The following is a 144,179-nucleotide window of genomic DNA, read 5'->3' as shown; positions in this document are numbered from 1 at the left end:
ATTTTGCCTGAAGAAATTCAACTCTTGATTTGTGAACAGCTATATACACCCAGCATAGCGATTTAAATTGAATATGCTGCTCCACGGGAAACCAGTGTAGTTGACGCAAAAACAGAGTCATCCGTTTGCCAAAAGGAGGATGAAGAACAGTCCTGGCTGCCACATTCAGCAATAGCTGGAGATGCTGAAGCAGGTACCTTGGAAGAGCAAGGTACAAGGAGTTGCAATAATCAAAATTGCTGATAACCATGGAAGAAACCACTGGAGCATGACATTTTTGAGGAATGCAGGGAAGAACATTGGAAAGAGTACAAAGTTTAAAGTGAGCTTTTTGGCATACCGAGGAAAATTGGTCGGCCATAGACAGAGAAGCAGAGATTTTTATGCCCAGATCTTTCACGGAAGAGACCGGCTGGGGAAAAGGGCCAAGACTCTTGGGCCAAAAATCAGGGGTCCAAAACAGAGAGGGTAGCGCTGTGCCCACCACCAGCCCCTCAGTTCTTTCTCCATTCAATTTAAGCCAATTGGAGGCCATCCAATCACCAATGGCCTGAAGACACTTCTTCTATCAACCTGCTGTCTCAGGTTGGGTTAGATCCAATCGCACAATAACTTGAGTATCGCCGGTATAGGAGTAACACAAAAAGCCAAAAGCATGAATTATATTCAGAAGTGGTTGTATATAAAGATTAAATAACGTAGGAGACAGTGGGGAGCCCAGGGGAACTCAACAAAGCAAAGAGGTGGACTGGGACAAAAAGGGGGGGAGATACCGACAGGGAGCGCCCCATCAGGGAAGCAGAAAACCAAGCCAGAACTTGGCCAGAGAGGAGACCCACCGAGGACATACAGGTGATCAAGGAAGGGTGGTCAATGGTGTCTAATGGCACTGATAAATTAAGCAAAACCAGGGCCCCCACCCCACCCTGATCGACCAGACAGGTCAGGTTGTCTATAACAGAGACTAGCACTGACTCTGTGCACCGGCCGGGGTGAAAGCCTGACTAAAATGGGTCAAAGAAACCAGATGACTCCGGGAAAGCACTGAGAAGAGGGGACACCACGGATTCCAATAACTTAATAAGGAAAGGAAGCAGGGAAATAGGCCGAAAGTTGGATAGAGCTGCAGGATCCAAACCAGGTTTTTTTTAGCAATGGGATAACCAGGGCTTGTTTGACATTATTTGGAATGACTCCGGAAAAAAAGGAGTCATTCACAGCCTCAGTAAGTGTTGGAACAATGATGTCAGAAATGTTCTTTAATACCGAGAGCGGTCCCATATCATTAACCAGACTAGACATCGACATCCCTTGACCACTTCCTTCTGCTTTGGGCTCACCATGCCAGCTAAGCCACCTGACCTCTTGCACAATCTCAGCGCCTTCAACTCCCAAATCACATCAAGAAGAACTTTGACTGTTTCCATTGACAGATCGGATATCAGCCTGAACAACTTGACTAAGTTCTAGGCTTATCAAGAGACTTAGCATGAGGGGAAAAAGCTGTAATTTTCCCATTGCCTTTAGGAGAAGTGCCATGTATTGCCTCCTCCAGAGTTTTACCAAACTCATCATCAAGGGGCATTGGATATTTACTTCTGAGGTTGTATAGTTTTCCGTTGCCTTTCATCTCCTTCGATAAATCAACAATGTTCTCATAATGTTCTCGAATAAGGAGATGCAGCAAATTCACCAGGTTAGAAATAATCAAGTAATAATCACAGTTATGAGCATATGCTATGGAAGGGCTTAAATCACTTGAAGTTACTTTCCGTAATAGAAAGAGTTTGTCCTTTTCTGAACACGAAAGAATCATATTTCTCATGAGTGTTTGCAGATACTGTTGATTTCAATAGGGAATGCGCTCTGGCAGCGACTAACAGTCAGCAGAATAGGCTGCTTACCGATGAAGATATTAGTCACCTCTCCACACTGCACAACCACACCGCCGTCCACTGACTGCCAACTGCCAACACTTGTGCACTTCGTGCTGAGGTGGGTGCTCTATTAAATGTCCTCTTCTCAGCCCAGTAAACCCCAAACACGTTTGACAATGAAACACTTTCCAAGCAGCACACCCTCCTGTGCAGACTGCCAACACTTCCGCAATTAGCATTTTAATGTGAGGTATGGGCTGTTCGTTATGTGGAGGGGAGTGAAAGCGGGAGTGGCAGGCATGTTCAGGTCAGTCCTGTGCCATTTTTAAACTGCCATTCGCATTAGGAACAAATTACGTACCTTAAATAACAATTGGTGAAGTGGTCTGGTTAGTTTGATGAAGAGGGAAAACCTGACCATACCCTCCCTCCCCATGGATCCACCCCAACCGGAAGAAGTATCCACGACAAAATGACCACCGACCGTACGAGTTTGCACTGGTCCCCACTGCTCCCACCATCAGCATGCACCACGAAAGATACCCAGACAGCCGACCTTACAACCCTGCAGCGGTACGAACCCTACCCAAAGTGAGTGAGGAAAGACACGACCGAGCAGGGGACGACTAAATGGACAGGATAGACTAACTATAAGTTGGATCAGTGAAACGGGTTAACTCTGGCAGAATTTAGAACATATCATCTTTTATTTAAATTGTTTTATTACAAAAATATATCACTAATTACATAAGAACTCTAAAAAAATCAACAATTCATCATCTCTTTCATACCTTCATACAATCCCCATTCTGACATATCTATCTAAAAAAACACATCAAGTGATACCCAATGCTTAATTTTTAGTAGAACATCTATTATTGCTGTTTGTTAACATTTTTCAGCAATGACCCAGTCCATAGCTTCCGATGGAGTCGGCAGTTACGCGCGAATTGAACGCCGTCCGGAGCAGTGGTTCTCCTGTTTATGGTTGCCGATTGACTGGACTGAGTTGTTGATGGGTCCAGTGAGGATTTAGTGCTTGCAATATACCAGTGCACGTCCGACCTACATAACCGTGCAGTCTTCGCACGAGTTCTTCCTTGTGCCATCAGATAGGTGCTCGATATAAATACCGAGACCAGTGGAGGATTAATCCTGTGGGTCCTTTCTCACGATCCTAGGAATTGCTTCTTGGGGATTGAACTTTGGCCCATACAAGTATATAATAGGGCGGAGAAGTGTCCTCCTGCCCAACGTCCTGAAGAAGGTCTCTGACCGAAACACGTGTCGACGTTTTTCTCTAGAAATACGATATCTGGTCAAACATCATACCAGTTACACAATGACACTTGAAATTATGGACTGGGTCATTGCTGAAAAATGTTAACAAACAGCAATAATAGATGTTCTACTAAAAATTAAGCATTGGGTATCACTTGATGTGTTTTTTTAGATAGATATGTCAGAATGGGGATTGTATGAAGGTATGAAAGAGATGATGAATTGTTGATTTTTTTAGAGTTCTTATGTAATTAGTGATATATTTTTGTAATAAAACAATTTAAATAAAAGATGATATGTTCTAAATTCTGCCAGAGTTAACCCGTTTCACTGATCCAACTTATAGTTTTTCGCTGCATAATACCTGAAGGATCAGGAACTATAGTGCAGGTCTACCCCTTTGTTTCTTTCAGGATAGACTAACGACATTGCAAAAGCCATTCTGCAAGTCATTAGAGACGTCATGATGAGATAGATACGTTAGACAGAAAGCTCACGTGCACTCTGCACATTCGGGATATTCACACACCAACCTACATGAAGAATACATGTGTGCAGTTCTATGAGATAGAGGACAGTAATATATACATACTGTCTGCACATTTATTATTTTGTCACTTAGACCTCCTACAGCACTGCAGATACGCAAGATGCCAGATGAGATTGTGCACATGCTTGCAGACGCTACTTTGCATTAGCCTATGTAAGGAGAGGAGCACTCAAGGGACATGACCAACCATGTCTCATTCTAACCTATGGACACTATGCAGAACACCTATTCAGAGCTGAAGTAGGCCTCAGGAAAATCCAGCAGGCCAGGAACATCTCACAGAACCCCTCAAGCAGCAAGATGCTGTGCAAGCAGAATCCCCATGGCAGATGCATCTGCAACAAGGCCACAATGTTGCAAATGACATTCCACACCCACCAAGCCAAGGTGATACCTGCCCAAGCAGGGACTCGTCTATGCAAAATACACAATAAATCGAGGTAATTCAGCCTCACACACAGTGGCCTCACGTGTGACTCGGCCCAGCCGAGGTAATGCCAAGAACTTCAGGCTGGGAAAGCACAAGCGGCTACATGACTAGGACCGAGCTTGCAACAAATTGCAACATATCAGCAATGATATATGCTAGGAACGGAAAACTCTCATGGTAGTAGTATACCCAAACCATTGTTACTCACTGTCACATAGTCACACATTGCTGATACAAACAATACATGACCAGGTGTCTTGCAACACATTTTGACCCAAGGCTTGGGGGCCCGCGGCCTGGACAATCAGAGCACTGGGGGCTAGAGGTAGGTCGTGGGAACCACTAGCCAATCACTGGGATGGCTAATGCATCAATTCCAGAGCAACAATTTTTAGGGCTGATCCAAGCACACCACCTGACCCAGCAGCCTCCACTAATATTGTGCACTATATGTCCCCATACTGGACCTACCACTCAGGGAGCCAATCCTGTGTGACATTCGGTTCGGGGACGGAACTCAATGGGTGACGCCAATAAAAAACGTCATTTACTTACAAAACCGGCTTGCGAGCCGGAGAACTGTGATTTTGCCTGGAGTACTCCATGTAGATGATCCCTGTGGTTTGTGCTAATGAACTATAGTAACACTTGCTCCTTGTGTGGACCTCAACTTCTTTGTGACAAGTGAAGGAGTTAGGGCCTTCCGTGAACCGGAGGTCTGAAGACCCCAGGTGCGGCTCTGCCGGCCCCTGAACAATTGGTGAAGTGGTCTGGTTAGTTTGGCTTTTTTCATTTACAGCAACAGAGGGAATTTGTGGTGAACATGCTGTTTTTAAACTAAGTAAGCTTAAAGGCTCAAACCGATGATACTCATTACACACTGGCCAGTAATAAAGAGGGTACAGACACATTCTAAATGAAAACTGACTGACTGAAACAATAATCAAATAATATTAAGGCAATAACCCATTAAAAAAATATACTTGCCTCATATAGGCTGCGGGTGATGCATGCAACTTGTATTAAGAGATGTGATAGCAAATTGAGTAAGAAATGTTAATGTTAAAGGTATTTATATAGCACAACATCACCAACGAGTTGGTGTCCAGGCGCTCAGGCAGATCTGTAAAGAAAAAGATGGGGATGGGTTAGTGGATGAAGACGGTATAGGAAAGTGAGAGGTGGTGTACTGGTGTCAGCCTCAGTTCATTTCTCACCGTGCGCTGAGCTTGAGTGTGCATATAGGATTGAAGCGAGTCCCTGTGTGCTGTTGTTGCAATCTATGTTTTGATTGTTTGCTGTTGCGGTGTGGTGAAGTCCGTGCAGTTTGCTGTGAGAGAGGTGGTTGTGTGGGTTTTTGTGTGAATTAAGTATGCAGAAATGTGAGGTTTTGGTTAGTGGGTTGTATGTCTCATAATCCCTATCATTTAGTTTATGTATCAGGTTGTCATACTGGGTTGGTATATTCATTCTCTTGGTTTACTGATTGTCTAGTTTCGGTGGTGATACCATGGCTGGTTCCAGCAGATTAAATTGGCTAAGTACCCCAGGTTCGATGAGCACTGTCCCCTAGTTTGATAGTGGTGTTACATTATCCTTAACCAGCTCCTTGCTATCTATTTACTGTCGCTGGTCCATTGGGTGGTATAATCCTCTCTTCCCTTTCCTGACTGTCTAGTTTCAGATATGATAGTTTCAGATAGTTTCAGACATTTCAGTTTCAGATATTCTAGTTTCAGATATGAAAGAGAAAGAGATGACAGAGCATGTGAAAAGGCTCAGTGAGAAACTCACAGGTATACGAGATAGGGGAAAGTTGGCAGTGAACGAACACGAGCGTGGTGTTGGAGAAATAAAGTGCAGGGGAGTTGCTGCTGGGACGGGGAACTGGGAGAGAAGGATGGAGATAATCGCAGCCTGAAAAGAAGAGGGAAATGCCGAGCCTAGTTAATAGCAGCAATATTTATAATTAAATTAGAAACCTGGTTGGAGTGCAAAGGAGAAGACGGTATGGGCATATGCATAAAGAGCAGTAAAATTAAGATTTAGAAAAGAGACACATTGCAGTGGTGAAAGCACTATATAAATAAATAACACATCATACTAATCGGTAAATTGTCATTATGCATACGTGTCACTATGACTGAAGGGCAGCCTTCTGTTGGCGCAGTGGCTGAGGGGAAATTAGAATGAGCACATGAACAGATGATCATGCATTTTAGGACTAGTAACATGCACCATTTTTCTCTGGGGGTCTGAGACCAAGCAGATCATGCAGGGGTGCATTGAAGCTTAGAAGTTAACTGCTCCGAGGAATGTAGTCTCCCCCAGGAAAAAAGCTGCTTTAGTCGACGATGACAAGAGAAGGGGAACACAGAAAATAATGAGTGTGTGTACAATGATGGATTATGGCTTAATATTCCGGCATTTCACCTTTTGGTTGTAATAGGTAGGCTCGCAGGATGATACACTGAAAGTCGGGATAGCTGCGGATAAGAAAATGGCAGTATAGTGGTCTAAAAGCATTGTCAAAAAGTCAAGAAATTTCATTCTGACTACCTAGCTCTCTGTCATGCAAAATGGTTTAATTTCAAACAAGCGGATGTAATTTTTACATGTCAACATTGTGGTATGTGACCCTCCCAAGTGTGTTGCCCCTTTGATGGAATGTGTCCCTCCCTTTTGTATTGCCCTTTTAAGATGGGTCATGACTAATAAAAGGAGCCCCTGCAGGCATGTGGTTTAGAACGGCTGCAGACTCCCAAAGAGGAATAACTGAGTCCGTCTCTTATTTAGGCCTTATGGCCCACACTGTGTGAGCATGGACCTGCAGGCCATGATGCCATGGGGCCCGCGTGCCAGCAAGGTGGCAAGGATCTGCATGGTCAGGGTATGGCCCACCCTGTCTCCACTTAAGACCGGGTGTCCCCCGGTAACCCCTTGGGGCACAGGGCCTTCAGGGTGCTGGTGTCCCATAGCACCCGAGGAGGCCCGCATTATGTCCATAGCAGGCCCCCATAACAATGGTGACGATGTAGGGAACCCCCACGATGCGCCCACCCCCCTTCTCCCATCACTTTCATAGAGAAAAAAAATATTTGTGGGGAAAACAGTGAGTTGAGGCCCGGCTGCCGCCATAGTGTTCCCTGGAGAAGAGGATGCGGCATCCATCGCTGCAAGGAAAAAGGTGAGGCGGCATCCATCGACGTGGGAAAAGAGGAGAGTGTGGCAAGCAAGCCCACTGCCGGCGGATCCTGCCTGGCCTCTGCCCTCAGTGAAGAGGGTGTTTGCGCGGCCAGAGTGGGAGTCTGCCAGCAGCTTCTGTGGCATCCGCCACCCAGTGTGTCTGTTCCTTCCACCGAGGAAGAAAGTGAGCAGTCCCCCGCTGGGGAGGGACACGCTGCCTCTGCCGCACCCCTAATGTTCTCCTGCCTGGGGGAGCAAAGGAGAGTAGCTGATGGAGTTTCTGAAGTGTGCTGCGGAGTGGAGCGTGGACAATACATACAGATGCCTACTGTTATGAAGGTAGGCTGAGATCTGCAGAAAAGAAATAAACACACTGCACAAGAGCATGGGTGTTCCACCTACACTCTGAACGATAGCAACAAATAAGTGCTAATCTGCATTGAGGAAATGCAGCTTCGAGAGTGCTCCTTACCGGCCCAGCAGTAAGATACCTCACACAGCCTAGTGTACCTCACACCTGCACAGCGTGCAATACTATTACACAAGTCGGTGGTGCTGAAATGAAGGGACTCTGCTGTTCGAGTATTGCAAAAAAAATTGTTTTTTCCAGTACACCACAATCCTGGGCCATAGCACCCGCTGCTATTTCAGTGGGGAACATGAACACACATGCTCACTCCCAGCTGAGGGTCTGGAGGCAGTTGAATTTTTTCCTGCTATTTTGGAAAGGAACAGTCAGTGTTAGAACATTGGGAGTGAGTAGGCACCTGATGCTCATCTCCAAATGGACCCTGCATGGAGGCAGTTAACTGCAGTGGAAAACCAGCTGTATGAATCTAGCGAAAAAGAACAAGCGGTGAATTGCAATATGATATGCTATGATATGATCGTTTATTTATATAGCGCGTATACACAATGTGTTTCAAAGCGCTTCAAGATAAGGGCGGGAATAAGGGAAAACACAATGACATTCTTAAAGGCCATGAACAATAAGGATGTGAAATTAACTATCCTACTCAGCCTGACGACATTTCAGATAGTGCAAGAGCTAAGACATAGATAAGGAAGGGAGGGGGAGAGTGGGAAGGAAATGGAAACAGACAGGCGACTACTGTACTAGGCACGACGACATTTCTGTTACAGCCATAGAGAAAAAAATGGTGAGGGAGAGGGGTGCGGAAATGGAGGGGAGGAAAAAAACAAGCGACTATTGTACTAAGCCTGACAACATTTCAGATAGTGCTGGAGGGGGGGAGGGACAAGTAAGGAGACGACAGACGAGGTTGCTATCATACTAGGTCCAGGGACAATTCTGATTGAGTCAGTGAAACCAGAATGTTTTTTTTTCTTCTTTTAATTGATATAGTTGTTATACAACTTTTCAATACAATTATTATAAAAACAGTTCATTATGTACAATTTAGATAGGAGAAGAAAAGAGAGCGTAATTTAAGCGCTTAAATCTCAAATACAAATACAAATAAGCATCATTCAGTTGCAAAACTCCTGTTACAACTGTTACAACTGTTCTCTAATTAGGGTAACCCAATATTATGACTGGTAAATGTTACAATATTGGAGATCTCTCAAACAATATTACAAGTTACTCAGACAAATTAGCAACAAGCAAACAGACTATACCATACTTAGAGAAGGAGCCGCGTCTCATAATTATACTAGGGTTTAGTCATTCACCCACCCTACACGAGACTATACTAGTGTCTATGACAAACTCACGAGATGGGTTTCCATGATTTCTTGGACTATCATTACATGGGAGTTATGCCGACAAATTAGACAAATTAGCAACAAACAAACAGACTATACCATACTTAGAGAAGGAGCCATGTCTCATAATTATACTAGGGCTTAGTCATTCACCCACCCTACACAAGACTATACTAGTGTCTATGACAAACTCACAAGATGGGTTTCCATGATTTTTTGGACTATCATTACATGGGAATTATGCCAACCATAGAGATTGTATATTCAGCACTGGTGTCTATGTAATGGTTCAATTCTCTTTGCATTGTCGCAAAAGGAATTCTGCTTCTAAGTCGAGTAGCTGTATATATTTTACAATTGCTATATGCAAACATGCTGAATTTGCATGGAAAAGTCTCTTCCATAATTCCTCAGAAGTGAGGATTGTCTGATCTTGAAAGTGCGGTTTAAATAGAAGAATTTGCTGGTTTAGTAGAGCCGGGCATTCGTTCACAAGATGTTGCATAGTTTCATTAATCAAGCAATTAGAGCAAAATCTACAGAAATTCTCTTGACTATTCAGCTGTTTTCTAGAAGCCCAAAGGTCTCTGGTTAGACACAAATTTAAACAAAATCGTAAGAAAGTATTTCGTAGCTTAGGTTGCGGGAATTTTAATAGATATTTTTCAGTTGTTTTAAGTTTCTTTCCTCCAAAAGTATTTTTCAAAAGATTTTATAGTTTCTACAGAAAGCCATGGTGGTACTCCAATCTAGCTACCATAGCTTTAATTTCGCACGAATAGGATTTTGTTTCAAGAGAGTTTCTTAGATTTTTGCTCAAACCATCAGTGAGTTTACAAGATTACGCCATGATCATGGGTATATGTGAGAAGACTCTAGCATGTACTTCACAAGTTTTGATGTTATAGAAACAAAGTTAAGGTCAGGTAAGAGGATAAACTTGCGGTATAGTGCGAGTAATTTCCAATTGGCCATAACATCTAATGACGGAAGGCCTAATTTGTGTCTTAAGAGACGCATTGGTAGGCTGATCAGCAGGTTTAATACTCTCTTCCAGTAAAGACCTTCAACTTTGGTCCAAAAAGTAAGGTTCTTTATTGGTTTAGCTTTACTTCCGTACAAAAATATGGCCGACACATTTTGCATGTAAAAGGTGATAGCCGGTTGGCAAGAAAACTTTCCATATTTACCATGTATACGAATCGCTTGCGAAGCACAGGCAAAAGTTATTTTTAACTCAAAGGCATATGGATCATCCTTCAGGTCATTGTTGATACTAACACCTAGGTATCTATACTCATTTAAGGTCTCCAATATATTAGTGTCTAAGTGCCATTTAAAGCTAGTAGATCTAGATGTTTTTTTTATTTTGTAAGCGTAGTACCTTAGTTTTATTTGTGTTGATTTCGTTTGTACGGGCATATTGCTCTAAAGCAGACAGTAATTTTTGAAGGCCAACTGGTGTCTTGGATAGCAAGACAAGATCATCTGCGTAAAGGAGCCAAGAAACACCCTAATTGCCTAGTTGCGGGGGATCAGTAATTAAGTCTGAAAAACTCTTTCGTAAGTCATGGATGAAAAAATGAAATAAAATTGCCGCCAGGACGCAGCCTTGATTAAGGCCGCAAAATGTCCAGAAAGGGGCAGACAGAAGTCCTTGCATATTCAGTCTTACACAAATTGACGTATCGAAATGAAGTTGAGAAATCAGGTTGACCAGAGATGGCGGGCATTGTGCCGCTAATAGCTTATTCAGCAAAAGTTTGTGACTGACTAAGTCAAACGCGAACTTGAAGTCGACAAAGGCAAGATATATGCTCTGTTTCGAGGACTGAGCCTGCTGAAGTATTGCAGTTGTTGATGTTACGCTTATAGCAGTACCAGCACCCGGGATAAACCCTGTTTGATGTGGGTCGTTCAGATCGTTTTCTACTAACCACTGAGTAAAGTCCCGTAGAATGAGTCTGGAGAATAACTTCCCTGAGACTTCCAAAAGCGTAATTGGGCGGTAACTCTGAGGCTGCTGTCGATCCCCTTTTTTAAAAATGGGGACAATCACCGATTTTCGCCAAGAGGGGGGAATTTTGCCAGAATTAAGAAAATCATTTAAGATGATGGACAAAATCTGAGCCCACAGTTTAGGATTTGATTTAATTATTACTTTTGGCAGGCCATCAGGGCCCGGGGCCCTTGATTTTTAAGCTTAGAGATGTAAAATTCAATATCTTCTTGGTCAAATTTGAAGTCTAAACTGGGTATGGGAATCCACCTCTCCTTTATTGATGCTAGAGTAGTATTAGGTGATGCACATAGTTTTAGAAAATGAGTTAAACATTTTTGCTCATTTACACGGTTAATTTGTAAGGCAATCTGTAAAGAGTGAGTAGGTTTATTGAAGAGCAACCATATACCTCGTGAATTTTTAGCAGAGAATGCTCTCAGCATATCGTCACTATCATTTTGGAAGAGGAAGGATTTCCTCACTATTATCCAATATTTGTATTTTGTTCTTGAATGTTTGATCTTATTCTGATACCCAAATAGTTTGGACTTTTGATGGATTCTTATTTCCTTCCGCAGAATGGACTTTTGCAAATTCAACTGAAGGTCAAAGACATGTTTGTGTAAAAAAGATGTTTTTTTTTTACCGTTGTCAGTTCCTGATAATAGTTGGAGGGCATCAACATACGAGAACTCCGCTGCCATTATAAGTTGAGATTGCGCAACCTTAAATTTCAAGCAATAGAGGAGACTATGTAAGGAGGCCTCTTTTAGAAGTAACCTGTTCCGTCCACCTATTTATTGTGTATGACGTTTTTAAATATTCAGATTGCATGACAGGCATGTCATGTGACCATGTAAAAATCAGTTGGTCATTGTCACTTAAAGTTTGGGCTTGTACTTGAAGCTTTTTTGCTGATAAAACATCTTAGAATCGATATATATATATATATTGTATGGTGGATTTTTGATTTTGACGGTGCCAAGTCGGTCGATGTGGGATGTCCCCTTTTATTGAGCCATTTGCCATAAGCAAGCCATTATTAGCCATGATGTCTGACCAACTCTGAACGATCTTTAATTCTTGTTGGGAGTTTTCCTGGAAACAATGCAAATTTAAATCTCCCACTACCAAGGCCGAGCATATTGTATTACCCAAGGCAATTAAATTGAGAAGGAGCTCAATATCAGCAAGGAAGTCGATATTTTGCAAAGCAGCCAGGTTCCAGTATATGTTAATAAGTGCAATAGTATGTGAACTGGTATGTATTTTTACTAAGTGCATATAGTCATTAAGGGTAGCCCATTCAGTAATTGCAAGGCCAGATGACTTCCTTAATGTTGTGAGCAGGCTAGCCTTAGGTCTACCTTTAGCTTGTTCAATTGCCTTCAGTGATACAAGTTCAAAATTGTCCCAAACAGGGTTATCTGTTAGCCAAGTCTCCTGAATAGCTATAATATCATAGAGATGCAGACTAGATTTCTGATTAATTAAAAGAGAGGCAAAGCCTTGTGAATTCCAACTAAGAAAATGTAGGTGCCTTTCCCCGTCTTACTACGTGTGAGAAAAAAAATAAAATAGCAGACAACACCCCTTGTCGGGGAAAGAGGCACTGAGACCCGGCTGCAAGAGTTCAAAGGATGGTTTAATTCTCCAGCTAGGAAATAACCCAAAAAACTCTCCACCTTTACATCAGTGCCAACATTTATATTAGTTAAAGTAACTCTAACAAAAAATACTAAATGGACCCGATTGGCCAGACGGTGTGGTGCTGTAGGTGTGGGTAGCATCTCTTCCTCCTGGTTGGCTGAGTAGCTGACGGATGTCAAACATCTTGCGCTCCATGCAGGTCAGGGTCCGGTCACTGTGGTCACTACCTAAGCTAGTATTGTTATATACTAAATGACAAATTATTTAAAACATTTTATGCTACTTGTCACATTTCTACATGAGTTACACACAATGATTATTGTCAGTACAATTGGGTCATTTGTGGCTTTAATTGAAGGCCTTGACCTTTATTGTGCATGTAAAAGAATCAGGCTATGTTTCGCATCTCTTCCTAGGTTTCAAACTCATTAGTGCCAGTAAAAGCATATATAATAATAAAAACGCTTAAGGTTAGTAGTGGGTGTGTTGGGTGGTTTTCGCAGCAAAGGCGAGGGTCTGGCACTTGAAAGAAATACCTTACAGGGGGTGCAGGGTCAGGATGGCAATAAATTGTTCTAATGGGGGTGGGTGGCTTGCACGTTTATGAGGACGAATCAAGCAGAAAGTGCTTAGCTCATCTTGGTTCACATGCCGGTTCTCAGGCGAACAGTGATCTCAGAGGAAGAAAACTGTAGCATATTGATTGTTGCAACTTTCTCCGGCTTCAGCGTGAGAATGGAAGCGCAGAGCTTTCCTTCGTAGGGGGAGTGCAAGGGTGGGGGCCAGCCAGCTGCTTGCACCTTGTGTGTGTGTCTCTGTCCTTGGCTGCTGCGGTGGAAAGGGGAGCTGAGCATTGCTGTACTATCGCAGTGAGGCCTGTTTACCCAAGATGGAGTCGAAAGGGGGCACAAAAGATGGATGCCCCGTGTCCTGCTCAGTAGTCCCATCTATGCAGCAGTCAACCGCGGTTAACTTTACATAAGGGCAAGGGGCAATCCCACTACCGGAGGCACGTGGTCCAAGCCTTGTATTGAGAAGCGTACGACGCGAGGGGACCTGAGGACCCCTCGCTCCCATACATAGGCCCTCATTACAACCCAGGCGGTAAGTATCCAACATTACCGGCATGGCGTAATTAGCGTTTACGCCTTGGTCCGATGCCGTAAAGTGCGGCACATTACGACCCATCGCGCACGAGCATTATGCCATGCCGTTAATGTAAACTACGCCATGGCGTAAATGACCCCAAAACGGCCCTTACCGGCATCGTACGCCACGCAAGGTGCACTACCGCCACCCATCATTGCAGTGACCATAATTAGCGGTCTCCATAATTAGCGGTCACCGTAAATAAGCGGAACCGGAAGTAGCGTCATCGTGGCGGAACGGGAAAGAGCACCGCGGCCATATTTAAAAACACAATCCATTGCCATCCTACCCAACCACACCACATCTGACCCTCAGACCTTGTAAAACCCATTACCCACCCATTTCCCCACCTAAACATGCCCAAAGTTCTGAAAAAAGCCTGCGATCGGCAGCGGCAGGACCACTTCAGTCGGGAAGAACTAACGATGTTGGCAGAAACGCTGCAGGAAAAGGCAGACATCGTCTTCTCGCCAGAACTGACAAGAGCAGCCATAGCCCGCAAAAAGGAAATATGGGAACTTGTGGCACAACGGGTCAGTGCCGTAGGTACCACCCCACGTACCTCTAAACAGTGCCGCAAAAGGTGGGATGACCGAGTAAGGAGCATACTGTCAGCCAATCGCAACCTGGGACTGGCAACTGGCGGGGGAGCAGACTCCCCAATCAAGATGCAGCCATGGGAGGAGATTTGTGCCTCGACGATCGGCATAGAGTGCATTGAGGGCGTTGGTGGAATGGAGAGAGGAGCCCGACATCAGGAGACACAGGTAGGTGCCTCCAATTCAGCCATGCAAAACACCCTGAATTACACTTACATGGGAATCACAATGTCGCCCCATACGGGAAACACAACACATCAGCAGGAGACCCACACCCTGCACACATGCAGCATGCACACTCCACAGCAAACACACACATTTCTGCATGTTCAACCCACCCAAAAGATAGACAACCTGTATGTCACAGCCTACAAAGTCCACCATCTATCCTTCAAAACCATGGCAATCTTCATGCCTGCTCAATGTTCGCTGACCCATCAATGACACATTCCCTCCTCTGCTCCATCACAGGCTCACAATCGGACACCGGCAGGGACGAGAGTGGCACCACCCCAGCCAAGAAGCCCAGGACAGAGGGAAGAGCACAACAGCCCTCCACCTCTGCTGGACCCATGCCCAAACCACACCAGGCCAAAATCCCTGTTGAAAGACAGCCCAGGGCAGCAATGACCCCTGACGAAAGTGCCATGATAGCACCCATGGAAGACACACAACAACTGCTGCCCACTGAGGGGAATGTGTCTGTGGGGAGCAGTACCATTCAGGAGAGTGCTGCCGTCGCAGCATGCTCCGACAGCGACGTGGGGAATATGGAGGATGACACTGAAGGTTCCCCCAACGCCCACCTTCACTCCCCACACCTGTCCCCATGTAGCCTGCACGGAGACGACACACAGGGGCTATCCCCTAGAGATACATGGTCAGCCACTCCCAGCACAGTGGGAGTAGGGGAGGAGGGGAGTAGTCCAATTGGGCCGGCAATTGCAACCTCCATTGCCCCTGATTTCCAGCAATCGCTGGACCAAATATCAACGAGGCAACAACAATTGTCCTCACTACTGACGCAGCAAGTTGCTGATTGTGGAGGCGCCAGTGCAGGCATGGAGAGATGTGCTGAGAACATCAAGGCAGCCATCCAATCAGCAAGCAAGGACATTTGTGCAGAACTAGCCGCGGTGCGGAATATGATAAGTCAATTCATACAGACAATCATGGACACACGGCGTAGCGAGCAGGCCAGTACCTCCTCCGCAGCAAGTTCTGCCCCAGCAGGCCCCGTCCGCAGGTCATCCAGGAACCTGAGGAGCACAGGCAGGGGGGCCCCAGGTGCCGGGAGAGGGGGCTGCCAATAGTGGCCGTCCAGTGCACCAATGGAACATTACCCACTTCACCACGGGCACCATCACACCTTTGCAGGGAGTTCAGGGGGGAGGGGGGATTGGGTGTGTTGGGGAGTTCAGGGGGGAGGGGGAGGGAGGATTGGGTGTGTTGGGGAGTTCAGGGGGGAGAGGGAGGGGGGATTGGGTGTGTTGGGGAGTTCAGGGGGGAGGGGGAGGGGGGATTGGGTGTTTCAGACCTATGCACATTGATAATACACTTTTTTGATTTGCACAAATCAAATGTGCGGACATTGCTCATTACGTATGTGTGCTTTGTTGGTGTACAGTCCACAGTGTGCATGTCCCAGACACACACAGTGCCCCAAGTGCCGTCTCCATGTTACACACACCAGCCGTGTGTGCTAGAAGGATTGGTCAATGATATTCGGACGCATTTCACGGCCCTCCTGTGCATCGCTGCCTCCTTGAGGTGCTGCCCCATCCCCACCCTCATCATCCTCATCGTCAGGTGGTTGCAGTTCTGCATCAGGGGGCAGTGGAACATTCCGTCTGACACACATATTGTGTAGCATTACACATGCCATGACAATCTTTGCAACCTTCTCATGGCAGTACAGGAGTGCCCCGCCAGACCTGCTGAGGCAGCAAAACCGTGCCTTCAGTAGTCCAAATGCCTGCTCAATCACCACACGGGTACGTGCACGGGCACGGTTGAAGTCCGCCTCATGCTGGTTCTGTGGGTTCCGGACTGGTGTAAGGAGCCACCTCTTCAGGGGATAGCCAGCATCACCTGTATGTAGGAAACAATGTATGTGTCAGTCATTACATCTAATTCTGAACATGACGTGCCAACATGCACATTGAACTGTTACTTTGGACCACTTTCAGTTGCGCTGATGGATTCACGCTATGCAAACGGTATATGTCCATGGCTCTCATGGACAGTTTTGCATGCCAACAAACCATGTATGCAGGGTGGTCGAGTGCCTTGGGAGTGCCCATCCACTGTGTCCGTCCATGCCGTATGTTTAGGTGACATGGCACGTGTCCTGTGATGTCAATGCTCACATGATTGCTACATTGCTGTCTGCATCATTATGACCCCATTGAACTATCCGGATGTTGATAGGGACATTTTGTGTGCCTTGCTGTCTGTGCTGTGGTGTTGTGGTGTTTCTGTCCGTCATGTGCCTCCTTTGTGCGCTGTTATGTGGGACAGGCCTTTCAGTAGATGGTGTATAGTGACGTGCATGTAGGTGCATTTCGTTGGAGTCAATGGTCCAAATTGGTACAATGCACTTGCAGATGGTTGTGTCATGGTTGGAACACACCTTCTTTGACATGGTGGGGCTGCTTCGGTCAGGCATAATGTCTACAGGTGTGAGATTACGTTAGTGCTGCTTTAGGGTATGATCGTCTCTGCTAGTCGCAGCCAGGTGGAGTATGCATCATTCCCCCCCCCTTTCTGCCAGGTGGAGTATGCATCATTCCCCCCCTTTCTGCCAGGTGGAGTATGCATCATTCCCCCCCTTTCTGCCAGGTGGAGTATGCATCATTCCCCCCCCCTTCTGCCAGGTGGAGTATGCATCATTCCCCCCCCCTTTCTGCCATACCAAGGTCATGACGTGAGACTCACCGAGTAGCCAGGATCTTGGGCCTGCATGTCGCTCCATGTAGCGTGGTATTGTGGAGTTCATCAGGACCTTTGAATCATGGGTTGATCCGGGGAATCGGGCACAACAATGTGTGAGGATCCTGTTGGAGTCACAGACCATCTGCACGTTGATTGAGTGAAATAGTTTACGGTTGTGGTACGGTACCTCCATGGCATGTGGGACCACCAATTCCATATGGGTGCAGTCGATGGCACCAATGCAACCAGGTATGCCGGCTAGTGCATGGAAACCCACTTTGGTGTTTGCAATCTCCTGGGCAGACCGTGGTAATGAGATCTGGTCGTCTGTGTGCTTGAGGAGGGCATCGAGCACTTGGATCAGTGTACGTGAGAATAATGGTTGTGAAATACCATGCAAGTGCCCCACTGTGTGCTGGTAGGTGCCTGTGGCCAGGAAGTGGAGTACAGGCACTACCTTCAGTAGGGGTGGGATGGCAGTTGGTGTTTCTATCTTGCTGACGATGTCATTGTGCGTCATGTCCACGATGGCGGTGATGGTGTCCCGGTCCAAACGGTACAGGGTGTGGATCTGCTCAGCAGTGAGGTTGAATGGACTGGCTCTGATGCGTGGGATTCTGGGCTGCCTGTGTGGTGGTACTGGCTGTGCTGGTTGGCCTTGCTGGGCCTGCCTTGCCCTCCTTCTCCTCCTGCGTCTTCTCTGTGCAGCCTGTTGTTGTTGTTGTTGTTGTTGTTGTAGTTGTAGTTGTAGCACTTGCATTGCTATCAGGTCCTCCAGCCCCAACATTGCTAGTCCTATTGGTATCATTGTGGAGTGTGACTGGGTCTGGGAAGGGGTTGGGTGTGCTCTTTTTGTACTTCCTGAGTCTGTATTGCCTCCACCTGTGCTGATTCTGTGCACCTGTGGCAGCTGGATTCACTGCACAAGGACCTTTACGGTTGGTTCGCGATGGCGTAATTACCGGCATGGCGGTAAGGTACTTAACGGGCTGGGTGATGGCGTTAGGTGCATGTCCGCTTGGGTCGGCATTTGCGTACCTTTCCGCCATGCCGGTAATTACGGTGTGGGGGGTCGCGTGCGCGCGTCCTTGGTGAAGTTAGCGGCAGCGTTAACTACGATGCTGCTAATGGCATCGTAGTCAACGGTCACGTGTCTTAATGGACCTAGCGGAAAACGATGGCGGTAATCCTTTACCGCCATCGTTTTTCGCTTTGCGCCAGGGTTGTAATGAGGGCCATAGTGTTAGTTGGGATGCTGTTTTAGGGTGTAGCGATCATGATCATGGCTCATTATGGGGTTTCCTAGAGGTCATTAGATCAGAGCACATAGGTTTGGGGTGTCTCTAATACAAATTTGATTGTGTTTTCTGACTTGCCAGTTCTTTCTGAAAGGTTTCATACGTCATTGTAAAACCCAGGTCGAAGATGTCCTGTCTTGCTTGCCAGATCAGATTTAAAACAACCCCCGATCTGATCCACAACCTTGCACTAGTGAGTGTTGAATCGTCTAGAAATTCTACTCTATCAATATCAAGCAAGGTCAGATCTTCGAGTGAGGGAATGTCTGCAAAGATATTCAGAACAGATGATTGGTTCAAGTCCAATATATCATACGGACCAGGTCTGCACTTTATAATCAGGGTGTGATAGCTAGGTCCAGTAGCGGCGGCCTTGTCCTTTGTGGAAGTTATAAACTTGTTGTTAGACAGGTTGAAAGGGTATTTCATTGTGTGAAGGTGGTTTTACTTGAGGTTGCTAGTTTGAGACTTCAATCGATTCTCTATCTGTAATAGCCTATTGTGTATGGACTGATCGTCGGGCAAAGCTGAGAGTAACTCTGGCAATACCTGTGCATTTGAGCCATAGGTCCTTATTTGGGCTTCTGGTAGTTCAAAGGATCTTGTGTAAGTGAACTTGGGGTGGGTATGCTGAAGACCTACTGTACAAGTTGACTGGACAGGGTCTTGGAGTGCAAAGGTAGGTAGAAAAATTGGTTTGGAAATTTGTGAAATCATCGATTTTTCTAACTGCGTGAGACGTCTTTCTATGTCAGACGGAATATTATTAAATGTTCCTTTTATTGATGTTTGTGGTAATGCATGAGAGGAAAGTGCAGAATATTTAGATGGTATAGTTTGTGCATCGATTTCGTTCACTAAATCATCTAATGGTTGATGATTAGTCACACTTTTCGCTTTCTGAATTAGGCTTCTCGAAATAGCAGGTACTTTAGTTAACTTAGCATAGTTTTTTGAGATAGCAGCCAATATTTCTTGTAAGCAATTGTTTGGTTTAGTTTTTTCAAAAATGTTTTCGCAGCAGCTTGCTCGGTTGATTTATTGTTTTTCAGGTTTTTAGATTTTTTTGCTGCATAATCGGTGCAAAAGGTTTTTTAACAACTGGCTTACAGAAGTTGGCAATGTCCTGCACCAAGATTGGTTCATCAGAATTATTTTCCCTTTTATTTTGAATTTGCTTGGGATTTATTTCTCTTTTTCTGGCACAGTGAGATCAATTACGACTTTTTCGATCAGCAGTTAGCTCCGTTAGAATCTCAGACACGCAAGTTTGAACTAGAGAGGGATGCAAGTAACTATTGGAAACAGGCGCTAATTGATCCAAAGGTAACTAATGTCTATTTAATAAAAGAGTAGCTTGAGAGTCAGAACTCAACGATTGTTGATGCAGTAAGTTACTTAAAAGATCATTTTGGCATTTTAAGCGTGCATCCAATGTTTCGTATAGCTTCAGTAACATTGAGGTTGCCAGATTTAAGGAGTCCAGTGTAGTTTGTAGTAAAGAGTTGGAGCTACTGGTACAGTTAAGGGTGATAGAGTTGAATTCAGGGTGCAAGACCTCTGTGGTTTTGAGAGACAAGGAGAGCCAAGGCAAGAGGGTGAGTGGGGTTGAGTTGGATTTGAAAACATCCCAGGATATTGGGATAAATCGAAAGGAGGGACATCTTGATTTTCTTTTCTGAGGATTGCTTTGAGTAGAAGCTTCAAAAGAGTAGCCCGCCTGCATTGAAATGTTAGCAAAGTGTACATCCTCAGGTAAGGCATCGAAACGTTTTGCTTCCTTCGGGGGGGTCAATGTTTATTTGGGATAAAAATAGGGTTACTTGACATATCAATATCACAGCTGACAGGGACTTCAGATAAGGTTTTTCTTGACATAAAATGTCTTGTAATTTATTTAGTTGTGTAGTGCTTTGAGCCGCTATCACTGAGATACTAATAGGCGGGACAGAAGCCATCGTAGTATCGCTGATAAAGGAAATTAGAGGGGCAAGAGGGAGCGCCTGGCGGGACACCATTGCAGAGTCGCTGGCTTCATTGGTTGAGGTTGCCACTGCAACTGCTACAGGGGCATAAAACGTACGAATGTCAGCTGGACAAGGATTTACACAGGAGCGTTCTGATACTGACACGATTTTGTGTGAAGATAATTAATGTTTTGTATTGGCCGGCGTGTTCTCAAGGCGTTGCACAAGTTTCAAAATTTGATGTTTAGGCGGCATATCAGTAGTTAACTTGTATGGTTCCATAAAATTAAGTACTTAAATACAATACTCAATATTACTCAAGGCTAATAAATAAATAATACATAAATACCGTATTTTCAGAGTACGATAGAAGCCTGTGGATAAAAGATAAGTGTGTATCCTGAGGGTGAAAGAACAATATGCTTGGAACGGTAGGGCCCTATACAGCCCAAACAGCCACAACAGCTCTTGTCATTAAAAAGCTCTTTGCTGAAAAAGTGTGCGCACAAAAGCACGTGGCCCGTGGTGATATTGGTTTGTGGGTAATCAGGGAGGGTCTTTAGGAAACGCATACAAGTTCAACGTTTCTTCCGCCCTACCCAAGTTTCTTTCACCAAGTCCTTCCACTCATGTAGCGTAGGTCTGGGAGCGGTGCAGCCACAACAGCTCTTGTCAAAAAAAGCTCTTTGCTGAAAAAGCGTGCCCAGAATGTATCAGGACAGACTCCTGCAGAAGAAGGCTGCAGGGGAAGGTGCAGGGGGAGCAGGGTAGAAGTATCAAGCAAAACAGGCAACACCTGTGTGCAAGAAGGGTGGGGGGCACAGGGGAACATTACGGGGGACCTGAGGGTGTGACGATAGCCTGTGGGCACAGAGGGAGTAAACACATGTTGGTGCATGCTTACCTGCTGTCTGAGCAGGGGGTCGGGCCCTGGGTCCTCCTGGTCTGAACAGGCCCAAACAGGAATTGTCCTTTTCTTCGTCTGCCCTTCGCTTTCGACGCCCGGGCGAGAGACACCCTTGATCTAAGAGTTAAGAGCAGGAAGGAAGAGGCAGGGCTAAGAAGGTGTGTGGGGCTTAGGTCAGGTGACCTAGATCCTCTTGCGCCTGCTCCCCATCTGCAAAGGAAAAGAGGCTGGCGGGCTCCTTAAGTAGGGAAAAAGAGCAGCAACTAGGAAGGCACCAGGTGGGAGGAGCTTAGGTCAGGTGACCTAGATCCTCTTGCACCTGCTCCCCATCTGCAAAGGAAAAGAGGCTGGCGGGCTCCTTAAGTAGGGAAAAAGAGCGGCAACCAGGAAGGCACCAAGTGGGCGGGGCTTAGGCCAGGTGACCTAGATCCACTTGCACCTGCTCCCCATCTGCAATGACATACTCTGCAAGTGTAACCTTGAGGTTACTGAGAATGCCAGCAACTAATAAAGCAGCTCTGGCCTAGGGGAGGGCAGAATGGCAACTTCAATGTCGGCAGAAGCAGCTGAGCCCTGTCGTATACTGCACCTGCTGCCATAAAGTGAACATCTGTGTGGGGAGAGAGGAAAGTGCTGCATGAAAGTTCCACGGTAAAAGTTAAAAAAATAACATCTCCTGCCATGGGAAGAACACCCAGTGCAACCACCCTGCCAACAAGTGGGCAGCCCAGCCCCTCCATCCCTCAAGTCACTCAACTGGCTGCGGCTCTCACCTCAAGAGAGTGCTTGTGCGGCCAGGTCCAGAAGGTGAGCGAAAGACCTTTTGCCTTGGGGGAGCATGGCTAACACCCTGCCACTAGAGTCGCTCTGCCAGCCCTGCAAGTGACTCCTGCGTGGGAGCGGAACAAGGAGTGTCCCAGGCATCCTGTCATAGTGATTGCAGGAAAAGGAAAGAAAGAGCAGTGACTCCTGCCTGGGGGAGCAAAATAAGAAGCAAGTGGCCCAACACCTTGCCACTAGTGTCGCCCAGCCTGACCCACCATCCATGGAGCAAGCCGACATGTCCCAGGTGCGATTCCTGCCAACCCCGAACTGGGGCATCACCTGCCCAATTGTCCTGTCTGGAAGAAGGACTGGCAAGGACTGCTGCTCCATCAACAGCAGTGACCTGAGTCTGGCCACCAGGAATAGGTGCAATGGGCAAGTGAGGGTTGCAGCTCTGCAAGAGTGCTTGTGTGCCCTCCTGCACCATGGTAATAAAGTTACACTCCTGCCTGTCAGAGCGTGACCAAGAAAGGGGTTGTCACCCAATTCCCTGACAACATTATGTGGCACAGCCTAGACACCCTGCTACCAATGCCTTCATAACTTATACTATTATTAATTGTTAACAGGGACAATATGTTCAGTATCAAAGACCAGCTATGCTTTGGAAGAAACTGCACCATCCTGATGCCATGAATACAAAGGCAGGCATAAAAAATAGGTCAACAAAACTCACTGAAAATATGGGAACACCGTTAAGAACCAGTACGTTTCTGTACAAACTAAAGGCAATGGCTGTTTTAAGTGGTCGTATATGAAGATGCCTTTTCTTCAGTTACATTTTCACTTATAGTGTTGTGATACAAAAAAAGGGCCCAACACAAAGTAATGTGAGTTTGTTTGTTTGTTTGCTTATTTATTTATAATGCGCATCAGACCCAAGGGTATTAGGGCGCAGAAGAAGGAAAAGAGGATTGTTCAGCTTAGGTTACATTACTGTGCATTACAAAACAAAATATTAATAAACAGTGCTGGCCTATATCATACAAATGAACAAAATGGTAGCAGGGAACATCAAACAACAGTTATATACAATATATACAATTCTATGCAGTAGTGGACAGTGAGTGAATTTGATATTCTTACCAGCATGATGTTTGAATTCACATCAGGATGAGCTGGTAGTGTAGGACCACTGTGTGCAGGTGCGAATATTATGTTCCTGTTTTGGATTGATTTATGCCCCACAGGAGTACAAGGAGGAGTATGGTCTAAAGCGCCCATTCAGCCCTCACACTACAGTCTAAAGTGCCCATTCTGCACTCACACTTTGGTCTAAAGCGCCCATTAAGCCCTCACACTTCTACAAACTAAGAGCCAACGAGAAAGGTGAAACAGGCACAGTTAAGAAATATATCTAGTTTGCCTTTTGTGGTAACTAAGGGAAAGGCTATATTCTTAAGAAGGGGGTGAATGTAGTTTAGTAGCAACCCAAAGTGTGAAGTATAACAGTCCAAAATAAAGGAATGCCTAATGAAGTTTCTACAAAATATATATACTTCAAATACATCATGTACATTATTAATAAACTAGAATACACTATTAAACAGGCATTGCCGATGCCAAGAAGTTTGACTTTTGCATAGACATGGGAAAGGCACTTGCCAGGCACAGCCATAGTGGCATTAACTGGCCATTGATGGCAGAAGGTGCAAAATGGTGCGAGTACCTGGACATCTAATAACAGTGCCTGGCAAATGCCTAATAATTATACACAAGTCAAAACTATTGGCTTTGCCAAAGCTTGTTTTATATAAATCTGTTCCCTCACTATGCATGTCCATTACATTACTGCATCACCATTGCAGTATATGTTATGTCTTCCTTGACTTTTGACAGTATAATAATATTGCTTATCATAATTTCAAGGAGTAATTTACACTCAGTGGTGAGGGTCTCCAGGTGTATCGTTGTTCAGATTTGGGTTCTTATCCTGCTACCAGGGACAGTTTGTCTGCAGTGCTCTGTACTATGTTTGGAATTTATCATACCTTAAGTACTGATTTTGTTGTGAAAAGTGGTGCCCACCTATATTTTTTCTTTTTTTTCAGATAGTTAGAAAAGACCACAGGCTTTAGTGGTATTTAGGGACAAGGGAGAGATCAAGACAGTAGGGCCTACCTGGCGATAGTTTTACTGGCATTTGAGATCCATCATCTTGGGTAGGGAAGCAAAGGGCTAGAGTGGTGGAAGCCCAAGAGGACCTGAGGTGAGCAGTAGGCACCACCAACACCATCGTGATTCCCAGATACACATTCCTGCTCAATTAAACCTTCAAAACCTATTAATTGTCTTGGGATTTGTGGAGCATGGTGTCACACTGTCTTTCAGCACAGTCCCGCTGCCATTCCTCCTACATCCCGGGTCCAGTGCACAGGAAACACATGTGGCTGGAATCAGTTCAGAACCCCTAGCATGCAGAGAGCGTGCAGGTCATGGATATGAAAAGTAGCACTCAGGAGGCTTCAACATGCTAGGATGACTGTGGCTATAGTTTTGACTGACAGATGGGATAAGGCCATTTGCTGTTTTCAGTATCTGAGATCATGGAGTCGTTTTAGCTTTATCCCAAATGTGGGAAATTCTGGCTCAAATCCAGCTCTGAAGCATTTTTAAAAAGGCCTCATGCTCATGCTATTGCCCCATACCTAACAATATGAATAACAGGGACCATTCATACATTAAATATCACAACATTAATTGTCTTTTGGTAACACACAGCAACTTCTCTCTTATTCAGCTGTGTTGCACTGCTTGTATCCAACCCCCAATCGCTTTCAAGAATTTTTCTTTCCTCTTACCCCATCTACCTAGCAGGAGAAACTAGGGCATTCAAGATATTTCCATTATAAATAATGCAAAAACTGTAATCCCCCCACACACCTGACTTTTCTGCACAACAGGGTTTTCTATGTATAATGTATTCAGCGAAAATAGCCCAATCCGGCAATTCAGGTTGCAGCTGATTACCAAAATGGCAAATAATATCTACAGGAACACATTTTGGGAAGGGATGGGAGAGTGGTGCTTAGCAATCCATTCCTATTTCAACAGCTATGGGTGTGCAGTGGTAGGGAGTATATTTTACGTACCCCAAAGCACTTCCATTATACCAAATCTTATTCTGTAAACCCACCTATACTTTCAGTTTACAGGCTTACCTATCCACTTCACCCAAATAAACCAATATAAACAAATCAATCAGAGGCAAAGAGAAGAATGAGACAGAACACGATCTTAGTTGCAAAAGAGGAACCCCAGTCCAGGCAGAACTCCAACAATCAAAGAGAAGCAACCAAGCCCAGGCAGAACCTAGCAAATGCCACAGAGAAAGAAACAGCGACCATTGTAGATTATTACGAACACACACTGTATGAAATGACCTTCTTCAGTTAGAACAATGGAGTGTTACCTCTGTAGATAGCTGTTATGTGTACAGTCTGCATTTACTGTATCTGCTCACATTACTAGTGCATGTGATATACTACATTGCAGTTCAATGAACACAACATTAAACAAAACATCACAACCTATTTTGCACATCATATGCTTTAGTTTTAAACCTAAGAAATATTGGAAGTAAAACATCTCTTACTTGTAAGGAAGTCACTCCATTCTAGGGTCATGAAACCAAGCAAGATAGAGGGCAGCAACAGGTAGAACACTTGACATTCCCAGTGCAACATGGACGATATGTGCACAGCTAATTCACACAACAGTGCAAGGCTTTGCATTTGTCATATCCGTCTCTCATTTATGGTGCACAAGAATCTGTGTAAACTGCAAACAATTCAATTGTGCCAGAAGAAAAAAAAGACTGGGGCAGTTACATATACATCAACCAAATGTGAGAAGTGACCAGGCTATGCCAAATCCCCAACCGTCAGGAATGTTGAAAGGGAATCTGAGCCAGTCCAGCTGTGGACTATCAAATATCAAAGCGAGGACACAGGCCCAAAATTAACACCATCCAGAAGTGAATGGTTTCCAATTGTGACTCCAACCAAAAGTCTGACACTTGTTGTTCTGCTCTACAGCATGACCATATTCTGAATAATACATTTTCACTCACGCCAGGCATCTTGAAGTACGCCTAAATGGACAGCTGCTGGAGAATGCTTGATATGGCAGAGGAACCCCAGGCACCACAGCAGCCTAAAAAGACTAAAAAAACACAGTATGTAAGTTGGTGAATAACAACCATTGTATGAACAACAGAAATGGTGTCTGATTCTCAGAGGAGTGTTAAAATTGTTATCTTCGCCCAAGCCCTGCATACTTTTAGCCTTCCTCCAGGAAATGCCACAGCATCTAGCAAACAGGACTTATTGGTAACCCTGCCATCGATACAGGGACCAGGGTGGAGGCGTAGAGTTTTTATTGTTCATCCTCTGATCTCGTTAATTACACTATACTGAACAGTCAACATCCCCCTGTCGTCCTGTCCCCCAGTCCCTTTAAACAGCCAATCCCAAAGGTTGGGACACATACCACTGGTAAGAAAGCAAAAATGAAACAGTACCTCTTCGCAAAGGTCTTCAAAAAGGTGAGGACACCAACTCCCAGGATCAGGTGGGCCCCAGAGATCTGCTGTGGCTTCAGATAATGTAGACCGGCAAGCTGATAAAAAGGCTTTCACCTTTTATGAAAAGGTGGTTTGTCTACTCCACTCGATGAAAGGACTATGTAGAGTGGTATTCACAGATGAAAAATATCTCAGAATTCACTCTAAAGACAGATGTGTACCATAGGCCAGAGCAATCAGAGAAACCTCTTAACTCCTGACTTTCTGAACACAAATGTCACTTTGCAGAGTTCTGATTCAGTGAGGTCACAGAGGTTGCTGGGTTCTGAAGATGAGGTCACATTGAATGTTTCCCTCACCTCTGCTGTGATTTATAAAATGCAACTGGTTCCATGTACCTTTTATAATTAAAGGGACAGTCATTCTCAGTTCTTATTTATGAAGTTATCACTCATGATTCACTCGTATTGTTTTTGATGGTGCCATTTACTTGTTGTCTACTTCCAATTTTATGTAAAACATTTCAGTTTCTACTATTATTTTCTTGTACCAATTGTATCAATTATATTGTAGAATTATTTGGGAGATCGATGCCAGATTACATATATTTTTCCTGTACTTCTCAGAAATGTGGTGTCTAGAAAAGTTGCCCCCTTTTGTTGGCAATGTTTATTTTGGTTGGTCCTTTACGAATTATCATCAGTTATCACTTTGCTCCAGTACCATGTATATATGTTGATAATATCTATGCATATGTTCCCGTAAACAAATCCATAATGACTACAATTAGCTGGGTAAATATGTGTAGACTCCTGCTTACCAAAGTGATGCCGTGCCGTTGTAAAAGAGGGTGTGAACATGGAAAACCTGTGAATAAATGTAAAACCAGGTGCATCTGTAGAAGCAAATTAGCACATGGGAGCAACTTGCAGCAATGAGAATGGAGATGGGCTTCACTGCTAATAGAGAATCCGGAATTCTTTAATTGTGGCCCTGGAATTGATATAAGTGTGCACCACCTGCTGAAAGAACCTGTTCATACAAGCAGTGCATCCTCTAAATGATATGGTATTCTGACGAAGTACTCTACCCCTACCCCCCACCCATACCAGCACCTTCTTCTAGTGACAATGTGCCAGGAGACACAGGGAGCCGGGTGCCTAGACAAACCAGCAATGGAAAAATATATTTCACTCAATTCCCTTCAGAAACAGAAACAAAACACGGACCGGATTTGGGAAATGGAATTCGGGGATGGGTAGAAGGTAGACTTGACAACATACCCAGTCCTCTCACTTGAGCCACAGAAGACACCAGAAAACCTGCCTCGGGGTCCAAACATTGAAACTGTACAAGCAAACGACCATCAGAGGGACTGCATCTCTCACAATGCCCATCTAGCCCAACCAGATATCCTGGAATGGATAACGGAAATTAAATAATCCTTTCAAGGACAGGGAGCCATACTAAAACCCTTCAAGGACTGGGAGACACAGCACAGCACAATATCCTTCACATAAGCGGCCTGTTCATCTTCTCGCTGTACACAGAGTTTCAAAATGACCACCAGTGTTCTTAGAGTCTAAACCCAGCCTGCACAGCCTCAATCTACCAGGAAGTGAGAGAGCCCAGTTAATCCCAACCCTCACACCCTTTAGGCTCACAGATGCGGACTATCAGCCCTCTTTTGAATAAGGGCGAGGTGTCATGTTGCTATATAAGCCAAGCAGCCCAGATTGGTGTGGTGACTGGGAGGAACAGGTGGATCCTCTCTAGAAAAGGCTGGAGAGGGAAGATTTCTAGAGAGAAGAGGTACTGCAGACTTTGGAGAGTAGAGACAGATGTTTGCTGCAGAGGGGAGCTGGAGAGGTGGCAGCAAGAGAGAGGAGGGTGTGATCATTACAGATGACACAAATGTGGTGAGAGTTAAATGGGAGAAACAGGAAGGAAAGAAGAAGGAAGTAAAAACAGGAGTGGAGTGTAAGTTGGTAATAGCAGCAGAGGAAAGGGGGGAAGAAGTAAAACCAGGAGTGAAGTAGCAGGATGAGAACACCCCACAGTGGAGAGATCCTGAGAACACTTCAGAGTGGGGAGCAGTGATTGAAGTGAGTGGAAACGGTAGGGAACAGGGTGTTTCACTACTTTAATTTTCTTCTGTTTACCATTCCTCTACTTTTTACAGGTATTGTACGTTTTTACTGTGTAAAAACGTCTGCAAGCATCAAAGTCCGAAAAATGCATACCACCAAAGGTTCAAACACCAAAAGTTCGAACCTTTGGTGGTATGCATTTAAGGTAGGTAAAAAAGAAACGGGGCTGCGGGGGTGTCCCCCGCAACACTTCACTCACTACACTTCACAGTATAGTGAGCAGGGGTTGCGGGTGACATGTATTTCACTTGGGAAATGTACGAACCTTTTGTGGGGCATACATTTCCCATGCAAACTTTTCCGTCACGGGAAAACCAGCCGCACTCAGATCACGCAGATCCCTTTTTACAACCATATCCATCATTCTATACAGAGGATTTGTCCATTCATGTCCTTGGGCAAGTGTAAAGTTATTCTAGGAGCCTTTGTTACTAGTCACTTAGACTATTGCATTGCCACGGCTGCAACACTCAGCGCATGTTGCATTATGCTTCCACCTACCCTCTCCCCTGCCGAGGCCATGAGTTCTACTATTTTTTTTTGTTGCACTTCTACCACTGAGAGGAGAGCCTGAGAACACTCCAGAGTGGGGAGAAAGAGTAAGAAGAGCCCAGCATGGGTAGGGCCAGAAGCACCCCAGAGTGGGGAGAGCCTGTGAACACCCCCGAGTGGGGAGCGAGAGTAAGAAGAGCCCAGCATGGGGAGAGACAGGGAGCACCCCAGAGTGGGAAGAGCATTAGAACACCCCAGAGTGGCGAGTGAAATAAGTAAGAAGAACACCAAAGAGGGGAGAGCCTTGTTAGGAAGGTTTCCCATGTATGTGTAATTTTCCCTCCAGTTATGAACCCTCCCAACTTTTTGCTGTTGTCTGACAAGCCGAGCCTGACCTTTGCCAGTGGAGCACAGCCTTCTGCTGCACTCTGCTGGGTTTTCGTTCACTTTGTTATGGGGAAACTGACATGCCCCTCAAAAACAGTCAGTACTGGGAGACTTTGTTTCCCTTAATCCTTTCCTATGTTGCAACTTTTCTGCAACATGTTACCAATGCACAATGTACCTTCAGTACAGTGCGCTGGGGTCTTACTTTTGTTTTCAAAGGCCCTAGACTCCCTCAAAAGATTTTTTGGTAGAAGTACAGAAGTGCCTTGAACAGGGCTGGTGGCAGCTTTTACTTTGGCATATTTGCAACCTTTTCTTGCCATGCAAACCACAATTACTCCGGTTGGCAGAGGAAGGTGGCCTGACTTTTAAATGGCCATGCCACAGGGTTCTTTATCCTGTCCTTTGGCAATCTTGTACCTTTGCCTTCCCCAGGTAGAGCAGACCCGGGTCAGTACTTATTTGGTCAGGCATTCTCCCGTGAAACGCCAAGCTTTCGCAGGCTTCTGCATGCCTTGTGTGTGTGTGCCTTCAGGATGAGGGCTGGGCTGTCTGGTTCCAATACACATCCTGGGTGCCAGAGAGTCTGGTGTGCTGGGAATGACTGGGACCACCGTGGTCCGTGAATGGTCCACGTCTGGTGTGCCTGTATGTGAGCAGATCTCCCATTGGGTCCTCTTTGTTTTGGCACAAAGGAGATTCTGGATAAGAGAAGTCTCCAAACACCCATAACAGGTCGATCTCTTGAGTTCTCACTAAATCCAAGCATCCTGAAACTAAGAAGTTGAGTCAATGAACTGCAGGTAACCGCTGGAAGGTTTGCCACTCTGAGCCTGCTGTTGTCCCACAGGACCCCACTACATCTTATCTTAACAGGTCTGCAAAGGCGCTTTGCCCCATTTGAATAGTGGGAACAACTATTCACAGCACCTTCATCTTAACCTGCAAGCAAGCCTCTTCAGAAGTGTTCCTGGGCCAACCAGTGAACTGACCAGCTTGCACAGGTCCTTTGTTCTGAAACGACTGCTGTTTTGTGTTGACACTTGAAATTTGGTAGATCGTAAGCACCGGGTCCAAGGCACTCTCCTGCCGAGTTCTGTACACCTAGGTGCCCTAGGTCTGGAATTGGGAGAGTATGCCTGAACCCAAGTGCACACGGTCACTGTGTTGCCCAGATGTGGTGATGAACTTCATAGGTGCCTTGCTGCTGCCGTGACCCTCTGTGCCCTGAATCCTGCTGCAGTGAAACGGGCCTGATCCCGTCATCAGGAGCGGAGAAATCACCACTGTCCTGCCACGCAATCATTGCTGTAACTCAGCAGCTTAAACCAGTATAGCCGCTCAATTTCTGCATTTGAACCTGCAAACAAAGTGAACTCGACTGCCGAAGTTTGGACCAGAGTGCGCCGGTGGTCGGTGAGTACTTGCAACCCTTACCGGTGGCCCCTAGCGCATCCATCCCTTTTTACTCACGAGTGTCCCCTGAGGGCCACTCACCTGTCCACAGGTAGCCTGTGCTACCGTCCTATTCCCAACTCCTGGAACTTGTTCTGCCCTCTTTGGGAAACCCTCCTGCAATAGTGGGAACCTATTCTTCATCGCCTCAGCCGCTTTCCTGAGTCGCAACAGCCTCTGCAAGAGACCCCATTTTTGCGCTACTGCACCATCACGTGCACCTGCATCCAAAAGTACTTTTGAGCGTCAGGCTCCACTCTTCGTAGGGACTGGCCTGCCTCTTAGTTAGGGATTGATTGATGAAGAACTGCCTAAGTCTATTTGCACTATTTTCTCCCTTTCTTCATAGGCTGTGGACCTGTTCTGTGCACTATTCCTTCAGGCCACTTGGTAACTGTATATATGTTTCAGAGTAGTGTTGTATTGGTTTGAAGTATTACAGTTGATATTTGCTTTGTGTTTGATTTCAAAGGCCTTGAATAAATGTAAACTTTTATGAGAATATGCAATCACACAGCGCCAAACAGACACGTGTTTCGAGACTTGGCTCTTCTTCTGAGGCAGCAAAAGAGCATATCCGACGCCGAAAGGCAGATATTTAATACTAATTTTCATCGCAACTACAAAGTTAAAGTCAGGTGCTAGTCGAATGGAATTTTTTGGGAATAGACATACTGTGACGTGAGAGAACCCGACCAATTGCTTGCCTCAGAAGAAGAGCAAAGTCTCGAAAAACGTGTCTGTTTGGCGCTGTGTGATTGCATATTCTCATAAAATAATTCATGTGTACTGTGGAGTGTAGGGCAATACACCCACGCTATACAATCACCTGCTGCCTACAAACAAACCAATATCTGATTGGTGCAAGTGCTGGTTGGCCCTTGTCCTTCTTGCCCATCTCTCATTCTTGAATACATTTATATGTATTTTGGGTATTTACACCTGACTAGGAGTGATTTGTAGTGTCCTTTAGTGTGTGTGCTCATTGTGGGCTTTCAGTCACCCTCACGCCTCCTGAGACCTAGTCTTGACAGCCGTCAATGCTACCTTGATTGGTCAGGCCTGTCAAGAAGGTTACCCAGTTCCAAGAAACTAGGCTGGCCTCCTGAACCTCTGCCCACCTGGTCAGAGTACAGAAATCCATCTTAACAAGCCTTAACACCCCAGAGAGAGGAATTAGAGTAGTAGGTGCACGGTAGTGGGGAGAGCCTGAGAACACCCCCATATTGGGGAGAGCCTGATAACACATCAGAGTGGAGAGTTAGCAGAATAAGAGCCCCAAAGTGGAGAGAGAGTCATCAAACACTAGAGTGGGAGTAAAAAGGAGAAGAACCCCAGAGGGAAAGCAAACCAAGATGGTAGCAAGGAGACAGAAGAATATCATCAGGAGGAAGGTCAGAAGATTGTGAACTATACCTCTTCAGATGGGAAGAGTGAAGAAGATGCAGCCGAGGTATTTGAAGAAGAAGAAGAAGAAGAAGAAGAACAAGAAGAACAAGAAGAACAAGAAGAAGAAAAAGAAGAAGAAGAAGAAAGCTTTAGAAAGAAGAGATCAGTGTTTTATTAAGATGTTATGTCATCTTACTGTGATTTGTACCACGCACCACTGCCATGTTCATTGTTTCCAAGAGTTATGGTGGATCTGGAAAGGAAGGAGGGCTTTTAGTAGGATCGAGAGGGGAAGTGCTAGTGAGCTTGGATGTGGTGTTGGTAGTTTCAGTTCAGAAAAAAACAGTCTTGGTGTGCAGCGTTTGTGTGTAGTCAGTGAAGGTTAGGAGGTGTTCGGTGTGGGACGTTTTGTGTGTATGATCTTTAGTTGTCTGCAGTTTGTTGGGTTTGGTTTGGTGTTGCGGAGTGTATGCAGTTTGTGGAAGCTTTGTGTTTCTGCTGCGGTACAGCTGTGGGTGTGTTTAGTTTGGTGTTTGATAGTGAATACACTGACATACCGGTGGCCGCGACAGCCCCCCTGGTGTGCGGGCCCAATCACACTAGGTCTAGTTGGGGGGCAGGCCCAGTCCTCACCCATCAGGGTGAAGGCTGGGCCAGGGCTCTCATGGTGGGAAGGAGGAGCTCTACCTCGAGCTCTGTAGGGATCGGTGCTGAACACGACATGTGGCACGTGTTACATGCCATATTCAGCTCATATCCCATCTCATCCAGCTTCCTCGCACCACATCAGATCATATGCAGGAAGCTTTCCCAGCGTCCTGGTGCATGTCTGTGATCAGCACAGAGGAGCCTGAGGCCTGGAGTGACACCACGGCTGTCCGAAGCTGAAGCGGGAAACAGGTAAGGCTTTTTAAAAATAAATGTGTATGTACATTTTGTATGTGTGATGGGCATGTCAGATGTATGTCGTATGGATCAGTGACTGGTGTGTGAATGAGTATGAACGTGATTGTGTATGTTTCAATATTCTGGGTGGGTGCGTGTCTGTGTGGAGAAACAGTGTGAATGGATTTGATAGAAGTTGTATGAGTGAGTATGGCTGGTGTGTGAATGGGCATTATTTTTATTTTATTTTTTCATTTGTAGAAGCAAACTTAATCCGTAGGCATCTAGATGTGAGTTGCATTACAATAGACAGTGAGCGTGTATTCATTAGTCATTACAATATATATTGGCAAAGTGCTCATTATACAGCAGGAGTAACTGGGGAGTCCAGCGGCAGAACTTTTCGGTGGTCCTTAGGTCAAGAGGCAAGTTTTCAAATGTCTACGGAAGACCCAGCATGATTGCTCAGATCTAAGGGTGTGGGTGTGATAGTGTATGTTTGAATGCTCTGGGTGGGTGGGTGCGTGCCTGTGTGCAGAATGCAGTGTGAGAGGATGTGAGAGATGGTTTATGGGTGAGTGAATGGTGAGTGAATGAGAGTGTGTGTGTGCGTGTGTGTCTGTGTGTGTCTGTGTGTGTGTGTGTGTGTGTGTCTGTGTGTGTGTGTGTCTGTGTGTGTGTGTGTCTGTGTGTGTGTGTGTAAATCGTCTGTGTGGATGGGCACTGTAAAGTCCAAAAGTCAGAGTTGGACAGAAGGTTGGTATGATTTTGGGTAAAGATGTTTATTAAGGGATATAGGGTTGGAAAAATACCTCTCTGTCCCTAAACTATGATGGGTTTCCCTGTCTCTAAAAAAACTAATGAAAATGTCAGGAAGTCACAAAACTAGAATAGTCAGTTCCTATCGTGTCCAAAGAAAACCTACTTCTGCCCCTAACATTAATATACTACTATAACTGTGCAAGGTATGTCTTAACTTCAAATAAACAGTGTTCTTAGTGTTTGCAGTAATCAGTAAACGAAAAAGTCTCCAGGCTCGCTGCTAATAAAGTGATGCAAAAACAACGTTCCAAAATAGCAAGTTCCAAAACTAGGGCGATGCTCTTATCATTCCAAGAAACTGGTTAGCACACCAAGAATTATCTCTTGTATCTCTTGTATTAACAGTCTTTCAGTTCCTCTCACTTGGCATACACCTCTACCAAGTATAGGTTTTCTCTTTCACAACTCTAGAGTCTTTGTTCCCCTGCTTTCCAATCTTTTGGAGAGAGCCAGTCCCAGACTCGCAAAAGAGGTTGTTATAAAATGTCTCTTTCACTGGATCTGAGACCGTTCTGGCTTCAGACTTTGGTTTCTGACATGGGTGCGGGTTCCAGACTTCCACAGGTTTGCTGCCCCTTAGTTCACTCACCTGCCACGTATGCAACTTCAGGATGCTAGACATTATGCTTCTTGTTCCTTTATTTGCGTGCAGGTCCCTGTCTCGCACAGGTTCACTACCCTTGGGTTTACTCTCCTACCAAGTATGCAACTTCAGGGTCCCAGAACCTGTGCTTCTTGATTCTTGATGTGGGTGCAGGTCCCCGACTCGCACAGGTTCACTGCCCTTTGGTTCACTCTTCTGCCAAGTATGCAACTTTCTTACAGTCAATTTTGGGTCCCAGACCCTTCTCTTCCAGCTTTTATATTCACTCTTGAGCTTCAACAGACCTGCAACACATTTTGGCAAACCTGCATACCTGTTCTTTCTCTGTGAATCGGTAGCAGCATTTCCCCAGCTTCTGTGTTGCTCGTCGAGGCTCTGGCAGCTCCGTAGTGAATGGTGGGGTCTGCAGCCATCCGGCAGGTGTCTCTTCTTATCTGGTTCATCGTTTTGCCTTGCAAGTGGTTCGTAGTTGCCATGGTTTCCTGGAGGTAAGCAACAACCCTGTCCTCTGAGCTTGTACCTCCGTCAGGTTTTCCTTCAGCTCGCTTTGTGGCTTCTCCCTCGACTTCTCTATGCCCACCCGGGGCAGGCGACCCGCTGTTCCTCCTCCTCGGATTGATCTCCTTCAGCTTTGCAGCTGAGCTTCTTTTGAAATCCCAAGCCAGCCAGCTTTGTTCATTCCGTCACTTGACATAAGGGATTGGGTGTATTAAGGTGGAAGAATACTGTGTTCTCTGAGAACCATTGTCCCCAATTCCATAGGGTCTTCCCTCCTCATGTGATCCTCCCTTGGTGCACCACACCCAGGGGGATTATTTCACTGTGGACGCACCACCCTGTCCCCATGGGAACAGTCTCCTCCTAGGGAAGAAGGGACAACATCTTCAGATTTGTCATAGTACCTTTGTGGAGAATGCAGTATGGGCGGTTGTGAGAGAATGTGTATGGGTGAGTGACTGTTGCATGAATGAATATGAATGTGATTATGTGTGTGTATCAATTTTCTTGGAGGAAGGGTGTTTGTGTGGAGAATGTAGTGTGAGTGCATGTGAGAGAAGGTGTATGGGTGAGTGTTCTGGGTTGGTGGGTCTCTCTGTGGAGAATGCAGAGGGATTGGATGTTAGAGAAGGCTATTGGTAAGTGGATAGGTATGAATGTGATTATGTGTGTCTGTTCTGTGTTGGTTAGTGGCTGTGTGGAGAACTCTATCTGTGTGGATGTGAGAGAAGATGTATGGGTGAGTGACTTGTGGGTTAATGAGTATTAATGTGATTGTGTGTATCTGTTCTGAGCGGGTGGATGGCTGTGTGGAGGATTCTGTGTGTGTGGATGTGAGAGGAGGCATATGGTGAGTTACTGGTGGGTGAATGGGCATGAATTCAATGATGTGGATGTTTGAATGTTTTGTCTGGGTACCTTTGTGGAGAATGCAGTGTGAGTGAATGTGAGAGAAGGTTTATGGGTAAATGACTGGTGGGTGAAGGAATATGAATGTGATTGTGTGTGAATCTTCTGTGTGGGTGGGTAGCGTTGTGGAGATGCAGTGTGAGTGGCTCTCATGGCTCTGAGAGAATGTGTATGGGTGAGTGACTGGTGGGTGAAGGAATATGAATGTTATTGTGTGTGAATCTTCCGTGTGGGTGGGTAGCATTGTGGAGAATGCAGTATGAGTGGCTCTGACAGAATGTGCATGGGTGAATGGCTCTGAGAGAATGTGTATGGGTGAGCGACTGGCGGGTGAAGGAGTATGAATGTGATTGTGTGTGAATCTTCTGTGTGAGTGGGTAGCGTTGTGGAGAATGCAGTGTGAGTGGCTCTGACAAAATGTGTATGGGTGAGTGGCTCTGAGAGAATGTGTATGGGTGAATGACTGGTGGGCGAAGGAGTATGAATGTGATTGTGTGTGAATCTTCTCTGTGGGTGGGTAGCGTTGTGGAGAATGCAGTGTGATTGGCTCTGACAGAATGTGTGTGGGTGAGTGGCTCTGAGAGAATGTGTATGGGTGAGTGACTGGTGGGTGAATGAGTATGAATGCGTGTGTGTGTGTGTTTTTCATGCTTCGCAATAGGACTCATCCTCTAAAGTACAATCTCAGCCATATCTAATACTCAAACCTTAAATCACAGTCGTATTTATAAATTGTATGTGAGTCTCACCTAATTTTCTTCAAATGTCACATTTGCAGCCAGTCTCAGTCTTTGGGTGTGACTATCACACCTGGGAATGCTGTCTCATTCACTTGATTGAAATCTGCCTCATTGGACCAAAAACTTGCTGAACAAGAACTCACTTAATATTAGTACCCAGCGAGAGCTAAGGAGAATGCAACACGCATTCTGATTGGCTCTCGCCGGGTCGATGCCCGCCCGGGAACCCCCTGCCGGGATTCCACGGCATTGTTCCCAGTGGGGGCGTAGCAGCCCCTTAGCCAATGAGGAGGCTCGAAGCGGGGCCATCCCCGCCCCGAGCCTCCCCGCGGCTGAGAGGCTGCCTTCGCCCCCCACCGGTGACTCGGGTAAGTCTTTTTTTTTTTATTCCCTTCCCTCCCACCGCCCAACTTACCTTCTTGTTCCTGCGTCCCCGGCAGACCCCCGCTCTGTGGCTCCACACGGCTGGAGGCTTCCCTCGCCGAGGTCGCAGGTACATTTTTTTTTTTCTCCCCCCATCTCACTCCCACCCTCCCAACCCCACTTTCCTTCTTTTTGATCCTTTTTCGGGAGCGGACGCGCTGGGAACACTTGTGTTCCCAGCGCGTCCGCTCACGATGGCCGCCATGGAAAGGGAAAACGGACTCCGTTTTCCCTTTCCATGGCGGTGGCCATTTTTTTTTTTTTTTCTTTTTTTAGTGTCCCGGTCACGCAATTTTGCGGGTCGGGGTACTAATAGCAATATAACCCTTGCTTCGTTCTGGGCCTTACCTATGGGCCCCGGGGCATTACCTGAGTCGGTAATGCCCCCGACGCTCGGGTTATATTGCTTAATTGATACATCGCAAACCTTGGAGCAGAGATCCACACCTTCAATGTAAAGAAACTCACATCTTGGTGTACTGTCTCACTTCTGGGTGTGATTATTAAAGCAGCACAGGTGGTTTCTGTGTCTGGGAGGTAAGGCACAAACAAGGGTTTTACTTACACAAAACACACCTAAATGGATCCAGCCTGAACATACAGTGGATGCCTTCTGTGGAAACAGCAGTCACACATCAAATACTATATGTACTGAAAACAAGACACAGGAAGAGACAGAGATTACCACCTAGGGTATAGGAGCCAGTCTCTGCACAATGGAATACAGAGAGGCACAGATGAGGACATTGCAGAAAACTTACCAGACACTAAGAACCAGGTATGTCATTTGGGGTCACCAGGGGTCGCAGTTGCGACTCCTGAGGTCTCCCTTGCTACCCCCTGTGGTCTCCTGTGATACCCCTAAAAAAAATAATTTAAAAAACTTTTGTTTTTTTTAAATGGTTGTAGTTAGTGCCATGAGGCTCTTTGTTTCTTGAGTGGCTTTCTTGTTTAGGTTTCTTTAAAAAAACGGGGTTCCACAAGTCTAACACTTTCAGCAGTGACTCTAATTAAGAAAGAATAGGAATAGAAAATAATTTGTCTTTCTGGAATTCCATACAATAATTGCTAGCTAGATTCATTAAAGGTTTAGTTAAGCTACACTTCAGAAGGTGAGTCACTGATTTAGTCCGTTCTTAATCACCCCCAACTCAGCCTTTCATTCTTTTGAGGTCGATAAATGAGTACCAACACAGGTTGGGTGATATTGTAGGTATATTGTTCTACATAAAGCGCTTAAGCGTAAGTGCTACATAATAACACATCATTATCATTTGGCCTTAGACGTCTGCTTGCATTCACAATAATTTGGTAATATAACGATACATGTAGTGATCCGTTCTTCTATCAAATGTATATCACATTATAGTGATATTGTAACCATATTATTCATTGTGTAGTTAGGAACAAAGCTATACAATGTCACTTCCTGTTTTAGCAAGGGTTGAAATGTCATGTTCCATCATTTCCCGTGATTTCACTTTGGGATCGGGTCAAATGACATCACTTCCTGTGATGTTATCAGAGGTCAAGGGTCATATGATGTCACTTCCACTACCCCTGGCATTTCAGTGACATGACGTCCCTGCTAAGAACCTACAGGGATTCAAGAGAGGAGACGTCTAAAAGAAGTAAAGTTCAAGGCCACAAGATTGTTGGAGCTAGGAACAGAGATATTTGATGAAAGGCACTTGAATTAGGTTAATGTGGCAAGAGACTAGAATGACGTAACTGTAGCGAGGGACTGGAAACTAGGTGAAGAGCAATCGAAAGCAAAGGAATGAGTCTAGGTAAATGAAGACAGCTTTAGAACAGGACTGGAAGCAAAGGAGCTTTAGAAAGCAGAGGTTTAGGTCTCTGAAATAGAATTACGGGGAGCAGAGAAAAAAGAAGCACAAGAAAAAGGCTGACTCTATAGGGTCACACTCAAGAATATATAGACCCAACAAAGCAGGAGAGGGCCCAGGGGTGGAGATTGCAAAAACACAGGAACGTGAACGGAACCTGGAGACTGCAGCTACATGAGGAGCAGCAAGTAATAATTGCATTTTCATTATATTTCTTCTTAATTATTCCTTATGTACCTTTACTAATACTATAGGGCTCATCCCATAAATGAGGCATGTCCAGATCTATGCTCATGTTTCGTACGCACGTGAACCATGGTAGCGGCATCGCCGCTTGTGCACTATGTACATCTTCCATGACCTCCCTATAGAATGCTAAAAAGGGTGCACTACATAATTGAGGCCAATATAGGAGGCTTTCAATCAAGTCTCGACCACAATACACCTGATGGCCAGTTCAAGCCTCATAGCCACATTTGGTGTGTTCAAGGGGAGCAAACACATTTTTTTAAAATCATTTATAGAACAACCCTAACTGAACAACAGCAGAGCAATTTTCTGCAGGATAGTTCCGGAATTGGGCTTTGCATTTTATACAATAATGGAGTACTGCTGGACGGAGAAAGGGATTTGTATTTGTCCGAAAGGTGTTCTTGAAAGAGCCACAATTTGCATCAATTTAAAATGGTATTTTCCACAATTTGTAATACATGCAAATAGCCCACCCATTAAGGGTCCGATTCATGGAACAAACGTGCACCGAAAATCCCAGCGCAAGCTGGTGCAAGGAGGCGCAAGCGTAGAAAGCAAGCACACGTGTGCGATTCAAGGAAGGTGCTGCGACTGTTTTCCACTGGATGTGCGCCAAATCTGTGTGTGGCGCACACGGGCGCACATGTCATTGCAACAACCCAAACACTGTGCGTGACGCACACAGGGACAGCGCACAATGTCCGAGCACACACCAAAAAGGGGGCGGGACACAGGGCGTAATGCGCGGAATGGGGAACAACCCATGAAAAAGAAGGCGTAACTGGGGAAGTACTGCAGGGAAATACATGGAACGCCGATACGCATGTGAACAACTCGTATTCATGGATTTGAATAGGGAAACAAGCGCACGCTAAAAGACACGCACAGGCGTCAACACGTCCGCCACAGGAAGGCAGGCGTAAGCGTCCCCGCGCACAGTATAAAAGTGCGCACAAACAACAAACACGTATATACCGCTATGATGAATGACCCATTTGTCGCAGCACTGATCGTGGGACACCGCAGGAGGAGGAGAATAGCCAGGGCCTGCATTTTTTCCCCCCAGACTAGCCTTTTTGGGATGCCTGACGACCAGGTCTACGGCAGGTATAGGTTTCCACCTCATATCATCCTAGACCTGGTCAGGGAGTGGGAAGATGACCTTACATCCCCCACCCTCTGCTCCCAAGCATTGAGCCCCTTGGAGAAAGTGCTCAATGTCCTGCAGTTTTTGGCCACTGGGTCATTTCAGCGGACTACTGCCATAGTGGGGGGGGGGTCTCACAGGCCACGAAGTCATGCTGCCTACACCAGGTGTTGGCAATCATGACTGCGCGCCCCTCAGTCCGCGGGCACATATACATGCCCAGAACACCAAGTCAGGCCGTTGTCCAGGACTTTTACAGGGTGGCACACTTCCCCAAAGTGTTCGGTGCCATAGATTGCACCAATGTGGCCCTACGTCCACCTAGGGCCACTGAGCACATCTACTGAAACCGCAAGCACTGGCATTCCATCAATGTGCAGGTGGTATGCGATGCCAAGGGAATCATCACCTCTGTCTATGCAAACTACCCTGGCTCCACCCATGACAGTTTCATATACAGAATGTCTGCCCTGAGCCGGGCCCTGGAAGCTGGGCAGCATGGCGACACATGGCTCCTAGGTGAGTACAAATGCCCGTGCACATACATGCATGTCACACACAGACAAATACACAAACCCCAATAATCACAACCATTATCACCTCTCCAGGGGACAGTGCCTACCCTCTGAGCAACCACATGATGACGCCAATCCGGAACCCCAACACACTACCCCAGGTAAGATACAACGCTGCCCATATTGCAACCAGGGGCATAGTGGAGCGCACATTCGGAGTGCTCAAGTCACGCTTCTGCTCCCTTTGTCGGAATTGAAACAATATTATGCCTCCTATCGCAACAATTGTATGAGTATTGGCCTACGCCAAGTTGTCTAAACATCATATGCGAACAAACTCCACGGCAAGGTCTTGACCTTAGAGAAAGTAATGTAAGTCGCCATCTTGGATTAAGCCACCATCTTAGGTTCTCTTGTTATATGGAAGTCACCCTGAACATCAAAATGGAGGCCGAATGACATTTTGAGCAAGATTCTGGCCGTTGTGACCTCCGTACACATGAATAATTAATATGCTGCAGGCCACTTGTCGGGGTCACGAACTGAGACCTTGTCCTACCGTTGATCTATATGTAAATGTACAACTATATCAGTGAAACTAATCAAAATGCATACATTAAAGGATTGCCCTGGCAAGGAACCCATAGGCCCGGCTCATAGAATGGTTAACCCGCGAGAGGGTTGGCCAAGGGCTGGACAAATAGTATAAAAGACCCAAGTATTCCAATGTGCGGTCTCTCTCACTAACGCATTGAACTCTCGTTGAAGTTCGTTATGTTACTCTGAGAGCCGAATAGCTATCCGTTTGTCAATTGACTTTGGTAACTGTTGCAGCTTTTAAATAAAGCACTTGTATGTTCTTTGTAACCTGTGTTGGTGTGTTTCTTTTTGGGCTTCCCGGCCTCATATTATTTCTCTGTTTCCACACCTTAACCGCTCTGGCGGGCAGCTACTCTATGCACCCCCAGTAGTGTGCAGGATCATTGTGGCAGCATGTGTCCTGCACAATATTGCAACATGGCAGGGCGTACCGGTGGACATGGTGGTGCCCCCACACCCCAAACCACAGGCACAGGCGCTGCCCATGGGAGGGGATAGGGCACATGGCGAGGCAGCCTGGACCCAGCTTGTGGCCACATTTTTCACCTAAACTCCCACCCCTGCGGAGTGCACACATGCCTGCCACATACCAGGTGACAATCGGTGATGACAAAGAGACAGTCAGCTGTCACAACCTTACCACCCTGAGAATGTTGCCATGAAGAGCCACATTGTGTGCATCCCTAGCTACTCAAACCTAACCAATCCTGTGTGACCAAAAGGTACACATGCAAGGTGTGTATCACACAGACCTGCAAAACAGGCCATGACAATCACTGGTATGTCACCCAAAGCCTCCAAAACCACAACATGACATGGCAAGCAATAGCAAAACACCAACACAGTACCAATAATGTACACATTGACATGTGAAAAATGTAAAGTGGCGTCAGACAATGATGCCTGACATGGAATCAGATGAAATGACTGACCAACAACCTCCCACACAAAGCAAGTCATACCCAAATGCATACCAAAAATTGTAGCTTGAACATAACAATGAATGCCTGTTTACATGCACATTGTGCATGGCAAAATCAACACTAGATAATCCGTGTGCTGTGTCCATCTCCTGCAACACACTGCTCAGCACACAGCATAGTGACCAGCCATTGTGTCTGACGCACACCCTGAGCATCACATGAAAACGACAAACTAAATAAAAAAACAAATCATGCATGTACAGGATCCACAAATGGTCATAGATCATGTGATGCAGGGACACAGTGGGCCCCAGAAGGCAAACTGAGTGCACATGTGGACATGGAAGGGTGGTTGTACATGTTGTGGATCATAGTGTGTGTGTGTGTCAGTAGGGACATGCATTCAATACATGCATGTGCAATCAAGTGACCACCAGTGTCCTCTACACATCACATGTGAACATTGCCCATGTGTACACCCCAGCATGTCAAACCACAACTATCCCCTGACACCTGAAAGGTAAACACAACACATGAACAGGCATTGATCAGCAGAATACATCATGTACATAGGATACCACAATTACAATGTCAGGGTGCCCATCACACTATGGGGCAAGGCAACTGTCCAACAACAGAATAACCCCCCTCCCTCACATATCACCATGACCCACTGAACAACTGTGCCTGGGGTATGTAGCCTTCTTCCTTGAAGTCTACCTAGCCGCAGGATCACAATTCCCCTTTGTCTCCATCTTCCACCTTGCGTGTAAAAAGTGTCCAGCACCCTCAGAGGCCACCTTGACTTGCAAAAATTACAAATCAAAGAGAACTCAAAGCAGGCAAACACACAAGCCAAGCAAAAAGCCTGCAGGCAGCAAAATACACGTGAAGAGTCTCCAGTAGGTGACTTGAAGTAGCAGTACATCACAAAGCACAAGTACTAGCACAATGATGGAACAACCAAGGTGGCACCGTAAAACAATGTCACAACAGGATGTGTACCATGTTTGGTACATAATATACAATGATGCACCACGAACTAATGTGTACTGTCACAGGTCCTGTGTACAGGCACAGGAGTGGCACAAACCAACCACCCCCACCGTGGTCTGGGTGCCTGCAAGTTCAAATTTACACAGGCCTCTGAGACCCTGGTGGGGAAGGAGGGTCGGGGATATCGAGTCAGGACAGGCATTGGTATTCTGGATAACCGGAATGAGGGGCAGGAGAGGGGAGTAGGATTGACAAGGGAAAGTAGGGAATGTACAAAAATATACAAATCACATCAACACATATACAATCAGACCAAACATGTACATCATGCACATAGTACCAAATTACTCAAATGGAAGTCAAAGAGAAACTTATCTCTGGGGTGAGTGCAGGCATCCTGCCTGAGCACTCTCAGGTCTGGTAACAAGAGCAGTTCAATGCTGCAAAGAGAGCCAGAGACACTAATCTGTGCGTGCCCAAAACACACACACACGCCACCATACATGCCCCAAAGTAACAAACTACTCTACAAACAAACAATCTAGTGTGGTGCTTCGTACCCATACGTAAGATTCCCCCCGTGATGGTTCCTACACAGTCAATTCAGTAAGTCAGGCGCCGGTGGGTGCATGGCAAATGGAAGACCAATGTGTCAAGATTCACACAACATGAAATGTTCCCTGGGTAAGCATCCAGACGCATTTAGCGAGGTACGACTTCAGTACAAGTCGTGTTCCAGCATAACCCAAATAAAGTAGGTAGTGCATGTGCCAATTTCAACATGAAAATGAAATGCACTGCACACAAGTCTGTCCCTCGCTGTCTGTCCCTGTGAGCTGCTTCTTTCCTTGTCTTGGAACGCTACATGGCTAATACAACTGCCTCAATGGACCATGGTGGACCGGAGGATATGTGCCACTGCCCCTGCATGTGCTACTGACAACTTCCCCATCAATTAGCCATTAGTCCACCAACGCATCTTCAACACCAATATCTGTCCAAGCTCACCGTCAGTGGTGATACTTAGCATGCATGTGCAACTGGCCTGGTGGAAGGTTGGCTACGGTGTGTCCCCCTTGTGCTGCTCACCTTGCCTGGAGTTCCTTGAAACACGTCAGCTTCTTTTGGATGTATGAGCGCAATCCCTGTGGCTCTGCTTGCGCATACATGTGCATGTCTGCACCACCGAACGTGTCCAGCTTCCAGACGTCCAATGGGCCATGTCTGCTGGGAAAGGTGGTCTGGAGGCTCATCCCCCTGCAGAAAGGGCAGAAAACACATGATTAATGCTTGAGATTCCCCTGTGTGTGTCTCTTCAGGAATGTCATGACTGGACCATGTCAGAGACGTACATCAGAAATCACCCCATCAGTGCGACTTTCACAGGCAAAGTGTGGTAGCCACTGTCTACAGCATGAATTGCATCAAGCACATGCACAGTAAAGATAAGAAACATGCTACATAATGTATAGAAATTAATGTACACATGAATCAGAAACCACCCATCTAGCAAAGGAAGAACTGTGGTCAATATCACCCCTATCATCCCCACTAGGGGTGTTAACACAAGTAGTACCCCAGCAGACATGCCACAGATATGACAGTCCAAAGCCCTTGTGTAATAGGCTGTAACACCGAACCATCCTTGTGAGCCCATGGATAAGGGAAGCAGGAGTGGCATATGTGAGTCAGGACCCCAAGCTGCAAACACATACACGAGACAAGCTTGAAGGGACCAGCTGGAACAGACAGTGGATGCTTTCAAAATCCACAAAGCACCACACCGTCACATGAAAGCACAATAGACAAGCAATTTTAAACTATATAAACTAATTACACTAACTATGAAAAACCTACATTACCTAATTAAACTAACTATCAAATTGAAAGTAAACTAACTAAACTAAAATAAAAATCAAAAATGGCCACATACGACCAGGGGGGGAGGCACCCAGGAGGGGGGAGGTACAGGGTGCAGCTCAACACCCACATGCGATGATGTTGAGGAAAATAAAAACCTCCATGGGCTCAACGCCTGCACAGCCCGACCTGTGTGGAAGATACCTCGTCGTCTGAGTCTGGCTCTTCCTGAAAAGGAGGATGTGGCAAAGGAGCCTGACCATGCCTAGCCGCAGCTTTCCCCTCGTCTGCAGCAAGTCTGCCAGACGGGTGAACCTGGTTCTGTGCGGCAATGACACGTAGGTCTGCATGCAGAACCTCCCGTGATACGCGTGCTTCCTCTTGCAAGGTAACACGTGTAACACGGAGTTCTTCCTGCAAGGCCTGACTGGACAACTGATGCACCTCCCGGCAAGCACGTAGCTCAGCCGAGATGGTACGCTCAAGCTGCTCAAACCTCTCCTCTGACCGCGTCGTCTGGTACATCAAGAGGACACCCAGAGTGGATCTGAGGGTCTGATACTCAGCCCCCAGGGCCTCCATGTGTGCGTCTGCGTGAGCAGCAATTGCTTGACGCAGACGCAACATTTCAGCCTGGCATGCCCTGTCTGAGGCCGCCATGCCCAGCCTGAGTGAGCGGGCCGTGGACCTTGCCGTCCGTTGCTGGAGAAGCACCTGCTTAGCAGGGGGGAGCACGGATTGGGCCACACGCTCCATGCTCACAGCGATGTTCTCCATTGCTGCCCCCTGGCGTTCAGAATTGGCAGTCATGTCTTGCTCCGACTCAGTATACCGCGGTTGCGCGTGGCCACCGCTTTGCTGGGCTTGACACCTGCAGGACCCAAGGACCGGCAGTCCTCGTTGGGGTGGCACCGCCCGCGGCTGCACAACTACATGCCCCCGTCGACGTGATGGCACAGGCACATCAGCGACTGGTGTGGAGGGTGACCCTGCGTCCCGATCCACCAGAGGCTGAGGTTCCACCACTGTCTGGCCCCTCAGTGCAGGTGTCACGGACAGAGGAGTGTCCACATCAGAATCACTCACCCCTGACAAATGGACCTGATGCACATCCAACTCGACAGGGACGTCAGAGTGGTCATCAAGGCTGGACTCATTGCCAGCCAAAGACAAGATGGTCTGTAGCACATGTGGGTTTTCGTGGCCTACCACCCCACGACCCCCACTTGTGCCGGGTTGCTGTAGTGATAACAACCCTGTGCCTGGCATGACAACACCATCCTCTGGCTCCATTGCATCATCATCTGAAAAGTAGAGAGAAAAAAGGTCACTACACATGTTAGAAGCACACAACAAACACACACAACATAGACATCACACAGACAGCCAACACATTAAGCAGACATGTCACTCACAAAAGAGAACCTGCCATGCATGCTGGGTCAACTTGACATTGCTTCTGTGATTAGGCATGTAGAAGGGTGTTATATTGCTCAGAAGTGGGTCGATGCAGTGCAGCAAATTTGTACGTTACTCACTATCTACATGTACAAGTACTTCATGATGTGTATCAGAAAATGTGAAGGCAGTGCAAGGTCAACTTCAGGCATCACGTGCAATGTGCATTCAATGGGTTGCATGGCTACAAGCAAACCACCCCTCCTCCTAAGTGGAAATGCAGGGATGCCTTGTATGGTATTAAAAGGATGACCATAGACCTGTGTATTGGCAGACAGTGTTGACTAGCATCAACTGCATCATCTGAGGAAAGTGACAACACAGCAGACGATGATGGGACAGTAAGCAGGACACATGATGAACCCTCAGGAGTAAACCCATGTGTGAAGAAGACACTACACCAGTTGGACAGAGTCATTGGGCCTGAAACAGGCTGAGGCCTGTGACCCACACAGACTTTCACACCCTAAACATGTGTGGGACGCAGGACTGAGCCACAGTGGCCATGGGAAGGCTGATGAAATGCCATGCAATGTAGGTCACCCTGGATACGTACTACAATGATCATCCAGTCAAGGACACATAGGGGAATGCATGGAATGCACATGGAGCATGAATGGGCACTCATGTCCCTGCGGAGCATCTGACATCTGCACAGTCCAAGTGAGACACCCTGTATCAAGTACAAAGGATGTACCCCACAGCATATGTCTGGCAGGTTGGCTGGTGGAAGTTAGCATGTACACAGGACGCATGAACAGGCAAGTGCTTAACGGCAAAATTGATGCAGACCAGTGCAAAGGTGAAATTGGGGTGCAGAGGGGGGGGTGGAGGGGCAAGCGAGCATGCCTATGTGTTTTACCCGCATGCAGGTAGAGGACACATGCACGCCAGTCATGCTATGACATAGTCCCAGGTCTGAGAGGAAGGACACCCCAGGCTACATGCAGAACGGCCAGTGAGCTGGATCATGGTCCGGAGGGGCATCCTGGTGACCAGCATGTGAGTAGGGTGTAATAGTGGTGATGCGGACAGTCCCCGTCTGCTCCACATGTCCACCATCCTGCAGAGCAGCCATGCGTCAGTGAAGCATTTCATTACTTGCACTTCAGAACCATGTACACATGACATGTAGTGGCAGTCATGCACAACACATCACAAAAGTAAAACACACATGTCCTCGACAAACACGCAGCAACACTCACTGGACTGGGCATCAAAGTCCGTCATCTCTCCCACTCCTTCAACAGATTCAGGTGGTATGAACTCCGCAAAGAGTGACTCATGCGGAGTGAGGTCTTCCTCCTCAGGTGCCCGCCCACTGCCAGTCACCAGAGTCATGTTGTAATTTGAGGCACGCTTAGCCTTAGCGCTGCGTTTGAGGTCAATCCAATGCTTTTTGCACTCTTGCGCCGTGTGCACCTCATGGCCGAATGCACTCATATGTTCTGCAACTTGCTTCCGGTGGGTATCACGGTGGGCAGCCGTAGTTTGACAATTAGGCCCCACTAGCATGTCACGGTTGTGGTTCCGCACGTAGTCTACGAGGAAGTCCAGTTCCTGTGCACAGAAAGGCTTCTTCCTCGATGTGCAGGAGGTCGTGGCTGTGTGTGGGGTCCCAGCCTGTGCTGCAGGTGCAACCTTCCTCCTCTTGGATGTTGGCGCAGACCCTGGCTGGCAAATGCCGCCCTGATCAGTATTGCCAGTGGCACCGGTGGATTGAGCCAAGGGAGTGGCAAGTGGAAGGACGACCAAAGGCCTGACTTCCGTCAGTGGCAGCTGGGTGCCCTCTAATGGACCCTGCGCAGCAACATCCGCTGTGGCAGGGTCATTGACTGCGACTGTCCTGATTGGTAGACTCACAACCGGGGTGTTGTTGGCTGCATCTGCCCCTGCAATTGCCAACACCCGGCTGGTCAGGGCAGCAGATGACATTACTGCCCCAGGGACATGTGTCTCGGTCAGGGCAGCCCTGCGTGCACCTATGGTTTGCCTCCTGCCCTGTTGGAAATCTTCCATGGACTCTTCAAGTGCCAACGGAGCCTGTGCTGGCAGACCCTGAGCCTGGGTGGTGGTGTCCACAGCTGCACCTGCAACTACCACTACCCTTGGGCCCTTGGCAGTCGATGAAACGGACTGCCGGGTCACCGGAACCACAGGGGGTGGTGGCATGACTGCACTGACACATGGCACAACATCTTACCCAAGTGGTGCACCCCTGCCTCTTCCCCCTCTGCGGCCACCCTGGACACCCGGAGTCCCCATACTCCCTGTTCACCCCGGCCACGTCCCTGACCACGCCCGCCACGAGGAGTACGCCCAGCTGAGGCGCCCCTCACCTTTGGTGGCCTCCTAACCATGGCACAGATGGAGAGTGCCGGCACAGATGAAGGCGTGCCAATGGGAGGTGTACACCACAATTGTCCTGGGCAATTGGGGTGAAGGGATGGGATGCAAGATGTTAAAAGCACCCCTGCACCTGCAAGGCTGTATGTGACCCCGGTGATGAAGTGACGGGTCACGCAACGCTCAGGCAAAGAATGCATGCAACCCCTGCAGCCTACGTGCGTGGAATTAACCTCCCGCAGTACGCGGTGGCACCCAGGAACACAAAAAACGCATACACGTGGAACACGCAGGCTACTATGACCTCAAAATGGGTACGCGATACACAGGGGCACCCGGAGTGGGAAAAATAGCGTGAGCGACTCACCGTCAGACTAGCGCGATGATAAAAAGCACGCGTAGCCAATACCCCCGCCAAAAGAAGAGATACGTCCTTGATCTGCTGTGAAGAACACTCCCAACTGGGATACCATCACTCCACAGCCCAGCCCCAGGACCCAGTTGCCCACCCACACCTGCCTCGGGGGTTGCCATGCCGGGACAAACACCATCCGAGACCACTGGCGACCCCCAGAAAGAAAGGCAGAGGGCCACCAGCTTCAGTGAGAAGGAAGTTGGTGTCCTGGTGGAGCAAGTGTGGGGCATTATGATGGCATCTTCACACCATCGTGCGCCAACAAGGAAGGACGGGAGAGGATCTGGGAGGACGTAGTGGTTGCCATCAATGCGGAGGGGGTGGCAACCAGCGACATCAAGCACGTCTGGAAGCGCTGGGAGAACTTCAGGTCCAGGACACTCAACAAGGCCCGGCGCCTCACGATGGCAGAAGATGCAGAGGGGTGCTGGGTCAGCCTGACCAACATCCAGATGAGGGTCCCGGAACGCATAAGCCCAGCACTCCACGCCCAGATCCTTCGGAGGAAGATCCGTCTGGAGTTGAGCGGTAAGTGGCCATGCATTGCTGTTTGAAACAGGGCATGTTGCAGTGTGCTGGTAGTCAGCTACTTGGCTGTATGTGTGACATAGGCCATGTATGGATGTGTGTGCGCAGGGACATCATGGTAATGCATGTGAGACCAGTAATGCGTGAACCACATGGATGGTGCATGTGTTCCAATGCAACATGGGGAGCAGCATGCAGAATGCACATATGAATGCATGCTTGTCCCTGTTCTTGGACATGGATGGGGGGTGAGAGATGGGTGCTGCTCTCATGTACATGTCTGGTGTACATGTCTGTGTGTCTTAGAAGAGTGTGTGTGACTTTGAAATGCCATGGATGCATGACACATGTCCGTGACGATGTGTAGATTCACTTATACATTCTGGTCACCCTTGTATCCACTGTGTCTGTGGTGTACAAGCCATGATGCATGACCCTCCAGTGATGTGTGTGCATGGGATCAGTATGAGCCACGATGCATGTGAGTTTAAAGGCAATATTTATGTCCATAGAGGTCCTTGTACATGGATGCTGATGTTGATTGCATGCGCTGTGCCTGTTTCTGCATGTGTGTTGCGTGCATTGACCCATGTGTTGTGGAGGGACAGGGTGGAAGTGACGTTTGAGAGTGCAACTCATGTGTTATTGCTTCCTGTCTAGGGGACTATTGTACAGTATGCTGATGCTTGTGTTCTATGTCTCCCTCTACGCAGCGTCGAGTGAAGAAGAGGGCGGAGATGGTGCTGTGGACCTAAGCGGCGGGGATGCCTCCACCGGGCGGCGACGCAAGGCCCAGCCACCCTCCCAGGAATTGCCATCATCCGGGAGTGAGGGGACTGGTGCCGCGTCTGCCACTACGGCTGTAGCGGAAGGGCCGGGTGAGCCCCCACAAGGGCTTGCAATGGCAGAAGACGGTGCAGAGACATCCAGGTTGGTGGTCTCCACAGAGGAGGAGGAGCCCGCTACTGAGCCGCACATGGAGCCTGGTGGGGGTAGTACCACTGGTGCAAGTGGTGCAGTCCAGGGCCTTGGTCAGGAGGCAGCACAGGTCACCGCGGAGGGGCCTGTGCATTTCGCTGTCCCTGACCCTGTGACTGCACCACCATGCACCAGCAGGGATGCCCCGTCCCAGGCCCGTCCGCAGGTAGGGGGGAGGCCCACGTCATCTGGCTCTCCACTGCGGACGAGGAGTCCCATGACTGTATGGGCTCCGTCCTGATTGGTGTCGTGTTGCGCACGCGTGTTATTCGTGATGACATGCGTGTTTCCTGGGGGGAAACCATCACGAAGAGCTGCGTGGCAACGTGGCACAGTTGGGAGGGGCCATGGACGGTGGATTCCTACATGTGTCGCACACTGTGGCGGACCTCTCCTCCTCTGTGGAGACTATGCACCAGTCTTTCTCCCTGCCGTCTTCCGGCCCAGATTCCACCAGGGCCCCCTGTGGACCTGGCCTGACCAACACAGCCAGCTTGGTGGAGATCCCATCCCTGCCACATTCGGGAGTAGGTGGTCCAGCAGGGGTGGACACCCCATCAACTGGAGACCAGCAGATGGAGGATGTGCAGGCACGATCGGACTGGCACATGGACAGCAGCAGCAGCAGCAGGCTCTAGGTGGGAGCAATGATGGCTCGGGGGCATCAACATCAGAGGGGCAGGCATCGGCCAGAGGGCAGGAGGACCCTGGAATGGGTGTGTCTTCCGTGTGGCTGCGGTTGGGCCAGCATATAGATGCGGAGCGGCGGCGGGCAGAAGAGGCGTGGCTCACCATGGTCAGGGCGGAGTTCTCCATGTGTCGGGCGTTGAGGCGGGCTGAATGCCTCGAGGCAACTCGCAGGGAGTTGGAACAGGTCTTGGATGCATCCCTGCGAGACCTCGGGTCCAGGGCAGAGGCCCGCCACCAGGAGATAGACATGGAGTTTGATGATGCCCTGGCCCACAACATCACAGAGTGAGCCATAGGACTTGCCCGCCGCCATTGTATATAGTTAGTTAGTGTTAGGATTCCTTTCTCTTCTTTTTTTCTTTTGGGACGCTTGGACAATGCCCCACATTTTTGTATATAGTTCTCAGTTAGGTGTTTTTTTTTTATAGGTTTCATTTCATTAGTTGGGCTCATGGACCCTGGTTTCAATCTCTGTACATAGTTGGACTGTGGACTTCTGCAAAAAAATTATTTTACTTCGCCATGGATCAATGGATTTTGAAATTTTTGTTCCCTTTGGATTTGCTTAGGTGGACGAGCAGTTTTCACTGACTTTATTTTGGATGACTTTGGTTTGTGACTTCATTATCTTTTTTTATTAATATTATTTTCATGCTTTGATTCCATTTGCTTAATTGTGTGCACAATACATTTTGATTTCTTGCTTCCACGTGTGGTATTCGCTCATTGGTTTACTGCATGTCACAATGTGGGTTTGCACAATCACTGGCACACAGTGTGTGTGACGGACAGGTGTTGATGTGCATAGTTGACTTTTGGTTTGTGAAAAGAAATAGGCCTTTCAGTGTGGGGTGGATGGGAAACTTGAATGTGTCTCAGGACTGGGGTGGCGTGCAGAGGGATTTTGGTGGACATGAGGCCCATGAATGTGCATCTTTATGACATGTGTGGGGACATGTGTCGGGGCCTGCTGGCAGGTGCCCGTCAATGCAGGGTGGGTGGGGGTGTAGGGGGACATGTGTCGGGGCCTGCTGGCAGGTGCCTGTCAATGCAGGGTGGGTGGGGGTGCAGGGGGACATGAGTCATGGCCTGCTGGCAGGGGTCCGTCAATTCAGGGTGGGTGGGGGTGCAGGGGGACATGTGTCGGGGCCTGCTGGCAGGTGTCCGTCAATGCAGGGTGGATGGGGGTGCAGGGGAACATGACTCGGTGCTCACTGGTGCATGGTGACATGTGGGCTGGCTGGGGGGCATGGCCAGGGTGGATGGGCTGCCTATGGGACACGACCAGGGGTGCAGAGTATTCCCATGTGGTGTGGGCTGGCTGCAGGGGCTGGGGAGGGGGTACAGGGCACACCTGGGAGGACACACAGTGCAAAATCACATTTGGAACTCCATGTGCACCTCTCAGAATACACGTACCCCGCTCGCACACGTACCCTGCTCGCACAAGGCCTGTCGCACAAGGCCTGTTGCGAGTGATTCTCCATGCGCACCCCTGAAATACATGTACCCCGCTCGCACAGGGCCTATCGCGTGTGATTCTCCATGCGCACCCCCGAAATACACGTACCCTGCTCGCACAGGGCCTGTCATGTGTGATTCTCCATGTGCACCCCCGAAATACACGTACCCCGCTCGCACAGGGCCTGTCACGTGTGATTCTCCATGCGCACCCCCGAAATACACGTACCCCGCTCGCACAAGGCCTGTTGCGTGTGATTCTCTACGCGCACCCCCGAAATACACGTAACCCGCTTGCACAAGGCCTGTCGCGTGTGTTATTCACGCGCACCCCTGAAATACTCATACCCCACTCGCACAGGGCCTGTCGCGTGTGATTCTCCACGCGCACCCCCGAAATACACGTACCCCGCTCGCACAGGGCCTGTCGCGTGTGATTCTCCACGCGCACCCCTGAAATACATTGACCCCGCTTGCACAAGGCCTGTTGCGTGTGATTCTCCACGCGCACCCCCTGAAATACACGTAACCCGCTTGCACAGGGCCTGTCGCATGTGATTCTCCACGTGCACCCCGAAATACTCGTACCCCGCTTGCACAGGGCCTGTCGCGTGTGATTCTCCATGCGTACCCCCGAAATACTCGTACCCCACTCGCACAGGGCCTGTCGCATGTGATTCTCCACACACAACCCCGAAATACACGTACCCCGCTCACACAGGGCCTGTTGCGTGTGATTCTCCACGTGCACCCCCAAAATACATGTTCTCCGCTCGCAAAAGGCCTGTCTCGTGTGATTCTCCACGTGCACCCCCGAAATACATGTACCCTGCTCGCACAGGGCCTGTCGCGTGTGATTCTCCATGCACACCCCCGAAATACACATACCCCACTCGCACAGGGCCTATCGCGTGTGATTCTCCACACGCACCCCCGAAATACACACACCCCGCTCGCACAGGGCCTGTCGCATGTGATTCTCCATGCGCACCCCCGAAATACACGTACCCCGCTCGCACTAGGCCGGTCGCGTGTGATTCTCCACACGCACCCCCGAAATACACGTACCCGCTCGCACAGGGCCTGTCGCGTGTGATTCTCCACGTGCACCCCCGAAATACATGTACCCCGCTCATACAGGACCTGTCATGTGTGATTCTCCATGCGCACCCCCGAAACACACGCACCCCACTCGCACAGGGCCTGACGCGTGTGATTCTCCACACGCACCCCCGAAATACATGTAGCCCGCTCGCACAAGGCCTGTCGTGTTTGATTCTCCATGCACACCCCCGAAATACACGTGCCCTGCTCGCACAGGGCCTGTCGCGTGTGAGTCTCCACGCGCACCCCCGAAATACACATACCCCGCTCGCACAAGGCCTGTTGCGAGTGATTCTCCATGCGCACCCCTGAAATACATGTACCCCGCTCGCACAGGGCCTATCGCGTGTGATTCTCCATGCGCACCCCCGAAATACACGTACCCTGCTCGCACAGGGCCTGTCACGTGTGATTCTCCATGTGCACCCCCGAAATACACGTACCCCGCTCGCACAGGGCCTGTCACGTGTGATTCTCCATGCGCACCCCCAAAATACACGTACCCCGCTCGCACAAGGCCTGTTGCGTGTGATTCTCTATGCGCACCCCCGAAATACACTTAACCCGCTTGCACAAGGCCTGTCGCGTGTGTTATTCACGCGCACCCCTGAAATACTCATACCCCACTCGCACAGGGCCTGTCGCGTGTGATTCTCCACGCGCACCCCCGAAATACACGTACCCCGCTCGCACAGGGCCTGTCGCGTGTGATTCTCCACGCGCACCCCTGAAATACATTGACCCCGCTTGCACAAGGCCTGTTGCGTGTGATTCTCCACGCGCACCCTCTGAAATACACGTAACCCGCTTGCACAGGGCCTGTCGCATGTGATTCTCCACGTGCACCCCGAAATACTCGTACCCCGCTTGCACAGGGCCTGTCGCGTGTGATTCTCCATGCGTACCCCCGAAATACTCGTACCCCGCTCGCACAGGGCCTGTCGCATGTGATTCTCCACACACAACCCCGAAATACACGTACCCCGCTCACACAGGGCCTGTTGCGTGTGATTCTCCACGTGCACCCCCAAAATACATGTTCTCCGCTCGCAAAAGGCCTGTCTCGTGTGATTCTCCACGTGCACCCCCGAAATACATGTACCCTGCTCGCACAGGGCCTGTCGCGTGTGATTCTCCACGCACACCCCCGAAATACACATACCCCACTCGCACAGGGCCTGTCGCGTGTGATTCTCCACACGTACCCCCGAAATACACATACCCCGCTCGCACAGGGCCTGTCGCATGTGATTCTCCATGCGCACCCCCGAAATACACGTACCCCGCTCGCACTAGGCCGGTCGCGTGTGATTCTCCACACGCACCCCCGAAATACACGTACCCGCTCGCACAGGGCCGGTCGCGTGTGATTCTCCATGCGCACCCCCGAAACACACGTACCCCACTCGCACAGGGCCTGACGCGTGTGATTCTCCACACGCACCCCCGAAATACATGTAGCCCGCTCGCACAAGGCCTGTCGTGTTTGATTCTCCATGCACACCCCCGAAATACACGTGCCCTGCTCGCACAGGGCCTGTCGCGTGTGAGTCTCCACGCGCACCGCCGAAATACACATACCCCGCTCGCACAAGGCCTGTTGTGTGTGATTCTCCATGCGCACCCCCGAAATACACGTACCCCACTCGCACAAGGCCTGTCGCGTGTGATTCTCCACGTGCACCCCTGAAATACATGTACCCCGCTCGCACAAGGCCTATCGCGTGTGATTCTCCATGCGCACCCTGTTGCGTGTGGGGTTTGTGTATTTGGAGGGGTGCGCAGGGAGTTTTACAGACATTTTCGTGGTTGGGGGGCTGTATGCTGATCCACTGGCCTGTGCGCCATGTACGGGATTTGTGTGCTGTTCATGGCACATGGGGCGGTGTTGGGGGCGTAACTGGCTCTGCTGCAGGTTCGCTGCTCCACTCTGCGCCACAGATCGTTATAGATGTTAGAATCCATGAATACGCTGTGCGCGAAAATGGATTTTGGTGCACGCGGCTAGCGCAGACTTCCGCACGCGCACACTATGTGCCAGCTGCGTGCGCCACTTGTGCGCTGATTTCTATGAATTACCCCCTAAATCTCACTACCATGCAATTCAGCAGACATGGATGGACAGCGAGAGACTTGCAAGGATGCAGTGATTACACTCCAAACCTTTTTGAGAATCTCAGTGTTGCCCTTCCTCCACTCTGTTCAAAGTTTTTGCGCTCTACCTGTGGAAGCTGACTCCTATTTTGGCATACACCAACTCCCAGGAAGTTGAAGAATGCTACTTTGTCCAATTTGATTGTGGCGAGAGCAACCACAGATTTATATTGCTTTTTCTTTTTGCAACAGCTTATGATTTAATTTTCTTTGGATCCATTTGTAGCCCCTTATTCTCACAATGCTGTTTAACACAGCTGTGTCGAAGCACACATAATAATCTCTGTGTTTTCTTTGCTCCCAGGGATGGAGTGGCTGGTTCCAATCTATTACTAGCTAAGGCTAAGGAAGTGTTTTTGCCCTCCCCGTCTTTCTCATGCAAAAGAATAAAACTGACACACCCCAGACGAGGAATGAGGCAAAGAGAGCAGGCTGCGAGAGTTTAAGGCAAGGTTTATATAAGTAAATGGCATTCAAAGATCTCTGTTGCCTCTGAGAGTGCTCTGACCAAAATTAATGTTACAATACATTTTATAGGGCAAATGACGCAACTAACATAAGATACTATGTTGGTCCCGGATTGGAGAGTCCATATGGTGTCCATGGTGTGGGTGGCATCTCTTCCTCCGGGTTAGCTGCTTGGTTGGTGGGAGGATGGACGTCAGGCATCTGTGCTCCGAATGGGTGACGGTCAGGTCACTGTGAAGCAGGGTGGTCACTAGCTAAGCTAACATAATATATTCTCAAAATGCATGCACTAATTAATAATCGTTCGAAGTCTTTGAATAACTAATCATGTCTCTATAAACGTCACACGTGCATCTATACTATCAGTTACATCGGATTATAAAGGCCTTAGGTTAAGGGCCTTGACCACCATAATACACTGGTTGAAGTGAGGGTCTGTGCTCATGAGAATCTCTGGTATGTGACATTTGTTAGTGGTAGACAGCGATATACTGCAGCAGGGGTCTAATGTTAGTTGGGAATCTGTTGGGTGGGCACCATGGCGTGGTCAGCGGTCTGGCACATGAGAGGAATACCTGCAAGGGGCACAGGGTCACAATGGCAGTAAGTTTCCACTGGCGAGGGTGCGGGGCAAGGACACGTTTGTGGAGATGAACAAGCTATGTGCTTAAGCTCATGCTGGTTCACTTGCAGGACAGTGATCTCCGAGGAAGAGTGATGTGTTACATTTATTATTTGTTGCAAGTACCTCCGGCCTCATCGTGAGAATGGAGCTGCTGAGTTTTCCAGTCAGAGTGGGAAAGTTGGTGGGGGCCATGTGCCCTGCGCGTCTGGCCGCTGCGAGAAAGGGAAGCGAAGCATTTTGTACTATCACAGTGAGGCCTAGTCACCAAGATGGAGTCGAAAGGGGGTACAAAAATGGATGCCCTGTGTCCTGCTCAGTGGTCCCATCTACGCAAATGCTAACCAAAGTCGACATTGCATAAGGGCAAGGGGCGAACCCACTGCTGGAGGCAATTGGTCCGAGTTTTGTACTGAGAAGTAAAGGATGCGAGGGGCCTGCTGGCCCCTCGCTCCCAAACATAAGTGATGTACAATAAAAACAAAATGGCACTAAAACAGACCCCTGTCTAACTCCTTGTTCTATGCAAAAATGTATATACTCACCCGTCTGTCCGAATTGACACTTGCCGTTTTCTCTTTGTAAAGAGAGTGTACTGAAGTCATTAAGGAGGACAGAACTCCCAGCTTATCTATTTCACTCCACAAATATAGTTTCAGCAGAGTGCCAAATGTTTAAATCTATAAATCAAAATATAAAGTCTGCTCCCATAAAACCACACACATTTGAATCAATAAAAACAGCCTGAGCAATTGAGCAACCATGGAGAGACCCTTTCTAAAACCAACTTGTACATCTGCTACAATATTGTTATGTTCTGCCCATTCCACTGTGCGAACCAATAAAGCTCCACAGTAACATTTATGCTGGTTCCTTGCAATCTCCCTTCTTAAAGATCTGGATTCTATTTGCACTATGCCAGCTATCTGTTAATCCGTATCCCACATAGATCATTTGGAAATAACCTTGTTAAAAAAGAGCCCAAATGTTGGGTTTCCTTTAGAATTAGTCACCTGGTATATAATCAGACTTGACACTGTGTTAGATTTCTGCCCAATTGTTGCTAACTACACTGTCCCTCTCTGTGAAAATAAGCTAGCTCATACTGGGTTTTTTTGCAAAGTGTGGTGAGGTTTGGACCAGGGGGGGTAATGTTATAGGGAGGGTCCCAAAACTTCTTTTTTTCCCCTAGACTGAATGGGGGAAAAACTTTGCCCATGGCTACAGATCAAACCACTGGACGGATCTTCACCAAATTTGCGGCAGGAGCAGCGGTTTGGTCCTTAAAGCGTGCTTTTGTAAATTTGGTGAAAATCCGTCAAGTAGTTTTTTTTTAAACGATCAAAAAGTAGGTCTCAAAGAATTTGTGATAACTATGTCAGCTCCATGGACACACTTCCCTGTTGGCTCCGCGGGCAGGACACCGATTGGGTAATTGGGTGGGTCATGTCTGCGGACATGTGATGTATTCGCTCATTGGATGGTGAAGGGCGTCAAGTGCGTCAGATTGTTCTGATGCGCCCGTTATCTTTGATCTGTGTTTTGGTGTCCGCGGACATCGCTGCAAAAACATATAAAAAAACACAACATTGCACTTGTTAAACTTATCAAATACTGTCTGGGGAGGTGAGGGTTGATGAGGATGGGACGGGATGTGGCAGCAAGAAGCAAAAAAGTGGTGTTTTTTTGTCAAGAAAGTCATACAGTATATTTGGAGGTAGGGTGGGCAACTGTCCCATAATTTGAGGGATGGTCCCGCAATTGGCGCCTGTGTTGCGCAGTTTGCCGAGTGACTCTGCGGGACGCGGGTTCTCCCGACTTGCTCTGTTCGAGCACAATTTGTGATCTAACAGAGTAAGTTAGGAGTCACAATTTGTCATGCTGGGGGTTGGGGCCGAGCGGGGAGGGGGTCATATACATACATTTCCCACGAATGGGAATAACAGTTGCTGGCAAGTGGCAGCTAATCTGTAAAAAAGAGTCCTATTGTATTGCATTGCAACCACAGCAACTGACGTGACAGGCTTGCAGGCTGGTCATGTCAGTAGCTTCGGGTGCAATGCATTGATTCTGCCAGGTGAATGACGCCGTGACATCATCACCACCTTTTGTCCCGCAAAGGGATGTGACAAAGTTTGCCACCCTATCTGGAGGTATTGCTCAATATATTGTGCGTAAAATACAGGTGAAGGAGTAATGTGTCTGTGTTACAATGTATGTAAAATAATATTGGAGTCAGATTGGTGCCCCCTAGAGTTTGGCATCTGAGGCAGCCACCTGCAGTGTTTGATGGAAACAGCGGCCGTGCACATGTATGACAATACGAGTTCTCATGGGTGCGTTGAGCCGTGTTGTTGCAAAGTGAGAATGTATTTAGATTCTGAGTGAAGGTCAGCAACTTTGATTTTTTGGTTGCGAGCTAAGGCAGCCCATGCATGGGACAGAAAGTAGAAGGGTCAAATGTTTTTTGATCTTGAGAGAAAGGGATTTTATCGTGAAGAGTCAGTGAGAGGAGGTTTGTAATAAAGAACATTTGATAAGGTTATGCTTTCCAAAAGTGTGTACATAACATGTGAATTTAGTTCATGAAGATTCTTTGATGCAAGCGGATTGAGCATTACGGACTGATTTTCGCAAATACAATGGAGACGGTGAATATTATGTAAGTTTGCTTTTGACGACTGTATACTGGAACGAGCGTTAACCTATTAATCTGAAGATTAATTTTGGCAATGTAACTCAAGTACTACTTTTTTGTGTGCTTGTCTTTTTTATGTGGTTATGGGAAGTGCAGAATGTAAGTGTATGTCGACTATAACTAGATTCACCCAGGTTCAACGCTAATATTTCCTTAAAATGTCATGTATGACTATATAGTATTGTGTATCAGTTTCTAGGTTCTTTTTGTCTTTTTTGAGATTGTTTGATGTGTGTGCTAATCTTTAGTTTAAACTCTATGCCGAATTAAGAAAATAATACATATATTGAAATTAAGTGTAATAAAGGTCGGTTATTGATACATATTTTCTGTTATGTTTTCCAAATAGCTACATTCTGCCTTACTGCGATTGCCATGGATTCCAGATGCCAACTGATGGGTTCTTCATTCGTCAGGTGCACATAGTCGGCAACGGCTGGATTACTGTGAATGTTTTGTGGGACGATCGGCCGGGGCCCATGTGTCCGTACGCTGCACTAGCAATTAGGAGTAACATAACATCTTTTATGGTGGTCTAGGCGTAAATTGATGCAGACTCCCTGGAATTCACTGTGTGACCCAAGCAGTTCCTTCATCAAAAATGAACACTTTGTGTATGGAAAAAGAAGAACGTCTGTCTCACAATTAACATTTTCGATCACGAGCGAAGAAACACATTTTCCATTTGATTGAATATGGGAACAGTCGGATGTTCTCAGAGACTTTATTGTGAAATAAAAGTACTTTACAAATTGTATACTTTTATTGTTTTCTTTTAAAGAGCGGTTTAATAATTTGAATTGTGACGTGGTATGTTGTTAGTCGCTGTGTGTTGATTTTTGGGTTCTGCGTCACATCACGTAGGTGGTTATGGGCGCATTAGGCCATTCTGAAGAGGAATGTCACAGAGAAAGGTGTTCATTATCACTAGGGTTGGTTATGTGAGGGTCAGGGGCGGCGCATGTGATTTAGTGACGTCCGGCCAGTTTACCTTAGGCCGATGCAGCAATGGTTAACAATAGCACAAGATGGACGCGCCCTGTTGCCAGATTTCGTACGTTTCTCAAAGAGGAGAAATGCCGTAAGATGATGTGGAAATGTGTGCGATACATTAACGTATGTACAAAAATACATGGTCAAACCCTCGGGACAATAATATTTTGTGAGCATTGCACTTGTGAAACTTATGCAATAATGTTTGGGGAGGTGAGGGGTGATGATCATTGTTGGAATATTTCAGATGTAATTTCGAATGAGTTTACAAAGTTTGCTGGAATTTTGTACACAGATTATATGACGAATGATTTGTGTATTATTTTGACAGTTTTGAAAAAATAAAACGTGGGTGGATTTACAGCAAATTTGCGTAAGGCTCATTGGCAAGGATCGAGAAGCATGTTTTATTTAGTGCCTGAGGGGTAGGCTGTAGTCATGGGCAGTAGCCCGAATGTCGGGGTCATGTTATAAGGTCATGATCCGGACAATGTGGCTACTGGCCATGACCAGAAGGGACAAAGCATAGTATTAAAGTGGTCATGTCCACCTGGGACTGGCTTTGTCGTAAAGTTATTAGCAATTAGTATAGATTAGGGAAGAAAAATTTGCTTATGTTAATTTGGTTAGAGGGATTCTTTTGCCTTTTGGTGACTGCCATGGAAAGGGAAGATGGGCCCTGTATGGTACTGGCGCTTTCCCTTTCCATGGTGGCCATCCTGAAAAAGGATTTTATTTCTAAACCGGGACGCCACGTCCCGATATAGGACGAGAAATCCTATTTTTTAGTAGCACGGGTTACTGCTTTGGAAGCCTAGGCTGGTAATGGTGTTCATCTTCCATTTTAGGGGCTGAAATTGGGGGTAATGGTCCAGAGACCTTGTTATCCACCCTCGCTTCGCTTGGGCTGATTACTATGGCTACTGGGCCGTTATACACCGTTCCAGTCCCTGGAACGGCGCATGAATGCTAGAATATTCACATTACTATAACAAAAAATGCAAATGGAAATGTTGGAAAATCTTATTGCATCTATGTATTTTACTAAGAAATGCAAAGTAGATGGAGTCTATGTGGGTTTTTCTTTTTTACTTCTATTTTTTAACTGTGAAAGGTGGCTTTTTTATTTTGTTTTTGGATGGATTTTTTTTGGCAGGAGAGCTAAGAAGAAAGGTGGGGATGGAAATGAGGGAAGTGGCACCAAACACTAATATGGAGGGGCAGATGGAAAAGGGGGAAATGTTGTGCATGTGTTATTTCTAAGGTAGGGGTAGTAGGCTGGCCAAGTGTCCCCAATTTAGCAGGATTTTCCGCAATTAGGGACTCCGTCCCGTGGTTTGCAGAGTGGCTGTACGGGACGTAGGTTGTCCCGACTTGCGTCGGACAACCTGCCTCCAGCACAGCCACTCTGCAAACTGAAGTGGCCATCTGCTCAGCACGGCGCTGCCGCCTGCTGCTTTCTTTCTCTGTCCGCCTCTGCAGCCCTGGCTCCTTTTGGGCCTACCGGTCGAGCTGTAACGCTCGGACACCTGCCCTAATTCAAATGCTAATGCTTTGTTCCTGGGGTCATGATGGTCATGTTTGCAGTTAAAAAACTATATCTTGATATACTAGCAAGTAACAATACCAAAAAAAGCATTTTAGCAAAAATGTTCCCCCACAGAGTCCTTCAGAATCTTATAAAAATAGGAGAGAAATCATGCACAACCCTTAAAACCTACCATAGAAAATTAATCCTAGAAGCTCTCGTAGACAGTGCAATCCTTCTCAAAAGGAAGTTATTTGTTTTAGTTTTAAACAGGATGAAACCACTAACAAAACTAACTACTAATTTACAAAAAAACTTCTCAATAAACGGAATGTCAACAAAAATAACTTCTTAAATATCTGTGGCGGTGAATGGAGTCACACCACAACCACAGAACCATATTTTAATGAAGAATCATAGAAACAAAACCAAACAAACACAATTGCCAACCATAGCAGTGGACAAGGTTATGAAAAAATTAATAAAACCATAATGGAACAAGAAATACTGCTTACAAAAATATCCCCAGAAAACCTCTCCGTTCAACTGAACCAGAACGTCCAGTATACAAATGGCCATGCACGTCAATGTGTAACATTCCCAAAAAACGTTTAAATCTTTACGCCATTTCCTCAATCAGTATGTGAAAGGTAAAGACAAAATCAAAATGAAAGTGCTGCAAAATATGGATACCTGTCCAGTGCGCAAATACACAGGACTACAAGGACATTCATTAGCCTGCATTTCAGGACCTATTTGCAAAAGCACCTGCCATGATACCAAAATGATATCAACACAATATTCAACTATCAATCTAGTCTATAAACTGTACTAAGCTAAAAGTCCTGCTTTAGAAATAGCCAATTTAAATAACACTCTTCTACATGGTACACCCAAAGACCTACAAGAAGAAACCGACAATATCCAGAGAAAATATTTTGGAAGGGAAAGTCACTTACAAAATGCAATAGCTTTACAACAGACTAGCAACAATTCTGCACATGGCAACCTTCTACTATACAAATACAAAAAAGAAATACTAAAATTTAAAAGTACATCCGCTGAAGTACCAAACCATGTGTGTTTGTTGCTGCAGAACTTTTTACAAAAGTAACACAAAAACTATAGACGTAACATACAAAATAGAAGACAATGAAGATTCCAAATGGTTTGAATTAGCTCTCTACCTTGTAGCAGAAAACAAATATGAAATAACGACCCCTTAATACTTTTCAGTTACTGCACTACGAAACTTGACAACAATCAAACTCCTTCACGTGCTATAACAAATAACTTGGAATTATTCCCACTACAAAAACCCATGCAACAACTAAATTTATATGAGAGCATCATAATTCAAACAGTGCACCCATTTCAAGCAATAATACGCCTTCAACCAAAAACAGCAAAATTACCTCTCTCTGAATAGGTGAAAGGCATTTGTGGCAAAGTAGTTTATTTACCATTAGATCTGAAAGAAAATGTGCACACTCTAGGAGTGCAACGTCCAATAGAGCATTTTTTAATTGTCTTAGTTAATGGTGTACCAACAAAAGACAAAACAATTTGGCAACATCTTGTGGATTTACATAAAGTTAGACAAGCCTTGCAATATCTAAAAGACAATAATGTATACTACAAAGAATTAAATATTGAAGAAAACTTAAAGGAAACAACTGAAATAATTCAAGAGTCACCAAAAACCGGTCAATTTGACCTTCTAGATCCTTCTACAGTATCCAATATTTTAGACCAATTTACAATTCATCCATTACACTCTAATGACACCATAGATGATGCACTAGAAACATACCAAATGCGACAAACCAAGGGATCACCAATGAGCATATGGGAAACAAGTATAGAAGCACATGCGTTTCCTCTGCTATTTCCTAATGGCAATGGAGTAAGGTATGATGATAGACCCACTCAGATAATAGCATCAGAATACCGCTCATTACGAATGTATTCTGAACATCCCAGATGTAGACAAAATGTGCAATACATATTCCACCTACTCTTTAAGTGAACTAGCAACTCTATGTTACGGAGTTGCACACATATTGAAATCAGGAACCCACTTTCAAAATATGTCAGCTTCGCAATTAATACAAAAAGTGCAAGAAAAAGATGAGGTTTTACAATCAAGCATTACAAATCTGTTTGCAAACATGCGTGGTACGAAAGAGTACTGGTTCCGAGGTCACGGAGATGTACGTTGTATGATAAGAAACCTTGGCCCACCCATTTGGTTTCTTACATTAAGTTGTGCAGAATATGCATGGGAAGATTTACATGATCTCCCACGCATATCAAACAAAAACAAAACAAACATAGATATACTAACACCTGGAGAACTTTGCTCTCTAGATCCTGTTAATGTTTCAAGATATTTCCACCATCGTTTCATTGCTATGCTACACATTATTTGTAATAAAACTGTCCTCCCCTCGGAGAAGTGCAACACTTCTTTTGGAGAAAAGAATACCAAGCCAGAGGAGCACCACATATACACATGCTTTTATGGATTAAAGATGCTCCTAAATTTGGTCAGGACAGTGCTGCCACTGTTCTGCAGTTCATCCAAAAATATGTCACTTGTGAAATCCCTTCACAAACGAGACACATTGATCTTCATGCCCACATTGTACAATTTCAAAGACACAAATGTGGCAAATATTGTTGTCGCAAATACAAAAACAAAGGGAAATACTACACCAAATGCCGCTTTGGTTTCCCTAGACCAGTTACAGAAACAGGTGAAGTGAACAACTTCATGTCTTCAGTTAGACATAGTGTTAAAGGTAAATCACCTAAGAACACATATTACATAAAAAAAGAACAGAAGAATCAAAATATATCAATGATTACAATGCAATCATTGCCCTCTTATGGAATGCAAACATAGATGTGCAGTACATTGCAGACAATTCCACTGCAGTTGCACGATATGTTACAGCCTACTTAACAAAAGCAGAAAAAACAGAGCTTCAAGACCTCTGGAATGACCTATCCTCAGACAAAACACTAGCTCAGAAATTGTACAGTTTAGGCATAAAAATGCTCTCTCATAGAGAATGTGGCTCCTATGAAGCTTCAGGTCGTTTAACCAGTACTGCTTTGTATGGAAAATCTGAAAATATAGTATGGCTAAGTCTTGGTCCTGCTAAATCTAGAAAAAATAATTCTCAAATCATATGAGGACATAGAAACAATAGCCAAAAATGATCCCAACAGCCAGGCCATTTTACAATTTACAATTTACTAGACACATACTACCCGAACAGGAGTACCACATTGGAAACCATGTGTCTATACCACATAGCCAAAAACTTTGTATACAAAAATAATATAAACCCTGATGAACAAAAAGGTAGATATAGAGTGACAGATTGTGAAGAGAGCTTAGTGAAACTTACCAAACGAAGCTTAATTGATCATATCAAATTGTCATTAAAAACTCCTCAACAGAAAGAACTATATTACATGTCCCTGCTACAACTTTTTAAACCATGGAGAAAAGAAGAAGAGATACTAGAAAACTATGACTCCTATGAAGACGCTTTCAAAGCGAATGGAATCACTATCACCAATGTAAACTTTACGCAGTACAAAACAATGTTGCACAATGAACAGCAACACGAAGACAAACTCCATGCCCAAATAGATAAGGACACTCCCTACAGTAGTCAACCTTCTGTAACAGGAAACCAAGAACCACTGGGACAGCCACTAATAGCAAATGAGGCAGAATTAGCTATGACAGAAGTAGAAAACACCATGTGTCACTATGAAGGAGATACAGAAGACTTAGCTGTGCTACAATCAAAACTAAACAAAGAGCAGCGCACCATTTTTGAAGAAGTAACAAAAGAAATTGCACATGGTGCACAACATGAAAACAAAGAATGCACCTGCCAAAATGACAAACCTATATTACTATATTTTTACAAAGGTAGCGGGCGCCCCTCTCTCGCAAGAACAGACATGATAACCTGTTCAGTGGTTATTAACCACTTAAGAGTTCGCAGCCACTGCTTTTACTCACTGTGCCTTTCACAGATGGGAAATATCCATTTGCATATCAGTCTTTGTCCTGCCCAGGGGCAGTCCAGCACCGAAATACAATGGCAATTCCAATTTGAACGAGAGTACCACCAGCAACCCCATACACGTGTTTCACCCTTGTTGGGGATCATCAGTGAGGTGAAGCTGATGCCTCTCTAAGCACAGTGAGAGGGAGACCACGTCTGGTTGCCCCCAGGAGACCTAGGGTTACCAATCCCAGGTTCCTTAAAAAATAGTTTTACAAAGGTAGCGGGCGCCCCTCTCTCGCAAGAACAGACATGATAACCTGTTCAGTGGTTATTAACCACTTAAGAGTTCACAGCCACTGCTTTTACTCACTGTGCCTTTCACAGATGGGAAATATCCATTTGCATATCAGTCTTTGTCCTGCCCAGGGGCAGTCCAGCACCGAAATACAATGGCAATTCCAATTTGAACGAGAGTACCACCAGCAACCCCATACACGTGTTTCACCCTTGTTGGGGATCATCAGTGAGGTGAAGCTGATGCCTCTCTAAGCACAGTGAGAGGGAGACCACGTCTGGTTGCCCCCAGGAGACCTAGGGTTACCAATCCCAGGTTCCTTAAAAAATAGTTTTACAAAGGTAGCGGGCGCCCCTCTCTCGCAAGAACAGACATGATAACCTGTTCAGTGGTTATTAACCACTTAAGAGTTCGCAGCCACATCTTTTACTCACTGTGCCTTTCACAGATGGGAAATATCCATTTGCATATCAGTCTTTGTCCTGCCCAGGGGCAGTCCAGCACCGAAATACAATGGCAATTCCAATTTGAACGAGAGTACCACCAGCAACCCCATACACGTGTTTCACCCTTGTTGGGGATCATCAGTGAGGTGAAGCTGATGCCTCTCTAAGCACAGTGAGAGGGAGACCACGTCTGGAGACCTAGGGTTACCAAGGGTGAAACACGTGTATGGGGTTGCTGGTGGTACTCTCGTTCAGATTGGAATTGCCATTGTATTTCGGTGGGCAGGACAAAGACTGATATGCAAATTGATATTTCCCATCTGTGAAAGGCACAGTGAGTAAAAGCAGTGGCTGCGAACTCTCAAGTGGTTATTAACCACTGAACAGGTTATCATGTCTGTTCTTGCGAGAGAGGGGCGCCCGCTACCTTTGTAATACTATTTGTTAAGGAACCTTGGATTGGTAACCCTAGGTCTCCTGGGGGCAACCAGACGTGGTCTCCCTCTCACTGTGCTTAGGGAGGCATCAGCTTCACCTCACTGATGATCCCCAACAAGGGTGAAACACGTGTATGGGGTTGCTGGTGGTACTCTCGTTCAGATTGGAATTGCCATTGTATTTCGGTGCTGGACTGCTCCTGGGCAGGACAAAGACTGATATGCAAATGGATATTTCCCATCTGTGAAAGGCACAGTGAGTAAAAGCAGTGGCTGCGAACTCTCAAGTGGTTATTAACCACTGAACAGGTTATCATGTCTGTTCTTGCGAGAGAGGGGCGCCCGCTACCTTTGTAATACTATTTGTTAAGGAACCTGGGATTGGTAACCCTAGGTCTCCTGGGGGCAACCAGACGTGGTCTCCCTCTCACTGTGCTTAGGGAGGCATCAGCTTCACCTCACTGATGATCCCCAACAAGGGTGAAACACGTGTATGGGGTTGCTGGTGGTACTCTCGTTCAGATTGGAATTGCCATTGTATTTCGGTGCTGGACTGCCCCTGGGCAGGACAAAGACTGATATGCAAATGGATATTTCCCATCTGTGAAAGGCACAGTGAGTAAAAGCAGTGGCTGCGAACTCTCAAGTGGTTATTAACCACTGAACAGGTTATCATGTCTGTTCTTGCGAGAGAGGGGCGCCCGCTACCTTTGTAATACTATTTGTTAAGGAACCTGGGATTGGTAACCCTAGGTCTCCTGGGGGCAACCAGACGTGGTCTCCCTCTCACTGTGCTTAGGGAGGCATCAGCTTCACCTCACTGATGATCCCCAACAAGGGTGAAACACGTGTATGGGGTTGCTGGTGGTACTCTCATTCAGATTGGAATTGCCATTGTATTTCGGTGCTGGACTGCCCCTGGGCAGGACAAAGACTGATATGCAAATGGATATTTCCCATCTGTGAAAGGCACAGTGAGTAAAAGCAGTGGCTGCGAACTCTCAAGTGGTTATTAACCACTGAACAGGTTATCATGTCTGTTCTTGCGAGAGAGGGGCGCCCGCTACCTTTGTAATACTATATTACTATATGTCAGTGTTGAAGCTGGTTCGGGAAAAACATTCTTAATCAAAATCATCAGCAAGTTCCTTCAACAAAACAAACAACAAACTGTCAGCTGTTGTAACTGCCCCCACAGGTTTAGCTGCCTACAACATAGGCGCTGTCACCTTACACGGATTACTACTCCTTCCAGTAGAATGCCAAAACAAATTAGAATATTACAAACTTTCTACAGAAGCTGCAATGGAACTACGCAGAGTGTTAAAACAAATGAAAATGCTACTAATAGATGAAGTGAGCATGGTCTCCATCTTAATGTTAGCTTTGATTCACCTTAGATTGAAAGAAGTACTTAAAACAAACTACGAAGAGCTCTTTGGAGGAAAACAGATTATTGTTTTCGGAAATCTTCTTCAATTGACACCAGTGAAAGGTGAACCTATTTTTAAAACCTAACGACACAAACTTTGCTGTAAAACTGTTGGCAGAATAGGAAATGGCATGACACTACCCATGTGTCAACGAGCGACAACAAGACTAAATACCTTAGAAAATTCTATCTCTAACACAGCTGGTTTGGCGAAAAGATTAGAATTATCCTTAAACTGTAGAGTAGTGCTTAAACGTAACCTTGACGTGGAGCTAGAACTAGTTAATGGAGCACTGGGTACAGTTATTGGCTTCCAGACATTCCCACGTGACAACAGCATTTAGTTTGTCAATGTCCAGTTTGACAAACATACAGAAGTTAAAAGGATAAGACGTGCAACAGCTTGATTCCTTCTTTTCAAAGACGTGTATGTTCGCAGAGAACAGTTTTCTCTGTCCCTAGCTTATGCAGTGACTATTCATAAATCGCAAGGTCTAACCTTAGATCAAGCATTAATTGATATTGGCAGCACAGTCTTTAAAGAAGGCATGAGTTCTACGTACACTTGAAGGACTATATCTATTCAATGTTGATGCACGTGCAGTCAGCACTGACATTCCTTGCATCATAGAGTACAATATACTACGTGCTGTCTACACACCCCATCTCAAAATGTACCCAGTTCCTCAAAAACTGAACGGTTTTAAAAGAAAACTCATTCAATCAGAAGTACAACATGATTTCCCAACAGTACCACCAAACAAATTAAAATCAGCTCATATTGCATCACCTACCAAAAACACAGAAAGATGGACTGAAAAGGAACACATATCCAACTCCACACACAAAGAAAAGTACTGCTTCAGAGAAAAGGCATGCACATCCATCAAAGTACTCAAACACAGAACTACCTGGTCCTTTCAAATTTCCCAATACAACTGGTGTAAATTGCTATGCAAATGTAGCAATGAATGTTCTATTCCAGATGCCAGCAATTGTTGAAAACATTTATTTAAATGGCTCAGACCATTTGTGTTTACAAATGCTAATCCTTCACAGAAATGCAGCAAATAATCATGACAACACTTACAGTGCCTCAGGAATTAGGCAAGAATTGGACTACTGTGCTGGAATGGTGAAATTCACGTTAAACAGACACGAAGATCCACAGGAATTTCTAATGTACTTAGTACAAATCCTGGAAAGCAAAAACATACGCATAAATGACATTTTTCAGATTTCCTACATGTGGAAACATGCATGCACTCTCTGCAACCATGTCATTCAGGAACAGAAGTAAAAAGTATAGGGCGCTCAACAGCTCGATTCCTTCTCTTCCTTCTCTTCAAAGACATGTATGTATACAGAGAACAATTTTCTCTAACTCTAGCATATGCAGGCACCATTCATAAATCACAAGATCTTACCCTAGACAAAGCATTGATAGATATTGGTAACACAGTCTTTAAAGAAGGTGTGAGCTACGTAGCACTATCACGCTTACGTACACTTGACGGTCTATTTCTAATTAACTTTGATGCAAGTAAAGTAAACGCTGATATTCCTTGCATTTAGAATACAATAGACTATGTTCAATATACACCCCCCATCTAAAAACATATCCAGTTCCACAAAAAGGAGAATGTTGTAAAAGAAAACTAATTCAAACAGAAATGCAACATGATCTGACTGCAAATCCTCCAAAGAGAGTAAAAGAAGCTAACACTTCATCAATTACCACAAACAAAGAATAATCTATTACTCAAAGTAACTCAGGTACTTCTTCAAAGAACGAACACACGCTCTGAAAAAATGACTTGGACACAGAACTATCTGGTCCATTCAAATTTTCAAATATATCTGGTTTAAGTTGCTACGTAAATGTAGCAATGAATATTCTATTTCAATTGCCAACAATTGTTTACAAAATTTACTTACACAGTACAGACCAATTGTGTTTGCAAATGTTAGTCCTTCATAGAAACGCAACAAACAATCCTGACAACACGTATAGTGTTCATGGAATAAGACAAGAATTGGACTACTGTGATGGAATGGTGAAATTCACTACAAAATCACAAGAAAATCCACAAGAATATCTAACGTACGTAATACAAGTAATGGAAAACAAAAACATACCTATAAATGAAATCTTCCAGATTTCATACATGTGGTAACATAAATGCACTCTCTGCAACAATGTGACACAGGAACAAATCCCTAATGAGCGTGTCATGTATGTATCCATACCTAATTGTGAATCCATTCCATTTCAGCAACTTGTACAAAATGCAAACCATGGTAGATTATGTACTACCTGCAATTCAGATAATCGCTCCACCTTACTAAAACAAACACATAGTAATTACGTAATACTAATGCTTCTACATTACAATGCAGATGGTACCAAAAAGAACTGCAAGCTGACTGGATTCACACACGATCAAGTATCACTTAGTAAGAAAACTTTCACAACAATAGGTATAATCTACCACGCAGGAGCCACAACCAATGCAGGTCACTACACAGCATATATAAAAAAGAAATGTGGATGGTTTGAATGTTATGATAGTACCATTACTCTAAAGCAGAGATTACCAGCAAATCTTACGAACGCTTATTTAATCTTCTTAAAACCAAAATTTAATAACTAATCTGTACTTTAACATTAACAAAAATTCAATTAAAAAACTATAAACTGTTAGACTACGCCAATAGGTATCTAACTGCCCCAATATTCTATAACAACCAAACAGATAAATGAATACCACTAAATTCTAACAAAAAATAGACAGTTAGAATATGCCAACAGGTATCTAACTGCTTCAAAAATCTGCAACAAGCCAACAGATAGAACATTAGCCAGAAACAACAAGTGAACACTGAAAACAAACAAACAAATAGACTGTAGCATAACAAAAAAAGTTTTTTTTTTAATCGGACATGGATTTTTTTCCCACAGACCCAATGATTTGAAAAACAAACACAGAAACTGAGCAAAATGCACAGTACACTGATGGTAAAAAAAAAGCTGAAATGTCTATTATGCAATGTAATAAGTCTTTATAAAATGCATACACTAACATGCTCTTTTCTTTTATCACAGAAATTGAAAAAGAATATGTACTCCAGTTACCAAACTCATGACAAAAATATATCCAATCTCAACAAATCAAACATTAAGTATATTCTAATAGAACACATAAATACTGCTGCATAACAGAACCATTGAAGCAAACATCTAACCATACACCACAATACAAAATGTTCATTTCCGTGGATATGTTATACTACAGTGCTTGTAACCAAACTCTACAATCTTAACAACCAACACTTAGTAGCCAAAACATCACATACAAACTATACAAATCAAACAGTACAGAAACTGTTGATTTCAAACATTTAATAGATATTCGATTCTATGGGTGTGATCTATGGGTGTGATATGCTGTGGTGGTTGTGGCCAGGGCCTAGAGTCTTGGGTGTATGGCCTACGGCCTGCGGCCATGCACCCAAGACTCTAGGCCCTGGCCACAACCAATGCAGCATATCACACCCACAACCACTGCAGCATATCACACCCATGGTGACTTATAACTTCAGTGCTTATAACTTCGGTCTTGGGTGCATGCACCCAAGACTCTAGGCCCTGCCCACAAACACCTGATAGATATTCAATTCTATGGGTGTAATCTATGGGTGTGATATGCTGCTGTGGTTGTGGCCAGGGCCTAGAGTCTTGGGTGTATGGCCTATGGCCTTTGCCCATGCACCCAAGACTCTAGGCCCTGGCCACAACCACCACAGCATATCACACCCATAGTGGCTTATAACTCAGTATCACAACCATAGAAACAAACATTTTAACTGTGGCATATAGTCAATTTTAATGTCCATTGACACTGCGCGTGTCCTTAGAACAGTTTCATCTTGCCTGCGCACAGCACAGACGGGAATACTATCCTTAGGACACCCCTCATTTTCACTAATTACGAACATCCAGGACAGTGCGGGCATGGCGAATACATCAGTAGCACCTGCCACCTAAACAAATACATTATTTCACACATTTCTTACTCCCCTAACCTCCCTAACCACTCTTGCACACCACAACACTCCCCAAAACTGCATTTCGTCTCTGTTCGCTGCCGCGCTGTCGGCGGATCCAAGATGGCGCGCAGCACGCCTCACTCCAGCCAATCAGCGGACACATTGAATGTCCGCGGACATGACGCAAGCCGATTAGCCAATCGGTGTCCTGCCTGCAGAGCGAACAGGGAAGTGTCTCTGCGCAGCGGACTTAGATATCACTAATTATTTGATTGTTTTGATCATTTTAAAGAAAACAACTGGACAGATGTTGACCAAATTTACAACAGCACGCTTTCAGGACCAAGCCGCTGCTCCTGCCACAAGTTTGGTGAAAATCCGTCAAGCGGTTTGGGCTGTAGGCGTGCGCAAAGTTTTTCCCCAATTCAGTCTATGGGGAAAAAAAAGATATTTTGGGACCCCCCCTATAACTTTTCCCCCCATGGACCAAACCTCACCAAACTTTGCAAAAAAGAGTGGGCCATATACTTTTTTTTACAAAGTTTGGTGTGGATTCGTCCAGGGAGAGCGAAGTTATAAGCCACCCAAAAAGTGTTCTTCCTATGGGATCAGCAACGTAACCATAACTACACAGCCACTACCGTGGCTGTGTAATATACATATATTCAGTAAAAAAACTTTTTAAAGGGATGGTATGGTTAAGTTGCACTACCAAAAACCTATGAAATTCAGTGAAAAAAATGTTGTTAAAGGGACGTCATGGTTCTAAGTAAAACCGAAAAACCTCTGAAATTCACTAGTTATGGAAAGCAACCATAACTCGCGCCACCACCGTGCACTGCAAGCCTAACACCCAGTACATCAAAGATGACATCACAAATGTCATTGATTGCATCACTGATGACATCACATGTGCATTTACTTTTCATGAAAAGTCTGTACAAGGGATTCTTAATCATTGGAATAAATATCATGTGGTACCTAGTGCATTAAGCAATGCATTAATCCAAATAGCATTCTATTATGAAGTTTTTTCCTGTATACTTAGATACATATGTAGAAACATAAGTATAGTGTGCAACAGCAACCAAAATGGGGGTGTCCTAAGGACACTATACCTGTTCGAATTGGCCATAGTCAAAAGTTGGGTGTCCCCAGAACATTAAAGACGTCCACATGGTCGTAGGTATGCAAAATAAAGTGTCCTAAGAACATTCCCCCTGTTTGCATTCTCTGTAACCAGAATTAAAATGTCCGTAGAACACATAGCTCGTCCGCCTGTCTGCAAAGTTGTGATTCACATTTGTTTTGTTCTGGGATCTGAACACTGTCCGTAGAACACCGGCGCGCATGCGTGGCACACCCTTGCTCCTACGAACATCCTGCCTGTGCACAACTGTCCACTGCACGTGTGTCACACTTTTAATTAGTTCGGGGACTGCAACACTGTCCGTAGAATAGCCGCATGCATGCGTAGACCCAACCCTGTGCATTTGGTGTCCTACAGAAAGCCGTCCCATTCGCCAGTGTGTCCTCAATGTCATCCTGTGATGCACCGGCGCTAAGCGTAACGAACACTGTCCAGGCCCCCGGACACCTAAAAAGTTTATTTTTTTTGGCAATCCAAGTTATTTTCCTGGGAAAGTTCACTCCTTAACAAATGTTACTCTCCGGAACAAACATAGTTCAAATAATGTCAAATTATATTCAGTGTCTCAACATAGGTCACAAATCAACTCTCAGACATGGACTGTTGAACAAAAAAAATCAAGTATGTGAAGGACTGACTTGATCCAATACACAAAATTATTTTTAAAAATCACATTTGATATTGAGCTATGAGGCGCAACAAAGATATGAAAGATAGAAACTCGGCAGCCATTGATGTAAATATATATATATATATATATATATAAAACAGCTTTGTAAAAGGTACGTTATGGTTAAGTTGCGCTACTAAAAACCTAATAAATTCATTGAAAAAAACATTGTTAAAGGGACGTTATGGTTCCAAGTAAAACTGAAAAACCTCTGAAATTCACCAGTTATGATAAGCTAAACCATAACTCGCACCACCACCGTGCACTGACATCACAAATGTCATTGATGACATCACTGATAACATCACATGTGCATTTACTTTTCATGAAAAGTCTGTACAAGGGATTCTTATTCTAATGTTAATAAAAAAAGTGTCAAGGATCATTGGAATAAATATCATGAGGTAAGTAGTGCATTAAGCAATGCATTAATCCAAATAGCATTCTATTATTACGTTTTTTCGAGTATACTAAAATACATATGTAGAAACCTAGGTATAGTGTGCAGCAGCAACCAAATTGGGGGTGTCCTGAGGACACTATACCTGTTCGAATTGTCCGCAGAACACTAAAGACATCCGCATGATCGTAGTTATGCAAAATAAAGTGTCCTAAGAACATTCCCCTTGTTCGCATTCTCCGTAACCAGAATGAATATGTCCGTAGAAGACATAGCCCGTCCGCCGGTCTGCAAAGTTGTGACACACATTTATTTTGTTCGGGGATCTGAACACTGTCCGTAGAACACCAGCGCACATGCCCCTTGTCCCTACAAACATCCTGCCTGTGCGTAACTGTCCGCCGCATGTGTGTCGCACTTTTAATTAGATCGGGGACTGGAACACTGTCCGTAGAACAGCCGCACGCATGCGTAGGCCCGACCCCGCGCATTTGGTGTCCTACAGAAAAGCCGTTCCATTCGCCAATGTGTCCTCAATGTCATTATGTGACCGCACCTGCGCTAAGTGTAATGAACACTGTCCGGGCTCCTGTACACCTAAAAAGTGTTTTTTTTCAGCAATCCAAGGTATTTTCTTGGGAAAGTTCACCCTTGTACATGTCCCACACTATGTCCCTGGCGACCTGCATACTTTTTGGAATTTCTTTAGCCCTTTCTTAGTGTTCAAAGTGTCCTGGGACAGAGCGGGTGTCTGCGAAGCATGCTCCAGCACCCCTATAAATGGCCACACCCCAGAGCTGCTCCTTAATCTTTTTTTTGAGCTTCCAGGACAGAAACAGCTCCTTGTTGCATTGGATTGCTCTTGCTCTTTGAAACAGCTGACCTGATGGCATCCATGGCTGCTGCTGGTGCTACTGTTGTCTCAGCAACACCCCCAACCCCTCCACCACCAACACCTCCCTGAGGGCCTGCAGAGGGGAACATGCATCAAGATACAGAGGAGAGTGATGAAGAGGATGAAGAGGTTGAGGAAGTCCCTAATACTAGTTCTCACTGTGAATCTTGGATGTGGACGTTATTTATCACTGTTGATGGAGTACCAAAAGCATGTGCAGACAAGGTGACCTGCAATCAGTGCAAGATGGTGCTGAGTCGTGGGAAACCGGGTTTGTACAGCTATGCTACTACCTCAATGAAGCGACACCTAAAATCATTCCACGGTGGCGCTATTAATAAGGTTGTATCTTGCGATAAACGTAGTAGGTTGAGTCCTTCTGCAGCACCCTCCGTTTCCGCTCCTGCCACCACAAGAGACACTCCATACATGATGCTGTTGATCCTTACCTTTCGAGGGTCACAGTATTGTGCATGTATTGCAACGTAGTACTCTGCAGGGGGAGAACCTTCGAAGTGCTTTCGAGACTGTGGTCAAGGATCATCAGAAGAACTGCTAGCTACCTGAGTAAGATCCACCCTACATCTTCCTCTCTCCACCTGCACTTTCTTATCCCCGTGGTTGGTGCCCCTTCCTTACCCTTGTTTCCCTTCCTTTCCTTGTGTGTTGTGTTTAAAAAACCCAAACAAATATAAAACAAAATAACAAAAAAAAGGCTCTTTTCAGAGCCGCCTTTCACAGTTCAAAAAGAGAAGTGTCAATGAAATGCGCAGGGCCTTGTGCATTTTTAGAAGTCTGCGGACTGTCCACTGACATCTAAAATCTGTGCAGTGCTGCCCTGTAACAATCATTGCATTTTTTACTGAGATGAAGTGGTGGCTCTGAAAAGAGCCTTTTGTGGTTTTTTTTGTGTTTTGAAAACTTCAAATGGTCAACACCTACTGCAAAATGGATTGCTATAATTCCAAAAATCGTTGCAATGTATTTTGTATATTTTGCATAAAAATCTGATTGCCGTAAGATGTCACCATCTGCGAAAGATGTGTGTACTACGAAACATAATATTTTCATTGTGAAAAGAGGACATGCCAAAAAGGCACAAACAGCCTTGTTGACATTGCACCTTGCTTTCTCCATTTGTGGACCAAATGAAGAAGAACGCAGCCACATTTGTCTCTGCGCAATATGAGAAAAAAATACTCTGGACTTTGGAAACATGCCATGACTTTCCCAAGTCCTTCTTTCATTGCAAATTGCAAAGAGATTCCAGAGACATGCCCTGAACTGTTCCCTCCACAAGAGAATAATAATAATGTCTGAATGACACTGTGGGCCTCATTACAACCCAGGCGGTAAGTTCCCTACTTTACCACCATGGTGTAAACTCTGTTTACACCATGGTGGATGGCGGATTTACCGCCCCATTCCAAGGTGAGTGGGGCGGTAAATCCCCATTTACCCTTCCCCATTCCCATTTTTGCCCCATAGGGCATAATGGGAGTGGGGAAGGCGCTAATTACGGCACCGTAAATTACGGTGCCGTAATTAGCGGCAAGGCGGGTTAGCGCCTTGCATTTTAACGCCTGCTAAAAGCAGGCGTTAAAATGGTAATCAGGCGTTAAGGGTTAACGGCGCCGACAGAGCCGTTAAACCCTTAACGCCTGGGTTGTAATGAGGCCCTGTGTCACCAAAGTAGCACAGAGAGGTACCAAATCCAGCCACTTCATTCCACACACTCGATGTCAGTGCACTCCCACATAAGTGAATCCAAGAGGTGCAGCCACTCCACAGCGATCTGCATGCACCTCCAACCAATTTATCCACGAGTCTCCCAAAACCCAGACAATCTGCTTTCTAAAACACACAGCCATGGCTATCTCCTCTCAGGAAAAAGACTTTCTGACAAACTCTCTGCTCACACATCACACCCAGTAAACCCTATTGACCAATCCCTTGCTCTGCACAGTCTCATTTGCATGCCTCTCAGCCTCAAATTAACTGTATGTAATACGCGCTGTCCGCAGACAACCGCAGAATCTGCGCACAAATCGTAAAGTCTGAGCGTGGGGAATGAAAATTTAAATAGTGTGTCCCATTTCCCCTTTGAGGTTGGCTCTGAAAAGAGATATTTTTTTGTTTTTTTTTGCAGATGCTTTAGAAACACCTTTTATTTTATATTTTTGTTTTTTTCTTTTCCTTATTTTCCTTCAAAAATCTTCACATTAGCTTCTCCAAAGCAACCCTTATGTTCCAAAACAGCATGGCATTTCCCATAAAAGATAAAGACATGCCATCTTTTTTAAAGTAATCAACATTACCAGAGTCAATGTTCTCATTGTTGCAGAAGAACATGCCAGCTCTAGTCATAAAAGCAAACATGCCTCGGTTGATTAAGCACCTACCAACATTTTGCTGAGGACAAAAAACAGAAATATTGTCCCATACTGCCCTAGGTACCAAAGCAGAAAAAAGAACCTTCGCATTTGGAAGCACTTTCATGACTGCCTGAACCAAGTTTTGCAGATCTTGCAACAAAGTAGGGACACTGACATAGCCCAAATGCAAAGCACCACTGTGCAGAACAACCACATGCAAGACCTCTACTATAATACCTAGCCATATCCTGACAAACTTCCAGTATTGTCTGTAAATTAAAACCAGGCACAGTGCACCAGACCACTTCTACTCCTTTTGTGTCAAAATGGTTAGCCACATTCCTAGATTTCGCATACTGCTCCAAACCGCTCACAAACATATCTCCAAACACCACCACCCTGACTTTCTCCACCTCTGCCATCTTCACTACAGACAGCCTCTCTCAATACGAAGCAGAACCTCAACACTTAATTGGCTAATCCTGAAAATACACTCCCATTTCATGCTTGGAAACCGCGGATGTGGCATGCCCTGTCTTCGAACACCCGTGCTGTCTATGGAGTGCATAAATAACACTAGGGCAGCCCTTCTACCCTTTCCACTTCACTCTCTGCACCATTCCCTCATTGGCTACTGTTAAGCAGTCACACAACCATCCACCAATCACATGCACCTCTACATCTAACTCCATCATCACAATTCAGCACTTTAGATGTACTGTTGATCACTCCGAGTACAATTGCGCTGTGACTACAAAGCACCTACAGCAACTACTGGAAAACTCTCCAACATTTCTACTTGCAGATTCATGCACATCCACATGTATGAACACAAAGTACAGGTATGAATATTTTTTGCACAGTACATGTACATCTCTTGTATAAATGCATATAAACAGAGTAACTGCCACTTGCCCTGTGTAACCTGTAAAAAAAGCTTGCTGTCATTTCTCCCATCTACTATGATCAAGTATCACTTGCAAGGTTGTGTGCTCTCCACATTTCTATTTACCCATATTATTAACTGCAATGTGCAAACTGTTATTTTCTTCATTCATTCTATCATTTCTGTAACCACTGCCACATATTTAACCACATTTCAACCATGATAGCATTTAATGCATTAGAGTGTATAAGATGTACATACAATTTCCTTTCTATACATTCTCCATATTTTACATACATTCTATCATTTCAACTTCCTTTACAAATGACTATATTAGTAATCAGACACAACACACACAGCTATCTAACAAAGTGTCATTTCATTTTAAAAGATGGGAGAAATAACAGTATAATTATGGAAAAAGGCTTTCTAGTGTGTTATAAAATGACACGCAGCCAGTCTGAGTACATGCATCTTTATTTATGCACACAGACAACCAATATCAATTGAAAAGCTCCCAGCTGAAACAACACCACTGCCTCTACAACTGTTCATCCAATCTACACAGCTCTCTCATTCCAGCTCGTTGTCCATTCCTTTCTAGATTTCACAACAGCATTCAACTATGCACAAGTGCAGTCATATATATCACATCATCTACAACTATGTACAGTGTTGTAAAGCAAGATATACAACATCTCCCCCTTTCCCTTCAGTCTGCAACACAATCACCAGGTCCTTCCTTGCAACCCTTACTTTATTTCAGACACTCCCATCTCCAAGCATCACTGAATCACCCAGTACTTTAGTAACCACCTACTGAGTAATAAGCTGCTGACCCCATAAAATCCTTCTAATGTATTTCCCACACCTTCACAAATACATACATTGCATACTTTTCCATACAGTTCCTGCCATTTACCCTGTAAAAATAGCAAACAAAGCATACCATTATTTCTTCTATCTCCTAACATCCAATAACACTGCCTTATGAAGCCAGGTGTGCTCTGTGCACTTACTATTGTACTAATTTCTAAAGCACATTCAACTAACAGATTCTAAATAAAATATACAGAATATACATAGGTAAAGAAAAGTACATGTACATGCTATGCACTGTTATCAGAAAGCACTACTACTGGAAAAACAAAGAAATCCATATCTACATTAACAGGGTCTGAAGTACAAACGAGAACTCAGAAGAAACCTACTCTTTCCATCCAAAAAAGTAAGTGCTTCCCCTCACCAATCCACACATCATCTCATTATCCTATAAACACTAATACACTACTACCAATCAGTACTCACATTTTTAAAAACATTTCCCCTAAGCAGCCCACATACCACAATCAAAATCTTTGGTAGCATTGTAGAGTTATGCTGCGGTGGTTGTGGCCAGGGTCTAGAGTCTTGGGTGCATTGCCTATGGACTATGGCCTTCAGCCATGCACCCAAGACTCTATGCAATGCGCACAACCACTACAGCATAACACAAACACAGAAACAAACACCTACCAAATGACCACAACCCAAAAACATAATACATCCACCTCAAAACTATGCACTTCAATTAAAAATCTAAAAAATAATTACAACCAACCTACAAACTCTTCAATACATACCCTCTTCACCCAATGAAGAGGGTATGTCTTTTCCCTGTGCCCTCCACCTGGAAGGATGGCCCCCTCGACCACCGTGGGACCCGGAATGCTGCCTTCTACATCCCTGCAGCATCAGACGAGGCCATGCCAAGATGGCCGCCGTACTTCCTTCTGCGTTTCTGCACCGTCCTCGGTGCTTGGAGGCACGTCCCCCTCTACTGCCTCCTGATTGGCCCCTGCCCTCCTGAAATGCAAAGACACGACCTAGCCATAAGGCGAAGCCGGGTCCGCGCATTTAAGGGCAGCGCTTAAGGGCTCCTTCCTGTCTTTTCCCTGTGCCCTCCACCTGGAAGGATGGCCCCCTCGACCACCGTGGGACCCGGAATGCTGCCTTCTACATCCCTGCAGCATCCGACGAGGCCATGCCAAGATGGCCGCCGTACTTCCTTCTGCGTTTCTGCACCGTCCTCGGTGCTTGGAGGCACGTCCCCCTCTACTGCCTCCTGATTGGCCCCTGCCCTCCTGAAATGCAGAGACCCGACCTAGCCGTAAGGCGAAGCCGGGTCCGCGCATTTAAGGGCAGCGCTTAAGGGCTCCTTCCTGTCTTTTCCCTGTCCTTTCCATGGACTTGTCTATGGACTTTGCCTGCAGCCCACCCTCCTGGTCACCCAGCGTTCTTTGCAACACCTGTTGCTGAGTCACGGCACACAGGTAAGGTGTGCACGCACCTCCGTTTGCCCCTCCTTTTCCATGTCCACCTTCCCCCCAGAACCTACCGAAAAAACCCAGCACTGTTGTTATCTGACTTTGCAGCACCAACGTGACTCTTTCACTGCCCTCCACCACCAGTTGACTTTTGTTGAGCTGGTCTTCTACAGTCTCTAATTCCACCGCAGTGGATTCATGTAACTTAACACTGTTAATACTGCTTGTATTGGTCTTGCACTATTTTTGTATACCACACATCTGCCCTCCATTGCTTTGGGGGATTTACCCGTACCTCATTCATGTTTCACCATTCCTCTAAACAAACGCACTGCATATGCTTGATCCATTATCTATGCATGTTCCTGTGTTGCATTCACTGTTTTTAACTTCCTTGCTTGCATACTTTTCTATACCTTGTGACTTGTACACCTGCTCTGACCCTTCCACCCCTCTCCCTCTGGTCGTGTCCCTCCCTCTCTCTTCCCATTCCTTAAATGCTTAAGCATGCCCGCCTCTGCCGAGACTTGGTCCCGTTACGGCCTGACAATGCCATTTGCATGTCCACTTCTTGCCCCTGCCTCCGGACCTTCGTGACCTTCCTACCCCTGCTCTGCGCTGACCCTACGCACTCTCTTGAGTTGCCTACCCTGTCCTATGCACCTCAAACCCACCCTCTTCTACTTCCCACTCTACTTCCTACTCTCACTTGCCTGCCTCTCCCCCTCCTCTGGGGACCTAAACACTCCGCGAGGTCTTACCTCCTTGCACTTACTCCTATCATCTGTTCCATGACCGATGATATTTGCTTGTCTGTCCCCCCTCTTACCCTTTGTTCTCCTTTCCCCCTCCCCTGCTTCTAAATTATCTGATGAATTTGGCTCAGCAGTTGTCTTGTTCCCCCTCACCCTCTCTATCCTTGCCCTCCCCTCCCAACCCTCCTCTTGTATTCCTCCTGCACTGCGTAAATTGTCGACAGACATAGTAATGTTACTGCTTGCTTTGTTCCCCTTCTCCATTCCCTCTTACCCTACTTGTTTTTTTGGCACTTGCACTATCAGAAATGTCGTCAGGCCTATTATGGTAGTTATTTTCCACATTCTATATTGCTCAAGGACTTTACTGAATGTACTGTATTTCCTATGTTCCCTCCCTCCTTGAAGCGCTTTGAAACACTTCTGTGTATAGGCGCTATATAAATAAACAATCATATCATATCATATCATAATGCTCTTCGACGACCCAAAACCAACATCATACTAAACTAAAATAGCCAGTAGTGCGCCCAGTGTTTAGCATGTCCGTTGACAATCACGGTGACCACAAACACCGCAAACACATCACAGCCTTCTCCCACCTAAACAAATACAGCATTGGACCCATCTCTTACTCCCCCATCCTCTCCAAGCACTCAAACACACCAACACACTCCCCAAAATTGGATTTATGCTCACTTCCAGCGCATGTCCGCGCATCCAATATGGCGGGCGCATCGAAACAATTTGACGCACCTCACGCCTCATCCCACCACGTTGCGTGTCCGCAGACACGAAGTAAGCCGATTATCTATTTTTATCTCCATTCAGTCTATGGGAAAAAAAGAAATGTTGAGACCCCCCTTATAACTTTACCCCCTACTCCCTCCGGACCAAATCTCAGCAAACTTTGAATGGGCCATATACTTCTTCTGCAAAGTTTGGTGAGGATTCGTCCAGGGGGAGCGAAGTTATAAGCCGCTCAAAAAGTGCTCTTCCTATGGGTTTAGCAACTTAACCATAACTACACGCCCACTATCGCGGGCCATGTAATATCAATATTCAGAGTAAGGACAAGCATGTTATGATCACTTCTTTCCTGTTTTGACAACCAGAAGTCGGCCATGAGCCACCAACTTCACACAGCAACAATATATCATCAATGAGGGTCTTTTTGTACAATCCTAATTGTGGGTGATGCTGATGAATCCACCTGTGGCCCGCATTGTAACAGCGTTATCCCAGTTAACAAAAAATTGGGCTTGCATCTTCCAATTTTTATAATATTTGTAAGTAATAGCCTTATTAAAATCGGGAGACTGCCATGCCTCATTCTCTTATTTCTGCTCCTTCTTCAGCACGGGACTGCTTTGATCTAGCACTTAAAGTCTCCTAGCAAGATACATTTGCTACTCTTGATAACATGTACCTGCTCCTCATCATGCTGCAAAGGTAATCAGGATTATGCCCGAGGTAAACATTGCAGATAACCATAGAGAGCTGATTTACAATGCCATGTCATGCTGTCAAGAACTGAGGTCCACGTGGATTAAAAATACCTCCGTCCCCAAGCACCAGTCAGAGGGGAATCAAGTGACTCACTGACCAGTTATTGAGACCACAGGTGGCAGGAACATCAAGACTCTGGATCCCAGATGACTGCAAAGGAAAGCAGGTATGTCATGAATAGACAAATTACTTTTACACCCTCCAAATTAGACAAGTAGAAAATGTGGGGGCACCTACCAGCAGATGAACCGGAGAAGTTATGGGTATCAGTTGGTTCCTCCTTATTGTGAGGTGCGGTGGTGAAGGAATAACCGTGTGGTCTCCCAACCAAGATGACAATAGTGATGCCATTGTAGTTTAGATTAGGCCAGGTTAGGCAAGAAGTCAAAAACAGTCCAGAAACGAGGCAAGGCAATCCAGGAGCAAAAAGGGTAAAACACCAGAGCAACAGAGTTCAGAATCCAAGGCAAAACGTAGAGAGAGGCAATCCAGGAGTCCGTTAACAGAATCACAGCAGTTCAGAAGATCAGTCCTGTATCGCGCGCCAAATCCAAGGGAATCACCAAGAACAAGCCAGAAAAAACAAATCCAGGTCAAAAATACAAGTATCAGACAAAAGCAGGATAACACGCCAAACGTTGTAAAGAACAACAGCTGAGAAGCACAGTGCTGTGTGAACAGAGCCTCTTTATGGTGCTGGTGTTGAGTCATGTGAGCGTGTTCCAGGCTTGAAGCTGCGATCACGTGAGTTGAAAGATGCGTGTCTGGAGACACGTGATCGCGCTCTACGTGCAACTCGTGAAGAACGTATAGAGGAAGCCCTGGGGGCCGGCTGTCGGCTTGTGTGTAAACGCCATGGCGCCTGCCAGTGCCATTGGGGCCAACGCCGCCAGCACTGGTATGCTGACACAGGGAGCATCGCCCGCCGAGAGGTAGCGGGGCCCATGTCAGCGATCCTGAACGGTGCCAGTTTGACGACCGTGAAACTGTGCTTTGGTAGCACGCGGAGAGTACAGGTGAGTACGGGGGTGAATGCATGACACATGCACACTTTTGTTCTTAATATGAACCACCATAGAAAGTTACTGTGCAGTGCAGTTGATTTTGAGGTATTTTTTCACCTAATTATTAGTGATGTGCCTATGTCCTACATTTTGACTTTCTCTAACTATAAGATATGGCATCTTTTTGAATGCTATGATAATTGTGTGTTTGTCATTCGTAGTAAACCCCATTGCTCTGAAATGTATTTAGACTAGCCATTTGTATATCATTATTTGTGTATGGATTACTGTTTGAAGATATGACGTTACTACTGTGTTGTATGATTGATTCACCTTAATTAGCAAGACCAAAGTAAACAGGTTGCATGATGATTTCTATATTGTCTTTCATGACACCCTGGATGCATTTTGGTTACCCCTACCATTGTGTGGTAGGGACAACCTACATTCACGTTAACTTCAATCTAAATAAATAAACGCAAAATATTCAAATAAAAATGGTATGTTTCTTGTCCCAGATTGTGGGGTTGGATTGTAGCTGTCATTATATTGGTGTTGGCCATATCCGTTAAAGAACCGGAATCAAATAATTGTGCAAACTTGGTTTTGGGGTGGTTGTTAAATTGCCCTGAAGGCAGTGTCAACCAATTAAATGTGCTTATCTCAACACAATTATAAAATAAGTACATAAGGAGAAATTACATTAACATGATTTAAGATTGGTTTCTAGGAAATAGCTCAGGCATAAACTAATCAAAATTAACAATTTAAATTGTATTTATATAGTATTTGTTTGCTAGCCGACTACACCTTTGGACTTAAGTTAATCCTGGCCACAGGTACAGGATTAAGACGCGCAGCCAAATGCCTTTATCTTCAAGGCCTAATGAATGATATATTTGCCCAATGTATCCAAATCCCTTAAATCGACTGGTATTTCACATTCATTCATCAGTTAAAAACATGCACTTCTCTACTGTGCCCAAAGAATATGACAGATAAAGTGCAGGGACGTCATTTAGGGGTCGCCAGAGGTCGCAACTGCGACCTCTGAGGTCTCCCTTGCGACCTCTGTGGTCACCCCTGCGACCTCTAGAAAAAAAAAGAATATTTTTTTAAAAACCTTTTTTTTTATTTTTTTTTTTTAATGCAAGCTCATGGGCTGTGGCCAGCACCATGTGGCTCTTTAGTTTTGGAGTGGCTGCCTTTCTTGTTTAAGCCCCTTAAAAAAAAGAAGAAAAGGAGTGACACATGTCTAACACTTTCAGCACTGACCCTAAATAAGAAAGATTAGGAATACCAAATAATGTGTCTTTCTGGAATTCTATACAATAATTGATAGACTCATTAAAGGTTTATTTCAGGCACACTTCAGGGGGCGAGTCACTGATTTAGTCTGTACTTAAACGCCTCAACTCAGCCTTTCATCCTTCTGAGGTCGATAAATGAGTACCACCACAGGTTGGGTGATATTGGGTGTATATTTTTTCTATATAAAGCGCTTAAGCGCAAGTGCTATATAACAACACATCATTATCATTTGGTCATGGTGCTTGCATTCACAGTAATTTGGTTATATGGGCCTATGCACACTGATCTTAACTAAACATATGGCGATCCATTCTTGTATGAAGTGTACATCACATTATAGTAATATCCATATTTGTTGTAGTGTACAATGCTACGCGATAGCACTTCCTGTTTTGTCAACGGGTGAAAGGTCGCGTTCCATCGCATCCCGCGATATCACTTCGGGGTGGGATCAAATGACATCACTTCCTGTGATGTCACCAGGGGGTCAAAGGTCGTGTTATGTCACTTCCGCTACCCCTGGCATTTTGGTGAAATGACGTCCCTGATAAAGTGGCCATCTCTGTGAAATTCTCGGAAAAAAGCATTTCCATCTCTGTTTGGGGGATGGAAATGCAAGTGTGACAGCCGCGATTTAAGCCACAGCTCTCATACTTAGAATAAAATCCATGAAAGGGTGAAAAAAGACCCTGTCAGGATTTTTGCCTCCACCCAAGCTTGTTCCCAAAAAGGTAAGGAGAGAGACCCTAATTTGCAACGGTGTTACTTTTGTGAATTCGGAATGAACGTTTAAATGCGAACACATGCCTCCTTATTTGCACAAAAGTGGTGAAAAAGGGCATCTGAATGAGTGCATCTACGATGGATCGGGCGGCTCCTTTTTTGTTCCAAGTGATGAAATGCACTAGGGCATCTCATCACTTGCACCAACAAAAGTTCTGAGAATCTGCCACAGAGAATTTAGGCGAATGCCACGGCCAGTTTGACTGAGAATGTGGGAATGGAGATCACGACCCCACGTGGTAATGGTGTCCAGGCAGCTACCCTGTTTTCCTGGGAAGCTGGCAACAAGCCACTTGATATATATGCCTACATTTAGACTATAAAGAGCAGAGCCCTTGTCTTTGAGACAGGTGGAAATAAAAAAAAGGTCATAAGGGAGCAATTGGAGCTACGCAAGCTACAAACATTTACATACAACTTGTTTGGGTCCAAGCTTTAATCGAAAGCAACATCCATCCAAGACGTGTTATTCAGGCCACACCCATGAGTGAGATCTACATGGGCAAAACCAAGACTAATGGTGCATTTGCATTCTTAGGGAAAGTATGGTTCATAATAGAATCCATGATATTAATACTCCAAAAGGCACCTTAGTCTGAGGACATTCGAAAATGTGTTTTGCATCTGTGATGCAAAGATGATCACCATAATAAAGAGCACATCTCTAAATACCAGGAACATTTTTCTTATCCCAGATAACTTTTACATTCATATTGAAAATCGATAGGGTACAGTTTAATTGTCTCGGCTGGCAACATTTTAATATAAAGTCTATGGGTGAAGACTGTATTCCTGGGGCGCGGTACAAAGATTTAAGGCATTTCATTGAACCCACGATTAATCCATATCCCAAGCAGTCATGATAGGGGGAAAATTTGAGACTTGTGGACATAATTATCTCCAATTAAAAAATAAAAAGAATGTTATGTATCAGCCCAACGCAATGTAAATACATATGTTAACCTTATCTTCAAATCAACCAGGTGGTTTGCAAACATCGTTATGGAGTTGGTCACAGCAAAGGAGATTGGATTTGTACTTGGTGGGTGCATCAGCAATCATAGCAACACTACCATTCGGGTTTAAGATATTGCAGAAAACGCCAAATTTCAATTCAATGTATTTCTGTGGATGCCAAAAAATATCTGACAGTTTATTTGCATTCTTTGTGGGATTTATTATGTAGATTCGGGTAGGGACATCATTCGACAGTTGCCAGGGATAGCAGCTGGTACCCCTGGCTCCCCTCAGTACACCTACACCTGTCCTTGCAACCCCTGGGCCACTGGACAAAGAGGCTGTGCCAAGAGCAGATATCTGTGTTAAACCTTAAAAAGGCAGTTGTAAATGCAGCTAAATATAGCAATTTCTTTCATCTGGAATCTCAATCTCATTAGCTGGATAAATACCAGAGATGCAGGAATATAAACATGAGACTGACATCAATAACAGGTTGCCAGACCACTAGTAAAGAATGTCTGAATGGTTGGATTCAGAGGCGAGGCTGGTTTTGCAGGTCATACCGAGTACTGTTGCAACAGGAAGGGTATGGGGGCTAGGTCTAGCTAGCAGGGAATGGTTAAGAACAGCCTGCAGTACTCAGTGCCAGCACAGCATGAACACAAATCTCATCAGTGTCTCTTGTTGAATGTGCACATCCATAGAGCTATTGGACCCTTGATGAAAGGGGTGTTCCCCAGTGACTTCTGCCACCAATCCTGCCAGGGCGCTGTATGACCTGACCCAGATCTGCCAGACCTGCATTACAGGCATAATATAGAAAGACGCAAGCTGACATAATTAATTTACATGAAGTTGCCCTCAAGCAAAAATATATTACACTGCCCACGGTAGCGGCCATGTAGTTATGTTTAAGTTGCTAAACCCATAGGAAGACCACTTTTTCAGCGGCTTATAACCTCGCTCCCCCTGGACGAATCCTCACAAACTTTGTAAAAAAAAGTATATGTCCCACTCTGAATTTTTACGTTTGGTGAGGTTTCATGCAGGGGGAAAAGCTATAGTGGGGATCATAGACTGAATGGGCAAAAACTTTGCGCACGGCTACAGCCTGAACGGCTGGATGATTTTCATCAAATTTGTGGCAGGAGCGGCGGCTTGGTTCTGAAAGCGTGCTTTTGTGTGTTTGGTGGAAATCCGACCAGTACTTTTGTTGCAAAGAACTGAAAGTATGTCTCAAAAATGTGTGATATCTGGCTCAGCTCTGTGGACCCATTTCCCTGTTTGCTCTGTGGACAGAAGTCTCATTGACTTGGAGTGCAGCGTGATGACGGTGAACTTGGGATGCAGCCAGTGGTTGGCTGGAGGGAAGCGTGGTGTGCGTCAAAGTTTTTGGGAAATGCTGTGATGGTGTATCGGAGGACAGTGAGGCGCTGAAAGGGACTGAGAAATATAATGTAAGGCATGTGGTGCTGTGAAGAGGGGATGGAAAGGCCGGGGGAGAGACAAGTGGTTCATCTGAGATGTGTGATTATTAGGTGGACAAAGATGCTGGTGTGCCTGCAGTATCCGTGCGTACTGAGCCAATTCGTCAGTCCCTGCACAGGCGACTACATTGTGTGGTGAATGCAGGCAGTCTTCGTTACGGCACGATAGCTTGTGCCGCGACCTCTTACTGCGGTGACTGGTGACAGCTGATTTGCTGAAAGCGAGTTCATTGGAAAACATATATTACGCCATGTGGTTGTGGGAAGAAGGGATGGAAAGGGTGGGGGAGTGAGAAGTGATTCATCTGAGATATGTCAATAGGTGTACAATGACTTTGTGCCGGCAGTATCAGGCTTCATTACGGCATGATAGCAGGTGCAGAGACCTCTTTCCATGGTGACTGGTGGGAACTCAATTGCAGAAGGGGAGGGCATTGCACATGTCTTGCACATTGTAAGATAGCGTGTACTCCGGTGTATTGCATGTGCTAAGCCCAAAGCCCATTCGATACACAGATGGAGGCCTTGCACTGACAACTATGTACCATGGTTGCAATTAGGTTTGTCATTGTTGCCTTCTGTGTGTGGTACGTTAGCATTGCATACATTGTTGCATCCTTGGGTGTGGTGCTTGTTAGAACATCCTACAGTGTTTACTCCATAGCTGCAGTGAATGGAGGGAACAGTTTTGCAGTGTGTGCACTGAGTGCAGTGTTGGAATACTGTCAGCGGGTAGGGTGAAGTGCATCTTCTATGTGCATGGATACTGCAGTCTGTGAAGTGGGTGCAACACTCCGAGTACACATCGCTTGTCAAAGCAACTTCAGTACAATGTACTGGAAAGAAATCCACAATGTCAGCATCCAAAATCATCCAGAGCGGCCTTTGACCATGCACACTAGAGTCTACTACTTGCCCACACCCAGCACAACATAATGGAGCCAGAAACCACAATCCACAAATGTAACATAGCCAGCGGCACTTCTATCCAACCCCGACACCATAAGACATTGATGCATGGAAACATGTAACAGTTAGCTTTGTTCTCAAACATACTACTGCCTCCGCCACCTCTACCCACTTCCATTCACAAAGTATTGTGTGACTGCCAACCAGACCACACAATCTTCACAACATTGGGCCTACTCTCAGGAAGCTACACAAACCAAAATATCCAAGCACATAGAACATTCACTTCAAGCCTACCCTCTTCTATACTGACAGTGTTCCAACACTGCACCCAGTGGGCACACTGCAGGACCTTTCAATGCACAATCTCCAGCTATACACCGAAAACCATAGGATGTTGTAACAATGACCGCACCCATGGAAGCAACAATATATGCATGTCAGCGCACTCCTGGTGCTCTATGAAGAGTAAAATGTGCTCCACAACCATTCCGTAAAGGTGAGCACCCTCTGACAGATGCAGTCTAAACTGCTTTGGAAAAAGAGGATGCAGTGTAGAATGGGTTCAGCCCCTGTTCCAGTGCTTAGAGGCTGGCACTAAGCAAAATATAAAGGACCAAAGAAAATCATAAATTGGCCTTTTCTAGAGGTGTTGTCATGGATCAGCTGTTGCTGTTTACATTTTAAAATAAAATAATAATGCAATTACTGTGACCTGCAACACATCCTTCACCCCTATCTCCCATCTAACAAAAACACTGTGGATTACTTACCAAATATGCAAAACTGAAGGTTGATGGCTGTAAGGTTTCAAATCATTCAATACCACTAGCACATCTCTGGGCAACCCTCCAGACCATCAGTTTGCAGTCTGCCAAGCCACTACAGAAGTGGAAAGACCATATGCAAATCATGCTTGATTCCACCCCAAAAGGAGCAGTCTAGCCCGAACTGCTAAGTCACAGCCCTTCCGCACAAGACCACAAACATCCCCAGACAAGTTTCAGCCGCATTGGGCATCATCAGTGAGTAGTAGCCTAGATCTGAAGGCCCAGCTCGATTTTCTAAGTGTGATGCAGTGGATCTGCTGCTGTTGTTTAACATTATAAAATAAAACAAAAAAAAACTGCAATTATTGAGACCTGCAACACATCCTTCCCCTCTATATTCCATCTAACAAACAAACGGTGGGTTACTTACCAAATAAGCCAAACAGAAAGGTGAAGGTTGGAAGGTTTCAAATCCTTCATAAACACTGGCACACATCTGGGCAACCCTCCAAACGATTGTTTTTCTGATTGGACTTGTGTTGGTCAGTTGCTGTTTCCAGTCTGTGGCCAGACACTTGGCAGACACTAGCTGTCTGTGCTTTGGGGTTTAGACCTCTTTTAGATGCTGTCTGCTTACAGCTTAGCCTGAGTAATGTACAATAGTCCAGGTTGTTGTGCTGGACGTCTGCTTACAACCACAGTCATTTGGTAATATGGTCCTATGCACACTGATATTAACGCTACATGTGGTGATGCATTCTTGTATGAAAAGAATATCATATTACAGTGATATCGTAACCATATTTACTGTGTTTACTGAGGAACAATGCTATGTGATGCCACTGTTTTGTCAAAAGGTGAAAGCCAGTGTGCCAACACTTAGCTGTGATGTCACTTAGGGGCAGAGTCAAATGACATCACTTCCTGTGATTTGATCAGAGGTCAAGGGCCTTGTGACGTCACTTCAGATACACCAGGCATTTTCCTTTCTTATTTATTTATCTATTTATTTACTTATTGATTGTGAATTGATTTATAATAAACCTTACAAAAACAGTACGACATACAACACAAAATCAAAAAAAGAAGAACCAATGTGCTCAGAATAATGTTCCTTATTAGTACAATTATGTCTAAACACAGTTAGTTATGTTTCTTTTCTTCCATATCTAAAAACTTGCCAATTCATCTAAAATCTCCTTTAAACAAGCATTGGCAAAGCCAACAGTTTTGACTTCTGTATAAGTATTATGCATTTGCCAGGCACTGCTATTGGATGCCTATATGCTCATACCATTTTGCACCAGCTACCATATATGGCCAGTCAATACCTTTACGGCCGTGCCTGTCAAGTGCCTTTCCTATGCCTATGCCAAAGCCCAAATTGTTGGCATTGCCAATGTTTTTTTTTTATTTTTTACTGGCATTAAGGCTAAGCTAACAATAGTATGTTCTTATGTGGAGATACTGGCGTATAATGACTGAACCAGCATGAACATATTTTGTTATTGTATCATTACTGGCACTTTTGGCATAGAAAACATGAGTATGTTCTTATTTGGGAATACTGGAATATATTTGTGCACTAGCATGGTCATATATGGGTACAAATAGTATGAAAGGTTTTCTACACTTGCAGCGTACTGCATATATTGGGAGGCATTATAGAAGGCATCCCCTTCTTACCTCTAACTTCTGTCCAATCTCTCTTCTCCCATTCCTACCTAAATTACTTGAATGCCTTGCCTATTCCCAGCTCTCAACCTTTGTCACCAATCTTTCTCTCCTACCTACGGCCCTCACCTACATCCTTAACTCCCTCCTCTCCGCTCGATACTCTAAGCAATCCTCTGTCCTTATTCTTCTTGACCTTTCTGCTGCTTTCAACACTGTTGATCACCTCCTTCGTCTCAACACTCTTTCTTTCTTTGGTTTCAAAGGCTCTGTTCTTAACTGGCTCTCCTCTTACCTCTCCTCCCGCTCATTCTCTGTCTCCTGGGGCGGCCGTTCCTCGCCAACCCTACCTTTGGAATACGGCGTACCCCAAGGTTCTGTTCTTGGTCCTTTCCTATTCTCACTCTACACCTCTCTCCCGGCCCCTGTTATCTCTTCTTTCGGTATTTCTCACCATTTCTATGCTGATGACACCCAGCTCTTCCTTTCCTTCTCTTCCGTCTCTACCGATCTCCACCTTAAACTCTCTTCCTGTCTTACTGCCATTAAAAACTGGATGTCATCCCGCTTTCTTTCCCTCATTACTGATAAGACTGAAGTCTTATTCTTCCCTTCCAATTCTCTTCCCCCTCCTTCTCCTCCACCTTTCATTCACTTTCCCCCCCTCTAATCATCCTATCTCTGTCCACGCTCGCAACTTAGGCATTCACTTTGACTCCTCCCTCTCCTTCTCCCATTATATTTCTCTTACCTCTCGCGCCTGTCGCTACCACCTCTTTAACATTCGCAAAGTCCCCTCCTCTCTCACTTTCCATGCTACTAAACTTTTAATCTCCTCCCTTATCTTCTCTCGCCTCTTTTACTGCTCCTCCTTACTCTTTGGACTACCTACTTCTCACCTCGCCCCCCTCAAATCTATCTACCATTCTGCCGTCCGTACCCTCTGTCTCCTTACCTCCCGAGACTCCATTTCTACTTCCCTTTCATCTCTTGGCTGGCTTCCCTTTCACTCCCAACTTAAATTTAATTTCCTCTGTTTAGTCTTTAAATCTCTCCATGACCTTGCTCCCCCTTATCTCTCCTCTCTCCTCTCTTTCTACACTGCTTCCCGCTCCCTTTGTTCAGCTGACCACTTCCTTCTCACTGTTCCTCCTTCCCTGTGTGCCCCCTCCCATTTCCGCTCCTTCCAGCTCCTAGCCCCCCTGCACTGGAATTCCTTACCTCTCTCAATCCACTCTATACCTACCTTCTCCTCCTTCCGCACTTCCCTAAAATCTCTCCTTCTCCATCCCCCCCATGAAACCCTCCCCGCCTCTCGCTCCCTCTCTTCCCTTGTCTCTTCCCTATGATCCTCTACCTCCCCTTCCCTCCACCCTCCCCCATTCTCGCCCTTATCCCCCTTCTGTTTCCCTACTCCATCCCCTACTCACCCTTCCCTCTTCCCTCACAGTTTAATTGCTCTACTTACTGTTTTGTTGGTTTGATTCATAATTGTAAATTGCTTCTACTGTTATAATGTTATATTTATACAGTTGTTAAAATGTAAAGCGTTTTGGAGTAAAGCGCTATATAAACAGAATAAATACAAATACAAATTATACCAATGTGTTGGAAAATGCTTCTGTGCATTGTTGTTGACTTAATATCTGCTGGATTCGTTTCCCATATCTTACCCTACAAAACTATGTGGCTTTTTACCCAATTTGTCACATAAAGTGTAATGTAAAATGCATAATTTTAACCCAATATTTAAAACATTTTCTCAGGGGGACACACCCCCTAAAACCCATCGTGATTGGTGTGCGCCTCCTTGCCACTCATTCAGGTGGAGGTAGAACAAACTTCTTTTCCTCTGCGGGCTCCCCTTGGGATGGGCCCTACTACATTAGATCCAGGCCCCACTTGTTAGACAATCCTGGCTAGGCCTCTGATTCCAAGACACATCAAAACAATATTCTAAAGCCAATTAAAGAGCCCTAAGAACCAGCGAGCGATCCTAGAGAGGAAGGGCTGCCCTGACAAGTGACTAGGTTAATGCAAGCGCTGAAGCAGATGGGAAGCATAACCCTACACATTGTCGATGTCCGCCCAACGTTCTCGGAATGCCATATTTTCATTCTCCTGGACCGGTGACATGACCGAACAGAGATCCAATGAACACTAATGTAGATAAGCCAAACCTGAAGAGGATTACATTGCAATGCAATGAAGGTCACTTTTCACGCAAGAACTGAAAGAATTTCCAATGCTAAAGGGTGGAAGGCCTTTGGGGATGTTTGGTAGCAATTGCTACATTGACGAAGAAACCTTGCCACTGGAGGCCCCTACTTTCAACCTCCAGGATGAGAGGCATAGACAAAGAGGGGTTCCTTCCCATTGAGGGGGATTATCCACAGAGCATATGTACTGCCTCAGATACCATTCCAGTGGTCGAAGTGCACAAAAAGAAGTAGTGGAACTATGTTCCCTACTGGCCTGCACCGCTCCCCACAAACATTCTCCTGCTGTTTAGGGGAGTGCTCCGTGCGATTCTGGAACGGTTTCTTTTTAAAATAAAAGTATAGGAACAGTAAACCTTAAATAAAAGAAGTAGAGGAGCACCGCTCCCGACCACTCCCGCCCACTTCGACCACTGATTCTGGCTCCTCTGCCATATATGCCAGTAATAGAGACCACTCACTCTCATCCCACGACGCTGAGTTTTAGGAGGACTGACTGAAACAGGGGTAATGGAGGGAAGAAAAACATCATTCTCCGGGGTTACTTGGTGGAACACAGAACACTGCCCAGGCTAAGGGATCTGAAAATCAGAAGCAGAAGGCGAGGAGCCGCCAGCGTGCTGTTCTCTTGGAATGCTCCAGTACTTAATGCGTATGACGCCTGGGACAGTTGTTTGCATGAGAAAACACATTGACAACCTATGCCATTAAAGCTGAAATCGCAAATGCTCAGTAATATATAGGGAATGATATACAAAGTGTTTTTCAATCGGACTGTCCAATTGAAAAACGTGTTTGCAACTTAGGTCTTATTGCACCGAGAGCAAAACACTAGAATGAGCCCCCATACCACAGCCGGCCCCATGCACTAGTTTCCCCTGCGTGACTAGGAACACAAACGTTGTATCAAATAGTTGGTTTTCAAGGTATACAGTAGTAATGTCTTATAGCGTTTACTTTAAAAAAACAGAAATTGGATAATAATGCCACATGACAGCATGTAAATCCTTTATAGCAACATGTAAGCTAAAAGAATATCACTGTGGCTTTAATTTTCACATCCTGAATGGTAAGCTACAATTGACAGAATGCAAGATAATGCCAACCTGAAAAATCCTGTTAACCCCCAGTACTTTCAGTGATTTAAGACGTGTAATAAAAGAAGACGCGTAATAAAAAAAATATATATGCAGATTCTTTGTCACAAACTTCCAGCACGTTGTTACTCATGATGTTTAAAACATTTGATTAGTGACTTAAAAAAGCAACTTTATTGTTTTGCATATCACAGTAGTCTTCATGGATAAAAGCTGATCTTGAAAAGGGCGCTTTGTGTTGCTCACATTAACTTGCACAGATTTGCAAGGTAACTGTGTTTTGTGAGCTCTTTGAGTTGAAAACTTCCCATCATGTATATGAAAGGCTCTGCCACTGATAAAAGAAATGTGTTTTCAACTTGAGCCCCTTAACGACTTACATAGCCACGGGCGCTGTGTGTGTGTGTGTCTCTGCCACTGACATGGAGCAGCAGCAGTGTGATGGGCTGGTGGTGGGCCGCCAATATATTTTGGGCCCTGGCACTTGTTAGACAAGAATTAATGTAGTAATCTTGGGGGAGACCACACAGCCCTTGTCCTCTTGGTATTAGGTAATCCACCTATCGGTCTAGGTCAGTACTACATAAGTTGGTAGTATGAAAGAGTAGCCAGACTTATCACAAGAGGGATGAATGTGAGCTGTAGAGCTGTAGCAAACACATCCACAAATACAAGTATCCAAGTAACACTTACACTCAAGGTTTTTAGTTAAAATAATTATCTACTTATTTAACGGTCATTTTTAAATAAGCATTTTTTTTAAAGTGCACTATATACATCAACCAAATACACTTTAAAATACGTGTTCAGAATTATGACAACACTAGTAGATACTCTTTATAGATACTTCTTACACACTTCCCACACCCTGAGGCAACTTCACTAACTAGGACAGTAATTGCATTTATATATCACTAGTTCACTTTGTAAATTCTGAGGTTGGCAGAAAGGAAAGGTTAAAGGAAGGAAAAAGTTAAAAAGGTTCTCAGAGCATGTGAGCACTTTAACTCTTCCAAAGAAGTCTAAATAAAAACCTTTCCCAGCAATATTAGTTTAAAACCAATGTATCAGCAAAATGGAATAGAATAGTCTGCAGGGAGCCAGGACAGACAAACTCAATTGGAGCAAAGTCTATGGAGCTGACGCCCTTCTTCGATAGTAAAAGTCTTGCACAGAGTTAAAGAGTTTGTTGAAGAAAAATCACTGTAGGATCACATGTTGTTACACTTGTGCAAGTTAGAGCGGAAATCAACTTTAGAAAAGCAGCTACTGCAAGTCTCAAAGGAAAACAGCGAGCTACAGACAAGGAGGTAAGTACCCCAAGGCAGAACAGTGCCTTAGGCTAGAAGAAGAGGGTCCAGCTGGCTTCTGTCTGTTTACAGCGATGCACATCCTGTGTTCCTGGGCCTCAGTCATGGGGACAGGATGGAAGACATCTGGCGACTCCTGGAGCAGCAATTTGGAGTTTGGCGGTAGCTAAAAGCTCTTTTCAGATCAGCAGCATTTTGTGGTTTCAGCACTTCGTAAACTGCAACACAGCGGATCTTGGACACCGGTTGGGCTTTCTTCACTCCTAGAGTCCTGCACTCCGGTGGGGGGACTCGAGCTCTGGTAATCCTGCTTCTGGAGGGTCATGGGGAGACTATGCACTCGACTACGGATTTCTCGACCCCTGGAACTCGGTTCCTCCAGCAGCAAAGAAGTACAGCCAGTTGGGAAGGTGGGAAGGTGTTGTGGAGTTTGTCTCAGGGTTATTTGGTCTCACTAACCCAAGGGAAGAAGTCGGCCCTTCCGGAGCATCCCTTGTCGATCAGAAAAAGGTGTTTCAGCACAGCAGCAGGGCTTCAACGGGCAGTTCAACGGTCCAGGAGGACGCAGCAAGCTTTGGTCACGGTTTCTTTGTCGGGGTGTCCTTCCCAGTGGACGACTCTGTCTTCAGTCCCAAAACCCTCGCCTTTTAAGCAGGTTTCTCACATTCATGCACATCTTAGCTGTAACTCAAACAGCAGGGTGGCTATCCTGCAAGGACCGCCAGATAGCCAGTAAGGAATGGGTGCATTCAGGCATTCCTAAAGACAAAGGACAGGGGAGATTCAGAAACCTCACTCACTTCCTACCCTTCCAGATACACTGGAGCCAGAAGCTGCTTTCAGTACTTAAACCTACCAAAGGCAAAATGAACAAAGGGCTTAAACCTGGTTTGGCGCACAAAGTAAAACTCAATAAAGACCTCACAAACAGAAAATGATGTAAAAGAAGAGCAGGCTCATTTTGACGCAATGCTCACCCATGGATGTTATACTGCAGCTTGGTATTCAGCCTGCAGTAGAAAAGCACAATGGTGGGAAAATTAAACCACTGCCACCAGCCATTATAAGTAGTGAGGGTAACATAAAACAATTTTACATGAGTAAGCATGAAAAGGGGCTACTAAGAAACCCACCAGCACCCCACATAAGATGGAGTGTGCTGGAACTAAAAATAGAAAAGGTAAGTAAAGTACATTTCACTTTACTATTCTTGGGAACAGTAGTTCTCACAATAAATGGTATTTAAACCATAGGACAAATCTAAATGATTTCTCTGTGACACTGCACTGGTGGTGCTGAGTGTCACCATTACAAATGTAGATGCCTATGAAGTTTGTCAGACTGCAAAAGCAAAGGAAAAACATAATCCAAATCAGATCAAACCACATTAGAGAGTGAGAAAAAGGGCTCACTCACTCCAGGGTTCAAATAAACAAGTCCTAAACTCCAGCAAAAGAGTTGGGAGTCTCTAAGGTTGAAGGGAATTATCACAGAAATGAGAATTCTCCCTAACAGCACTCATTGGTTTTTAAAAGTGAATCACTGATTTCCCCTCCACCACCCTCATATTTAAAAATGCTCTGTCAAGTCCAGGTAAATTCATGGTTTTCTTGCCAGGTGGTGGGAAGGCAATTTGCAAAGAGCCTGCCTCCAAAGAATAGGTTTTGCAGAACCTACAATGAGTCTACCTGCATTTGGGCCTGTAGAATAAACTGCTGCAGGCATGAAATTCGACTTTGCTTGAAGAATTGTATGATTGCATTGTAATGCCTTATGAAATCGCATTACTGTAGCGTGCACTGTAACAGATTCACGTGCTCTGCTTTACATTTTACTAATGTGAAGCTCAAGAAGGCCCTTGAAGGTAAAACAAAATGCGTTCCATTACTACCTTGCCGTGGTCTTTAGATGACATTTCAATATGCATTCATTGCAGTAATGCCTTTCTTGTATAAACACAGAATTTGAAGTGGGCATTTCAAATAGGCACCAGTCACAGCCCCGTAAGAAAAGGTGGATGGCTGCACTGGGCAGCTCCACTCTTCCATCCATGAAAACAGTTTGCATTCACATTGGGGGTCATTACGACCCTGGCGCTAAGGGGTTAACGGCGCCGTAAAAGGTTGCAGCGCCGTTAACCCCTTAGCGCCTTACTATGAGGTCCCTTTGCGGGACCCGACCTGAATGGCTGGTCTAGACCAGCCGGTAAAGTAGGGACCCGCAAAGGGACCTTGATGGCAATTACGGTACCGTATGGGGCAAAAATGGGAATGGAGAAGGGCCATGGAGAAAGGGGGAATTACCGCCCTGCCAACCTTGGAATGGGGTGGTAATTCCCCCTTTCTCCATGGCGGACTCCGGCATGGACCATGGTGCTAATAGCACCATGGTTTAGCGCCGGAGTCCTAATGAGGGCCATTGTGTTTTTAAAACGTACAATGCAGTGCACAGAGTAAAAGCAGAATAACACGCTTTTTATATTCCTCGTATTCTAATACAAGAATGTATTTCCCAATGTAAACATAAACTTGTTGGTTAGGAAAAAAGTTATAAAGCAAGCTTAGAAAAACGAGTATCATGCGCCAGTTTTCAGTCTATTACAGTGAGGGTAGGAGAAAGGGCGAAGAGGGTCATGCTTACTGTGCCTCCGGAAAGACGATCCTGAAACAATCTTGTTCCAGCGTGAGCACTGCAAGAAAGTGCACACAGTCCGATTATGTCCTCCAAAAATAATGTTGCTGCATATTTGCACAACACGGAACTGCACCGCTTTACTGTTTGTTTGTTTGTTCTATTCATTTCTAATGCGCGCCAGACCCGGGGGTATCAGGGTGCAACAGTTAAAGAAAATGCAAAGCTTAAGTTACAACATTACAGGAAGTAGGCAAGAATGAGCATATATACAAGTTAAATCGTGGATGGCACAGTACAGGAGATAGACAAGAGTGAAACATATGTACAGTTAATTTACAAGGTAGACATTTGCTTAGCAGATAAGGGCCAAGGAGTGTTCTTGTGGCAGATAAGCCTAGAGGTCGGTAGATTTCAGCAGGTTGATGTAATTCCGTCTGAAATTCAGGTACGGTTGATCTTCTCTAAGATGGTGTGGCAAGGAATTCCACAGTTGGGCAGCTTTCACAGGAAAGATGCTACTGCCTGCCTTTGCAAGCTTAAACCTGGGAATGGTGAGGCAGTTGGCCTTACCCAGCCTCATCGGTCTGGTGGAGGATCTCCTATGGAATTTATGAGCGAGATAGCTAGGGGCGGCATTGTTTAGGGCTTTGTAGGTGAGTGAGGTAGTTTTTAGTAGGATTTTGTTTTGGGTCGAAAGCCAATTGTTTTGACGCCTGGTTGCTGCGATATGTGATCTTCTGGTCACACCAAGTGCAGCTCTTATGCCGTTGTTTTGTAGGATTTGTATCCTCTGGATAATAGTTTTATTGGTGCCGATGTAGAGGGCGTTGCAATAATCAAGCCTAGAGAGTATTAGGGCTCTGGCCAGGATCATACAGTTGTCATTCGACAAAAAGGGTTTGCCAGTCCTAATGAGCTTACAAGTGTAGGCGGTGGCGGAGGCCATTGATTTCACTTGTTTGTTGAAGGAGAGGGTGGAATCCAGGTAGAAGCCAAGAGTCTTTACCTCCTTATCCACCTTGATGGTGTTCCCGTCAATAATAAAGGATGAGTATTCCTGGCCTAGTTTCTTAAGGTTGGAGTGGGTGCCCAGGATGATAAGCATGGTCTTGTCATCATTCAGGCATAGACCTAGGGTGGCCATCCGTGCCTGGATGATGAGATACATTCTATTCACCAACGCCAAATCCTTGTCGTAATCCCCAGAAAGTGGGAGGAGAATCTGGGTATCGTCTGCATAGTTAGTGTAGGTGATACCCAGAAGGTCCAGATCATCGAAAAGGGGCTTGGTAAATATATTGTATAACGTAGGTGAGACAAATGATCCCTGGGGTACACCGCACGTGATAGGAATGGGGTCAGCTGCTGCTGAGGGGGAGAAGACCCTCATGGTTCTATTACTCATGATGATTCTATCCAGGTGATGGCCTCAGTGGGGAAGTGGGCCGCCGAGTCCAGATGGCCACATAGGACCTTGTGGTTCACAAGGTCGAATGCGGCCGAGAGATCGAGCAGTAGGAGGAGAGATGTTTTGCCTTCAACTCTTAGTTCATCAACTTGAGTTTTTAAGTCGATGAGGGTCGTTTCCGTTCCATGTAGAGGTTGGAAGTCTGATTGTCTTGCACCTAGGAGTTTATGGTGTTCCAGATATTTTTGGATCTGAGTATATGCAACCTTATCAAGTATTTTGAGCAGAAAGGAAGCGTCGTGATGGGACGGTTGTTGGTGGGGATTAGTGGATCCAGCGTTTGCTTCTTTGACAATGGGAGTACCCAAGATTGCTTGAGGTTGGTGGGAATGGTGCCAGATGAGAAGGAGGCGTTGATTAGTTTGGATACAAAAGGGGCAAGGTCTCTTGCTGCACCTTTTATAATATATTCTGAGCATAGGTCACCCTGGCAGTTGGACGGCTTGAGTGAAAGGATGAGTTTTTCTACTTCAAGTATGGATGTTTTAGTGAAGTGGAATCTGGTGTGTTTTTCGGAAGAGTTTTCAGTAATGGGAGGGTCCAGGTTGTTAGGTTGGGATAGCGAGTTAAGGGAGGCTTTTTTATTGGCTATTTTGTTTTGGAGGGTGGTTACTTTGTTAGATAGTGCCTGTTGAATGTCTGAGCACCAACCTTTGTTTTTGATGCAGATATCAGGTGTGGGGATAGGAGACTCTAATTCCTTGAGTATGATAAATAGTTCTTTCATGTTGGAGTTGGCGTTCGATATTCGTTCATACTTTAGCCAAACAAATGTCCTTCTAATATTGGGCAGATATTTTGGTTAGTTTGGACTTGTTGCTGTAATGTGCACGTGAAGAGGCAAGTGAACTAGTTTGCCTAAGCGCTGCCCAGACTTTGGAAACACATGGGCTATACCAACTCAATAGACTCAAGTGACAGCACTGTAATAAAAGTGAAGGACAGCATTCCATTGAAACACAGTTCCGAACACACATTCACATTGTTTTTGGAAATGAACAAAATCGAGCACAAAGCAAAAGCAGAAGAACCCTTGCATTCTGAAAAAAAATGGCTGCCCTGAGTAAACACACACAGCCTGGAGAGCCACCCAGAGCATACTGACATCACACACTGCACAGCCAATCAGGTGCTGCTTACATCAGAAACACTGGACCCACACTACACAAATCAAGAGATGAACATTTTCACTGCTATTTTAAACCAAAACATACTATTACACTACCTTTATTTTTAATATCAAATAATGTAAAATGTGTTAGATAACTTGGAAGCTGCAGTAAACATATTTTAAACCAACAATCAAGTCAAACAACTTTAAAATAACATTAACAGATGACAGCCGCCATTTTGGAAGTAGAAATGGCTGACAAATCCACCACACAGTAGAAATAGAGACAAAGAGTGCAAAAAGAGGTCTGGCTGGAACGTAAATGCGTGGAAATGGGAGGAAATTCCTATACATTTCACTTAGTGATGGGCGTTAAATGGGTGGGACACATAGTCAAACGACCATGTATCCGTCCTCATATGCCAATCTGCATTGAAAAACACTACAACAAAAACCTGCATACCAAAGCCCCTGTTTCAAGCTCTCATATTAAAGCTCTTATTTTAATGACAATAGTTTTGGCTTTATAGGTAGCACTTTCAGCCAAAACTAAAAGTAAATAATCCAATAATCAACTAAACATTTGCCCCCACATTAACCTCGACCAGAACAAATTCATAGAATGATCAGATTTAAAACTTTCCAATTCTTTTTCAAAATGCCTTGTTCTTGTAGCCATAAACTATGGAAAATTCATAACCAAGTATCTGAGTGTTTCACAAAAGTCTGACATTGGGCTGTTAGGGAGAATTCTCTGTTTCGGCTGAATTTCCTAACCCAGTGAGTCCCCCAGCAGCTTTGCTGGATTTTTGTGGTTTATTTTTTCTCCTGCCAAGAGTGAGACTCTTTTACCCTCACTCTTGGGCATGATTTGAGTGTGTTTCTTTGACTCTAGATGTGTTTAATGGACTATCGGGTCTTTTACTCCATAGGGCTTCATGTGTTTTTGTGATGTGTGTTACACAGCACCCTCATTGAAGTAACACAGGGGTGTCATAGTGACCCCCCAATATAGACTCCATACCCTGGGACTGACTACTGTCCCCCACGGCATGTAAAGTCACCATTGACTTTACTAGTCTAAAATTCTGAACAGAACCAGTACCAACCATCTTATTTTGGACGTACTGGCCGGGGCAATTCGATTGCCCGGGGTCTGTTATTCGAGGGGGCATGTCTCCGTCCCCCCTGATCGAGTTTTGGCTGGTGGCAGTGGATACTACTTTTTATATTCGACCTCGAATATATCTCTATGGGATTTCCCATTGTTCGAGGCTACCAACTTTAATTATTTAATTCCTATAGCCTCGAACATACCGCCAGTTTATTTAGTTAATATTAATTCTCCGGTTGGTATTTTTTGCCAGAACTCGGTTCTAAAATGGCGTTTGTGTTCGCTTCTGTGACTCCAACCCAAGTTGAGCCCTTTGTTCCACTTTTTGGCGGGCTTCTCCACAGAAGCCCTCCAAAGCGGTGCCACTCTGTCTGGGGTACTTAGGAGGGGTGGAGGGGGATTTAGGCACCCTGGACTGAGTTGCCTAGGCAACTCAAGTCGCACTCCATCCTGATTGGCCCAAGTGGTGAGCCGGCCGGCTCACCACTTAGCATGTTTGAGTGACAGCTAGGCTGAGTGAATGGGGGTTTTCTGCATAAAAGCAGGGCTTTGGGGACTGGAACTTTAGAAGTCGCCACAGGACCTAAGAATCTGACGAGGGAGAAGCTGAGCCGACCTGCTACGACGACACCACCGGTGGAGCCCTGCTGAACCGTCTCACCACTTTTCCCAACGACAGAGGAGATCTCCAGCCCGGAGAGTCTTCTTCCTTCGACTGGTGGGGATAACCAGTCTGCTTCCTTTTTGGCTTCCTGGAGCATCTCGTGGCCGCCTTGCCTGTGCCAAGCACCCCGGCAACCGGGATACCACGTTTTACCACTACCACGAATCAAAGTGTAGTACCTTTAACCGGAAAACTCTGCGGCTGGTTTCTTCCCTGGCAGTGCAACGACCTTCATCTTTCCTCCACGTTGAGATCTTTTCTTCCTCTGGACGATGCCATGACTTGCACCCGCTGCCAGGAACAACTGCCCCCGCTGGAGGATCCTTTCCACATAAGGTACCGTGTTCCGCCTGGCTTCCCTTGCAACCGACTGTACGGGGTAGATTTAGCCCCGGCTGTTTTCGAACCTGGGTTAGCCTGGGACACCCAGGCTAAACTTTTCTGAGCATAACTAATACCTTTCTGAACTCCCTGCAAGACTTTTTAAGCCTGTGTCATTGTGTGATCTTGGGTGCATTTGTGCCCTGCTCTCTCCAAGAGTGGGCCCGACCTATGGACTTTGGCTCAGAAGTAACTTTTGACTTTCCTGCCTTGCTTAAGAGTTCCTAAGTATTAGTGTGGTGTATTTTCATACATTCTGCCTTTTTCCCTCCCTTTTTCGTTAACTTATTGGAGTGCCCTCTATAGTTAAGCGCTCACCTCTGTCTGGAAATAAGTGGTGTTAACTAAGACTTTCTAATAAGGAATAAGGGATGTATATATAATAATAGTAACTGCGTTTAGAGTGATTTACAATAATAGTGCTGGATTGTTTCAATAAGTGTGTTTTTAAATAAATAATTATATACCTTGATACCAAAGCTCTGGTCAGTGTTTGCTTGTGCTATTGTGTCTGAGTGCCTATTATGTATACTTTACATACTGCCTAACTCTTCTTGAGGGAAGTCTGACTGCTCAGCCACAGCTACCAGGTAAATCTGGGTGGTGCAGACTGCTACCAAGTGGGTTTACTGCCAACACCTGTAGTCCTAAATCTTTTGCAGTGGTCCCCAAAGGAACTGCACAGGTTTCTGCCTAACATGGGCAAAATCGACAAATCATCATAGTGCTTTGTGCAAAATCCATTACCCAGTGCTTGGCCGTTCCCTACTTGGAAACTGATTTAGTCTAAAACGCATACAATTAGACCGAGCTTCGTCACATGGGAAGCCAATTTTTGATACCTGGATTAAAGCTTTGCACACTAATATGACCGCCAGTCAGGAGTCAGAAAAGGCCTCAGAGACCTTTTCTACTGAGAAAAGGAGTCATTTGGTGTGCTCTTGTTACCTCTAACCGTTGTTCTATATATGTAGATCTTACTGGCTGCGATATTCACAATGACAATATCCCCAGTACTACTCAATAGTGATAGGCATATTTGTGTATATTATATTCTTGTGTATATGCACTGTCCCAGATAGTATTCAAACATGTGGTCTATAAATGCCCTGGCAATGACGTGACCAAATGCTTATGTGCCTGAGACTGCCTCATGTTAGGGCTGTACACACCTGCAAATTCCCAGAGACATTGGGCCTCATTACGACCCAGGCGGAGAACCATGGTGCTATTAGCACCATGGTCCATGCCGGTGTCCGCCATGGCGGAATGGGGAATTACCACCCCATTCCGAGGTTGGCGGGGCAGTAATTCCCCATGCCGCCATGGCCCTTCCCCATTCCCATTTTTGCCCCATAGGGCTCAATGGGAATGGGGAAGGCGCTAATTACGGCACTACGGTGCCGTAATTAGCTCCTAGGTCCCTTTGCGGGTTGGTTTTTTAACGCCTGCTAAAAGCAAGCGTTAAAGTGCAACCCGCAAAGAGACCTCGTAATCAGGCGTTAAGAGTTTAACGGCGCCGACACCTTTTACTGTGCCGTTAACCCCTTAACGCCTGGGTCATAATGAGGCCCATTGATGGCCTTTTCGGAGGCTTTTGAGGCTGATGATAACTTCTCCAGCTTGAAATGCAAATGCAGGTGACACAGTCTTTTGGGGTCAGATGAGTAGCAGCAAACCACACATTTAGGGCCTCATTACAAAACCGGCGGGCTGCTGCTAAACTTGCAAATGTTTCCGGCGCCTGGCAATGGGGAAATACTGTATTGTATTTCCCCATTGCCAAGCGCTGGAATTTTTTACTCCCCATTCCCATTTGAGTCCCATAGGACTCAATGGGAATGGGGAGGACGGTAGCACCGGCACCATTCAGAATGGTGCCGGTGCTACCGTCAGTATCTGCTCGCGGGTGCCGGTACGCTAGCCAGGTCAACCTGGCTGACAGGAAGGCAACCATGAACAGAACTTGTAGTTTGCTGGTCCGGTAACAACAGTTCCAGCAAGCTTACCGGCACCGTTGTTACCGTACCAGCAAACTTGTGATGAGGCCAAGTATTTTTCTCCAGTGAAAATTACTGAATGAACCCTGGTTTGTTGAAGAAAAATCACTGTAGGATCACATGTTGTTACACTTGTGCAAGTTAGAGCGGAAATCAACTTTAGAAAAGCAGCTACTGCAAGTCTCAAAGGAAAACAGCGAGCTACAGACAAGGAGGTAAGTACCCCAAGGCAGAACAGTGCCTTAGGCTAGAAGAAGAGGGTCCAGCTGGCTTCTGTCTGTTTACAGCGATGCACATCCTGTGTTCCTGGGCCTCAGTCATGGGGACAGGATGGAAGACATCTGGCGACTCCTGGAGCAGCAATTTGGAGTTTGGCGGTAGCTAAAAGCTCTTTTCAGATCAGCAGCATTTTGTGGTTTCAGCACTTCGTAAACTGCAACACAGCGGATCTTGGACACCGGTTGGGCTTTCTTCACTCCTAGAGTCCTGCACTCCGGTGGGGGGACTCGAGCTCTGGTAATCCTGCTTCTGGAGGGTCATGGGGAGACTATGCACTCGACTACGGATTTCTCGACCCCTGGAACTCGGTTCCTCCAGCAGCAAAGAAGTACAGCCAGTTGGGAAGGTGGGAAGGTGTTGTGGAGTTTGTCTCAGGGTTATTTGGTCTCACTAACCCAAGGGAAGAAGTCGGCCCTTCCGGAGCATCCCTTGTCGATCAGAAAAAGGTGTTTCAGCACAGCAGCAGGGCTTCAACGGGCAGTTCAACGGTCCAGGAGGACGCAGCAAGCTTTGGTCACGGTTTCTTTGTCGGGGTGTCCTTCCCAGTGGACGACTCTGTCTTCAGTCCCAAAACCCTCGCCTTTTAAGCAGGTTTCTCACATTCATGCACATCTTAGCTGTAACTCAAACAGCAGGGTGGCTATCCTGCAAGGACCGCCAGATAGCCAGTAAGGAATGGGTGCATTCAGGCATTCCTAAAGACAAAGGACAGGGGAGATTCAGAAACCTCACTCACTTCCTACCCTTCCAGATACACTGGAGCCAGAAGCTGCTTTCAGTACTTAAACCTACCAAAGGCAAAATGAACAAAGGGCTTAAACCTGGTTTGGCGCACAAAGTAAAACTCAATAAAGACCTCACAAACAGAAAATGATGTAAAAGAAGAGCAGGCTCATTTTGACGCAATGCTCACCCATGGATGTTATACTGCAGCTTGGTATTCAGCCTGCAGTAGAAAAGCACAATGGTGGGAAAATTAAACCACTGCCACCAGCCATTATAAGTAGTGAGGGTAACATAAAACAATTTTACATGAGTAAGCATGAAAAGGGGCTACTAAGAAACCCACCAGCACCCCACATAAGATGGAGTGTGCTGGAACTAAAAATAGAAAAGGTAAGTAAAGTACATTTCACTTTACTATTCTTGGGAACAGTAGTTCTCACAATAAATGGTATTTAAACCATAGGACAAATCTAAATGATTTCTCTGTGACACTGCACTGGTGGTGCTGAGTGTCACCATTACAAATGTAGATGCCTATGAAGTTTGTCAGACTGCAAAAGCAAAGGAAAAACATAATCCAAATCAGATCAAACCACATTAGAGAGTGAGAAAAAGGGCTCACTCACTCCAGGGTTCAAATAAACAAGTCCTAAACTCCAGCAAAAGAGTTGGGAGTCTCTAAGGTTGAAGGGAATTATCACAGAAATGAGAATTCTCCCTAACAGCACTCATTGGTTTTTAAAAGTGAATCACTGATTTCCCCTCCACCACCCTCATATTTAAAAATGCTCTGTCAAGTCCAGGTAAATTCATGGTTTTCTTGCCAGGTGGTGGGAAGGCAATTTGCAAAGAGCCTGCCTCCAAAGAATAGGTTTTGCAGAACCTACAATGAGTCTACCTGCATTTGGGCCTGTAGAATAAACTGCTGCAGGCATGAAATTCGACTTTGCTTGAAGAATTGTATGATTGCATTGTAATGCCTTATGAAATCGCATTACTGTAGCGTGCACTGTAACAGATTCACGTGCTCTGCTTTACATTTTACTAATGTGAAGCTCAAGAAGGCCCTTGAAGGTAAAACAAAATGCGTTCCATTACTACCTTGCCGTGGTCTTTAGATGACATTTCAATATGCATTCATTGCAGTAATGCCTTTCTTGTATAAACACAGAATTTGAAGTGGGCATTTCAAATAGGCACCAGTCACAGCCCCGTAAGAAAAGGTGGATGGCTGCACTGGGCAGCTCCACTCTTCCATCCATGAAAACAGTTTGCATTCACATTGGGGGTCATTACGACCCTGGCGCTAAGGGGTTAACGGCGCCGTAAAAGGTTGCAGCGCCGTTAACCCCTTAGCGCCTTACTATGAGGTCCCTTTGCGGGACCCGACCTGAATGGCTGGTCTAGACCAGCCGGTAAAGTAGGGACCCGCAAAGGGACCTTGATGGCAATTACGGTACCGTATGGGGCAAAAATGGGAATGGAGAAGGGCCATGGAGAAAGGGGGAATTACCGCCCTGCCAACCTTGGAATGGGGTGGTAATTCCCCCTTTCTCCATGGCGGACTCCGGCATGGACCATGGTGCTAATAGCACCATGGTTTAGCGCCGGAGTCCTAATGAGGGCCATTGTGTTTTTAAAACGTACAATGCAGTGCACAGAGTAAAAGCAGAATAACACGCTTTTTATATTCCTCGTATTCTAATACAAGAATGTATTTCCCAATGTAAACATAAACTTGTTGGTTAGGAAAAAAGTTATAAAGCAAGCTTAGAAAAACGAGTATCATGCGCCAGTTTTCAGTCTATTACAGTGAGGGTAGGAGAAAGGGCGAAGAGGGTCATGCTTACTGTGCCTCCGGAAAGACGATCCTGAAACAATCTTGTTCCAGCGTGAGCACTGCAAGAAAGTGCACACAGTCCGATTATGTCCTCCAAAAATAATGTTGCTGCATATTTGCACAACACGGAACTGCACCGCTTTACTGTTTGTTTGTTTGTTCTATTCATTTCTAATGCGCGCCAGACCCGGGGGTATCAGGGTGCAACAGTTAAAGAAAATGCAAAGCTTAAGTTACAACATTACAGGAAGTAGGCAAGAATGAGCATATATACAAGTTAAATCGTGGATGGCACAGTACAGGAGATAGACAAGAGTGAAACATATGTACAGTTAATTTACAAGGTAGACATTTGCTTAGCAGATAAGGGCCAAGGAGTGTTCTTGTGGCAGATAAGCCTAGAGGTCGGTAGATTTCAGCAGGTTGATGTAATTCCGTCTGAAATTCAGGTACGGTTGATCTTCTCTAAGATGGTGTGGCAAGGAATTCCACAGTTGGGCAGCTTTCACAGGAAAGATGCTACTGCCTGCCTTTGCAAGCTTAAACCTGGGAATGGTGAGGCAGTTGGCCTTACCCAGCCTCATCGGTCTGGTGGAGGATCTCCTATGGAATTTATGAGCGAGATAGCTAGGGGCGGCATTGTTTAGGGCTTTGTAGGTGAGTGAGGTAGTTTTTAGTAGGATTTTGTTTTGGGTCGAAAGCCAATTGTTTTGACGCCTGGTTGCTGCGATATGTGATCTTCTGGTCACACCAAGTGCAGCTCTTATGCCGTTGTTTTGTAGGATTTGTATCCTCTGGATAATAGTTTTATTGGTGCCGATGTAGAGGGCGTTGCAATAATCAAGCCTAGAGAGTATTAGGGCTCTGGCCAGGATCATACAGTTGTCATTCGACAAAAAGGGTTTGCCAGTCCTAATGAGCTTACAAGTGTAGGCGGTGGCGGAGGCCATTGATTTCACTTGTTTGTTGAAGGAGAGGGTGGAATCCAGGTAGAAGCCAAGAGTCTTTACCTCCTTATCCACCTTGATGGTGTTCCCGTCAATAATAAAGGATGAGTATTCCTGGCCTAGTTTCTTAAGGTTGGAGTGGGTGCCCAGGATGATAAGCATGGTCTTGTCATCATTCAGGCATAGACCTAGGGTGGCCATCCGTGCCTGGATGATGAGATACATTCTATTCACCAACGCCAAATCCTTGTCGTAATCCCCAGAAAGTGGGAGGAGAATCTGGGTATCGTCTGCATAGTTAGTGTAGGTGATACCCAGAAGGTCCAGATCATCGAAAAGGGGCTTGGTAAATATATTGTATAACGTAGGTGAGACAAATGATCCCTGGGGTACACCGCACGTGATAGGAATGGGGTCAGCTGCTGCTGAGGGGGAGAAGACCCTCATGGTTCTATTACTCATGATGATTCTATCCAGGTGATGGCCTCAGTGGGGAAGTGGGCCGCCGAGTCCAGATGGCCACATAGGACCTTGTGGTTCACAAGGTCGAATGCGGCCGAGAGATCGAGCAGTAGGAGGAGAGATGTTTTGCCTTCAACTCTTAGTTCATCAACTTGAGTTTTTAAGTCGATGAGGGTCGTTTCCGTTCCATGTAGAGGTTGGAAGTCTGATTGTCTTGCACCTAGGAGTTTATGGTGTTCCAGATATTTTTGGATCTGAGTATATGCAACCTTATCAAGTATTTTGAGCAGAAAGGAAGCGTCGTGATGGGACGGTTGTTGGTGGGGATTAGTGGATCCAGCGTTTGCTTCTTTGACAATGGGAGTACCCAAGATTGCTTGAGGTTGGTGGGAATGGTGCCAGATGAGAAGGAGGCGTTGATTAGTTTGGATACAAAAGGGGCAAGGTCTCTTGCTGCACCTTTTATAATATATTCTGAGCATAGGTCACCCTGGCAGTTGGACGGCTTGAGTGAAAGGATGAGTTTTTCTACTTCAAGTATGGATGTTTTAGTGAAGTGGAATCTGGTGTGTTTTTCGGAAGAGTTTTCAGTAATGGGAGGGTCCAGGTTGTTAGGTTGGGATAGCGAGTTAAGGGAGGCTTTTTTATTGGCTATTTTGTTTTGGAGGGTGGTTACTTTGTTAGATAGTGCCTGTTGAATGTCTGAGCACCAACCTTTGTTTTTGATGCAGATATCAGGTGTGGGGATAGGAGACTCTAATTCCTTGAGTATGATAAATAGTTCTTTCATGTTGGAGTTGGCGTTCGATATTCGTTCATACTTTAGCCAAACAAATGTCCTTCTAATATTGGGCAGATATTTTGGTTAGTTTGGACTTGTTGCTGTAATGTGCACGTGAAGAGGCAAGTGAACTAGTTTGCCTAAGCGCTGCCCAGACTTTGGAAACACATGGGCTATACCAACTCAATAGACTCAAGTGACAGCACTGTAATAAAAGTGAAGGACAGCATTCCATTGAAACACAGTTCCGAACACACATTCACATTGTTTTTGGAAATGAACAAAATCGAGCACAAAGCAAAAGCAGAAGAACCCTTGCATTCTGAAAAAAAATGGCTGCCCTGAGTAAACACACACAGCCTGGAGAGCCACCCAGAGCATACTGACATCACACACTGCACAGCCAATCAGGTGCTGCTTACATCAGAAACACTGGACCCACACTACACAAATCAAGAGATGAACATTTTCACTGCTATTTTAAACCAAAACATACTATTACACTACCTTTATTTTTAATATCAAATAATGTAAAATGTGTTAGATAACTTGGAAGCTGCAGTAAACATATTTTAAACCAACAATCAAGTCAAACAACTTTAAAATAACATTAACAGATGACAGCCGCCATTTTGGAAGTAGAAATGGCTGACAAATCCACCACACAGTAGAAATAGAGACAAAGAGTGCAAAAAGAGGTCTGGCTGGAACGTAAATGCGTGGAAATGGGAGGAAATTCCTATACATTTCACTTAGTGATGGGCGTTAAATGGGTGGGACACATAGTCAAACGACCATGTATCCGTCCTCATATGCCAATCTGCATTGAAAAACACTACAACAAAAACCTGCATACCAAAGCCCCTGTTTCAAGCTCTCATATTAAAGCTCTTATTTTAATGACAATAGTTTTGGCTTTATAGGTAGCACTTTCAGCCAAAACTAAAAGTAAATAATCCAATAATCAACTAAACATTTGCCCCCACATTAACCTCGACCAGAACAAATTCATAGAATGATCAGATTTAAAACTTTCCAATTCTTTTTCAAAATGCCTTGTTCTTGTAGCCATAAACTATGGAAAATTCATAACCAAGTATCTGAGTGTTTCACAAAAGTCTGACATTGGGCTGTTAGGGAGAATTCTCTGTTTCGGCTGAATTTCCTAACCCAGTGAGTCCCCCAGCAGCTTTGCTGGATTTTTGTGGTTTATTTTTTCTCCTGCCAAGAGTGAGACTCTTTTACCCTCACTCTTGGGCATGATTTGAGTGTGTTTCTTTGACTCTAGATGTGTTTAATGGACTATCGGGTCTTTTACTCCATAGGGCTTCATGTGTTTTTGTGATGTGTGTTACACAGCACCCTCATTGAAGTAACACAGGGGTGTCATAGTGACCCCCCAATATAGACTCCATACCCTGGGACTGACTACTGTCCCCCACGGCATGTAAAGTCACCATTGACTTTACTAGTCTAAAATTCTGAACAGAACCAGTACCAACCATCTTATTTTGGACGTACTGGCCGGGGCAATTCGATTGCCCGGGGTCTGTTATTCGAGGGGGCATGTCTCCGTCCCCCCTGATCGAGTTTTGGCTGGTGGCAGTGGATACTACTTTTTATATTCGACCTCGAATATATCTCTATGGGATTTCCCATTGTTCGAGGCTACCAACTTTAATTATTTAATTCCTATAGCCTCGAACATACCGCCAGTTTATTTAGTTAATATTAATTCTCCGGTTGGTATTTTTTGCCAGAACTCGGTTCTAAAATGGCGTTTGTGTTCGCTTCTGTGACTCCAACCCAAGTTGAGCCCTTTGTTCCACTTTTTGGCGGGCTTCTCCACAGAAGCCCTCCAAAGCGGTGCCACTCTGTCTGGGGTACTTAGGAGGGGTGGAGGGGGATTTAGGCACCCTGGACTGAGTTGCCTAGGCAACTCAAGTCGCACTCCATCCTGATTGGCCCAAGTGGTGAGCCGGCCGGCTCACCACTTAGCATGTTTGAGTGACAGCTAGGCTGAGTGAATGGGGGTTTTCTGCATAAAAGCAGGGCTTTGGGGACTGGAACTTTAGAAGTCGCCACAGGACCTAAGAATCTGACGAGGGAGAAGCTGAGCCGACCTGCTACGACGACACCACCGGTGGAGCCCTGCTGAACCGTCTCACCACTTTTCCCAACGACAGAGGAGATCTCCAGCCCGGAGAGTCTTCTTCCTTCGACTGGTGGGGATAACCAGTCTGCTTCCTTTTTGGCTTCCTGGAGCATCTCGTGGCCGCCTTGCCTGTGCCAAGCACCCCGGCAACCGGGATACCACGTTTTACCACTACCACGAATCAAAGTGTAGTACCTTTAACCGGAAAACTCTGCGGCTGGTTTCTTCCCTGGCAGTGCAACGACCTTCATCTTTCCTCCACGTTGAGATCTTTTCTTCCTCTGGACGATGCCATGACTTGCACCCGCTGCCAGGAACAACTGCCCCCGCTGGAGGATCCTTTCCACATAAGGTACCGTGTTCCGCCTGGCTTCCCTTGCAACCGACTGTACGGGGTAGATTTAGCCCCGGCTGTTTTCGAACCTGGGTTAGCCTGGGACACCCAGGCTAAACTTTTCTGAGCATAACTAATACCTTTCTGAACTCCCTGCAAGACTTTTTAAGCCTGTGTCATTGTGTGATCTTGGGTGCATTTGTGCCCTGCTCTCTCCAAGAGTGGGCCCGACCTATGGACTTTGGCTCAGAAGTAACTTTTGACTTTCCTGCCTTGCTTAAGAGTTCCTAAGTATTAGTGTGGTGTATTTTCATACATTCTGCCTTTTTCCCTCCCTTTTTCGTTAACTTATTGGAGTGCCCTCTATAGTTAAGCGCTCACCTCTGTCTGGAAATAAGTGGTGTTAACTAAGACTTTCTAATAAGGAATAAGGGATGTATATATAATAATAGTAACTGCGTTTAGAGTGATTTACAATAATAGTGCTGGATTGTTTCAATAAGTGTGTTTTTAAATAAATAATTATATACCTTGATACCAAAGCTCTGGTCAGTGTTTGCTTGTGCTATTGTGTCTGAGTGCCTATTATGTATACTTTACATACTGCCTAACTCTTCTTGAGGGAAGTCTGACTGCTCAGCCACAGCTACCAGGTAAATCTGGGTGGTGCAGACTGCTACCAAGTGGGTTTACTGCCAACACCTGTAGTCCTAAATCTTTTGCAGTGGTCCCCAAAGGAACTGCACAGGTTTCTGCCTAACATGGGCAAAATCGACAAATCATCATAGTGCTTTGTGCAAAATCCATTACCCAGTGCTTGGCCGTTCCCTACTTGGAAACTGATTTAGTCTAAAACGCATACAATTAGACCGAGCTTCGTCACATGGGAAGCCAATTTTTGATACCTGGATTAAAGCTTTGCACACTAATATGACCGCCAGTCAGGAGTCAGAAAAGGCCTCAGAGACCTTTTCTACTGAGAAAAGGAGTCATTTGGTGTGCTCTTGTTACCTCTAACCGTTGTTCTATATATGTAGATCTTACTGGCTGCGATATTCACAATGACAATATCCCCAGTACTACTCAATAGTGATAGGCATATTTGTGTATATTATATTCTTGTGTATATGCACTGTCCCAGATAGTATTCAAACATGTGGTCTATAAATGCCCTGGCAATGACGTGACCAAATGCTTATGTGCCTGAGACTGCCTCATGTTAGGGCTGTACACACCTGCAAATTCCCAGAGACATTGGGCCTCATTACGACCCAGGCGGAGAACCATGGTGCTATTAGCACCATGGTCCATGCCGGTGTCCGCCATGGCGGAATGGGGAATTACCACCCCATTCCGAGGTTGGCGGGGCAGTAATTCCCCATGCCGCCATGGCCCTTCCCCATTCCCATTTTTGCCCCATAGGGCTCAATGGGAATGGGGAAGGCGCTAATTACGGCACTACGGTGCCGTAATTAGCTCCTAGGTCCCTTTGCGGGTTGGTTTTTTAACGCCTGCTAAAAGCAAGCGTTAAAGTGCAACCCGCAAAGAGACCTCGTAATCAGGCGTTAAGAGTTTAACGGCGCCGACACCTTTTACTGTGCCGTTAACCCCTTAACGCCTGGGTCATAATGAGGCCCATTGATGGCCTTTTCGGAGGCTTTTGAGGCTGATGATAACTTCTCCAGCTTGAAATGCAAATGCAGGTGACACAGTCTTTTGGGGTCAGATGAGTAGCAGCAAACCACACATTTAGGGCCTCATTACAAAACCGGCGGGCTGCTGCTAAACTTGCAAATGTTTCCGGCGCCTGGCAATGGGGAAATACTGTATTGTATTTCCCCATTGCCAAGCGCTGGAATTTTTTACTCCCCATTCCCATTTGAGTCCCATAGGACTCAATGGGAATGGGGAGGACGGTAGCACCGGCACCATTCAGAATGGTGCCGGTGCTACCGTCAGTATCTGCTCGCGGGTGCCGGTACGCTAGCCAGGTCAACCTGGCTGACAGGAAGGCAACCATGAACAGAACTTGTAGTTTGCTGGTCCGGTAACAACAGTTCCAGCAAGCTTACCGGCACCGTTGTTACCGTACCAGCAAACTTGTGATGAGGCCAAGTATTTTTCTCCAGTGAAAATTACTGAATGAACCCTGGTTAGAGTCATCACATGCTGCATACGTCTGGGTGAAACGGTTGGTTGAGTATGCAGGCTTCCAATAGAAATGCAAATGCAGGCTACAAGGTTTTGGGGGTGCTATAGCTCTTCAACAAAAATCAACATCAAAAGTGGCAAATGGGCAAAGACCGAAATGAAAATTGGGGATTGGTGGAGTTACTCTAAAGACTTTACCCATTTTTATAAGGAGAGTGAGGCAGAAATGCACAAATTCAAAGGGAAACAGCATTGGTTATCTGAAGGAGGGCTGAATTGTGGCCACGTTAACTGCGAGAACAATGATTTGATCCCTGGTGAAGCCAATTCCACAACCAGCATGTATCACCTAGATGGAATTGGACCTGGCAATGGGTAAAGGTATGAGAGAGGCATCAGCCAGGTCTCCCTGACTACTGACACCATGCCCAACTTAGAGTTCCAGTTTTCAAATACCCAATGAATTAATAATGTAAGTCATCATTTTAAATCTAGTACTATGGTGAAGTACAGCAGAAAACATGTATTCATACAATGTATATAGATGTTGCTGTGACTTGATATGTAAATCCAAATTCACGAGGCACAGTGCATGGGAAGAGGCAGATGAGCATCAGCCTGTTACTTATTTATGAAGTGTGCTTATATCATTCATGTATTCATAAAACTTTATTTCGACAAAGAAAAGCCATATAAAAGTACAAATAAAATACAACTTGAGATAAGAATGCTCCCACCTTCAGATACATTATAAAGGATATTAATAACAAAGTTCAGTTAAACATATATTAATCAGAAGAATGCAATGATCCAGATAAAACTAACTAAGACAAAATCAAAACACATTTAGGAATTAATATACTGATTAAATCCACTAATACATGGTAAGGGATACACAAGTCCCCTTAACTGCCAGGCTTTTATGCAAGTCTATGCAAAAGGGACGAGCATGCACGACCTTGGCACTTAAGGGAATCTTTTAATTATAAATTCCATTTATGCAGAATTTGCTTCTATGGTTCATGCAACACGATGTTGCAGGATATAAGCACACAGCTTTAAATGATATTGTGACGTTATTTGCCCCCCATTCGAAAAATCTTTATATTTAAGATTCAGATTGGGCATTTTACCTCTTGCTTCCTTTACCAAAAATTGGAGGGTATATAATACCAGTATTTGGCCGCTTCATGGGATTGCTAATGAAACAACCACGCATTTTCTACTGATTTGCCCTGCATCTATAAATTGAAGAACTACATATGTAAAGCCGATTCTGAGTGATGCAGGGGTTTGTCAGTTAGCAGTAGCTGAAAGATTTTTGATCCAATGTGTAAACATTACTGTAATTTTTGCTACTGCACGTTTCATCCATAGGGCCTGGCTTTTGAGAAAGAAGAGCTTGGGGTTGATTGAAAGTAGTATTGCTAACAGCTGAAGTGGGCGAGGCTGCAAGATTATCTCTCCTCGTCCCTCAGCGTTACATATTCTTATTTAAGTGAAATAGTTAAAAAAAAATAATAATAATAACCGGCGGAGTTCGGGCAGAGTTCAGTCTGCGGCAGACGCTGGTGCGGTTGGTTGTTGTGAGGAGCTGCAGCTACACGTAGCGATCTGGAGGTCCTGTGTCTTGAACCACTACTTTTTTAAGAAAAAGAAGCCCTACTGCCCTTAAAAACTCGCCCGAAGCGCGGAGCGCGCGCGGAGTTCGGGCAGAGTTCAGTCTGCGGCAGTCCGCGGCTGAAGGCTGCTGAGGCTGAAATTGAGGCCGACCACCGAGCGGTTGATGACTTGCCGGAGAGAAGGTAAGAAAGTTGACATCATGGCAGAGCTAGGGCCCCTGACCCGTGCCATGACCAGACAAACATTGCAAGCCAACGGAAAGTTGGACTCACTGAGAGTGGAAGGCTCCCAGTCTTTATGTCTGGATGAGCTTCGGCCAACGGAAGTGGTTGTCTCTCTAGAATCCAATTCATTGACTGATACTTCCTTTCAGAGAGACTGTATGATTAAAGAGGGGTTGTCAGATGGATTCTTAGAGAGTTATGAATGGGACCAGCAGAGGCTGTGCGGGTTACATACTGAGGGCAAAATACCTCCTAGCCTAAGTTCGAGCTTTGCCCGCTCTACAAATCCATCGAGCCCACACTCGCTATCTAAACCACTGATGTCCGGCAGCATTAACAGTACTTTCTGTAATCCTTGCACCTCTATAATACGGGGTCTGTCTTCAGCACCCGAATTAGCACCTGAACTAGCGAGTGATCTCACAGTGCTACCATTAGACTTGGAAGCGGGTGCAACTCCTCCATCGAATGCGCTACCTACACAGTCAGCGATAGATTTGCCCCTGGCAGCACTGCTTGACCCTGTGGTCGGCCAGAAGGAAATCCTGCACCCTGAAGCTTGTGTAACCACTATAATCAGTGACCACACCGAATCGAAGAGAAACGCCCTTGCCCCCCTCATGAACGCCTCTTATCATGCGAGTGAAGAAAAAAGGGAAAGGCTGATGTACGAGTGCGACGTGATGGACCTCGAATTCATCGAGCACGAGAGAGAAATGGTGCTGGTCTCCGTTGAGACTCCAATGCTTGAACCCAAGAACCCTGTGAATAACCGCGATATCCAACAATTTGAGGCGAAAATGAGAAGCGAATACACCGACCTTGAGAGAGAGAGATCTGGTCGATTCTCGACCAATGATATCTCAGATAACCCGAAAATCAAGTCAAGATCAAGTGCAGAAATTGCGAATAACTTGAACAAAGCCAAAGCAATTCGGAAAGAGAGATGCGCTATTGCTGAGTTGCAAAACTCCTCCGCAAACTCCCCTGCATGCAACATAAATTCGACTCAGGTGTTAGATCTAGCAGGGCGTGAAGCTAGACTCGCGGAACGCCTGAAAGTCGACTTCGAAACAATGAAGGAACGGTTGTCTATAGGCTCCTTAAGAACTGAAATGGAGCCCTTTGACAATCATAACATGAAGTCACGCCCTGCTGGCCCTTACAATGCCACAATGGTTTCTCCTCCACAATTGTTTCATCATGCGCCACGAGAGGTGCAGAGAAATGCGGATGAAGTCTCAAGCTATCACAAAAGTAGACTCTCACGGCTTGAGACCCTAGGGGGGGACAGTGTCTACAGTAACTACCAAAATTCGCAGACGAAGTCTGTATCTACCTGTTCGACCCCGAGAACCCTGACAAATATCAATCCCATGATTAACAAAATGGTGGGACCTGGAGAAACGGGGACAAAGAAGAAAAAGGATCTGCTAATTCCATTTGATGGAAACCCAGATAGCGATGCAGCGGCAGCCTTCAAATCAAACCTGTCGGCTGCCGCCGCCCTCCAAATACATAATAATGTGCTAGCCGCCTCGTCGGTTGCCTTACTACCTTTCACCAAATTATATGAAAACTTACATGAGGCGCTTCAATCAAATGGAGGGCTGCTTTCCCACATTGTGGACAAATTAGCTAAACAAGAACATCTTATTGTACAGTTGCAAAATAATCTTGAAACTGAAAAAACGGCGTTGTTACAGATGCAAAAGCAAGTAAACGAAGGTATGGCAAAGGAAAATCAGGAAAAGAATGACTTGATAATATCGATTGCTGCCTGCTTAAAGCAATCAACCGCATTAATGAGACTGATGTGTCCAATAGAGACTGATGATCTTGAAATTATTGCCCCGGTGTTATCGGAAAAAAAAAAAAAATATGCGTGGATTCACTGGCCAATGAATGCACAAAAACAATGCAGGCAATTGTCCCCATAATACCGCTTCCTAAAGAAAAAGAAACCACTGGAACATCCCACTCTGACATAATGGAATTGAGGTCGAAAGAGTCAGTCGTGTCCAATGACGAGGCAGAAATAGCAGGGACTGCTGAGCCAGCTTCTATGTCGTCTAAACTCAAGCCAGGAGTGTTGGAGCTCGAATCTAAGTCCCAAGACACCAAGAAATGTGCCAACCAATCACGACCAAGCTCATCTTTCGGGATCTTCAATGGAGCCGCAAAAACTTTCAATGGACTGGGAAAAAACCCAATTATAGGGAAAGAAAATATCGAGAAACTTAAAAAGATGCCGGTCTCTAGTAACACTCCGAAGAAACGAAAAGAAAAGAAAAATCATTGTGATCCTCGTCAACAAGCCAGCAAATCAAGAAAATTCATACGTAATCTGACGTCTCCTGTCAAACCGAATTTCTTCACAAGAATCCAAAAAAATAATGCACCAATTTTTTCTAAAGGGATCGAAAGAACAAGCAAAGATGTCGTAGAAGTTGCAGATGAAAAGGGAAACCCAAAAAAACGTCAGAGATTAGAATTGGAAGAAGCAGAAAGCCTAACTAGAACCTCATCCATCGATCTTTGTAACTTATCAACGTATTCAATAGAGGATGATTGCGAGCCAATTAACCGAAACATTTTAAATAGCTCGCCGAGTAGCCTAGAAGCAAATGAGTCCCCTAATCTTGACCAAAATGAATCCTTTACGTCTAAGGAAAAAAAGGCGGGAAACCCTTGGATTCTAAAAACTAAATTTTGCTCTATGGACTCTGTGCACCGGGCCCAGTCGGCCTGTGGAATCAAAAAAATGTCCAGAGGAGCCATGCATGACGCACGGACAAAATCTAAATTGTCAAATGAGGGCTCATCCACACAAGGCAAATGTGGTAGCACTATTAATATGAGAAACCTGAATCCCAAATGTACAGCCGGACAAAGATTTAACGAGGTGGAGAAGAGCAGATCAAGGGACCATGAGTCACTGATTGATAGAAACCCACGAATCGCAATTACGAACATCCACAAAGACGATCCTGATGTGAACTTGAACAGAAGGAATGTAATGTGCCTTTTACATTCGGTGCCGGCACTGAGAATTGTGACGACTAATGATATTGCCATCATTGAATACATGTCCGAGAAATGCGCAGACAAAGTTTATCTTCACATATCTTCCAAAGCAGTACGTAATGTAATCCTGGCAGCAAAGGATGAAATACTGCAGTTTGGCTTTGAGATAAGGGAAGTCCCGTCTGACTCGGTAAGTCAAAGACCATTGGATGTAAAGAATCCGTCAAATAGGTCTGGATATAAGGTGTCTCCTCAAGAACAACGGAGGAATGAATTAAGAAAACATCTGAGAATCGAATTGCCTTTGCATTACTCTGGGAAAATCAACAAATATGGTGAAGGTTCTAAGTAGCTAGTCCCTGATAAAGAACAGAACTCGATTTCCCTTGTCTCTTCGAACACGAGAGGCTTCCGGCATCTCTATGAAAGCTTTCCGATTGAGTTGAAGGACAATCTCATAATCTGTTTACAAGAAACATGGCTAAGATGCCTGCCAGTGAAAGATGGCTATGTCACAATGCTGAATCCTGCAGGGAAAAATCCACACGGACGCCCTTTCTCCGGTTTGATAACCATGATGAAAATCGGATGTGATTGGAAGGTGCTCAATAGCGAAAACCCAAATTTGTTTGTGCAATGTACGTTGTTGCAACAAAAAGGTCGTGATGGGAAAAGGCTGCAACAACTTTTAGTACTAAATGTATACTGAAATCCGGCGATGATCACCAGTAAGAGATTAACAGTCACGGTAATAAACCTGTTGGAAAAGTACATGCATAAGAAGAACAACATCATACTTATAATATGTGGTGATATGAACCTGACCTGGTTCAACGAGAAGGGCGCGCCGTTAACCAAAAGTCGTTCCAACAGTCCCTTAAATCAGGAGAGAAGGGCCATCTGGGATAATATCATGGAGGCCTATGACTGTGACATGGTGAATGGTCAAACTGACGGAGACAGGCCACCTAAAAATACGTGGCACAATATGGGTATTGCAAAGGTATTGGACTACATATGGGTCTCAAAACATGCTTGGAACTAAATTCATGAACTGAACGTAATTCCCACTAAAAACAGTGACCACGATCCGTTGGTATTATATCTGAGGATAAAATCAGGAACTAAAAAGTCAGCAGTGACTCAAGCCCTGGAATTAAATAATGGAAAAAACAGGCTACGATTATCTACTGCTCAGATATCCAGTCTCACGGCGAAACTAGATGCAGTAGACCCTTTGTCCCTTTGCAATGTGGATTACATGTCGCTGTTACCTCCGAAAAGCTTACCGAACTTGTGGAAGAAAAACTCTGAGAAAAAACATACCCATGAATGGAGCACAAGAGTAAACGAAGAAAAAAAGCGTCTAAAACGTGACATATGTAAGCTGAAAGCACAAGGCGGTACTAACAGTGCCAACTTGATAAAAAAAAAAGGACACAAACATATCGTAATTGGTCTAAAGCATTTAAGTTCCAACGCGACCAAGAAAGAGGCGAAGTCATGTTGACTATGATGAAATCACACAAATGCAGAGACATTTGGCAAATTCTAAACAATTGCACGGCCAACCAAGCGATCAAAATGGCAAACGTGGTCACTGAGGCAGAGTGGAATAAACATTTCAATAATGTCTTTGCAGGGGATGTGGAAACAGACACTAAACAGAGAGACCTAAGGTCTGGAAACTGGGACTGCACTGAAGCCAGGGATGACATTCTATCTGCCATTGAAAAACTGAATAATTCTCGAGCCGCTGGCCCTGATGGGATTTCTAATGTTATGCTTAAACAAAACAAACTGGAATGGGCGAAATTGATTGAGATTTTATTTGCCAACATCAAAAAGCACAGAGAAATACCGGCCTCGTGGACATCTGCAATTATAGTTCCTATATTCAAGAAGGGCGATCGAGCTGATCCGGCAAACTATCGCCCGATCCCCCTACTAGATACCATCGGCAAAGTGTTTGCGAACTTTCTGCAAAAAAAACTAACTAAGTGGGCTGACATAAGAGGAATTACAGATCCCAGACAAACTGGTTTCACAAAAGGCGTTGGAACAGAAAACAACCTGACCCTGTTAAACTTACTCAAGTTGAATGCTATAGAAAAAAAAACACAGCTGTTTATAGCATTCATTGATCTTCATCAAGCATTCGACTGCATTGATCGGGAAACCCTATGGGCAAAATTAAACAATTGGAATTGTCCAGATGAGATTCTGTTTCCGATCATTGCATTGCATACGGACACGTCCATTCAGATAAGACTGAATGAAGCCGGGACTCTGTCGGAGAAAATGAAGACCCAAAGAGGTGTAAAACAGGGTTGTCCCATTGCAGCATGCTTGTTTAAGCTATTCATCGCGGATATTCCATCAGCATTGAAGGATGTGCGTTGCTTTCCGCCGAAACTAAACGGATCTTACCTAAACTGCTTAGTATATGCGGACGATATAATCTTAGCAGACACCACGCAGATTGGCCTACAACGTCTATTACATAAATTACATCAATATATGAACTTAAATCATTTGAGTATAAATGCGACAAAAACAAAAATTATGAAAATTGGAACGCAGAAAGGAATAAAGAAAAACTGTTTCAAGTGGCAAATTGGAAATACGAAACTTGAGGAAGTATTGGAAATCAGATATCTAGGTATAATGATATCCGCTTCGATCTGTGAGAAGAGCTGGTCAAGGAATGTAGGCTGCCGTATGAATATTTTGGCTATCCAAGGAACAAGAATTCACAACCTTTTTGGCAAATTTTCCCTAACTCCGATCCGGCAATTCTATTTGCAAAAAGTAATCCCATGTGTTACCTATGGAACAGAAGCAGGTTGGAATCTCGACCACAAACTGTGGGCAAAACTGGAAGGCCATTTCTGGCGACGTGTCTTGAAGCTACCAAATTGCTTCCCAATCTCAGTAATAAGGCATGAACTTGCCCTGGATGATCTATATACAACAGTAATTTGGAAATCACTAGCATTACTGAGGAAGACGATAACTATGAAGAAAGAACCTGCGTACGAGATCTTGGCAATGGATGATGTGCGACCATCTGAGCAGATTCTAACCACCTGGTCCACAAAAATTCATGACATCATGCGAGCAGCCAATATAAGTAAAGAAACATTGATAAAATGGCCCCAACTTGCAAAGAAAAAACTAAAAGAATGGGCCTGGGTACGAAACATGGAGTGTCTGGAAATCATGGTGTCGGCGCCTAAATTAGGGCCAACTTATAACAAAATAAATACGATGCCGAGATATCTTGTTCAGTTTCCCTCAAGACATCACCGTGACCGTTTTCTTCGTTTAAGAATGAATGCGTTACGAACAAAAGAAGTTCTATTAAGACGAAAAGATCCATTGATCTGTGATAACTGGTGCAGATTTTGTTTAAAGGAAATCGAAACCATAAAACATTTGGTAATCGGTTGTCCCAAATTGAATTCGATCAGATCGATACATCTGAGCAAATATGCACCGATAAATGGAAATATGGAGGACTGGTGGTTCAGAATCCTGAGTGGGAGTTCCGTCAATCTAACTTGCTCGGTGATAAACTTTATTGACATGCTCGATGTATAAGACTGTGGGCTGGACATGGGAACTGTCGTCCTTGTGTTTTTTTTTCTTTATTGAATAAGGGAATCGATTAGAGAATTGTGTATTTCAAAAAGTTTATTAATAAACTAAGAAAATAAAAAAAATAAAAAATAAATAATAACCTCTTAAGTGCCAAGGACGAGTCCTTTCTGCCTAGAATCCATTGCCAAGATCAAAACACTTGAAAAAGTGTCTGCATTCCCTACGAGCCCCAGCCACTACTTCCTGGTCTCTCCCCCTCCAACCCGCCTCCCATCCCGCCCACGGGCAGTGATTGGCTGCCTAGCGTGCAGCATCGGGGCCCAACGCTCGCATGCTCCCACCAGCTCCATTTCCCATTATGGAGGCAGGTGAGTGGAGCAGCGATGCGCGGCGCCCATTTTGGGCCAAAAACACTTGAAAAAGTGTCTGCATTCCCTACGAGCCCCAGCCACCATTTCCTGGTCTCTCCCCCTCCAACCCGCCTCCCATCCCACCCACGGGCAGTGATTGGCTGCCTAGCGTGCAGCATCGGGGCCCAACGCTCGCATGCTCCCACCAGCTCCATTTCCCATTATGGAGGCAGGTGAGTGGAGCAGCGATGCGCGGCGCCCATTTTGGGCCAAAAACACTTGAAAAAGTGTCTGCATTCCCTACGAGCCCCAGCCACCATTTCCTGGTCTCTCCCCCTCCAACCCGCCTCCCATCCCGCCCACGGACAGTGATTGGCTGCCCCTCATCTCATAACCAGCCCTCCCAGGGCAGCCCTCTGCCCGGCAGCCCCTGCGGCTAAGGGCCCCATGGCCAAGGGCAGCTCCCACTAGGGCGGCTCCAGAGAGTGTCTGCAGGTGTCAGCAGGGGAAGCCAATGAAGCCACCAGACACCAACAAAACTGTAAGTGCTGGCATGGGTGGGGAGTAGAGCAATCACTCTACTCCAGAAAGCTCCTGCCACTCTAATTTACCTTTCAATGGCCTGCAGTATAATGTTAACCAGTACCACACCCCGAGAGAACCACAAAGATTAGCCTGCACCAAATCTAACACTGCACTTAGATGGTACTCTCAACCTTAGCCCGCATCGCATCTAGGTAGAAATAATGATTGTTAGCATATGCCACACTTAGATGAATCTCAAGTTTAGTCTGCGCCAAATCTAGACAGAAATGTAATTGTCAGCAAAAACCGCACCTAGATGGCATTTCAGAAATGTGATTGTTAGCATATGTGATTCCTAGCATGCACCACAATTAGAATTATGAACCTAGCTTGCGCAGCATCTAGATAGAAATGTGACTCTAAGAAAAGCTGCATTGAGAAGTGTACCCAATTGCCTATGTGTATTTAGAAGTTGTGCCCAATAGCCTCTCTGAGAAAGTTGCATTTAGAAGTTGTGCCCAATGGCCTCTCTGAGAAAAGTTGCATTTAGAAGTTATGCCCAATAGCCTCTCTGAGAAAAGTTGCATTTAGAAGTTGTGCCCAATAGCCTCTCTGAGAAATGTTGCTTTTAGAAGTTTACCCAATAGCCTATGTGTATATAGAAGTTGCGCCCAATAGCCTCTATGTATTTAGAAGTTGTGCCCAATAGCCTCTCTGAGGAAAGCTGCATTTAGAAGTGTACCCAATAGCCTATGTCTATTTACAAGTTGCGCCCAATAACCTCTCACCTACCACTGAGAAAAGTTGCATTTAGAAGTGTACCCAATAGCCTCTCTGAGAAAAATTGCATTAAGAAGTGTACCCAATAACGTATGCGTATTTAGAAGTTGTGCCCAATAGCCTCTCTGAGAAACGTTGCATCTAGAAGTGTACCCAATAGCCTGTGTATTTAGAAGTTGTGCCCAATAGCCTCTGAGAAAGTTGCATTTAGAAGTTGCGCCCAATAGCCTCTGAGAAAGTTGCATTTAGAAGTTGTGCCCAATAGCCTCTCTGAAAAAAGTTGCATTTAGAAGTTGTGCCCAATAGCCTCTATGTATTTAGAAGTGTACCCAATAGCCTCTCTGAGAAAAGTTGCAATAAGAAGTGTACCCAATAGCCTATGTGTATTTAGAAGTTGTGCCAATAGCCTTTCTGAGAAAAGCTGCGTTTAGAAGTTGTGCCCAATAGCCTCTCTGAGAAAGTGACATCTAGAAGTTGTGCCCTATAGCCTCTCTGAGAAAAGTTGCATTTAGAAGCGTATCAAACAGCCTATGTGTATTTAGAAGTGTAGCTGGTTCCAGTATGGTCTGGAATGCAGGGAACGTTTGGAAGAGCATGTAAACCCACCATATCACACCCCACGCTTACTCTCTCCTCTACATCACCACTCAAATAGAACACAGAGATACTATGACACCATTCGGTATAACTGTTCTCATACCAACACTTCTCGCTCACTCCCCATCACTCTAAGTAAACACCGCTGGTTACACACCCCCCAGCCAGGCGTTCTCCTCAGGCCTAACGCAGCCACAGTCGGTCTGGATAAATCCTGCCAGAACTAACACATACCCCTGACATCAACCACCACACCTACCGCTAAGAAGCAGCTATTTCACGAATAACGCACCAGCTGCACACATACCCGGTGCGCACACGCGCCGTTTGACCCTCCCCACTCTCTCTACTGACTTGAACTTCGGTTCCCAAGGGCGTTCAACCTACCAGCGCCTTCAGACCATACCAATGGTATATAAGGCGCTATATAAGTGCAAAATAACAATAACAATAACAATAGACTTGCATAATAGCATGGCAGTTATCTGTCAGGCTATTATTATGCAAGTCGATGCAAGTTAAAATAGAGGTTGTTATAAAAACGAAATGCAAAGAAGAGCATCAGTAAATAAGCTCTAGCCCTGCACATATACCTGCTCTATGCCCACAGTAGAGTGTTCTTATCTTTAAACCAGCAATGCTCTGACTGTGACATGTGACAGGATACGTTATGCTTGGGAAGGGTGCACCAGTGTGCTTTGCAGACAGGGGATGTATGACCAGGTGCTTAGACTACTGTTGAAAAACAAAGACACATAGTAGCAAAATAGTAGAGAAGGTCTCACATCAGTGACGTGTTAGGGATACCTTTGGGGAAACACATTGACAAGATGCATCAGTGCAATGACTGCTTTAGGAATTAGAAAGGAGCAATACATCCACATGTCGCTCTGAAGTTCAGTGCCTGTTTTATTGAATGTTACTAATGACTGTGTCTCTTCAAATGAGCAAGAATGCATGCTAACTTAGTCAAATGTCTACTCTAACTCGAATGTTGTATCTGTTGCAAACATCCTAGCCCTTTTCTCTCTCACTATCAATGTATTTTGTTGCTTCAGTGTTCCTGAATAAATGTAGTAGACATGTAATAGTTAGAGGGGGTATGTCGATGTGTAGAGTATTGTTGAGCTGACCGTCGTTAAAGTAATGACATTGATGAAATCATAATTGTGAGCATCAATTGACATTTTTAATACTGTACCCTGTTTGATGAATAGGTGAAGATGGGATTGATCAAGCAAATCAATTTTATTTATTGCATTTATATTGCCGGTCGCTCGCAAGCATCAGGGCGCTAACAAATAGGCAGTTGGTACAAAACACATAATCACAGAACAATTTGCTCAAGTATGTGGTTGGGTTTTTGTCTGGTAAATAGTGGTTTATTTGAAGAGGTGGGTCTTGAGTTTTTTCCGAAAGCTTGTGTAATTATTTTCTAACCTGATAGGGAGGGGAAGATTGTTCCACATAATGGCGGCCTCAGTGTGGAATGCTTTGCACACAATTTTTGCTTTCTTATCCCTGGTTATCTTAATTAGGCCTTTAGGCTCCGACCTGAGTGTGCTTCTTGGCACGTAAGTAACCAATTTACTTTTAAGGTAGGATGGAGCCTTCCCATAAATGTATCTGTGTGCTAGTGTCGAGGATTTGAATAGTATTCTGTCCTCCACAGCTAGCCAATAAAGGTTCCTTCTGTCCTCGTTGATTTGTTCCTTTCTTGTTTTATTCTTGATGATCCTGACTGCGCTGTTTTGTATTACTTGGCACTTTGCAATGAGTCCTTTGTTGGCTCCTAACATAAGGGCATTACCATAGTCCAACCTTGATAGAATAGTTGATCCAGATATTGTGGAGCAATTGGCTTCATTCAGGTAAGGGCAAATTATTCTGAGGAGCTGTAGGTGATAGGAACAGTTCTTGTTTAGTTGAAGGACTTGGGCTGCTGCGCTCAGGGACGCATCCATGTAGATTCCTAGCATTTTTACTTTGTTGACCACCTTCATTTGAGAGTCATTTATGAGAAAGGATTGATGCTGGCTGTCAAGTTTGGCTTTGGCTTGATTTGATTCAAAAACCATCAGTTCTGTCTCTTTTGTGTTTAAACACAGCCAGTTGTTGTTCATCCAATTCTCGATGATTTTTATAGTCCTTTCACCCATGCGCTATCCTGTGCATTGTCCCTGCTCAATTCCACTACAAGCTGCGTGTCATCGGCATAATTAGTGAGAAAGGCTCCCAATTTGTCAAGGACTAAGCACAGGAATCTGATGTACAAGTTAAAGAGCAACGGGGACAGGCTTGCCCCTTGTAGTTCTCCGCGTCTGAGGATCTCTTCGTAAGAGAAGTTGTTACCCCAATATATCCTGGATTTTCTGTCCAATAGAAAGGATGTGAGACAGCTAATTGCTTCAATCGAGCAGTTGGCTACCTTTAGCAGTGCAAGTTTAGTTGACAGTGATGTAAAAGATTGAATGCTGCACTAAGATCTAACAATATAAGGAGCCCTGAATTACCCTTTTCCATCACACTAAGAATGTTGGCCTGAAGGTCCAACGTGGCTGTTTTGGTTCTATGGGCTGTAGAAAATCCAGATTGCTGACTGTGTAATACATTGTTGGCTTCCACATACGTTTGAAGCTTCTTCAATTACTATATTTCAATGCAAATGATCACTCAGCATTTTGGAGGGGACTGCTTTCAGGATGTCAGTTTTCACACATACTACCACAATCATGCCATTTCCCTAACTGTAACTGTGACCTCTTTTTGGTTTCAGAGGATCTAAAAGTTTACTATGTCTTTTGTCCATGGAGTGTGGTACTTTGAAGGAGAGATAAGTGTCTCCTACATTTACTACCCCCAGAAATGTATAATTTTGTAGAGAAACAACCTTTTGTTCTACAATGTCAAGCTTACCAAGTCCTAATAGGGAATGTAGTTCTCCTAGTCGTCTGAGTAGTATACCCTGCCAACCCCAGTCTCTCACAGGGCGGAATTAATATTGTAACAGGGAGTTTCCTTAGTGTCAGTAGGAGGTAGGAGGAAGCACCTAAGCCAACAACACAAGCATGCAGGCTGTAAGAAAAAAGGGAAGATGTCAGTATGATAGTAACAAGACAGGTCGAACAATCAAGAAGGAAAGTTATAAACACCCACCTAGTAGGATGTAGCAGTGGAACCTAATTGGCTACAGGATAACTTTCTCCCCTGTAACAATGAGTCCATAGATCAGATGTACAAGAGATTATGGGTATGGGAAGGTGACTCGCGCTCAGGGAATAGTTGATTGTGGTTACGCTATTAGTCTGTAACATGATATGGCAAACAAATAATTTTAGTACAGTATGGTATTTATTCCAAGTTGATAAAAGCCGACATGTGTTTCGATCATCTGGTTGTTTTCAAGGCTGTGGGTTGTCAAACGTTACAAATAATTCGGGTGTACAGGTCCAAAGAAAGTAGACCATCCAATGAATCCATTGGAGCAATAGAAATAACATAACATTTACAAAAAGATAGCACAACACATTGGTTTAGTTAAGTTAGGGAACCATTTGAAAAAACAACATTGATGACATCAAAAACCAATCATACTACATTTCGGGTTGTAGGCAGAGGATTCAATCAATTTGGTCATAAAATCAACAGAAAAAGACAAGAAAGAAAGAAAAAGATATAAAAGGGAATTGTACTCTTTGCCCAAAGTAGTCATCAGCGAGCTACTGTCAATAATATACCAGGTGGAGAAATCCCCCTGAGCGCGAGTCACCTTCCCATACCCATAATCTCTTGTTTTTCATATTTCCGACCCCGGTGGGTGTGCTGGAGGGAAAAAGAGTGCTTGCTGCCGGTCAAGACTACATTTTTAGATTTAAATCCAGAGTGGTCACTAGCGCACAGAACAAACATATTGAACCCACAGACCTCCATTCTTCATAGATCATGGATGCCTGCACGAACGGCGTGACAAAAAATACAAAAATACTGAGGGACCCATCCCAACAACATGAGGACGAAAACTATGAGGAGAGCATGAAATGATTGGTAATTCTGTTTTTGTAAAGGAGGCAAGCTAATCAGACCCTCCTTTCATAAAACCGCATTGACAAATGCATAGTGAATTCATATGCCTTTGCTGCATTAGTCTCCTGACATTTGCAGCCCCTGCTGTTCAGAAGATAAAAGGACACGGGTGAATTCCTGAGAGCCGCTGGAACACCAAGTGCCCTGCAGATGGAGGAGGGATTTATTTACTTCTGCACCTCTAATTTAAAATGAATAAATTGCTGCCTTGATCATTGTTCTCTAAAACACCAATACTTGGTTATCTTATGGGACTGCTAAGAGTGCACAATTATTAAGGCCAATACATTCTGATCTCATACATGCGTAATCTCTAGGAGCACCAGACAGCAATGTCGGGTTCATGTGTATTCATGTCCATACTGGCTGTCTCCAAGTCAGCAAGTGGGGCAATAATCATTGGGCTGCCTTACATTGATTGCATGGAAGGAAGGGTAACCCCTCCATTGAGGGCACATGATATCCCACCAGGAGGTCTCCTGGGCACACTGCTTCAAATGCTAGATTCCTCGGCTGTAGCTGATGATATGCCTATTTTGGGGATGTTTATGTACAAGAGTGAGGAGGTCAAAATGTCTTAAATTGCAATACACAGGACTACATTACATCATAAATCTTAAAATGGAAATAAAATTGTGTAACTGGAAATCTATTTCCTTTTTAGTTTTTGGTATTGGGTGGCTCAAACATGCCATCTGTCAGACGAAACTATTGCATTAGAGTACAGCTAGAGATAAATGTCACATGAGGGTGGACACATAGCTTGTAGGTGTTTGGTTATTTAGCCACCCATTGACTGCACATGGCCATGCCAATCTCCAAGACCATTCACAACCAGTTCCTTCCCCTCTCCTCCATAAACACATCCTCCTGGTATCTCTTTGAGCTAGGTTTATGAATCCTTAAATCAAAATGTGTGCTTGAAGTGCCTGCGAGCGGTTTTTCAAAGCAGTTTTCTGAGAGTTAATGACTTAATTGGAACTCTACACCCACTAGCAATGTAATAGAAATGTATTAACCAGATCTGCCTTCAGCAGCTTGATTTATAAGCACTATGTGTGTCATTTGCTGAAGTCCTGTTGAAAACAAACATTGGCAAAGCCAACAGTTTCGGCATGTGAATAAGTACTAGGCATTTGCCAGGCACTGATATTATATGTCCAGATACTGACACCATTTTGCAGCTGCTTCCCTCGATGGACAGTTAATACCAATATGTCAGTGTCTAGCAAATGCCTTTCCTATGCCTGCACAAAAGCCAAAACTGTTGGCATTGCCAATGCGTGTTGTAGTTTGCAGGTGAACTGGAAAGGTATCCACAGACTTAAATGTGTTTCCTAACAGCATGCAACATGGAACTTATCCGGCTGCCCGTCCAACCTCTGCTGACACATTTTCAAAAGTATGAATGACTAGAATACCTGCCTCTGACATGAATGTGGGCCTAACGTGTTTTACAATGGCACAATCCCATTGAAAACGCTTTTTAAATCAGGCCCTATATGCTCTCTAAAAAGAAATGTCATTGTGTCTTTGCAGAAAGAAAAATTCAAACCATTTCGAATGTTTGCCATTTTAAGTAAATCAGCTTTGCAGATGCTTAAATTGTATGCTTTACTGGCTAGCACTCTTCAATTTCTAGAAATAAACTCTTACAGAGGGATTACACCATCCTATTCTGGGACTGTAGAGCTGCCTAATTTATTTTTATATTTGTCATTTACTTTCATTGATGTAATGTGATGTGCTCCAATAGTGAACACCGACACCCTGAGTCATGGCATTATTTGCGTGTAAAACGGGGTAAATCGAGTTCAGGGCCAGTGCCAGGGGCGTTGCTAGGGGGGGGCTAAGGGGGCTGTATCCCCTGATCTTTTGGTTGTAGCCCCGGATATAATCTCAGGAGCTACAGCCAAAAGACTAGCTAGCCCCCAGTCCCAACAGTTCTGACATCAGCTTAGCCCCGGGTCTTTTCCAGACCTAGCAACTCCCCTGGCCAGTGCGACCTTGAACTACTAGGGATCCTACTCAGCTAATTTCCTGACCTTCAACTATGCCCCAATGTTGAAGAAAAGGCAGCCATAGTCACAGATTTATCAAACGCTTTTTAATTTCCCAAAGCCTTAAATGGCCCCCCATTTACTTTCATAATAACGGTTGTACTTTTAACAATTGGTTGTCTATTTTACTATATCTCTATCAATAGTTTTATTACAATATGTTAAGTGGTGATTACTAAATACTATTATAATACCGTTATGAAAAACGCATTTCTGTCCTCATATTTTGATAATTCTTCACTTGACTGCAATGTGTAACACCTGAATTCCTCAACACCTGTGGAAGGATTGGGCATTTGAACTCTGCCGGCGTGAGGCAACAGTACTTGGATGAGGAACCTTGCAAGTATCAGTTACACACTGCATATTGCATTCTCGGATCCCAGATAATACATGTTTAACATTTTTCCACACCTTCCCTCCTAGGTAGACGTTTACATCCTAATGGAGACAGGGGGCCAGTCGCCATGGGAACATCAGACATGTTTATAATTATAATTATGGTTTTTAAGGGACGGATCGCGATTCGATCCTGTGGAGTGCTGCACTGTCTTTCGTACAAGACAAACGTGTTGCCCCTTGAGCTATCCTTCCTCCTCCCTTAGCATTGATATTAAAAAAAATCCCTTCCCTGCTTACTTTCAGTGATAATAAAATGGTGTTGGATGCCCAACATCTAAACAAAAACCACAAAGATTTTGGGTGGACAGATACTAGAATCTTTGGAGCTGTCCACTAATATATTTGCAAATAAAAGATTAGGTTTCCTTATTCTGGAAATCCTATGAGTGAATCAACCGCTGTAAGTGAATGTACTGGGTGCTTCTAAAACATATATTTATTATGTTGTTATTAAAGATAACAGGTGAGTGTCTGAACGGGAAAACAAAAGATCAACAGACAGTTGTGAAAAAAAGTGCAATCATATATTTTGAACAATTAACATAACAAAAGATCAACATATTGCGGATAATTAAGTGCAGTATACAATTATGTACAAAAAAGCAAAATCATTTTTTGAAAAATACACTTAACAAAAGAGCATTGCTTGTTAGTTAAATCACTATCAAAAGCAGTTTTCTTGGGGAGGGACTCAAATGCATGTGTAGAGTTCAATAAGTCCATTGCATTATTGAGCCCAAGAGGGGTGCTTAGTTGTCCCTAAAAGAGCTACATTATTTTGGAGAAGCAATAAATGCTGCTGGGTCATTAAATACAAGGAGGCCGATTCATGGAATTAATGTGCGCTGAAAATTCCTGCGCAAGCGTGAGAAACCGTGCGAATCGCAGTGCAAGTGCGAAAATCGCAGTGCAAGTGCGAAAATCGCAGCGAAACCCGCGCACATCGATTCATGGAAGTCTGTGCGCGAGTAAAATCTGGGATGTGCGCTGAAAATCTGCGTGGCACACGCCGGCGCACAGGTCATCTAACAGCGTGCGCTACGGCCACAGCGAAAGTGCACATAGCACAGCGCACATAACAAAAGTAGGCTAACACGGGGCGTGACACACGGAATGGAGAACAACGTGTGAAAATGTGGGCGTCACGGGGGAAGTACAGGAGGCAACTGCCCTGAACGCCCACACGCTTGCCTACAACACGTATTCATAGAATCGAAAAGGGCAAACCAGCGCGCGGGCAAAGACACGCACAGGCCTAAACACGTCCGCCACATGAAGGCAGGCGGTAGCGTCCCTGCGCATGAAAAAAATGTGCGCCAAAATGTGCGCTAACAAAAAGCACGTATATACAGCTCTGATGAATGTCCCATACTGTGGCCCTCTAGGACAAATGACGTGCAAAGGGGTATGCAACAAACATGGACACCCGCTGTGTCAAAAATAGCGCGTGCGTGTATTTCGGGGGTGCGCGGGAAGTTTCACATGCGATTGGCCTTGGGCGAGCGGGGTAGGTGTAAATCTGGGGTTCGCGGGAAGTTTCACACGCGATAGGCCCTGTGCGAGTGGGGTGCGTGTATTTCTGGGGTTCGCATGAAGTTTCACACGCGATTGGCCTGGGTACGTATAAATCTGGGGTTCGCGGGAAGTTTCACACGCGATAGGCCCTGTGCGAGTGGGGTGCGTGTATTCCTGGGGTTCGCATGAAGTTTCACACGCGATTGGCCTGGGTATGTGTAAATCTGGGGTTCGCGGGAAGTTTCACACACGATAGGCCCTGTGCGAGTGGGGTGCGTGTATTCCTGGGGTTAACGTGAAGTTTCACACGGGATTGTCCTGGGTACTTGTAAATCTGGGGTTCGCGGGAAGTCTCACATGCGTTTTCAGCAGGGTACGTGTATTTCGGGGGTGCCGTGGAGTCCTACACGTCGATTGGCAGTGTGGCTCCTCCCAGGTGTTCGCTCTACACCCTCCATGGCCCCTGCAGGCAGCCCACACCACAGGGGACTACCCTGCACCCCTGGTCATGTCCCGCAGGCAGCCCATCCCCCCCAGGCAAGCCACATGTCAGCTTGCACTACTGATCACCAACTCATGACCCCTCCACCCCCACCCCCCAGCACTGAGGGGCACCTGCCAGCAGGCCCCCACTCATGTCCCCCAGCACCCCCACCCCCACCCCCCAGCACTGAGGGGCACCTGCCAGCAGGCCCCCACTCATGTCCCCCAACACCCCCACCCCCCAGCAGTGCAGGGCACCTGCCAGCAGGCCCCTTCTCATGTCCCACTCATGTCCCCTTGAACCCCCACCTCCCAGCAGTGCAGGGCACCTGCCAGCAGGTCCTCACTCAAGTCCCCCAGCACCCCCACCCCCCAGCAGTGAGGGGCACCTGCCAGCAGGCCCCCACTCATGTCCCCCATCAACCCCACCCCCCAGCAGTGAGGGGCACCTACCAGCAGGCACTCACTCATGTTCCCCAGCACCCCCACCCCCCAGCAGTACAGGGCACCTGCCAGCAGGCCCCCACTCATGTCCCCCAGCACCCCTACCCCCCAGCAGTGCACGGCACCTGCCAGCAGGCCCCCACTCATGTAACTCAGCACCCCCAACCCCAGCAGTGAGGGGCACCTGCCAGCAGGCCCCACTCATGTCCCCCAGCACCCCCACCCCCCAGCAGTGCAGGGCACCTGCCAGCAGGCCCCCACTCATGTCCCACTCATGTCCCCCTGCACCCCCACCGCCCAGCAGTGCAGGGCACCTGCCAGCAGGCCCCCACTCATGTCCCCCAGCACCCCCACCCCCCAGCAGTGAGGGGAACCTGCCAGCAGGCCCCCACTCATGTCCCCCAGCACCCCCACACCCCAGCAGTGCAGGGCACCTGCCAGCAGGCCCCCACTCATGTCCCACTCATGTCCCCTTGCACCCCCACCCCCCAGCAGTGCAGGGCACCTGCCAGCAGGCCCCCACTCATGTCTCCCAGCACCCCCACCCCCAGCAGTGCAGGGCACCTGCCAGCAGGCCCCCACTCATGTCCCACTCATGTCCCCTTGCCCCCCACCACCCAGCAGTGCAGGGCACCTGCCAACAGGCCCCCACTCATGTCCCCCATCACCCCCACCCCCCATCAGTGAGGGGCACCTGCCAGCAGGCCCCCACTCATGTCCCACTCATGTCCCCCAACACCCCCACCCCCCAGCAGTGAAATGGCGATCTCATGACACAAACCAAAAGTCAACTATGTACATCAACACACGTCCGCCACACGAAAGCAGGCGGTAGCGTCCCTGCGCATTAAAAAAATGTGCGCTAACAAAAAGCACGTATATACAGCTTTGATGAATGTCCCATACTGTGGCACTCTAGGACAAATGACGTGCAAAGGGGTACGCGACAAACACGGACACCCGCTGTGTCAAAAATAGCGTGTGCGTGTATTTCAGGGGTGTGCGGGAAGTTTCACACGCGATTGGGCCTGGGCGAGCGGGGTACGTGTATTTCAGGGGTGGGCGAGGAAGTACAGGAGGCAAGTGCGCGGAACGCCCACACGCTCGCCTACAACACGTATTAATGGAATCGTACGGGGCTAAGGAATGCGCCAAAAAAGACGCGCCAATCCGGAAAGACGGGAAAGACGTATGCCAGCAGGAAGCAGGCGTACGTCGACCCGCGCAGCATAAAAGTGCGCGCAAACAACAAACCGTTCCTATTAGCAGTGGCTGTGGGATACAGAAGGAGGAGGAGGAGGATAGTCAGGGCCAGAATTTTTACACCCAGAACAAGCCTTTTTGGGATGCCTGATGACCAGGTGTATGGGAGGTACAGGTTTCCACCTCACATAATACTTGACCTGGTCAGTGAGTGGGAGGATGACGTCACATCACCCACTCTGTGCTCCCAAGCACTCATCCCCCTGGAGAAGGTCCTTAATGTACTGCACTTCTTGGCCACTCGATCATTTCAGCGGACAAGTGCCATAGTGGGGGGGTGTCACAGGCCATGCAGTCACACTGTCTACAGCAGATCTTGGCCATCATCACTGCACGCCCCTCAGTCCGCGGGCACATATACCTGCCCAGAACACCTGCAGAAAGGCAGGCTGCCGTCCAGGATTTCTACGGGGTGGAACAATTTCCCAAAGTGCCAGGTGCCATTGATTGCACCCATGTGGCTCTACGTCCCCCCAGGGCATCTGAGCACATCTATAGAAACTGCAAGCACTGGCATTCCATCAACGTGCAGGTAGTATTTGATGCCAAGGGAATCATCACCTCAGTGTATGCCAACTATCCAGGGTCCACCCACGACAGTTTCATCTACAGAATATCAACCCTAAACCGGGACCTAGAAACTGGGCGGCATGGCGACACATGGCTGCTTGGTGAGTATAAATGCCACAGCACATGCATGCATGTCAGATACTGAGCAATGTCACAACCCCACTAATGATACCCATCACCACCTCCCCAGGGGACAGTGCCTACCCTCTGAGCACCCACATGATGACGCCAATTCGGAACCCCACCACGCCACCCGAGGTAAGATACAACACAGCCCACATTGCAACCCGGGGCATAGTGGAGCGCACATTCGGAGTGCTCAAGTCACGATTTTGCTCCCTTGACCGTTCTGGCGGGCAGCTGCTATACGCTCCCCCAGTGGTGTGCAGGATCATAGTGGCAGCATGTGTCCTGCACAACGTTGCAACACGCTGGGGCCTGCCCGTGGACATGGTGGTGCCCCCACATCCCCAACCACAAACACGCCTGCTGCGCATGGGAGGGGAAAGGGCACGGGGTGAGGCAACCCTTACACAGCTGGTGGATAATTACTTCACCTAAAATCACACCCCTGTGGATTGCACACAGCCCTGGTGCATGCCAGCTGACAATCAATGATGATGACATAAGGGACAGTCAACTGTCACAACCATACCAGCCTGAGATTGGTCACCTGGAAGTGTTACATTGTGTGCCCTACCTACACAAACACCACCAATGCTGTGTCATCAAAAGACACACTTCTATGCTGCAAAAATCATTACCCCCTTGCAAAATACAACATGACAACAGTGCCATGTCACCCAACCCCTCCCCAGCACCGCCACCCAACACACCATGGCATGTCATGCTATGTGAGAGCAAACAAAGCAATCCCCAAAACATCACACAAGTGTCAAAGTACAGTGTCGTCAATGGAAGCTGCCTTCACACAATATGCTCCCAGTAATGTAGAACTAACAACACACATGACCAAATACTTACCAACAATACAATGCAGCTACACAACCTCAAACATAGCATAAACATGACAGTACTAAGTTAAAGTAGTGGTAGTCTTACAACCTGATCATGGCAGCACATCGGCCACTTCCAACTATACAGTGCTGCTGCCATGCAAATGTCCAAGTGCACTGCTTACAACATGAACTCCATCTCCAAATTAGACGGCCTTGTGAAGACATGAGGAATTAACCTGCAAATTAGGTGAAAGACATGGATGCACAAGCACATAGCAATACACCATGCAGTGTACAATTCAACATTAATATCCACTAGGAATGTATACACAGTATTGACTACAGACTGCCCACACAGCTCATGGGAGTCCGACCTCACCGTGTAAGTCAATGTCACTTGGGCACACCCTTTGCAAGCCCATGGAAACGGGAAGCAGGAGGGGTGTGTGTCTCACGAACCCAAGCATCTAACCCAAACTCAGGACAAGCCTGCATGTGCCCAGCCGGAATACAATGCCCACGGGAGCCACACAAGGCAACACACTGCAAAAAAAAAAAAAAAAAAAAAAAAATCAAAAATCAAAAATGGCCATGTGGGGGTAAGGGGGGGAGGCCACCCAGGAGGTCCGAGGACAGGGTGCGCACCAACACCCACCTGTGTGGATGTTGGGAAAAAAAAACACCTCCATGGGCTCATGGCCTGCACGGCTATGCCAATGTGGGAGAACTGCTGCTGTCGCTATCATCACCCTCTGCTGCTGCCACAGGAGGTGGTGCTGCCACAGGAGGTGGTGGTGCAATGGGATGCAGCCCAAGCAAAGCCCTGGTATGGTCCTCCATGGCAGCAAGCATGCGGGTGTGAAACGTCTTGTTTTGGAGGATTATAGTGCAGAGATCCCCATGCAGCACCTGATGTGATGCACGGATCTCCTCCTGAGTTGCCTGCATCTCAGCTGAGAGCGAACGTGTGAGCCGCTCCAGCTGCTGTTCTGTCCTCAAGTTAGTGGAGGCCTCAAGGTCAACAAGAGTCTCCCTGAGGTGATGGAGTTCTACCCTCAGGGCTTCCCTGTGGCCCTGGGACTCTATTGATATGGATTGGCGTAGAGTCTCCAGTGCCGCCCGTCTGTCACTGTTGGACGCCAACATGTCCTCCCTGTGTGATTGGCAAATGGAGTCTGTTGCCTGCTGTAGTAGCTCCATCTGCCTTTCAGGGGGGACAATGGAAGTGGCCAACCTCTCCATTGCTTGAGCCATCATCTCAACTGATGCTGCCTGTTGGGTTGCCATACCGAAAATGGATTGTTCCCATGCGGTATTGCCTGGTGGCGTACGGCCACTGCGTCGGCAGGCACCACACCTGTTTGGGGCAAGGCAATCTGCGCCTTGCTGTGCCGGCACTGCCTGAGGCTGCAGGACTGCATTGCCCCTCTGATCTGCTGGCCCAGGAACAGGATCAGATGTTGTGGAGTGTGACCCTGCATCCGTAACCGCCAAAGGCGGACTTACCAACACTGACATCCCCATAGAGGGTTCTACCCCTGGTACAGGTGGGTTGGACAGAACAGAATCCCTGCCAAAAACTCTTACCTGCGACGCCACATAGTTCTCATCATCCGAATCAGCACCTGAATAAAGGTCTGGGGAGGTGCACCCAGAGGCACCCCTCGATAGAATGTTCTGCAGCAAGATTGGGTTCTCACCCACCACTACACCACGTCCCCCACTGGTGCCCGGTCGGGCCTGAGATTCCTCCTGGGTCTGCACCATCTCCTCAACCTCAACAGCATCAAGTGTGTCATCCCCTGCAAAAACATGAAAGACAAAAAATGGAAACAGGCATTAGCACCATAGCACACAAATAGGCCTGACAAGCTACATAACCAGTACATGATGTACACATGTCCCACATGACTATAACCCTCCCATGCATGCACTGTCACTGAGTTTGAAGGGGACCCAAAAGGCAGACACTGATGACACCTACATGGAAGAGCAACACATTTGCTGCATGCTGGGTAGCACTGCCATCACACATTGGCCTGTGAGTGGCATGTCCAATACACATACATGACACATGCCATCGCACAGATGGTATGTGCCATAGCCATGGTAAATTCCACATGTCAGTGAATGAATACTGTCAACTGTCAGCCATCTATGTGAGATGGACATGATGAGATGAAAAATGCTACATAGTGTGACAAAATAGGCATGTGCCACACACTGCAACACATCCAGTGTACAAAAATACAGTGATTGCAGGCCGATGTACACATCAATGGTTTGTCACTTCAACATGACAGGAAACAACTATCATGTTCCACATTCAAACAAGCCCCATAAATTCCTGTGATCAGGCCAATACTCAATTAGCCTGAATGGTCAAATCATTCATCTAACAAGGTAACACATGTGGTCCAATGTGGGGTTCATCAATGACAGAAGCATGTCACAAATGTGACAATAGGGCTGAGGAATGCATTGCCAAAGTGGGAGAATTGAAACAATCAGCTAGAACGAACACGGAAAAATACAATGTTGTTGCAAGATGCCACTTCAAGGGCAACTGCCGTAATGTTGATCCAAATTACTAATGTGGGCAGAAGGGATACTGTCACACCCAAATCCAAAGCCGCTGCATGTTTTGGATGAAGCACATGGGTCACCCATACCACTCAGGCACACACACCCTGACCTGGCACTCAATCAGAACCCGTCACCCAAACAACATACACATGCATTACACACACATGCATGGGCACTCACCGGACATTGCTTCATAATCAGGTAGTCCTCCCACACCTTGGATCTGTTCCTCTGTGACGAAGGCCCCAGCAACAAACTCATGTTCAGTGAGTTAATTGTCCTCTTGTGGAGACCCACCGCCAGTAACCAGAGTAGCGGCAAAATTTGAGGCCAGCTTGTTCTTTGCTCTGCGTTTCAGGTAATTCCACCGCTTGTAGCAATCATCAGCTGAGCGCCTCCAAATCCAAGGGCACTTATGTGGTCGGAGATGGTCTGGCAGTGTGCCTTACGTTGACCAGGTGTGGTCTTGCACCCTGCAGTCACCACCATTTCGTGTCTATGTGCCAACAAATAGCGCACAAGTGCATCAAGTTCCGGATCATTGAAGCAAGGCTTCCTTGAGGTACCGGAGTGTGTAGCCATATCTGGGGTCTCAGCCTGTCGTGCCAGAGCACCCTTCTTCCTCTTCTTTAAAGGTGGAGCAGAGCCAGAGTGGCTTGCACCGCTCTGCTCAGTAGGGGCAGAATCACCGGTGGACTGGGTAGTAGGAGTTTGGGAATGCACAATGACCATAGTTCTTGATGCAGGCATTGGTTTCAGGGTAATGTTGGCAGGGGGCACGTCAGTTTGATGGACTGGGACTGACACTGTCCTGGCTGGGAGAGTCATAGCTGGGGCGGATGGAGCTGCAGCTGCCCCTGTAGCCTCCCCACCCTGAATACTTGGGGCAGCAGATGACATAGCTGCCCCAGATCCACGTGGATTGGTGACAACAACTTGCACCGCCACACGTGGCCTAGACTTGCTGACCTGGAAGTCAGCCAGGGAGTCATCCTGTGCCAGGTCAGGTGCCACAATGGGCTGGTCCAACAGGGGCTGAGCTTGGATGGTGTCAGCCACGTTTTCCTCAACCATGGGGGGGGAATGGGTGTCCCTGATTGTTCCTCCACACATGGGGTCATAGGGACACCCTGCAAATCCCAACCAAATCCCCTACCGCACCCACCACACCCACCTTTTGTGGGTCGGCCACCTTTGCCTCCCTTACCGCTTGGTCGCCTCCCAGCCATGGCACTGATGTTGTTGTGCGTATGGGAGTTGCAGTAAACTATTGTCCTGGGCAATTGGGGGTCAAAGGGGTAGGATACCAGATGGAATTCGTACCCTAGTGCTCTAATAAGGCTGTCTGTGACCCCTGGGGGAAGATGACGGGTCACGCAACGCACAGGCAGCCCAAATCAAAAATAAACGTGCACGCAACCCCTCGTAGACCACGTGCATGAAAAAATTAGCTTGCACTACGCTGTGGCACCCAGAAACACAAAAATAAGCGTACGCGTAATACACGCAGCCTACAATGACCTCTGAAGGGGAATGCGACACACGGGGCAAGCACAGTACCTAAGTACGTGCGGAACTCAACGTCTGCCTGGAAAAAGAACATGAAAAATATGCACGTGTGCACGT

The sequence above is a fragment of the Ambystoma mexicanum genome, chromosome 8 (assembly GCF_040938575.1).
Source record: "Ambystoma mexicanum isolate Mex_15411 chromosome 8, UKY_AmexF1_1, whole genome shotgun sequence".
Classification (NCBI taxonomy): domain Eukaryota; kingdom Metazoa; phylum Chordata; class Amphibia; order Caudata; family Ambystomatidae; genus Ambystoma; species Ambystoma mexicanum.
Note: the sequence above shows the minus strand (reverse complement) of the source record.